This window comes from Mugil cephalus, chromosome 6, assembly GCF_022458985.1.
Source record: "Mugil cephalus isolate CIBA_MC_2020 chromosome 6, CIBA_Mcephalus_1.1, whole genome shotgun sequence".
NCBI classification, from domain to species: Eukaryota; Metazoa; Chordata; class Actinopteri; order Mugiliformes; family Mugilidae; genus Mugil; species Mugil cephalus.
The window spans coordinates 19,761,033-19,880,481 of record NC_061775.1 but is presented as its reverse complement, the minus strand read 5'-3'; the positions used below and the strand labels follow the sequence as shown (position 1 = coordinate 19,880,481).

Here is a 119,449-nt window from a genome sequence, read left to right as displayed (position 1 = left end):
CTAGAGCAAATTAAATTAACATAAATTTACAAGCCAGATTGTAGTTGCCCTGAAACTTTTAGGGCAGGGTTTTTCTTTTACGCACTACATGACATTATTGATGGATATTAATATGCCTCTGTCTGCAGAGCGGAGATAAAGGAGGCTCACGATATGACCGAAACATCGAGGAGATGGAGTTTCTTAAAATGAACAAATCCCCTCTCAAATCTAAACGTTGGAGGTTGGAGGCACATTAGAAAACAAACTGAAAATGGAAATGAATGCAGAATCGATGCTGTAGTTTGCGGTGATAAAGATGAAGATAAGCAATTTAGTTTCTTCACATTTAAATATGCAAAACTTCTCTCTGGGGGAAAACAAACAAACATTCCCTTTGACAGAAATGAATATTTATCTCATATAAATCTGAGCAAATAATGTTAAAAAGAACCAAAACACAGATAGAACTTTATTACTAGAACTTATTTAGTAAAATGCGGAGGAAAACCTGCTGCGGTACTAAATCCTCAACAGAGGCCCACTTTTAATTAATGAAAAACTTCTTTTGGAAGTTTCCCTCATTTAGAGCGAATTCTTTAGAAATATGCAGTGAATATGAAGTTCAGGAAGGATTCACAACTTAGAGTGTTCGGAACAGCGTCTCTCTGTTACATTATTTTGTTAAGGTAGATTCAGTTTAGTGAACTAATTGAATTTAAAGTACAGAAACTGGATCAATCATCTCAGCAATATGTGATGAGATTTGTTACTTCTAATCCAAACGTGATGCAGTTGATTTTAATGTGTAACACCGAAAGAGAGATTATACTTATACCAAGTGGATTTGTATACTGGGAAGTTCAGACTTGATGAGTTCTTCTCTGAAGTACAGAATTTGAAGGATGGGAGGATTATATAACTTTATACAACCTTATATAACTGCACATTCTGTTACTAGAGGCGCCGTAGTTTAGCTGACATTAGATCTCTGTTCTTAATGTGGATTTTATACTTGTCAACAATAAAAAAAATCTAATGATCCGGCAAAATGCATATACTTGTGTGGTGTCCATGGTGCAGGAAACTGTTTATCTCCTAATTTAATGGATGTGAGTGGAAAATAACATCCACATCTTCATTTCCTGGTTTATTTGAAATATAGCCAAAACATACAGTTGAAATAAATATGGATGTTGCAGATTTCACCAGTAGTTATTTTCAGCTTCACCAGTTGCAGATGGAAAGAAATGATGTCTCTGTTTTGGTCCTCGTGTTTGGAAGGTTCCCAGGAAGCCGAAGGACTGTCAGCCAGGGGGACATAGGCACATCCCTCCTAAAGTCTGGAGCCGTCTCCACTCTCCTTACTGCGTTCAGCTATAGGTTGGTTGTATCCCAACATGACACCAGTCCATCAGTCTGTGGACATATTCATCCTCCTCAGATTTTCTTCCAAAGAGGGTCATGAACTCCACAAACTTCACTAGATTGACAGACTGGTGACTGGAGGAACATCTTGGTCTTGGTGAATGAACGCAGCCTTGAGGGGGGAAGCCTCGTCTGACTGGAAGTCTGTGGCCAAGAGTTACCTGAGTTCCTCGGAGCACAACTGCTTCCCCTCACCGTCCCCCTGAACTGGTGCCTTGACTCCTTGTACTTGTCTCTATCCACACTCCTGAACGCTTCCTCCTTCTCCTTCCCCAGCTGTCTGAGTTTCACTGTGAACCAGGGCTTGTCATTGTTGTAACTCACCCCGGGGCGTGATGGCGCACAACTGTCACAGGCTCTGTGTACTCGTCCAGACTGTCGGCCGCAGCCCTGAACACATCCCAGTGCAGTGCAGCCCAAACACGCCCGGTCCCGATCCTCCACAGCCTCGCCGGCCCAACGTTTTGATGTCTTCACAACAGGTTTGGAGGGTTTTATTTTTTGTGCCTGTATGCAGGAATGAGATGAACCGTGACTTGGTCAGAGTGTCCCAGTGCAGCGCGGAGGACGACGTGATAGGCATTACTAACTGTACAAAAGGAGAAGGACCGTTTGGAAAGGAAAATACTGAACCTGCTCTGGGTCTGTTCGTGTGATAATCCATCTGCAAATTACGTCTCCTCTGCAAGTCGACTTGACATTTCTGTTCTGTGCTAATGGCTCATTAGTTCTTTAACGTCTAAAAAGTGAACCTCTGTTTTTTTTTTTTAATATATATATCAGCGCATGTCATCCCTTACGTCTGCTGCTGTGGTTCTTCGGGTGGAGCCACGTGGTTGTTTGCTAGATTTTGTTTGTTTTCATTCAATGTATTCAATGTTCTTCCATTTGATCACCCCGGGGTTTCACTTCCACGGTCTACACGCCTGTCACAGACTATTCTACAATTCCTCGGAGGTTCCTCCACAGCTGCTGTCATTTTTGACTAATTGTTTTGTATCAGCAGCACTGCATGCTTACATGATCCAAAATTACCTAAATACCATTAGGATTTATGCTCGTCTCTAATGTAACATGTGGGCAAAAGCATTCCACGGCTCACTGGAATGATAATTGAATTTAACACGCCGCTCAACTCGAGGTTGGTGTCAAGAGTTATGAATAAACGTGCTCTCACCTGAGTGGAGAGAGCTGATTAATGCTTCTCTGTGCAGATGAAACGGGAGCTATCGTTGGGTAAGAGAAGAGGCGGGCGGAGAGTGCGCTGACTCTCTGCTGCTGTTTCCCGTTGCACCGTGGAGGTGGGCTGGATAATTACCAGCAGCCTTCTCACTGATTAGTGATCTGATGAGACTGCAGCACAACAGGCAGAAAACGCGTCGCCACTCGCCTGATTATTAACGACGTCGCGGACCCCTGTTGTCAGTTTGTATCCATCATAATTGTTTTTGTAAAATTGATCTAGGACCCGCAGTGTGGCTTTTGTAGTTGCGAACACAATGTCAAGTTTGGAGACTCGACCAAGCGAGGCAGCCTAACATAAAGAATGGGCAAAACGAGAGCTGGTGGTAATGATGTGTGTGGTCATGCAGAGAAGTCAGTATTATTTTGTCTGTGGTCTGTTCATGGATTTTTAGCCATGTCTGGAACTATATACACACATATTGCACGTGACATCAGTGTTCATACTTCTTTTTTCTTTTTTTTTTTGAACGCAGCTTTTTCAGGTAAGGCTGGTAATCTATAATTTTCTTATTAACAACAAATCTCATTAAGCCAACAACGAATTGATCCAATAATCCATGTTATCTGTTCAACCAAGGCATGCTCTATAGGGCCATAGCTTTCCAATAATGTCCAAAAAAAAAAAAAATGAATGAATCCATATGGGCACTCAATAAAAGATGTTTTCATTACCTTAAACGTGCACAATTTGGTTTATTTTAATCCATTCCACATGGACTACGGTAAACATGTCATGAACACTCTTCCAAGTTACAGTTATAATTAGACTATTTTCAGCTACACTCAGCGTACAATGATAAATAATTATGTCTATATTAGAGGATTCAGATGTTGTAATTAACTGTTCCCAAGGGAGGAATGCCTGTGTTCTTGTAGCAGGGTGGAAGGGTGGAGGTAGACGTTATGGACGGGCGGATGCGTCTGAATTCAAACATGCAGGAATAGATTGGAGATGTCGTCACTTTCAATGCAAAAGGATTAGTTTGAGGTTTAGGTTCCCTTTCAGAACCTCCACAATGGCAGAGAGGATGAGGTGCTGCACACAAGCAAAGGCTTCAAGTAAGCCTGGAAGTGAGCTTTGGGGGAGGTGGGCCTGAAAGTGCCGAGATCTAACTCGAATATCGACTGTTTTCAGGCAGGAGCTAAACTTAAGAGCTGCATAACAAGCAGAGTGGGGAAGTCTTTCTCTGGGAAGAATCAAAGCAAAGCAATTCTATTTGACTGCCACAACCAATTTAAATGTTAAATAAAATGACTTTTTTTTATTTTTTAACCACAATCATTTAGTTTTGAAGTCTGACCACAGAGATGATTTGGATTTTACAAAGTAAACAGTTCATATTTCAGTAAGATAAAAAGGTGTTTGAGGAAGTTAGTGACAGGTTTTAAACCGCACACTGATCACAAATGAGATAATGAACCAAGAACTCAGAAGTGCACTTGAACTATATAAAGTAAAATTCCGCTTCTGACTGCATGCTGCTTAGAACCTTCACCAATCAGCCACAACATTATGACCACTGACAATTCAGTGTTCTTCTGGGGGACTTCTGGACCTGGAACTCATTCATGTGGATGTTACTTAGACATGTAGCACCCACCTTGATGGCAGCAGCCATCCCCAGCAGGATGCAGCCTGACACACACACACACACACACACACACACACACACACACACACACACACACACACACACACACACACACACACAGTTTAGGAACAACTCAAAACAGCACAAGGTGTTGACCTGGCCTCCAACTTCACTAGATCCCAAACTGATCAAGTATGCAAGTATGCAAGCCTGATCCACAGAGACCCTCTCTTCAACGCAAAGCCCCCACTAACAAGATTATGTCGCCAGACATCGCAGGACACCCTCAGAAGGTCCATGTCCATTCTCTGATTAGTCAAAGTTTTGGAGGCACAAGGGAGACTTACACGATATTAGCAGGGTGGTCATAATGTTATGCCTGATATTATTATTTTCTTTAAAGGCCAAAATTGAGCACAGTCATCAAGTATTTCAAACAGGTTAAAGTGGCAACTCTCTCAATTTATTTTTGTTGCCTTGTTGTTGCTGTTATAATTATAATTTGCGCTGCAGAAATTACAGCGCTAAATTATATCAAGAGGGTAGTCGGTTCAATTTCGAGACTAGCCTTCTCCTCAGAGTCTCCTCGCAGTATAATGTCAAAACATTTTAATATTCTTCATAAATTACATTAATCTTAACCACCAAGGCACCTTGAGAACCCTAAGTTTAATAATAAATTAATTTCTCCAAACATTTTTGGCTTAGGCTCTTATCTCAAAAGCAAGACTTAGAAGAAGGTTTTCAGGGCCGAGGTTGTTTTTTGACACCGTACACAATGTCCAGCATTAATTTGGGACAATGGCACAGCTTGTCCCTGCACGGCCGGCGTTCAAACCTTCAGTGATCCGATAAGAGTACAGACATAGATCACCGGGCTTTGCTGCTCCGCTGATTACATCTTCAGCAGCATTATGCAGAAGAAGCTCCATAAATAAAACTGATCTGGCGGACACAGAGTCTCTAAACACCTCATGTTTTATTGATATTCTGCACGCAAACAGTTGGAGTTCATCCCTCAGACCGCTCACCACAGTTTCGGGATGTCAGCAGGAACCCGGTCTCACCTCTTCAACCTCAAAGTGGGTTGGCAGACGACAGAATTTAGATGCGGCGTAGCAACAAACCGTACATGTTGGGAAAGTGCTCGGTTGTTTGTGAGCTCCTGTCATACACATAACCATTGGGTAAATAGTTACATTTAAACAATTTTTGTTTAAATGTTAAAGATATTACAGTTGCTGAGCTTAGAATATGCTATACATATACAGCTATATAAATGGCTTAGGGGTTTCATGGTTTGGAGCAAGTGTATCTCTGCACTAAACGTGACAACCTTTCTGTTTTTGTGACATTTCATTTGTAAAGACGTCACTTAACGAAGCCTGTGATTGGTCGAGGGTTAAGGACTGAAAGAGAGCAGAAAAAAATGGCAGTGCTGTCCAGACGGTCGGTACAAGTTTCAGTTGTCGGCATTGTTTTAGCCACGTGATCTGCGACTAGTCAGCTTCCTGCTTAAAGAGTCATGGCACAGCAGTGAAGTCGACAAGTCAAGTTGGTACAAGCCCTAGTGGTGAAGTGGCTTGACGTTCATGAGCTAGCTAATCTCTAGCTGCCTGGTAAAGTTGCACCGGAGTGGTGTTGGCATCGACTCGAAAGTGACGGACAACTTGGTGAGGGGCCAGAGCAGAACACCCGGATCATCAGCTTAAAGGACATCAGCCATTTCTTTTCTGGTCATCGGAACAGGGGTCTTTTTCCGCATCAGGATAAGTAGAGATTAGAGACTTTCCCTCTCCACAGCTCCCACAACTGATTAAGAATCCTGGCTTTTCTCACATGGATGAACTGTTCTCCTTGGGTGCGTAAACCTTTACCTGACAAAGTGAGATTGCTATGTTTCATGCTTGTGTCAATGGTTCATTAACTGAATAAGATTAAAGTAATAAGTAACTCAGTTCATTTAAACTAATTAATAACTAGATTGTATCATCCAGTAGGCATACATAGAAAGAGTTACACACACATAAAAGGCCACAAAGAGCACTGTTGGCATTTGTTTTGAAACTACCCTAAAATCTGAGGGATTTCTCAAAGCTGTCCATCACAAAGGGACACGTTTGGTTAACCAAGAGTGAACAGCAACCTCTCAACTCGCTGCAATGTTTTTGTTTTTGAGCAGAAGAAGACTGGAAGGTGTGATGACTCACAGAGGTAATAGTGTGAAAAGCTTTTCACACTATTTGATGATTCATTCAAACTGATGTTCTTGTAGAAAACAAAGCAATGAGTCTAATGTGGTTCATGATATTCATACAATATATGCGATGGTGACTTTTTTTCTGTCTCGTTTTAATCTTTTCAAAAGAACTCTTTTTGCCATAGGTGAATAATCCTGGTCATTATTTCATGTGGCTTAAATCTAAGTTGTTCGTAAATGTGAAAAGATATTGCACTTCAAAATCAAGTTTTGCAAAGGTACAATCAATAGGCCAGCTTTATATTGGATGTTGTATAGTTTGTTCCAATAAAGTGCTTAATGACATTCTTCTTCTTTGAATTTGTTTTAATTTCCAGAAAAAGAACGTGCGAGACACTTTTATAACAAAGTAGTTTAGTTGACGTTCAAAGCAAAAGAGCCTCTTAGCGCCGCTTCCGCTTTCTCCCCCCACCGTAGACAGTGGCCTCGCTGTAGCGTGATTCGTTGTTTTCATCTCAAGTCTCGGGGGTATTACCCCGGCTTGGCACAGTCCAGTGCTCCTCAAGGTTTCCACAGCTCTAAGGAAACTTAAATGCAAGGATCCGCTGCACTTCAAATGGCTGGTCAGAGAGGAAGTGTACTGTATCTGGTTAAAAGTGGAAAAAGTGTGAGGCTCAGCGGTGGGTTTCGGCAAAGATTTTTGTCTGCATTTAAACTTTAATTAAAAAGTGTTAGCTCTTATCTACAGGTTCGTTCAAATCAAATTAAAGCGAGTTATTCCTGCAGTTGTATGTGTATTGGGTGTAAAACTATGCTGTAAGGTGCAATTACTGGGGTGTCAGCCAGTCATGAATCAGCCAATTTAATGATGATGAGAGATGTTTTGATTTTAGCTGTAAAAAAAAAAGTTGACCATTTTTGAGCTAAAAGAAAAAAAAATGTTATGCCTAGAAATACCCAGAACATCAAGGCAGGGGCTTGTAGGAGAAAAATGACAACAGCCATTCAAACAAGGCCGCATTTTCTGCAACACTATGACCATGAAAAAAAAAAAAAAAAACATTTTACTACTATGAATTCCACTGTCTGTGTGGTGCCGTCTCCTTTTGATCTGGTTAGAGCTGAGAACCCACCAGAGCAGATATCAGAAAACGTCACAGATAACCGCAAATAAATATATAAAACGGGATTAGTTTGTTTGGTTCATTTGCTCAGACGTGGAGGCGCAGCTGCAGAAGCAGGCTGGCCCAGGTGGGGTTGAAGAATCCAGTTTAATTTCACCGTCAGGCAGATTGAACTACAGCCACAATAGATGCTGCTCCTGCTCTTTCCCTCTGCATGCGGGAAAGAAGGTCACATCAATATGTATGCAGAAATGTTGCAGTTGGATGTTTCTCTGCTCACCGGCACGCTCACAGATGGTGTGGTGCTAATGGACCTGGTATGACAAAGGGAAGGAGCCAAGTGCATGACATATTGAAAGCTTAACAATGAATTAATGCCAGTGTATTATAATGAGGATCACTTGAATAAATAGGCAAAAAACAAAAACATATCTGCACAACATTGCACAACAGTAGAACAGAGCACACAGCCACATCAACCTTCTGTCATATGAACTACTGTATATTTACGTAGGTAGAGAATTTCATTGCATAATAATCTTGTTTGGACCTCAATGTGCTTGTAATCAGACAATTTCTGTGTGGGAGAGCACTGAAGGTTTATTTTAAGATAAATTTAAGATACAGAAGCATTAACAGATATGAGATAATGCTGTATTCATGTCATAATGATGCACTCTGCTTGATAAATGCGCAATAACACAAAGGTCCCATAACATTTAGCAGATATAATTAGATCATTGCTAATTTGCTAGTGTTTTACGTCGCTTGTTAAGAAGACTTTATGGTACATTACCTCCAAAATCGGAAATGGAGTTGTGCATCGCATAGGCTGTTAAGACGACTTGTATTCTTGATTTTAGGATAGAAAATATGTGCATCGTTTCTTATGTCTTCCCTGGCTAGTTGTGATGATGAGCAAGATATACCCTACTGTTGTTATAGTTCACTATAAGAGACTTTGTTGAACAGCTGTGGGATGTTTTTATTTGACTCAGTCCAGAAAGACAGCTAACTGTAGAAGCCCCGTAACCATAGCAACCCTCTGGTATACTGGTAGCTGGGGGCATTGTTTCCTATTACTTGACATTGTAACGTTTGGAGACGTGTATGAACTAATCCTTTTAATGAGTTCATACTATGGTATGAGTCTGCACTGGTGGGTCCTTTCACTATAAAAAGTCACATGCTCTCACTAAATACTACAAACTTTAAAAAAAAGTTTAAAGGACCTGTCTGAAGGGTTTAGTGGCATCTGGTGGTGGTGTTGAAGATTGCAACAAAGTGAAGAAGGTTATGGTCCCTTGATAATGGTGAACAAATGCAGGATTGGATGTGCAGAAGATGTTGACCACACAAACTTGCCAAATGTGACATGTTGCAGGGGGAAGAATTTATTTTTTTGTTATGATATATCTCTGTGCAAAATTTATCACTGAAAAAGGACACAATAACACATTCTGACGCTGTTAAAACATAATGAACAGAGTGATCACAGAATCAATGGCACATGAAATCAATAATAAAAATTTTTCGACTGATGAGTGCAAGGTGGAGTAATACATTAGATCTTGCTGTTTTAATAAAAAATATAGTACATGCTTGAAAACCTTAACCTTTCTCTTTGGCTTGATGCTGTTAAAAGTGTGATCACTGGGTTATTATGGTTATTATTCAACGTCATTTATTTTTCCTGTATTTTCCTGATTATTTTATTATGCACGAACCTGAACATCTGGTCAGTTGTAATTATATTATGCTCGGTGTAAGCAACAGTGTAGTATGTGGTAAACAAGCCTTGGTTCAGCCCCGCTATAATCACTACCCACGCGGAGTTTATCGTGCACACAATCGAATTTGTAGGCGTATCGAGGCTCAAATGACGTATGGTATTTATACCCATCTGCGCTGGCAGCATCCAGTCTGTCGTGCTGTGTGTCAAATTCCCTCAACTCCTCCATGTAATTATTCAGTTTCTGCTCCTGTAATACATCGGTGATGCTGTTTATTGCCCAAGGTCAGAGCAGAGGGGGCCAGGGAGCCAAGCCTGTGATGGATTAATAGTTACCAAGGCTTTGAACTCTCTCCGACAGTGACACATTTCAGAAAAGAAAGAAAACGGCTCCTTTTTTTAGCCTCCTTTTCTCCGACACTTCAGAGGAGTGGGCATAAATGTGGCCGCAGTGTTTCTGAATGTTGTGTTCCGAGCGCAAATACCTCAAATGAATGAGGTTTACCAACCGATAAGAGAATCTGTTGAACTAGTAACGCCTTCATTCACATTTCATTGGCGTTGCGTCGCTGCTGAGGGCTAAGAACACTGATGCCGAGCTGAGTGGTCCGGCTTTGCACTTTTCATTGTCAACTGAACAGCTAATCAACCTCCTCTCAAAATCCAGATTGATTCCATTTTTTGTTGTCGTTGCCATTCAGAGGCATTTTGCCTGAAAAGATGTGCAGAATGCCACAAGAGATTCTTTGACATGCTCCTTGAACTTTAAAGGTTGCTTTTGCTTTGCGCTTCTTGTTCAGACACTTTTCAGTTGAGCACACAAACAAAATAAAGGATCTTGTTACCTCCGCCTCCAACATATCCCTTTGTGGTTCATGGCCTTGCTGCAGTGCAGATTTGTTGTTTGCAGCTGCAGTCTCTGGGGTTTAACCTGAGTTGACACAGTTCAGTGATCCTCGGAGCAACTTGATGCTTTGGAGTTTCCAGGAACTTCTTCTGAGCCGTTCGTGTCGTGGACAGACAATGACCAATTGTTCTTTACGCTATAAAGTATATTCTTTCCATCACCAAATCCACCCCCTTTGAACTCTTTGTTGTTTGTTTTAGTAGTGACATGAATATAATAGCTGATTACTTTGTCAAGTGGCCAACAAATAAAGAGACTAAACAAATCCACAAAATTGAATTCATCATCTATATTAAACAACAAATTAAACTGACAAGCTGTGAGTAGAAGTAACCAGAGGAGTCCTCAGGAATAGCCTCCAAGATTAAGAATTAAACCTGCGTATTTAGAGATAAAATATATATTTATATACTGGCTTGTTACCCTGCAATGTGCTGCAATGCCTCCTTGGGTATTTCTTTCAACAGATTAGATTAGAAACTTAATTGTGTATCCTCTTAACTGGAAACATTGGTTATATATTGTGATTTTCACTCCACTTAAACTTGCTCATGGTGAACCTCAGTGAGAGTCATTACGGAAAACAATGCAGGAGCTTTATTGAGACCGTTGGTCCAATTTCATGGTAATCTAACAGGCTCTAGCAGGCCAAGGTGTATGTGCCCTGAAATTAAATGCACAGATTGTTTGGATACGTCCATGTGTGTCAAGACTCTTCTCAAACCGAAGGGCTTCGTGTGAGGGTTTACCTGCTACATGTGAATACAATGTGCAAAGAGGTTGTTTTGAAATAGAGTATTCCTCATCTCAGAATCAGAATCAGAATCACTTTATTGATCCCAGGAGGAAATTACTTTAAGTTATAGCAGCTCCTATTTAAAGTATACCTTAAAGTATACCAGTGCTCAGAAGAAGGAGCAGTGTAGGCATAGGATTGTGTAGAATAACACATATCAATGTCAAAAATATGTATAAGTACAAGTGAACATGTGTTCCGATTAAATATGAAGTATTGCACATGGTGAGTCAAGAGTCCAATAAATATATAAAGAAATATGTACAAGTATATGACAAGAAAGTGAACAAGAGTTATTGCACGAGAAGAAGTTTCAAAACTTTTGAAAACCTTTCCTTATGTTAAGTCTTATGAATAATTATACTAAACATGACCAACATGTCAAATAATAAGGTAAACATGTGTAAAAGTAGTCCATGTAAGCCCAAAGCTCCCACTTCAGACCGATACAAACATTCAGTTTCCAACAAGTGTGCGTACTTTCTCACTGCTCTACATGACTAATATTACGAGTATTTAATGTATTTGAGCACAAATAACAACCATTATCTAACTCATTAAACAGCCAGAACTATTTACCAGAGATGTTAATACTGAAATCTTTGTTGCCGTGGATGTTCACGCTCTCCACTCTCATATTCCAAAATTAGATTCAGGCTTCAACATGCATTGACGGATATGCAAAATTAACATTTCTAATGAGGAAGTGCAGGTTTGCAGTTTGTTTTGGGGACCTCGTTATTGGCAAGAGGATGGTCACAGGCTCATAGGAGGGGGAGGAGCTAACATTGCCTGTTTCAAGATAAATAATGAATAGGCTGGAGATATATAAAGACGAAGAAGAAGTGTGATTCATTCAACACACACACACACACACACACACACAAATAGAACTGGAAGCAAACATAATAAATTACTAGAAAATGTAAAATTATACTCAGTATTTTGAGGGTTTGAGTCCAGCTTGGGCCTTTCTGGGTGGAGTTTGCATGTTCTCCCTGTGTCTGCGTGGGTTTTCTCCAGGTACTTCGCTGTCCTCCCACCTCCAAAGACATGCTCTTTAGCCCTGCGATAGGCTGTCGATCTGTCCAGGGTGTACCCCTCCTCTCGCTCAATGACAGCTAGGCTCCAGCAACCCCCACGACCCTAGTGAGGATTAAGAGGTAGTAGAAGATGAGATGAGATTTTCCGAGTATAGTAGGGTCATATAACCCTTATTTTGAAAGTGAGGTACATTAAATGCAGGAGTGTAAGACTCGGTTATCTGTCACTCAGTGTCGTGTACCTCAACAAAATGCCTGGAGTGGTCCCTGGTTAAGAGCTGAGACCCATTATCCCGCCCACATGTTTGCAGAGGCTTGCGGGTTTCGTCTTCAGCCAGTAACAGAGAGCAGTGAGTGTCATGATCTGGATCAGGCTAAATTTGTCAAGCTTCCCTTTAAACACTCCATTGGTCTCGCTCTCTCCCTCTCTCTCTCTCTTTGGCTCAGACGCAAACTTCCCTCCCACTGAAAGTCATTTAAATGTCCCCAGTCAGGGTGTACAGTGAAAGCTAACGCAGTGACTCTTTCACCATTCGACCAGCACACTTATCAAAGGCCAACTGCCAGGTTCAAAGCATGCCAGAAGCTTCTCGGGGAAATATAGCCGGCCATGAGATAATTGCCTGGTGCAGAAACTGCAAGTTGGAAGTGTGAAAGTCAAACGAACGAATCCTATTTGAATAGTCAAACATTAAAATAAAGCACTTAATATTAACATGACTGCTATTATGTAGGAAAAAATTCACTCTTAAGGCCCGACACACCAAGCCGATGGTCGACTGATTGCCAGTGTCGTCAGTGAACATCTGTGGCGCCAGTTTTTGCCGAGCGCTCTGCACCATTACCACTAGTTGGACCCTTGTCGTGGCTTTTTAGACGATTCAGCGTGTTGAATCAGCAGTGGAGTGCACGAGAAGAGAAATAGATGTAATAAACAAAACGGACACAAAATTGAAAGGGCACACCCTTTCAGATGCTCATTCTTAGCAAGACAGACAGACAGACAGACAGACAGACAGACAGATAGACAGATAGACAGATAGATAGATAGATAGATAGATAGATAGATAGATAGATAGATAGATAGATAGACCTTCTCAGGCTGTAATGAGAACCACATTTGAAAAAACTTTATTCTTGTTTTTGACTCTTATCGCCTTCTGCTAAATGGTTCCTGGATGCTGATGTCCGCATATGTGATACGACACAGAACGCTTCGTAGCCTCCCAGCACATCTGTGCCAGTGGGGATGGGGATGGAGGGGGGGAGTGTCAAATTCCGATTATGCTGCACATGCATGTAAGCACATTAGATGATGTTACTCAATTCTAGCAAGCGGCTTCTGCAAGGAGATTATGGTGCACCCGGATCATGAAATTAAAGCTGATCCGAGGCACCTCCATGTATGAAGTGCAGTTAGAACCACATATTAAACAGGAATTTTACAAGTTAGGAACTCAGTGGGGAAATAAGGGCTGTCATGGCTGATATTAAATCCGCGTTTGAAGCTGACCGTTTTGTTGGTTAAACATTTGGGATTTCAGTTTAACAGTGAGGGGATCCTGAAGAGGACCCGGGAGAGATAAACTGATGACTATATGTAAAGAGAGTAGGGCTGATATATTAAAACTAAACACTGAGGCTTAAAATATTAGCAAAGGAAAATTCCTTTTTCATGCTGTCTTCATGATTTTCCAGTTGAATATTGTAAATTGAGAAACATTACAGGGGCTTAGTAGAGGGTCATCTATTTAAAAAACAACTGGATGAACAAACATTTATGATTTGCTAACACTCTGAGTGCTGAAAGAAGTTGAGGCCATCTCAACGTAGCCACAGAAAATTACTTGTGTTCAGAACGCTATAGAATCATATAATAGGATATGATTTTTCCCAATATTAAAAAGGCAAGTCTTAATACCAAATACTCCATCCAACATCAAATATAAATTTTTACATCTGTAACCTAGCCTAGCAACCAACTTCATTTTTATAACCTGCCAAGCTAGAAAAACACTTACCACTATTTCCTCCTCATTTAATCACAGCGGAAACATAGTTGCTGCTGCCACTTCAAAACTGCATGACACTTTTGCTAAGTAAGAAACTTTGACAGATCTCCTTTTGCACACCATACCATGCCCTGGAGAGCCCCACGTGGCTCGGTCGGCTTCTCCAAGTATAGACTCTCTCTCTGGGTCAGCCTTTAGTGACCACATTGCTCCCACTGAAAAAGTCCCATCTGTTGGGAACCTCTAATTTCTTTTTCACTAAATCTCCTAATATAATATATTGCCAAAATATTCGCTCACCTGCCTTTACACTAATATGAACTATGACATTCCATTCTTATTCAAGAGTTTGATATCTCGGTCCACCCTTTGTAGCTATAACAGCTTCAACTCCTCTGGGAAGGCTTTCCACAAGGTTTAGGAGTGTGTTTATGGGAATTTTTGACCATTCTTTCAGACGCATTTGTGAAGTTGGACGAGAAGGCCTAGTGCACAGACTTCGCTCTAATTCTTTCCAAAGGTGTTCTATAAGGTTGAGGTCAGGAATCTGTGCAGGCCAGTCAAGTACTTCTACACCAGACTCTCTCATCCATGTCTTTATGGACCTTGCTTTGTGCACTGGTGTACAGTCATGTTGGAACAGGAAGAAGCTATGCTCAAACTGTTCCCACAAAGTTGGGAGCATGGAATTGTCTAAAATCTCTTGCTGGGGAATTCAGAGTTCCTTTTACTGGCTAAGCCCAGCTCCTGAAAAACAACCCCACACCATAATCCCCCGTCCACCAAACATCACACTTGGCACAATGCAGTCAGACAAGTACTTCTCCTGGCAACTGGCAAACCCAGATTGGTTCATCAGATTGCCAGATAGAGAAGCATGATTTGCCACTCCAGAGAACATATCTCCAGTGCTCTAGAGTTCAGTGGTGGCGTGCTTTACTCCACTGCATCCGACCCTCTGCATTGCATTGAAGCCATAGAAACACATTCTATGAAGCTCTCTTTAGGTTGGTGACCTCTGTGTACTCTGTCATTTTATGTGGCCTCACTGTGGAATATTTAATAGTGAGAAAATTTCATGACTGGACTGATTGCACAGGTGGTCTCCTTTCATCGTACCATGCTGGAATTCACTGAGCTCCTGGGAGACGATTCTTTCACAAATGTTTGTGGAAGCAAGTCTGTATGGCTAGCTGCTTGATTTCATACACCTGTGGCCATGGAAGTGATTGGATGGAACACCTGAATTCAGTTATCTGGATGGGTGATCGTACTTTTGGCAATATAGTGTATGATTAATATGGTTAAGCTTATATCTGCAAATCAGAAAGTTTCTATAATATGGATATTTTCATGCCATCATTCTCTCCCGTAAAGCATTCATCAAAAGAAATGCCTGCACGTAACTTAACTGACAGCAGGGTCATTAGTAGTAATAGTGGAGCCAGCATAATTAGAAGCATTGATGATTAGAAAACGGCAGCCAACAACGCCAAAGAAGACTTAAATGTACAGTTGGGACAGTCTGAGAGTTGCATGAGACAAAATTATAGAGTTGGTAATGGTATAATGAAGTGCAATGAAGGGTGATCCTGGATGGTTATTAGGAAATCTCTGGAGTGAAAGAAATTTTCCGGCGATTGCCGAGGTCTGTAGGTTGACGAGCCAAAATAAAAGAAAAAGGCTGTTAACGACTCTCAAGTTGTATTATATCATCTCTATATCCCATGTTCACTGTTCAGACATGTGGTTTATGCACTGGGCCCATTCTATCCCATGATGATGGTGATAATTGAACCCTTAATTTCCACCTTCCCCCTCATCTCTATTCTCCGCTCATCTTTATTCTCTTGTCTGCCTCCTACTTGTTCCATATAAAGCAAGAATATGGAGATATGTGCAGATATTAAATTCTGAATATAAATTAACACAATTCATACAGTTAGTGGTGTAAGTGTTACTAATGGGTTGTTTCAATGCCCCCCGAATTGGCTTAATGTGAAAGCTCATGATTGACTGTAATTTTGCCATTTGTACCGCAGTGAAACATACAGGCCTGATACGCTTGCAGATCCATCCCACTCCTTCCTACCAGCCCACTTGCAGAAAGAAAATCCTTGTAATTAAACACAATGCAATCATATTCTGTCCTAATTACGAAAAGCATGCCAATTCTTCTGTTGCACCAATTCACATATTCACTGTGCAATATACTGCATGCACAAAGAATACCAAATAAGAGACTCTAAATATGAATTGTACATTGGTTATTTTATTGGCAGAGGTGTCAAACATGGTCCCTGAAGGAAATCTCAATCGACAATGAAAAGCCACCAATCTGAAGCCTTGTCAACAAAAGAAAGAGGTTTGTGTCCGATTTGTATTTGCAGGACAAATGCGGACGCCACCACGAAACTCAGCCAGATGAGAATGTGCTACCAATTAGTTTGGTGGCATTCCAGCTCATTTGAAATTGAAATTCTCCGCACATTTTGTGTAAGAAAATGTTAAATGTAATCATGTGGGTTCTGCTGTACTGGTAAAATTGTCAACAAGCAAGGGTCACTAAGGTCCACTTACATTAACACCAATAGCAACAGATATTGTGTTTATTAATTATTTCATTATTTACTGGCAGCTCTTACAGTCTCTAAACAACTCACTTTACCCTAAGTAAGCTCTTCAACATCTTTCAGGCCAAGGACTCTCAAACTGATGGAGAGATTAAGTAGGGACCACCCTACTATATGTGTTCTTCGACCTAGTGTGATTTATAAATATACATTATTATCATCATCACTTTGCATTCAGTATTAAGCTATCCCTTATCCATTTACTAAAATATGTTGGATTCATGTTAGTGTGTAATGTCTAATCCACAAAGATTACCTCCACAGACCCCCTGTTGATGACCTATACCCTAAATTGTTGATACGTAGGTGGTTTGGCTAGCATTATCACTATTTGCCTCATGATTCTCGAAATGGCTGTATCTAACACCATTTGCCCTGCAGCTGTCTCGATGGCAGTCTGTAAAAAGTGCAGGAATTTAACAATTCAGTACCTGTTCACGCAACAACTATACTAAATAAACATGAAAAACAGCACAAGGTGTTGACCTGGCCTCCGAATTCCCTAGATCCCAAACTGATCTTACAGAGAACAGTGCGAAAAAATAAATAAATACAAAAGACGTCCCCCAGGTAGAAATATACAGTATACACTGATTTCATGGCGGAAATAATCTAAGTTTTTAGTCTTCAGTGATTGAGTATGTGTCTGTGCCTGTGATAAATGTTCTCAGAATTTAATCTCATGAGATTTATTGACGTACTGATTGCTTTGACATCCCTGCTGTTTGCCAACCTTTAATGATGCAACTCCATACTCAGCAGGGTAAAGGGGAAGGAGGAATTTGAATCGCAAAATGGAAGGAATCTACATAATGAAGTTTAAGCAAGCGCTGTGAGGCAGAACGCCACCTATGACCCTTTCTCCCTTGTGGGTTTCACAAGAGGAAACTAGAGATGAGAAGCCAGGTGAGCAGCATTCAAGGTGAAATAAACTTCCTACGATCTCTCTTAAGGACTTCCCTGATCTTATTTTCTCCTCCTCAAGTGCCTCCAAGGAGATGCGGAAACAACCACCACAGCATTGATCTCGTATTAATGGTTGCATGCCTCATTAGTTTGTTGGAGAAGTTACTGTTGACAAGGTATCACAGTATTGATCAAGCTCTCAGTGAGAGTTCCTCTAAAAGTGAGTTTGAAGAGTGGAACAGTGGTGTCCTGCTCCACAGGTTCAAACAGTCATCACGCACCTCTACACGCACTGTACACACATATTGAACACATCCTAAACTTAAACTTGAACGCTTGAATCCTTCAACAAAAGTCAAATGTTAAGGATGTAACTTTGTATCGTTATAGCCCAGTCCATAACAAGAAGAGTAGTCTACGACCAAAGTAAACGTAGGCACCTTGGCACGTTGTCAGAAAAGCGTATTTTCTTTTATGAAACAATTAATGTTGTGGCTGATCAGTGAATAATAACTGAAATCAATCACAGTGCAAGTTCACATAATGCTTGAATTGTAAGAAATATAACACTCGGACGAAGAAAAGGCTGGACTGGACAAACGGTTAAAGAATGTAGTCAACAAAAGGCACCGTGGTGGCAAAGCTGACTGCAAGGAGACACATGGCAGAATGGATGTCTGGCACTTCTAAATCCTTCATACTGGACCGTTAAGCACACTTATTGTGGCACTGTTTTGGGAAACTCATCACAGTATAAACTAGCTAAACACACAACACAAACCGATCCAGGTAGTGCCAGGAAAGAGCTCCCACAATCTGTCTCAAACAGGCATATCGAACACCAACTGCTCTGCCAGGTTCAGACAACAGTCTGTCAACTGAAATGCTTGAATTTGAGAGTTCTGTGCATAATTTACCAAAAATCCCAGAATAAAATGTCACAGATGGGATTCACGTGTCCCTTGAATGGAATGGAATTCAAAGATATACATTTAATGCAACCCTCCTTTTTGTATGGGTAGGATCACAATTACTACAAAATGTCCCTTGTGTTTCTACCTGGCTGACTTTCAGCAGATGGGTCCCTCCATACGAGCTGAGTTCTGCTCAAGGTTTCTTCCTGTTAAAAGGGAGCTTTTCCTTGCCACCTCAGGCTTGCTCTGGAGGTTGCAGGCTGGTTTTTGTGAAGCGTCTTGAGACGATTTGTATTGTTATTGGCGCTATATAAATAAAACTGAATTGAATTATTTGCCAACACAAGGTTGTTTGGTCAAGAATCTTGTTTTTCCTCCGTGTAGTTTGATATTTAGATTATATTGCCAGCATTGTATTTTTAGTGGCTACAGTATTTGTATCACTTTCTTCGATACAGATGATTAAATTTATTGCATAACTTAAAACCTTTCCACAGAGAATTAGAATATCTAGTATAGACCCCTTCATCACAACGTTAGCTGGAAGCAAAACAGTGGGAAGCTTGAGGCGAACATTGTCACTGTCAACCGGGAAAATGTCTTCTTGCTGTATTTTTGGGTGTCAAAACCAAAGAAAAAGCAAAAACATTAACTTTAAGTTTTATCACATACCAGCCGCTGCCAGTCGTAGACGACTTTGGTTGAACGTGATAAAAAGAAAGGATTGGAGTGAGACAGTCATGAACAACTCTCTGTTTGTAGCACATGGTTGTTATTAGGCAAGATTAATATGTGATACATCATCTTTTACAGCCTGGATAACATCATGAGTTAGACTAAACTGAAACAGACTGTGACTGATATAACGTTAACTCAATCATTATTTGGAGGATTCTTGATACATGCTAATGCTAACCGCAAGCCAACGCAACATTAGTTGTATGTTTCAGGGGTGACCAGACTTCGCCCCCTCTGTGTCCTCCTTTGGTCAAATCGGGAGTGTAGTCCCATCAGTCAGAGTCAACTTTTTAAAATAACACCCACGGTCTAGGAGAGTGAGTGTATTAGTATTTTCTCTAAAATATGCGTTTTCCTCGTCCATTCTTGCCAAAACAATCCACTGAAATATGGGAACCAGGGTTTACAAGCTACAGTGTTTGAGAGCTTTTGCCTCCAGCTAAGCTCCGCCCCTCAAAAACATCACACTGTTTACAACCTGTTAAGGGGTTTATAGCTCTGATGGCCAGCACGAAAAATAAATAATGCAAGCTGATTCTGCAGGTCAGCAGTATAGGCAGAGCTTGCTGGTTTGGTAATGCATTTCTTAATGTAATGTTACAAGACATATATGTTTAGTGTGTCTGCATACTGTCTAAAGTCCTGGGCTGGACTCACATTGAAATCAATACATTTCATTGCATTTTATTACAGTTTTAATCGTAAACTGTATAATCTCCCTCTCCACCATCTCTCTATATGATCGATACCTTAGGATTTGTCGTCTTCTCAAAATACATCTGGATAAACTGCCTCAGTACACATACACTCACTGCTCCGCTCGATGACACAGTGAAATCACAGATACACTTGGAATTTTACTACTGGGTTTACAGATGGACAGAGGAGTATATGGCGGTGAAAACTAAATAAAAGTTTTATAGTTTACTTTCAAGTTCATAGAAGATAAATTTTTGATATGTATAGATTTTGTGTGTACTGTGTGTAATCCAATCTTATGGTTTACTTTGTCTCTTTGCCAGGAGTTGAAGTTACCCACTCATGCACGTGTCAGATTTGAGCAGAACTGTTAGAGATGAAAGGTCTTGCGGAGAGTTTAAATGTTTACAAAGCAGTTTTTGTACTTAGGATGAGTGGAAATAAAAGGGGACAGTACTGGTGTATTTTGTGGGAAGGCTTTACTCTAAAATATCCAGCAAACCGAACAACTAATGCTTATTGTGCAATGTTACAGCTCAAACAGTAACCTATAGTCACTGGGAGAACTGACTGACTGACTTTAACATCTTGCTCTTCTGTAAATTGTGTTTCTCTGAGCAAAAAAACTTGTGCTCTTTTCTTTTATTCTGTTTATCTTTTTTTTTTTTTATGGTTGGACCACTTGCAGCCGTCTCACAGCTTATCTATTTTTAAATGTTTTCCGTCCGTCAGTGTTGATTTGGACATTCAACATCTCCTTTTAAACTTAAATGTGTTGTGATTCGGTCATAAATACATTTTCTATTGTTGCAAACAGGCTCTGACTTGATGTTTGATTTTATATATTTCTTTTCGATGGAATCAGTCTGTCGTTATCATTATTGTAATAGTTTCTATTAATGTCATGCACTTTTTTTTCATACTACCAAATCACAAGGTAACAATGTATTATGAGAAATCACCACAAATAAATCAGGGCAACAAAATAAGAATGCAGCTACCATACTGTATGCACTACAATAAAAAAAAAAAACAACAATGCTAGGACATGCTGTACAGTTCATGCCCTAGTTGCACACAGACCCGCTTACAGAAAACAACCAAACATGTGGTTTAGTTCTAACCAAGCACAAAGCACTCACAACCTGGACATCAGTGATTCATGTAGACAACAAAGGGAATGTGGTGAGCATAGAGGAGAGGGTGGCAGATGAACAAAGGTGAAGAAAAACTTCAGTTTTTTTGTTGTTTTTTTTGGCCCAGTGCAACCGCGTGATGTGTAATCTTTCATAGCACCACAGCTTAAAAGGATCTTTCTCTTTCCAACATGATGCCATCTACACTCTCGACAGGTAACTGATGGAAAATCCAGAGACAAAGCTCCTTCAGACCTACTGACACATCCGTCCATCACAGCACATCAAAATCCTTTTCTTGAACTAACTGTGACCCTGTTATTAGACGACACAGTATCTCTTTGTGTTTCTTTCCTTGTGTCCAGGTGAGTCTGAAACACCTTCAGATATCCTCATCTCTGCCACTGAAGAGAGACAGTGTGTTATGATGCAATTTTTTTCTGTGGCAAAAAATAAAGTTAAATCTAAATCACATTTTTTGTCTTTTAAGACATAAATATCAGCCCGCACATAAAAAAAAAAAAGCCTGTGGTACTTGAATTACCGTAATTCACCGATGGACACTGTGAAGTTGTGCTTTCTGAAAAAGAAGAAAAACAAGAAAGATGCATTACAGTAATAAAGACACACTGTTGCTGTTGGCTCAAGGGTAAAACAAGTTAGTTTTACCCTTGAGATGTCATGGAGGTCTTCCAGACAAATACACAAACTCCCAGTGTTCAGCCACACTTGGAATTTTGTCAATAGCGCAAACCCACGAGTGAGTTACAGTAATTCAAATGCTGCGGGCTTTAATGTTCGGTTTTAAAAGGTACAAAGGCACAAGGAAGAGCGTAAAATTTTCCATTCATTCATTAATTTTCTGCAATCCTCTCTGGGGGGTCGCAAGGGGGCAGGAGCCTATATCCCAGCCGTCATCGGGCTTTGAGTGAGGGTTTAATTGTCGTAATGTCTTTACTAAATTGACGCGTTATGATGAGGTGTTTCAAAATAGATCCAAAGACGCATCCCACAAATCTACAAACAGAATTCAAAAGGTGCATTTTCTTCAGGTCAGGATTTGAAAGATATAAAATTTAGATTTAAATATCTTCCTGAATGTTTTACTGTTTGTGAGATCCACAGAAAAAAAAGAAAAGGACAAACAAAACAAAAGAAAAACTTAATTTTCCTCAGTTCATGGACAAATAAAAACGCTTTCTGGACCATGTCGTTCCTGTTTGACCTGTGATGACTAGGGTCAATGGAAAAAGGCGTTATGGGTGTAGACAGAGGAAAATAAAAACATAGGTTCAGCCAGGCAGACTATAGGAGCCTATAGGGACGAGTCTCTGCACAGTGGTCGAGCGTAGGACTGCAGCTCAATATGAAACTGGGACTTGGGGAGAAACCCGTGAAACTGCAGAGGCTGTGTGAGTAAAGAAACGGCTGATTGGGAGCCTCAGGGCTGAAGTTTAACGTGAGGGATAACTGATGCTGGATTCAGGCCAGCTGTTGAAGATAGTTTGTGCTGTGGAACAGGACTTGAAATGAGCTATCAGGCCTGTCAAAGTGCCCTCAAGGTGTAGCTTAACAATTTCTTTCCCTGCTCTTCTGCAAATATCATCAAACAAAGAACATTTTTAATGTATGCACATTGTCTATTTACTACAATCCAGAAGCAGAACACACTTTTCAGACATGTTAGTTTGTTGTTTGAGAAAACTCCAGTAGAAACACACAACTGGAGGTTTGGAGGTTCACAGTAGAAACTACAAATTCATTATCCCATTCTTCATGTGTCTCGCAGCCTTTGGACACTTACATTATTTGAACGCGTCTCCAGCAGCGGCTGTTCCAACGCAAAAAAATAAAAACACAAAACAAGAAGCTCAATTTAAGAGTTTAAAATCCGCAGTCGACGGTGCAAATCCATAACATCTGCTTTGTGCTCATTACGTTAGCAGCGTGACATTTGCAAAATTACAAAACTTTAAATTGTGAACACGATTTTCTGAACAGGCATAATGACAGGTTTGATGATGATTGCTGCTTCTGCCTCATTATGACTGTTCATTGAAGCACGTTGCTTCCGTATATTTGCATGTAATTAAATCCAACAAACACCGAACATAACACATTTATTCCCCTTTCAAAAAATGACCAGTGTCGACGCTCTGTGGCGGTGGGTGAGAAACTCTGTTCCAACAGAGATGGAGGCCTCCATTTTTCATCAGTTTCTGATTGTTTGGTGGTGTGTTGTAAGAGGGTGAGAAACAAGGTGATGACCCTCGTTCTCTGTCCCTGTACTATGAGTAGGGGGCTGCACAGCGAAGCTGATAAGTGAAAGCTGGAACCGCTACTGTACGTATTTTGGACGTAGCACATCATTGTCTCCCCCCTTACCCGGCAGTAGACAGATTTAGACAGTCAACACCTTTTTTTTTCTTTTTTTTTTAACAGAATATCTGCAGAATACTTTAGAAACTGTGTAACTGACAGTTCAATACATGAAAGAAACTGAGCGCTTGACACTATAAAGGAGTTCACTAGCAAGGACCACACCTCAACACTAAGAGTACACAGGTTTAATGGAAGGGAAGTGTTTGGGGGATGAATGATGTGTGTGACAGAGAGGAACCCTTGGTGGCCAGAGAGGAGGAGACTTTGAGTTGGGTGGGTGGTTGGGGGGTAGGCCAAGCAGAAAATGGACTCCATCAATAGAAAATGATGGAGCTGAGGGAAGGTGGGAAGAGAAAATGGGTGAGGTCAAGGGGGGAGAAGCAAACATTGATGGCTGAGTTAGCTGGGTTTAAGTTAGCTTGACAGGCAATTAAGGGAGTGACTGAGGCATGGCCACGCTCCCAAACCTTGTTAACTTCATGTCTTTTTCATGTTTAAACATTCAGGTTATTTTCACCACCAAGCTCATTTAATTAGAATACAGCCACACAAAGCGGGCATATGAAATCTGCACAGATTTAAAAACACTTTAGCACTCGAGGAACTGCGCGCGTATTCCCGGCTCTCGTCATCTACATTAGCAGAGGTAAGCGCTGCATTGGAAATCTATGGAGCACGGCGCACAGCGCGGCAATCCTCTGAGCCACCCGTCGATAAACAGGGAGAATATGGCTGCATCCCCTGAATTACTCATAGAGACAGATGAAAATACAAAAGTCATTTGGAGCAGATTTATTATAAATTGTGCTGTCAAACACTGAGCCACATATATAAATGAGACACCTGGAGAGGCAGGAGACTCGGGGTGATTGATTGCAAAAAAAATGCAAACACAAAAGCAGACATGTGGACTGATAGGTAAAATGCGCACACACACACACACACACACACACACACACACACAATCACACAAGGAGCCTTACATACAGTACACATGTGTGTGTATTCTCAAAAGATATACACTCCTGTCACTGCTGCTGATAAGGCTTTTCTATCTACTGCCTATAAGAGTAATGACTGAGCTAAGGCAGCTTTCCTGGAATCCACAGATACCTATACACACATCCTCGCACCTTCAGAAACATCCTTCTTTGCAGCTGAAGATTTTAGGATTATTTCCTCCACAGAGTGCAATAATGTCTGTCTGGAGAAGAGTTGGTTTTTACGTCTGTATGTGAAGCAACGGAAATACAAAGTTAACCCTGTTTTCACCCGGCAGCGTCATTTCGGGAGTCACAGAAGCTGCAAAATGCGGTTTCTCTGCACATTCAAATATACTTTTATCCCTGTAATCGCGGTAACGTGCCGCTTACAGCACGCTGAGCTTCATTTCACCGTTCACTATTTGATTGACGGTGTGCACTCCGAGCAGCGTGGCCGTCAAGCCTCTCAATTTTTCATGGCCTATCAACACGTCTTCACATCTTGATGGGGCATAAATAAGATGAATAAACTTTAACATCGTGGCACTGATTGAAAACAAACCCCCCTGAAAAATTAGGTGCCTCATCAGAAGACACAGCCCGAAAAGGGACCCGCAGATAATTCACACTCCATGGTTTCTTCTTCAAAATGATTTATTTTGCGGGACGCGATTAGACCATTTAGTAGCTGAACAGACAACTGAAACCAATTTGGAGTCCTACTTCACGCAGTTCAGTGGAATTTATACCTCCACGGGACATAGAGGGTGTACCCCCAAACCCCGATGTGAGCCATTTATACCTGTACGTTCGCTTTTGTTCCTACTTTCTGCTTCACTTTAACAAAGGTGACCGAAACTTTCGCCGAAGTCGAGTCATGCAAATGATTGCATCTCCGAACCTCCTCAGATAATCTTTTCTCAAAGTGTTCTGACTTCATCAATCCAAAACAATCAGTTGTAAAATTGTGGAGATGAAGAAGATGTAAATATTAAACTAGAAACACTCTGCTACTAAGTGGACCAATCACAGCTCTTGCAGTGATCTTAGTGATATTCGATACCACCGATCTCTGATCCGATCCAATACTGAGTAAAAATCAGGTTGGTATCGGCGATACTGATCCAATACCGATGACTTTGTGTAAATACACCCTACTGTGTCTGGTAAACCTAAAAAAAGTATTTTTTTTAGGTAGTTGTAAGTGTATTTAAAATCTCTGCCCTCCTCTTCTGTCCTCCTCATCATAACTGCCTCGTATTCTGTGTTGTGGTTTCACAGGGTTTGTTGTGTTGCCACAACTCAATAGTTTAGTTACTTCCCACTGTGTTCCTGCATTACCTCGAATGACTGAAGTATCGAAAGTATCGATATTTCGATTTGAGAATCGATTTTAGAGCACAAAGACTTGGTATCAGAAGTATCACTATTTCAGTATCAATTTTTCACTGTAGATATCATCAAAACTGCCTATTAGACAATAAGAGAGTTGTAATTTAGCTTCACAAATGTCATAGGTCAGTCTTTGGTTGCAAGTGAACAATGTCCTGATATGAAGACCTTCACCTTCATCATTGCAATCAAAGAAGAGAGAGACAGCTATGGTTTTATGCTGGCTCAGTATGACAGCTTTGTCTGTCGGCAGAATTTTGTGGACGTATAGAATTGATTGAACTTGTGTTACTTGTTTCATTCGTAGCTCTCGTTTTACCTGCACATGTTGTGATTATCCCTGTTCTGACCATGAGCCAACAGCCGTTCACAGGGTGGTCAGCTAGTTGGACAAGTTTTTGTGACTGCAGTTGCCCTTGAGATGTGAAAGCCAGTTCAGAGTTACTATACAATATTATAACCTGGTGTGATGCCTGTTGTAAATCATTGCAGGTGTTCTACTAAAAATGTATTAGTCACAGTGGTCGTAAAGCGTACAGATGGTCCTGTCAGTGCTTTGCATTACTGCATCTGAGGGCACAGTACACATTTTCTGCACAGGTGTTGAATTCATTTTTGTTTAAAGCACTGATGGCGTTTGTTGTTATAACTCACGAAGCTAGAAGCAGGGATAACAGCTTAACAAGAGATTACGATGAAAAAGTCAATCAAGATAACCAATGCTGTGCGTCGCCAGCTTGATGTGTGATGTGTATTAGAGTGTAAAACTCAATTCATACTTGACTTTCCTTTCAACATATCTCAGCAGCGCAAGTTAAAACACCACCAGACTGTATTTCACAAACAAAAATGTAGAGCGATTTACTTAGTAATGATCTGCAGTATGAATACTGTACAAGTGTGACTGCTGCAAGACTGATATATTGGAGCAACGGGAGTCAGAGATGAACTGAGAGTAGAAACTAAACTTAGCTCCGCAGCTTTTGGCTCTCTGAGAAAGGGCACACTGCAGAAACTCAGTTTCCTCCTCGGTGGCTGTTTTAATGGCAGCCCGAAACTCAATCTGGGGCAAAAAATAAAACACAGGGATAGCGCTCAGCAGGCATCTGCCATCGAATCCACCACCAGTACTCCCTGTTGAGATATAACTCAGGTCTTCAATTGCGAAATACATTTAAGTCCACAAGTGACGCGAGATCACAGCGGTGCTCCTGGTGCGCAGCGCGGCACATATTCCAGTATGCTTCCTCTGGAACTGTGGTGCAACGGTGGTGAATGTAAATTGATAGAGTATACACTTGGAATCTTTTTTTATTCATGATTGATCTCATTGTTGGGAAAAATAGTCATATTTATATATGAGCTATGGAAAAACAATAACTAACACGTCTTTGAATGTGATTATTTTCTCACCCAAGATTTCAAAAAAGCATTGGGTATTAAAGAGACTGGCTCCGAGCAGAGGGGAAGATAGATGAGATAAACTTTAAAATCCAAAAAGTTTCTTTTAGAGAGATAAAGAATGAAATCCTTTTTTTTTTGCATTCAGGTGTGTTTTTAAAATTTGACTCAATTTCTGCAGAACACTGTAAAAGTGCTTGGTGGTAGAACAACCTCTCATCCTAAAGCAACAGAAGGAGAACATGATTATTTATTATATTATTTATAAAATGTCAATATAAAGGATTTTTGTGTATTTTTTGACTGTTGCTGACGTCAGAATACAGCAGCTAATGTAAACGACTTAAACTTTTCTCTCTTTGTCTTTTTTTTATTTATTCCGAATATACAGTTAATACAAAGCGTACCCGTTTCCGCACAATACAAAAATGAAAACCTGAGGAAGCAAACAACAAAACACAGAAAAAAAAGGAAATGAATGATACATTCAAAAAGAATAACCCCTTCTAACTCCTCATTTCTAATGTTACTATGGCTGTTTAGACTATTATTATTATTATATTAATTATATTAAGCAATGCCTAGTTTCTTATAGGCAGTGGTGGGCCATGCATTTTCCACATAGGCCTTCAATGACCTCCAACCTTAATCAAAACTCCTATAAATGTGATCATTATGACACCACTGCTATAGAAACATCAACATCATATGGGCGTGTAATAAAACAAGATGTTGCTCCTTATAAAGCGTGATGAATGACATTACAAAAGCAAGAAACTCACATGTCAACCCAATAAAATGGCAAATATATACGTAAAAGATGTAAATATAATTCATTTCACTCACCAGAACTTAACATGAACCACTAGCTTGGCTTAAACGGAGCTGACCCTCCAATCAGAGCGCATGAAAACGCTAATGAAGGAATACATATGTCAGGCTCCAGTCGCCTGCAGTTTTAATTGTGAAGCAGCAGGCACATTTCTTTGACTCCGTAACGGCTGTAATATGGGGATAAAAGCTCAAAGCAGCGCAAAGTTACACGGCCAGAAGCACTGCAGCTGAGAGACAGACAAGCCAAATGAAATACTAAAATGAAAAGAACAGCCTATTGGGAATAATTTAATAAAATTAATGGGAAAATATTAAAATGTAAATCAGTGATTTTGATGAAGTCCAGCAGAGAAGGCTTTTAAACTACTTATTTTATAAAGAGGATGATAATGGATAATTATGCATTGCTTTTAATTATAGTTTTTTTTTTATGCAGAATTAATTGTATAATATGGTTAACATTCTCTTCTCTTTGGAATTATTTTTATAGTTTGAATATCTAGCAAGTAATATGAGGCTGTTTACAAAATGGGTAATAATTTATAACTGCAGCAGGGCTACCTGACATTATGTAGGCCTCCACTGGGTGAATGTTTCAAGGACCAGGTGTCAGGTAAGTGGCAGCTTTTGGCAGGGTGCTTCTGAGAGAGCAGGTGGGCTTGGTCTTTCATGGCGGCTACCGTTTCCCAGAGGACGGCTTTTCGAACAGGTGGTTGCCGGGGCGGAAAAAGGTTGGTGATAGTCCTTCCTGCCCTTTTCTTCCCGGTGATGCCGTTAGACTCGAAAGTGAGCGGCCGCCAACAGCTCATGACCCGCTCAGCAGAGCAGACAACACTCTGCAGCTTGGCATCGGGGCCAGAGGTGGCCTCCTGATTGATAGGTCTGGAGGGCATCTGAGCATCTCAACTAATTATGATTAATGCTTCCGTGTCTGGTGGATCACAAACCGCAGATGCGTGAAATTAACTTTAATTACCCGGTTTGTACAGTTCAGTTGTTTTTGTTTTGTTTTGCTCTGATAGAACACGGAGTGAGCTACCGTGCGGATGAGCTAAATACATCAAGCGTTTCAAAAGGGGGTCACGGTGTACATTTCAATGTTAACGAACGGCATTTTCAGCATCAGTTATTTGACATGAGCTTTCTCGAAACACGCTGGGATAATTTGTTCACATCTCCCTCTCTAGATGTTTGGTGCAAGTTCACCGAGCGTCACCGCTTTAACACACATGTCGCGTCGTGTTCCTGGAAATGTTCGAGCGCGCCCGCTAACGGCCCCTACCTCTGTGATGTGAACATGATAAATACTCTCTTAAAGCCGCATTAAACTGCATCATTTCATGCTGACTGGCTCAAAGTTGCATATATCACACTTAATGGAGTCATAAGATCCCATGCAATATTCATGAACTCATCTCACATTCAGGCGGCATTATCAAAATACGGCGAGCAACTTTTTAAATAACCGCTTCCTCTCTCCGTGCTGGTTTTCTTTTGGGCGATCAGAAACTCATGGCTCGTCGTGTGTTGATTTAAAGTCAGAGTCAAAACCACCATCAGTGGGAGAAAGTTACAATAAGAGCGGTGTAGGATCAGGAAGATGCCAAGCTATTAATATATTTAACAGAAACTATTTTCCAAAGCATTTTTTTTCTTCTGTCTGTTTATTTACTTCCTTGAGGCTGCAACAGAAAGCATTATTAACACAGCTAGGATTTGCATTCTGCGAGTAATTTCCTGTCAGTCATGCAGCCACTCAGTATGGAGGCCCATTATGTTTCAGTTTTATCTGAAGATAAACCCCGCGGGAGTTACATTTCTCGACCGTATGAGGTCTGCGGTTAATTCTAGTCCATTGCAAATAGAGGATTTGCCATACAGCCAGATGTCCCTACTCGTACGCTGTTAAACACAACCCTCAGCTATCCAAGAATAAGGCAAAGCGTGTGCATAATTAGTTCTTTTTCTACATTTACACCTGTTTTACATAAAACTGATAAGCAGCGCATGAATCCAAATCGAATGTCCAAGATGCACGTCAACGTCAGGAATAAAAAGGCAGTTTCTTTTTTTCTACCCAATACGACTGACTATAAAGCTGACTATGGTCACTATTTATGACCACTGTATTTATTATTTTCCACCAGGGTTTTACATGGCTCTACATACTCAGCAGTTTGCTCAACGCAATACATTTTAGGCTCCAAAATTTATGCTCTTCCCTGCATGCCTTTATGTAAACATATTTCAGGAAGTTATGGCGTGCTACCTCACGAGGGGAGAGGTGCATTGTGGGGAGACGCTGAGTATTGTTTACTGTTGTGCTCGATATGCAAAAAAAAAAAAAAAAAAGTCCTGTGGAAAAGAGTTGGTGGTAAAAAAAAAAAAAAAGTAATTTACAGTGATGAAGAACGCTCCCTTGGTTAATGTTTTGGAATAAATGCTTCAAGGCGACGGTGTGGACCATTTGTGAGGTTAATCTGCGGATTTATGGGCAGTCACTGAAGTTGAAGGCCTTCTTCCCTTTAAGGGTTATTGTTGTGCTACATCAGGATAGTGGCAGCCATCTGGGCCTTGGTGCTTATTCAAATACACCCCTGTGGTTCTATGGCCTGTTGTTATGAGACTGCTCTCCCTACTCTGCTTTGCATTGTCCAAATATATCTAACAGCTCAATTTAATAAAGTACTGCGGGACATAGGCGCCATGACCTACGCGTGTAAGCCATTTCTTTATTTCCACATTTTTGTTTCTACTTCCTGCTTCACATTCAACAGTGGTGACTAAAATTCCGCCAAAGAGGAGTCGCAACAAATGCTCGAACCTTTGAACCTCCTCCTCCGCCAGTCTTCAGTGTGTTCCACTGTAATTGATCCAAAACAATCAATGCGGAAATGGCGGAGATGGAGAAGCAGAAATGCTTGGGCCAAGTGGCCAAGAATAAAGTTTTACAGTTAGCAAAGCAAAACTCTTCTCCTTGAAACTAAGTAAAAAAATGAAAGTTCATTGATTCACTGCACTTTTTGCAGCTACAGATTATTGATCCTATACGAATCTAAATATTCTTACACAAAATCTGTCCATAACAATTCTGGTAAGTCTTTGATCCTGATTTTGAATATAAATCCTGAATTTGCTCCATGACTTTTTCATCGTCATGTCAAATAAATGGTATAGTGTTTTTTTTTCTTCTGTTTTGAAACATATGGACAAAACTTTCATTGTCCTCCACGATAATATGCTTGGAAACATCAACCAATGTCATTGGGGTGGATTGCAAACAAATTAACAGAACTTTTAATACCCAGGAATATTACATTTTCTCATTCAGACTCACAAATAACAGTTTAACACATCAGCACCCAGTGACATTTTCTCGTCCTTATATATTTGCATGAAGTGCATGCTGCCCTACCTGCTTCAAGGACCTGCACGTGATTAAATATCACTCCCATTACCAGAGAAGCTACAGCTTTTATCACATTCACACAAACTTGAAGATGATATTAATACCATCTACCCGACCTTCTAGGAATGCTCGAGAAGCATTGGTGAAATTTGGAGAGTTGTTTCTTCCTTATTTTTATAGAATCATATAGTATATTATATTCAAAAAACAAGATTTTATAAAACACTTGAACTGACGCTTGTGTTTCAACTGGACATGTCTACTAGTCCTTTAATACGCCCTTGTGTTTCAGAGCACCATCATACAAGATAAGAAATGACCCCTGAAAACACTGATAAACTCTCACTGTGGGCAGGCAGATTATTAATCACTGGCTTCTCCAGGAGACGCTGATAAGCAGAAAAATAAAAGAGTTCGGGAACACGACTGTTTATCATAATCGACATGTTATCATAATTGCGTAACAAACGCTTAGACTTCTCTGCATGGATTTGCCTGACTTCTTTGCATGTTTTACTAGCACTTCACAGTCAAATAAGCCTTTAATTTAAATTAGTCCCAATGACATAAAAAAAAGCTCAATCAAATGAGACCTGGCTGAGACAGCAGCAGTAAGATTAACATGCGATTAAGTGTGATTACAGTCTGGATCTTTAGTATTTATTTTCTCCAGCATTTGGCTGTGAAAACATCAAACCTTTTCTAAAAAAGAAAAACTTAAACTGATACACATAGACCAGTATGTTTTTCTCTACAGCAGAACAAATCAGGGTCAGATATACATCAGTGTCCCAAGCGCTGTGGAGTGTTTAGTGTTTGTCTCAAAGCCTTCAGTGGAGCAGATGTTTATTATGATAAATGACTGTATATCTGTACAGTATATTACGGAGGCCATTAAGTATCAGGGTTAAATATTAATGAACACTAATGACTGAGTCGTGCATAAATGAGTAGTTTGTACTCTCTCAAATTTAGTACAGTTTATTTACTGATAAACAACTGTGGATCTGTTACTTCTCTGAAGAGTCTCAACAACTTAACAACTGAGTTTGACAGAGTTTTTAAAGTAGGTTTAAAGTTTCACTCATTCATGCAGCTTGCATAGTGTAACTTTTGACTGCAACAAAAACTAAATTTATTTAAACTGCTCAGCACCAACTGGATAGACAATATTAGCTTTTAGATATTGAACAAAACCCGTCCTATAACCGCTGAAAAAATCACCCACATGTTATAGTGGTAACTAAAAACTGAAATAAAGAAAAAGTGTGAAAAGTTTCATATTTTCAGAATCAGAATTACTTTATTGATCTGAGGGGGGAAATTACTTTTCATTACAGCAGCTCAAAGTGTACCAGTGTTTAGAACAAAGAGCAATGTAGGCAATAAGAATAAGTAATTATGAGTCCAAGTGTCAGCTCTTTACCCTCACTAGGGTGCTGGAGAAAATGGGAAATGGGAGTTTGCCCAACCAGTCCACACAACTTGGAGAAGGCTTATGACCGTGTCCCCAGAGGCATCCGGTGGGGGGTGCCCTGAAAGTATGAGGTGGATGTCCCCTTGTTAAGGGCCAATTAGTCTCTGTACCAAAGAACCACTAGTTTGGGCCGTGTAGCCGACTGTAAGTCGTATTTGTTCCCAGTGAGGGTTGGACTCTGCCAGGGCTGCCTTTGTCATCGGTTCTGTTCATAACTTTTATGGACAGACTTTCTTGGAGCAGCCGGGTGGTAGAAAGTGCCGAGTTCGGCGGTCGGAGGATCCCGTCTCTGCTTTTCGCAGATGATGTGATCCTCTTAGCTTCATCGAGCTATGACCTCCAGCTCTTGCTGGGGCGGTTCACAGCTTAGTGTGAAGCAGCTGGGATGAAGATCAGCACCTCCAAGTCTGAGGCCGTGGTCCTCAGTTGGAAAAGGCTGGATTGCCCACTCCAAGTCAGGGAGAAGGTTCTGTCTCGAGTGGAGGAGTTCAAATATCTTGGGATCTTGCTTGAGTGAGGGTGGGATGGAGCAGGAGGTCGACAGATGGATCGGAGCAGTGGGGGCACTTAACCGGTCTGTCGTGGTGAAGAGAGAGCTAAGCCAGAAGGTGAAGCTCTCAATTTACCGCTCAATCTACGTTCCAGCTCTCACCTATGGTCAGGAATTTTGGGTAATGACCAAAAGAACAAGATTGTGGATAAAAGCTGCCGAAAACAGCTTCCTCCGCAGAGAGGCAGGGCTCAGCCTTAGAGATAGGGTAAGGAGCTTGGTCACACGGGAGGAGCTCAGAGTAGAACCAATGCTCCTCCATGTCGAGAGAAGTCAGTTGAGGTGGGCATCAAGTAAGGATGCCTCCAAGACACCTCCTGTTAGAAGTGTTCCAGGCATGTCCAACCGGAAGGTCGGCCCACGACACAATGGAGAGATTACATCTCCCATCTGGCCTGGTCCTCCAGATCCTGGGGATTCCTTTGGGCAAGCTAGTGCAAATGACCGGGGAGAGGACCGTCTGGACCTCCCTGGTGAAGCTGCTCCTCCCGTGACCTGAACCCAAATAAGTGGAAGACAACAGAACGGAACAGAATGAGTCCAAGTGGAACTTCATTGCTGCATGAGTAAATGAACTTTCTTTAACTCTCAAATTAGAATTAAAGTCTTTAGATGAAACAAATGTCACTGCAGAAAGAGTTAGCAGTGAGTAGGCAGCTAGGCTTATAAATATTAAATTTTTTGCAAGTGAATATTATTGAAACAATCAATTATTCTACTTCTTCTTGTACTTTTCTGTTCTTTTTTTTATTGTGTCAGCTCTTTGTCAGCAATTTTTGAGGTCCTTCCTTACGTATATCAGCATATTGGCTGATCTCCATAGTTACACTGCCATATTTTTCACGTCTGTGCACAGCGATAGCGTCAGCCTCCGTTAAAAAAAACGTACAGTGTTTGGGGAGACAGAGAACATCTGGCTCCGTACTCCCAAGACTCTCATTTAGTGTAGTACACACATGCACATTCACACACGTACATAATGAAGTTTGGTTTTATCCCTCCCAGGGAGTAATTAAAGGTTGGCCTGGTCCGTCTTAGAGCCTCTGTCCCACACCTCATCATACGCACACACTCAGCAGCAGCATACGCCACAGCACCACTCCATTGTTCCTGAATGACTCGCATTTTTTTTTTCTTACTGAGAATTTAAACCTTAGATCTGAAAGGGAGAGCTCAGGAAAAAAGGTCAGCTCATATTACAAGACAACATCATTTTCCCAGCCCTCAAAAAAAAAAAAAAAGGTCAAGATTTGTTATGATGTTCTCATGCAAGCTCAGCGATGGAAGCAAGGAGACAGTTCTGATGCAAATTCTTATCAGAGCTGATCTAACTTTTTTATTTATTTATTTTTTTAATTCTCCAGCGAAACAGTAGATCGGTAAGACTCCCCCCGAAGGGACACATCTGTCTTTACTCACACCCTGGTTGCTAATACTACTGAAGAATCTATGAGATGGAGATATGACCTAATCTCACTTATCACAATCCTACAGCCTCACCTTATTTGTCAGTAACGGTCAATAACCAATGGGCATGAAGAATTACCGCTATCTGACATGAGTCTAGCTCCCTGTGACATCCCCTTAATCATTACCAATTTATCTAGTTTCATTCAGAAGTGCACACATCTGTCATTTTAGTTGCTGCACTTAGTGAATGTGTCCCCACCCATTTGAACATTCACACCTCCTCCGTGGACTCAGATTGTCTTTCTTCATTCTTGTGTGTTCATCACTTTCCAGATTTTTCTTGGCCGTGGTCGAAATGTTTTTGCAGTCAGCTTTGTTTTATTATGTTTGCATTCTCTCTGCTTGGATTTGTTTTGTTTGATTTGGACAGATTAACTGATCACTTGGATCACCAGTAAAGACTTTTCTCTGTATCTGAGATCCGGCTGTGACACTGTTGGGTATTACGGGCATTAATAACACAGACGTTAAACACATTGTTCAGCACACAAGGAAGGCTTTGACTCCATACTGTTTACTTATGTGCTATCTCTGGGTGTATTCTAGTGATGGAAAGGAACGCGCCGTAATTTGTCTGTCTTGGGCTCTCAGACAATTTATACCGCATGCACACTCGTGGCAAAATACGTTTCTGCTGCATAAAATAGACAAATGAGCTGTTTTCCACCCTGTTAAACTGTTTCAAGTATCTCTGGAGATAGTCAAAACTAATTTCAGCTCACAACCCCTGAGAAGAACCTACTGTAAAGTTATGCATGAATTCCTGTCTAACAGCTACACTGTTTTGAAGAAGTTTGCTTCAAAAGTAATTATGCGCCAAGATGCTCAATTCACGTGCATCTTGAAAACGTGAGCGATGATGCATATTCTTTTCTGTAATTGTATGCAAAGAAAAGCAGGAAAGGAAACTGGATGTTTAATTGTCTTTACCTGTGTGGCACATTTTCATTTGTGGCATAATTAGTGTCTATTCAACACATCGTGTTTACAGTAAATGTCTAAATGCAGTAAACACAGTGATGCAGCTATTGAGAGTTTGTGTTGTGATTGGCATATACTGTATATACCATATACTGTATACACCATAAACTTAAACCCACCTAGACCGGACATCCCCAACACCATAACAATATACTTTGAGGCAATTTCACTTCAAGCCTGACTTCCAAAGTTTCCAGGATATACATCCTAATACTGCCCCTATAGTGTGTAGCAATAATTCATGAGAACACGTATGAGAAGATGTTGTTGACTAGATAAAATAGTCGACCCAGGTATAACATGGCAGACCTCAAACATTCCTTAAAGAGATCCAGCCCTCCACACTGCAGTGAGTGATACAATTTCACAATCCAATAATGACTTCCTATACCTGGGATAACTTCTCTGACCATGCTTAGTGGTGTCGAAGAGACTGAAATTAAATGCCTGCTCCTTCCTGACCTGCTTCTGCGGGGTCCTGTGTGCTTCCTTTGTCCCCGTGTTGTACAGAGCAGCTGTGAGCTCGCTGAATGGAAATACAAGCTTGTTTTTCCACCCAGATCTTGCTCACAGCTCAAGTCGGAGCTCCCAGATCTCGCCTGCAGCCATAGCTTTTGAACACAACGCCACTCTTGCTTCTCTGACAGGAGCCTTCCTCATTATGTTACATGAAAACTGGTTTCAGTGTTCAAGGATAAAAATAGGGTTTTGTCAGGAGAACATGCAGACAACAAGCTCAGCCAGTAGCCAAATTTTGTGGCTAATGAACAATATGACTTGATGTGTTTGATGTGATACGTGTGTGAGATAATAGCAAACATATGGAGTTTACTTGCCATTATATTACAGCTGTAATCCAGAAGGTTTGATAAGTACATCTATCTATACACCAATCAGCCATAACATTAAAACCACTGACATTAGAAGGAAATAACATCGACCACCTTGTAACAATTCAATGTTCTGCTGGAAAACTTTTGGATAAGACATGTACCACCCACCTAGACCAGACCAGGCACCCCCCCGCAGAGGCCCCTTCCCTCAACTCACAGGACCCAAAGGCCCCCAACAGCATCCTGTTGCCAGACACCACAGGACACCCTCAGAAGGCCCATGTCCATTCTCTGATGCTGTTTCAGAGGCACAAGGGAGACCTACACAATATTAGGAAGGGGGGTCATAATGTTATGCCTGATCGGTTTATATTATCAGTTTATGAGACTTTTGTACTTCTGACTTCTGCACAACAATGTAGTACAAAATATGTAAGTATAATTATAGGTGTTAAAAGTATATCAATACTAGTATTGATACTAATACTAATAATTTATCATTTAGTGTCATAAAAAAATTAGTTTTATACAATAATATATTTTACTATATGCCTTTCCTGCAGGTTAAACCCAAACATGATCTGTTATTCAAGGGAACAGTTACGCAGAAATGTAAAACTTTGCTTTGCATAAGTACTCTGTATACACAATAACTTACAATAGGTGTTGTTTAACTATGTGATGAAACAATATCCTCGACACTGAGCACAATGTTTGCGACAGACAAAGAATAAATGGTGCCACAGAAAGCTTAAAATGTCATTGTGGATTAATGGCTGACAGACACAGGCACGGCAATATGAAAAAGGGTGCACCTTGAACAATAGACGTGCTTAACTCTCCTCTGAACCTTTTCTTCCAAAAACATTCGATACCAAATGATTTTTTAAGTGCCCCCGTACAATAATCTTCATCTTTTTATAATGAGGAAAGAAAGGCCACCGCTAGTCAGCTTTCACCCTCATGTAACGGGGCCGTGGCACACACAAGGAGAGATATTCATAATCTAATCCATCCTGAGAGAAAATTGCAAAACTTCACCTTGCGGTCCAACCGGTGGCTTCTCACAACCTCTACATGTGCTCCTCCTCCCCCAAATAATTCATGTTGCATTTTCCTGAAGCAACCTTTTGACTTCTTTGTAAGTGCACTCACTTTTTATTCCATTATACCTCAGGCAGAAGGCAGGAAAAACACACAGAGTCAGGCACCCTGAGCAATTAGGATGCCCCGGGGTGCTTAAGGGCATGCACGTTCGGAGGAGCAGACTTAGTTTAGACAGAGAGGATCACCTGTCAACAAATACACCTGAGTTTAGAGGACACAGAACTCTACCAGACAGTTTTGAGAAATCAGCATTCCTGAACTTAATGTCAGGTTTCCCCAAAGACACCGAAGCATCGCACTGAGACAAAAATCACAGTGTTTGGAGTCGTTCTATAAAAGCATTGTTGAATTCACGGGGTTATTTCTGTGCTTCGATCAAGAAAAATGTTTGCCACCTCAAACGTTTCCAATGAATGTCAATGAGTCAGTGTGATGAAGTGATCGCTGCGAAACCACTCAAGGCTGCAGAGGACAGCGACGCAGTGACAGGCCGCGTTTGACTGACGCATGGAATATCATTAAACAGTACGACAGAATCACCAATACAGCGTGATAATTCTTTGGACTCTCTCTCTGGCTCCGACGCTTAAAGTAACGTTTGCTCGCATGCATCAATACCTCTGAATGTAGAGTAAATGCCTTTCAGCAGGAACATGACTAAACTATGGATTTAGCATGACAGTCCGTTCTGCTCTTTTGTGTTGCCCTAATGAGGAAGAGAGACAAGCAGCAAATCAGAGAGCCAGGCAGACAGATTGACAGGTTTTCATTAGGCTGTTTTGTTAGAGGGTTTATAATTAATCCTTCTGAGACCACCGCTGACTATCCTCTTGACCAGAGGAGGAGTAAAGGAAGATTTGGACTGAATGCAGATACAACATACATTATGCTGCTCTAGAGTGCTGCCTTTCCGGCGAGAGTCGCCGCGCATATTCAGAGAATGAAGCCGCACTTGTGATTAAATACTGCTCATAAAAATGGATTTACAACATCAAATTTCTTCCACTTCGCACAGCACGGCTCTACTGGACGTCTCGAAAAAGCGACTGCATTTCAATGTGATGGTCCCATGAGAAGGTCTCCGTTCTATGATGACCCCTTTTTTATCAGAGAGGTCAAAAGGCTAAAACAGCATGTGCATACATTTATGTTTTCCTGACCTTTTGTGGCCAAGTAAATAATGCCGGCATATAAAGACTGTAAATAACATATACATAATGCTAAAAGTCTTTCTGTAAGATCTGTCACAGTAATATGGTGGCGCAGCTCCTTGGAGTCAAGTTTAATGCAGAGCGGCATTTCCTCTTATAGTGTAGTGGTACTGGTTAGGGCAGAATTACCCAACATCACTGATGTCAAGGATTTAAATTTTGTGTCACTATCAGAAGCAGAAACTGCTTTATCCTGCACTGAAGGACAAACCATTAAGAAAAAGATCTCTATATTTTTTTGCAGGAAGCACTAACATTGTCCTGGTGACCGAGGAGGACATATGAGAAAATGCTCAAATGGCTACTTTTGGAAGGCATTGACAAAACTGCCGGCCAGCTGGGATCTTTCTGTGCATCATTTGCACGTTGTCCCTGACTCTGCATGGGTTTTCTCCAGGTTCTTCACCTCCGTCCCACAGTCCGAGGACATGCGGTTAATTGGTGATTCCAAAATTGGCCGTAGGTGTGCACGTGAGTGGCGAGGATTGTTTGTCTTTTGGAGATTTTGGTGACTGGTAACCTGTTTAGGTTGTACAACCGTCTAGAGCAGGAGCATCAAGTTCATTTTACGCATTGACGTCACTGCCGCCTGGGGCCACGCCCCCCTGAGTGGCAAAAACATGGTGAAAAGAAGCAGTAGATGCATCACGACTGGGAAAAATGGGGATTATCAGATCAAATTAAGGACAATTGGACTCGACAATGATCCACATTAACTAGTGTGGATTTGGAAAAGTGGATTAGCCTCAGTTTCAGTTTGTTCTGGGTCATTTCAATTATGGTAAATGTAGCTAAATTAAAGATGCTAACGCTAAGGGCTTTACCATACAATACTGCAGCATCCGACCAGAAGTTAAAAGGATAAGGAGGAGTGATTTAGCTGTTGATTTTTGCCATTCAGTGGCCGTAACCATGGAGACTTCGCTTGCTGTGACGCCACATGCATACCCTCTCTTGGATCTCCAGGGGGCCAGACCGGTAAAATAAACACAATAAAATAACACAATAACCAAGATATTTGGAGACAACTCCAAACTGTCTCCTTTGTTTGAGTGAAATTATGAAAATGCATTATGAAAATATTTACATTTAATGAACTGTCCTTTTTCAAACCATTCCAACCACGTAGAAACCGCTGCAATTTGATCACATAGGGTTATACTTCAGAAGTCATTTGTCTGAGCATTGGACTGTTCACACTGATTTTTGAGCTTTTTACGAGAAAATACATTTGGTATATTTTCCTCCTTCCCATTTCTGGACAGTATACTGAATTTTCCAAACCCCCCAAACCCTACTTTTATTACTCTGGTGGCAGCAAAATCCCGTATCTAGTATCTGATGTATTTTAGTTGTGAGGGCGTTATCTGCCGTATATACAGGGCATGTGCAACACCCTCTACTAGAGAGCTAAAGTAGTAGGAGATGAATAAATAAGATCACATTAAGCCACGCAGACAAGCTGTCACTCAGTGCACTCGGCAGGAACCTGCGATGCTGATAATACGGCATCCTATTGAGTATCTGTGCACATCCTGACGAGTTTAGTTTGACAGTCTGAGGGAAGCGTCCATTCCATAACATAGATTAGCAGGACAAAGCAAAGTCATTATGCCAAACCCCCGGAGAGGTTACCTTCTTCCTGTGTCTTCGATTTTAGAGGATCATCTCTTGCCCCTGGTCTGCTTCTCTGTGATGAGCAGCAGCCACACTTGTGAGAGCGTCTTTGTCTCCAATGTGTGCGTTTGTCTCTCTGCGGCTTTTTTTTTTTTTTTTTCTCTTCGTTCTAATGCAGGACCAAACAGGATGCAGGGTTAAAAATGCTGCTCTGACAGAATAAGTGCTGATACTGTAGATGTGAAAGGTCAGCAGCGATATGAGGGAGCAGAAGATGCCTGTTAGGATTTCAGCCGTCCACCTGTCAAAGTGATTTCCTCTGACAAGGCGTCTGATTCTTCCGGAGACTGAGGCGCGAACGTGCTCACGAGCTGACTGACAAACATGGCAGGCAGGAAACTACCAAGACAGTCTGCGTGAGTTTATGTACATGCGAATACATGCAGGCAGCAGCTAAACGTAAACTGATAGGCAAGCAGACTATCAAATGGGCTCATTCATCAAAAAGACACCGAAACTCAGGAAAGACTTTTGGATGACGCTGACAGTATTTCCTTCTCTCTGTGCAGAAGAGATTATGATGAATGGGCTGTCTGTTAGCACAGAGCCACAGCTTCTTTTCTGAGACTTCCCCACAAACAATCACATGCAGGGACTTGTTTGCAATAGTTTTTATGCCGTGGGATGTCAAATATCGTAGCCAAAGAATCTGACCAGAAACAATAAGTCTGTCCTGGTTTTCTAGTAAGTACATTTATTGACTTTGTCATGAAAACTACAAAAACAAGACACAAGGATTAGCATGAAGTAATGTTCCCACTTGAAGTGTCCAATGAATGCAGCAACATTTCAGGTACAGTTACGAGAATGTTTTTGTCAGGAACAATACCTGAAGAAAATCTGCATCTTCTGTATATGCAAGACAGACAAACGATAGAAATGTTAAACAATTTAGATTATTTCATATTCAACAGATGAAATCAGCCTTCGCAAGACAATGTAAACATAACCCACAGGTCATACGTTAGCCATGAGTACGACCCGCTGGTCACATGTGTGGTAAAAGAGCTAGAAAAGGCTGCTGATAGAGGACATTTTAAGCCGACAGCCAAATTATATTTATCTTAAAAAGTCCACCATGACCGCTTACTTAAATTGCTCCTTGACTGAGAAGTGTAAGTTAATTTCTCAAGAGACGAGAAACCCAAAACATGCTTGATTGGTTGTTTCTGGAGCAATTACACAGGTAATTATTAAAGCTGAGCTTCTACAAGTGACATTTAATGACATTTAATTGAAGCACAATGGCTGCTGGAACTGAACTATATAGTCATGGCGATAATATATAAATATGTATATGGTGTTCAACCACAAAAAACACGTGAATATCTTTGGTGAAGTTTGTTGCATATTAATTTATCCTGGCTTCCTGTCACGTCGTCCTTCTAAAAGTAGATTTTCTGCATAGAAACGTATTTGTTACCGTGATCCATCTTCCACCTATCAAACCCACACACCTCAGAAAATCCACTACTTGCATAGTAGTACCAGAACAAACACAACAAAGAAAGTTAAAAAAAAAAAAAGGTGACAAATCTGAATTAAGAGGGAAACTTGAATTCAAAAATCCCTCTGTCCTCCACTACTCCACTGTTACACTGAAAAATATGTGTTTCAGTTTGTGGGGTTAGAATATGGAATGATATGGAGGCAGAAATAAAAACGTGCAATAACATCACACATTTTAAAAACAAATATAGGGTTTATCTAGAGGGTATGCACGTGACGTCACAGCTAGCCAAGTCTCCATGGTTACGGCCACTGAGTGGCAAAAAGTGACAGATGAACACAGAGATTAGCAGCATTAGATTGAATCATAGAGTTTAATGGCGTCTAAACTGTAAAACTAAATAAAAAAATAAACAACTGGAATCAAAACCTGGTTTTGTGGTTCACGTCTTGTGAATTTTTAAAACGATTTAGACTCTTTTGCACAGAGATTATCTTAATTATGTTTAATGTTTAGAATGTTCAAAATAATGCACTTTAGTTTTTGTGTGTAACAACCTGACATAAAGGGGGCAGAAACTCGTATTTTTTTTATATGTATTTTTTTTTTGTCTTTACTGAACAGTTTTTATATTGTTGTTGGAAACTGATGCAACTTGTACTTGCTTTTATGAGTTGACGGTTGGAGAAAAATAAAGATCAGATCAAATCAAATTCCTCCTGCTCCTCTGTCTGCGGATTGGAAGCTGGAACCCATTATTATTCTGGAAAAGAAAACCACTGAAGATGAGACTCAGTAATAGCAAAGTAATACTGTGGCTGTGAGATCTGCGACGGAGGTGAGGCTGAAGAATGGAAGTGCAAAATAATACGCAGGACTGTGGGAGAAAATCACTTCTGTCTGACGCATCGCTTGGTCATCCCTCATCCTGTAATTACACTGATCTTTGGATTCCCAGCCTGTCTAGTGTAGGACCACAGCTCATAGGAACATGAATAATGGAAATTCTAAAGGGGTCTCAATTAGTTTTTATACTTGAGGAAAATGAATGATTCACATCTTAATATTGACATCGCTAAAGAGCCTTTTGGAGATCTCTGACGGATATTGCGTTATATTAGTTATTACTGCCCATTCAGCAGCAGCAGCAGCAGCAGCTCGGCCCCTCCCTCCGAACCATCAGGATTCACTATCAGAAGTCAGAGAGGCATGTTATTGTATCGCCGCCACATCCTTTTATGTTTCATTAAACAGCTTTATAATGTAAAGTCGAGGCCAGTGATAGATGGAGGGATATGAAGAGCATCAATAATAGAGAAGCAGACAATGATAGCCAGACAAATGTGCCTGTGTGTGTGTGTGGTCTGTAGGCACTCCAGGAAAACCTGACACACTCACAGACTGTATCGACACTCAAACAAGACCTCCCCTCTGACTCTCGCAATCAGCTTTGCATGATGATTACATCCTCGGCAGTGATTTATGTGGCACTCAGCGGCACACCTCACCTCACTGCTCTTAACCCAGTGGGGTTGCCTGTTCCCAGAATGTGTTGACCAGAGGGTTCATTACACAGAACAGGCAAGCCTTTCGGCTCATGTCAGCCACCGTTACCTTCATACATTACAGATCCTTCGCTGTATGTCACAATATGTCCACAACATTGCTGATTTGCCAGTTTCCTTTTGTTTGTCCCTGACACATTTCTGGCCTTGCTTTTTTCTCTACACCAGGGGTCATTAATTTTTCCTGAGGGCTCACATTTTTCTGAGTTGGCTCTGCGTGTGTCATACTTGGTTAGTTAAGCCTAATTAGCCTATAATTGTTTGACATTGTTTGACAGTTATTTTATTTGCCTACGGCACATTGGTGCGGATCATTGACTGTATAAATATGAACAACGTGTCCCCACTTCCTCGCATCAGCCAGACTGGGAATACAGACGGCGCCATCTTTAGAGTTGGAGCCAGAGCCTTGGCTGTACGGTCCAAGAGTGGAGCCATGTGGAGCAACATTATCGATGATCCGTCCACACTTCTGTCAGACTCGTGTGTTTCTTTAATCAATACTACGCTCTGCTCTACCTCCACCAGTTACAAGGAAATGTTGGATTATACACTGTACTTACTTTTTAAATTATTTTTTTTACAACTCTCTTGGCCCCAGAGGACTGCTTTACAGAGACAGCTAGTGGACGGCATTATGTTACATCCTGTTTCTAGTGCCATATACCTAACTAAAACTAAAACAATCCATAAAATTATAATTGAACATGCATCAACATTATATTAAATGCCTAAACGTGTATTTTAGTGTTTTAGTTTGGCCCAAGTCCCATCCACTAACATGGAGGGGGTGGAGCTTATGACCTGTACTGCAGCCAGACACCAGGGGGAGCTCTACTTGCTTTGGCTTCACTTTTGAGGAGCAGTTGCACATCTACCTTTATACCATTTAATCCTTTAATCCATGATAACTAGATAAGATAATAGATCTTTACTAGAACACCGGTATGCTCTCAGACCTCTATGAAGGTATGGTTAGCAGATGTTAACCACCTTTAACCAGTCTGTGTCTTTGTTAAGTTTTAACATTCTGTTGCCTCACAGCTGGTATTTAAAACTCTCCTTTGTTTTTAAATAGCTTATTTTGACAGAGACATTTTTGTCGTTGTGCAGGTAAAAAAAAAAAAAAAACACTGAAAATTGAATGTTAAATTAGTAATTGTGCTCATCTTTGCATGAACATGTGGCTTAATGTTTTCACACTAGATTGAATTAGTTTCAGCTTCAACTTTTCGGCTAGAGCAGGCAGTTTGTGAGGGGGCTTTTCTCTCTGCTTATAACATTTAGAGTGCATTGGTCAAACACAGCTATTTGGGTCAGTAAATTATGCCTAATAAAATTATTTCTATCTCAATTGCTTCATTACAGGATTTAAACTACAAATTACAAGAGGCAACCATTATGTTCACTTTATTATGCAGATATTTGATCAGTTTAGTGTCCCAAAAAAAATAAAATGCTCTACAAGCCACTGAAAACTAATCAAGCTGGAACATCTGGAGAAACTTTTAACATTCAAACTTTTCTCCTAAACAGATTCTAACTTGGACCCAAGCATTGAGATATAAGCAGCTGACGGCGCTGTAGTTTGGTTTTGGAGGTGTGATGCATTAAGGGAAACAAAACGTAAAACTCAACATTCAACCTACAACTCTGTTCAAAGGTGAAACCACTAAAACTCCATTCTGATAGCTGCAACAACACTGGAAAGTGGGAGAGTGTGAAAGGTATCAGTTGAGCTCAGTGCTCATTTCCATTTATTCTAATCTTTTTTGTGCCGTTTGTTTTCATTTTAATCTTTAAATGTTTGAAATGCACTTTAGATCTGGCTCATGTACAAACACTCAAAGCCATTTATATAAGTAACCAAATTAAGAAAATAAATTATCAAGAGTAGCGAAAATAAGTAATTGTGACTAAAAGGACAGAAAACAAACTATAAGAAAAACAAAAAGTAACTATAGTGTGTGTGTTTCTATAACTTGAAGGAAGGAGATTTATCTTACATCCCTATGCAAAAAAAGCAGCATTTCAAAGCATTTAAAAGAGAGAGAGTGTAATTTAGATTTATTAATGTTTAGACATTCATCATGAGTACAATTCTCCTCTGGACTTAACAACGCGGTCTATGTGAAATGTTTAATTTTTGAGAAATTCCAGAAAATATCACCAGTGTTAGACTGTTCCCCTGCATTTTTGCCTCACCTAGTACTTCTAACTGAACACGTGACCTGAATATATTTTCAAATATATTTTTTATGGCCTCATGAATTAAGCCAAATCCTGCAGTGGACGGTAAACTGGCAGCTCCACGTTACAACGAACAAAACGCGTCCGGTCTCTGAATGTTTGATCACTTCATTTCAATTCTGTCTGTGTCGGGAGCAAAGGCGCCAATTTTCTCTGATATTCTGGCATGGAGGATGACAACAGATGGGTGTGTTGAGTTAATGAGAGCCACCCAGGAAGACAACCCTGCTGATCAACAGTGAAACATTTTTTACCGCATGCAGCTCAACTGATACACACAATTAAGAAAGTTAGTTTTTTATACTTGAGAAATCATTAAGTTGCGTGTGTTTTGTGCACGCCTGGGCATGCACCCGAGTGCGTATGTTGTAAGCACCAAACCTTGACAGAAAGTAACAAAATGCACCAGAGGATTTAATGTGTTGTGAAACTAAACTTTGCAAGCTACAGAAAAAAACACTGTTTGCTGAAGTGTCATAGCTTATTATTATCTTGCTACTTAACGTGTGTTTATCATTGATTTGTGTTACACAGTCTATGTGATATCTGCTGCCAACATTCTCTTAAGTGCAAACTTTTGTTTTTGAAAGATACTCCATGGATGGTCCACAAGTTTAAATATATACCAAGTCTGAGCTTAGGGTGAATATTCTGTCATTTGTAACATGACTTTATAGAAGCACCACTACAGCACACTGTGGAGGAAATAATTATTTGATCCCTCGCTGGTTTTCTAAGTTTGCCCACTGACATAGAAGCGAACAGTCTATAATTTTAAAGGTAGGTTCCTTTAACAATGAGAGACAGAATATCAAAAAGAAAATTCATTCAAAACCACATTATATAACAAATATAAATTGATTTGCATTTCATTAAGTGAAATAAGTATTTGCCAACCATTTACAATTCTGGATCCCACAGACAAAAAAAAAAGTCACCTGCAGCAAAGACACCTGTGTCAATCAGTCACCTGTATAAAAGACACCTGTCCATGCAGTCAATCAGACTCCAACCTCCCCACCATGGGCAAGACCAAAGAGCCGTCTAAGGACATCAGGGACAAGATTGTAGACCTGCACAAGGCTGGACTGGGCTACAAGACCATAGGCAAGAAGCTGGGTGAGAAAGAGACAACTGTTGGTGCCATCATTTGAAAATGGAAGAAACACAAAATGATTCAGAAGAGTCTTGGGAGAAAGTGTTGAGGCCAGATGAAAACAAAATCAAGCTCTTTGGCATCAACTCTACTCGCTGTGTTTGGAGGAGGAAAAATACTGACTATGACCCCAAGAACACCATCCCTACCATCAAGCATGAAGGTGGAAACATTTTGCTTTGGGGGTGTTTCTCTGCTAAGGGGACAGGACGACTTCACCGCGTTGATGGAAAGATGGAAGGGACCATGTACCCTGAGAGACAACCTTCTTCCCTCTGCCAGGGCACTGAAAATGGGTCGTGGATGGGTCTCCCAGCACGACAATGACCCAAAACATACAGCCAAGGCAACAAAGGAGTGGCTCAAAGAGACGCACATTAAGGTCGTGGAGTGGCCAAGTCATTCTCCGGACCTTAATCCCATAGAAAATCTTTGGAGGGAGCTGAAGCTTCGAGATGCGAAGTGACAGCCTCCAAACCTTAAGGATGATTTGGAGATGATTTGCAAAGAGGAGTGGACCAAGATTCCTCCTGATATGTACACAAAACTGGTAATTAACTACAAGATCTGACATCTGACCTCTGTGCTTGCCAATAAGGGTGTTGCCACCAAGTACTTAGCCATGTTTTGCCAGGGGATCAAATACTTATTTCGATCGAAAAAATGCAAGTTCAATTCAATTCAATTTTATTTATATAGCGCCAATAACAATACAAATCGTCTCCAGACACTTCACAAAAAACAGCCTGCAACCTTCGGTGCAGCCTGAGGGCGACAGTGGCAAGGAAAAACTCTGTTTTAACAGGAAGAAACCTTGAGCAGAACCCAGCTCATATAGAAACAGAGAAGATAGAGAGATGAGAAGAGCAGGAGAAACAAGATAAACAAACTTCTGTCATAGATGCACACATCAAGCTGAAGGAAACATGTAGGATCTAGTAATATAACACATAGCTGATGATCTGTGAAGCAGTTTGTGAGTATAACAGGAATCTTGGGCAGGTTGGTGAATTGTTTATCTAGGTAGGAGTGGATAACTGGAGGAGGCCATGATCAGTCTGTTTATGTCTTTTATTTAAAGTGATTTGAATAAACCTACCATTAAAATTATAGACTGTTTGTTTTCTTTGTCAGTGGGCGAACTTACAATATCAGCGAGGGATCAAATAATTATTTCCTCCATTAGGTATTAGCTATTTGCTAACCATGCAGAAGTTATGACCTCAGGTTTCCATTTAAACTATTTTACTAAACTAAACTTCCAACACAAAGGACAATATCTTCCATTCAGTGTTTTCTTTACCGTGTGGCCTTGTTTATATTAATGCTGAGACTGTGAACTTTACTGTACAGTCCATTATCGAGATTCTTCCAGCCTGAACTCAGTGTTGAAAAGAAAGAAAAATTCACCGAGACTTGGTTTAAAGAGAGAAAACACAGTAACATAACTATTCATGTATGCATCTTGATAGGATACAATACTGTGCGATACAAGGCTCTTTGTGTACAATACTTGATCTTTGAGATATGATAAAATAAGACAGTCCTTTAATCTAATACACAATTCCTCAGAGAAATATATATACCATGTGTTTTAGAATGAAAGTAAGTCAAAAGGTTGCAGATAAGAACAGGAGATAAGCTGTACAATTCAAATGAACTTCTCTATTATTCTCTACAATCCTCTACTATAGATTTTTGTATCGACTCAAGGACGGCTCTAAGTAAAAAGGAAAGAAGAGCCACATGGGATGAGCCAAGGACAATAGGGAAGGCTGTCACTTATCTCACAAAGTAGCTACCTAACATCAAATCATGGAGGAAAGTTACACTTAGATCTCATTTAGGCTGTATGGAACATACAGGGACGTAACCTACGTGCACAGCCAACGCCAGTATGAGCCATTTATACTTGTGCACTTGTCAGTCTGGCTCACTCCATAACAACACCACCACCCACACACTAGTCTGTGCTTTTTTTTTTTTTTTAACCAGTCACTTTCAACAATGTCGACTCAAACGTTCGCCGGTCATACCACTGTTTGCATCTCCAAACCTCCTCAGAAAACCTTTCCCGCAAAGTGTTCCATTTTGATTGATCAAAAAAAAAAAAAAAACAGTTCCAAAATTGCAGACATGGAGAAGTACCAGGAAATACTAAAGTAGAAACATGCTACTACCAAGCGGACCAATCAGATGTAGCAGTCTTCTCATGGAGTGTAGTTACATTTCTGGGGAGGTGCATGTCAGTTACGGCGCTAGGGTCTGTGTACGGTCTGCATATGACCTGTGCTGTCTCCATTAGGGCTGGGCGAGGCTGGTCGAGGCTAGTCATTTTGGTATCGATCCGATACCAAGTAAATACAGGGCTGATACCAATACTTTTTCTCGAAACGTTATGATCACTGAATAACTTTGTAATTTTCCCTTTAATTTGTTGATTATGATAAAATACACAACAAATGTTTAGGCAAATAAATAAATTAAACAGCATAAAATTTAAATAATTACCCTTTTACTGCACACAATTGTTTTAGAAAAAAAGTGCAAAATAAGAAAAAGGAACAATGTAACAAAAATATAAATATGACAATGTAAACAACATAACAACAGTGGAATATAAAGTCAGTAAACAAAAGCAACAGTGTAATAATAAATATAAAAAATGCTCAGAGAGGGAATATTGGTTCATGCATCTGTCAGATAAATGTTTTTTGCAGTTTTTGAATGTTTGAAGGAACGTAAAGTGAAATAAATTGTCATCGTTGCATTTAATTTAAGGTTGTGTTAGGAACTTTAAAACCTGAATAAAAACCTGTACAGAGAAGATTTAGCTGCTGATCGGAGACAAACCTTTGGTGAGTTCTTTAGGAGGAACTCAGTCAGAAAAGCTTCAGCTCAGGGAAGCAACCTGGGAATTCTGCAAAAGTTCTTTAGTATTTCACTTTGCTGTCTTGAAGTGTAAGCTGAGTCATTCTGATATATATATATAGTACAGATGTTGAGAACTTAAAATCACAAAATAAAATTAAAAAAAAATGATTTGGGTTGGGTTTGGATTTGAAAGAAAAATTCTCTGTAATGAATGACAAGTTCCTCAGAGAGGATTGATTCAAATCATTTCATTTGGTATACGGTCACATGCATAATTTCCAGAGTAATTCGTGCTGACACAGTACCAGAAGTTTGATTTTGGCTGATGGCCCACGCAGCCGTAGGTTTCTGTCTGCTCGAAGCAGAAACAATTACTTCAGCCACCTAGAGCGAGCGCATTGTTCACAGTCAAACAAGTGTTGATGCAGTCTCTGGGTGAAATCAGTTATGAGGCAGGTCATCGTCACACCCGCGCAGTCTGACCTCGAGTCTCAGTCCGAGTCTAGTCATTTCCTCAGCTCATTGTTCAATAAATCCTTTTAAGAAACTTCACACTTTATTCACTGGATTTAAAGAAGGAAATCCACTGCACCAAAAATGTCCCACTCTGTTTGATCGAGCTTAGCGCAGAGGACATAAATGATCTGTGACTTTGTGACTTTAAGCCGCTCCAAACAATGGATTCATAATTGCTTCAAGTTGGGCTGAAAGGTCGTCAGTGACCTGAAACAGACTGACCATTTGTGGAGAAACCGGCCGAGGTTAATGGGGAGCTGAATGGATACAAAGTGATGCTCATGCCAGCGGAGTCTACATTAATGACGGCCTATTAGACATGTGATTTGTGAGAACTGATAGTTGCTAGAGAAGAAGCTTGTGAATTTTAAATTGGGAGCAAAACATGCAGCATTTGAAGGCTTTGGGAGGAAAAAAAAAGACAAACAGGACATCTGACAACCATGGATGTTCTCATCTCCAGGGAGTATTAATCTGTGAGTGCCGTTTCTGAAAATTGTGAGTCTTAAGAATCAAAGTCCCCAGATTCACCAGCGCATTGTTTCAGAGTCTGACAGCAGCAAACAAACAAACCCAAGGTCACTCGACAACAACACACAAGGCGGTTTTCTCTGGGTTTTTGTTTTGTTTTAATGTAATGATCAGGAGCCTTCAGTACAGAGAATGGAGACGATAGCGTACATGTACATGTCCTTGGCTAAACTCCATTTAAAAGGTCTTATGTTGGACATGCCAACAAAGAAAAAAAAAACTTCCAAATTCCACCTGGACGTAATTCCTGGTCTAACAATTCCTTTTCCGTTCCTTTTCATTCTATTTATTTTAACTCCAGATAACAAGAATTAAAGCCTTTAATCAATACTGGAGCACTTCTAAGACGAAGTCTCGTTGCAGTGATTGGGCATCAACTTTTGTGCTGGAAAAAAAAACTCATTACCCCGATGTATATTTGTTGCTACAAGTACTGTTCTTGTCGTTATCTAAAATTAAATCTTTTAATTACACTGGTTTGAGTGTGTGCGATCCAATCTGTTCACCACTCTTGAACGCCTAGCTCTCTCGTGGAGAGAGAAATTAGCATCCAGCTCTTGTATGATCATTCACCGTCATCTGCCAATTATCTCTGTTTTCCATGTCAACAGTGTGAAACATCACATGCACTTACATATGCTTACAATATGCAAGTTTAACACTACTTTCATTATCCTTTCAGTTATCAGTTACTTTTAATTACTTTAGTTACTTTTTGTTACTTTTCACTTCTTTTATTACTTTTCTAACTTTTTCTTAGTTTGTTTCTTTTCGTTCTTTTGTTACTTTTCATTTCCTGTTTCTTTTAGTTTTCACATTACTTTCCATTTCTTCTGTTACTTTTAATTAATTTTAATTTCTTTGTTACTTTTCGTTTCTTACGTAAATTTACTTTCTTTACATTTCGTTTCTTTCATTACTTTTGTTATAGTTACTTTCCTTACTTTTCGTTACTTATGTGAGTTACTTTTCTTACTTTTAGTTTCTTTCATTACTTTTTGTTTCTTTTCACTACTTTCTGTTATTTTTTGTTTCTTTTCTTTACTTCTACCACATTTTATACGTAAGTTGCTACAGTGACAGTAACAATATTGAAAATAAATTAAAATATGAAAAATTCTTCATATTCAACAGAAAGTTTAAGACTAGTTACAAGCACAGAAGTAATACCCAAAAATACTTCAAGTACAGCAGGTAAAATAAGTATAGAACACATCACAATTTTTCATTGTAAACATATTTCTAAAGGTGCTATTGGCCTTCTATGAACTGATTTTAGTTCTTTCCATAGATTTTCAATTGGATTCAAGTCAGGTGATTGGCTGGGCCATTCTAGCAGCTTTATTTTCTTTCTCTGAAGCCAGTTGAGGTTCCTTGGCTCTGTGTTTGGGATCATTCTCTTGCTCAAATGTCCACCCTCGTTTCATCTTCATCATTCTGGCAGATGGCAGCAGATTGTTCTCAAGAATGTCTCGGTACATTATTCCATTCATCGTCCCTTCAATTATATGAAGGTTACCAGTACAATGTGCAGGAAAACAGCGCCACTACCATGATGTTCCCACCTCCAAACTTCACTGTTGGTTTGGTGTTTTTTTGTGATGTGCAGTGTAGTTTGTCCTCCAAACATGGTGTGTGTTATGGCATCCAAAGAGTTCAAGTTTGCTCTCATCTGACCAGACTATGTTCTCCCAGTATTTTACAGGCTTGTCCAAATGTTGTGCAGCAAACCTTAAACAAGCTTCAATATGCTGGCTTTCTGATCACTGATAGATTTCGGCTGGTGTCTTGAATTTCCATGCCTTTTTCCATCTCCCTTTCTACGTGTGTTCAATACTTATTCCCTCTGTTATTTTACATTATTACACATAACTTAATTTCTGAACTTTCTATGTATAGATTACTTGGGTTGTTACCAACACCTGTTTACTATGAAAAATTGTGATGTGTTCAATAATTATTTTACCTGCTGTATGTGTCTTACCATAAAACTTAACTCAGATTATTGCATTTAATACTGAAGTAAATGGGTATAAAAGCTCTGAATGCTGATTGAGAAATATTTCCAGTTTATCTTCTACTTTCCACTGTTCATTTCCTAATGAAGATACTTGAAAAAAAAGTCTTCGGATGGCCCTGCATTGAAACTGCCTTGGTGAAATAATTATTATTTACATTATTGACCTACTCAAGGCAATCCTTATTTGATTTTTTCCTTGCCATATCCTTCAGCTTCTCCTGATGTATTCCCAGACGAGGTGAGCGTTATAATTCCCTGAGGGTGCTCTTAGCTGCAATAGATATCTATTGGCAGCTGACAATTGACTATATTTTCAATGCAACCTTTCTTCAAATATCTGAGCTCATCGGGTCAGATCGTTCTGGGATGGAAACACATTTTGGCCATCTTTTTTTGTTTATTTTTTTAATTTTTTATCTACAGTATCTTCCCCGTCTCTTTGGCAAATGTTCATGGCCGTACAGATTGAGAACTTTACCTTCACAACACACTATACAACAGTATACAGCTGCATTACCAATTCACCTGGAGTTCTCCTGCTCCATCTAAGACACTTTAACTTCTTTACTTTGGGCTCAAACTTACTCTCAACCCAGAATGAGCCGTTCACTGTTTCACAGCAGACTACAATGGTCTCAGAAGTCTTGGCTTTTATCCCAGCCAGTTGAAAGAACAGTAAATATATAATTTTATGAAGCAGTATTTACAGTGATACTTGGTAATCTTATATTTTATTTAATAAGCCAATTAAATGTTAATCAGTGTATTATATAAATGTAGTGGAGTAGAAATCATCAACAATCATCTGTGCAATTCAAAACCATTTGTAGCCCATTTTACTTACTTGTATATATGCCAGTACTTGTATGTTTTTATTTTATTTTATTATTTATCTTTTGTACCCCACACTTTTTAGTGGAGTAGAAATCATCAACAATTATCTGTGCAATTCAAAACCATTTGTAGCCCATTTTACTTACTTGTATATATGCCAGTACTTGTATGTTTTTATTTTATTTTATTATTTATCTTTTGTACCCCACACTTTTTACTCTTAATATTTCTGCTGCTCTTTATGTGGCATGCTGTTATAAACCGCAATTTCACCATAATGGGACATTTTTTATTATCTTAACCTTAAATAAATCAAGTGTAGGGGTGTTAATTTACATGAAATTAATAAAAAGTTTACAAAAGTTGAGTACATTAGTAAGGATTAAAGACTAAATCTACGTTGTTACTTTGCTGTAGATACTTTTGAACAACTACTGTATTTAAACAGAGACCGGTGTCCACCTTCATTTGTTTTCATATAAATCTTAATGACAAACCTAATGCCAAAGAAAGAGGAGTATCTGTTGTGTCTGAGTCTTAAAACTGAGTAGAAACAGCACGGGGGGAATGAGGAATTAGTACGAATAAGTGGAAGGACAGATTCAGGCCAGAGTCTCCAGACAGATCCATGAGGGGATTAGGGTGATTATGCTTTTGAATGGTGGAAGGATTTTCTTGCTGACTGGTGGTGTGGTTTTACTCGTGGACTGCTCGGATTTTTATGAGGTCTGGAGGGATTTTCTTTTGCTGACAGGTGGCTTCTGCACTTTTCTTTTGAAAGCGAGGATGGGAATTAATGCAGAGTGTACCGTAGGGTTTATGTACATGCAGCGGAGAGTCTACAGAGACCACACGTGTTGCACACAGGACATGCAACCTGCTCTGTTTCCATAGAAACAAAGGAAGTGCTATGTATGTGTTTTTTCTATGTGGCCAGACATCATCTTCTTCTTCTGTGGCGCAAATAGGCAAAAAAAAGTCTCTTCTTACCATTATCATTATCATGTCTCTATTAATACTGACTCTATAACTGCAAAGTTTTACTGTGTAGCTCTTTACTACTACTGGTTAATCACATGGCTGTGATTTTGTGAATCCCTCAGCCTAAATCCTATTGATGTTATGGTGATTTTAGGTAATATCAACTTGATGTGAGGTCAAAAAAAACTGCTCAAGTTAATCGGCTTCATCAGGACTGCATGGGTGGCTGCATGACTCAAATGAAATAAGCAACACAGAAAATCAATCTGTGATTGCTTTGGTCCTTTGTTTGGTGTTTTTGTGAATCTTTCAGATACATTATTGCGAGTTCATACTCAGACTTAAAGAAAGAAAAAAAAAAGAAAATATAAAGAAAACTTTATATGGGACAATTTAAGAACATGTGAGCAGTACAACATGGAATAAGACACTTTCTGAGAAACAAATATCAGAATAATACGCAACAAATATTAAAACTAAACTATAAGTAGAAGCCAAGAGGAGGAAGAGGAAGCCAAATTACACAAAAACACTAATCCATATGCTTTTTGGGATATAAATGAGTATGTATGTCGCCATTTCATTTAATGGATTAAGCTATTACAGTGCCCAGTTTCCTTTTACTGGGACTTACACATGCTTGTTATCTAACAGACACTGTGAACACCGACACACACCGTTTCTCTCACACTCCCTCATTCACGCTCGCACACATGCATTGGCCTCTTGACTTGACTTAAATAACTTTTTTTTAACTAAATACCCCAAATCTGCACTTGATAATTCTGCTAACGAAATGTTGACACGAACTTGCTAATCTCGCATTATTCATTCAATGGCTGATGACGGTACTATGTTGGCCTGAGGCCAAGGGAAGCCAAAGGATGGATGGCTGTTTTACACATGGTAAAATCCTCAATAATTAGAGAAGAAAAACTAAGGAAGAAAACGAACATGTTCGCCAACGTAAATTGATCTGGGTCTATTTTGCTCATCTTGGTACACTAAAGGAATTCAGTGTTGCCAATAAAGTTGTGACAAAACAACTCTTTTATCGTATTTTGCAGCTCTAAGAATCCACAGTGAGCAAAACCACTTTGCTCGTGTCAAAAAAGTTCTATCGTGATTGATATTTTGGGGAACGTATGTTTTATCAGATCTTTTTTTTTTTTTATCATGTTCTTTTAGCATACTGTTCTTCGAGCCCATCCCAATTCATCCAAAGTGACTTGGCAAATGTTCCAGCTGGTGACTCATCTGGATTTAAGATTAAGCTCCTGCTCCCTGCAGTGTGAAGGTTTCATGGAGAGCACAGCCTTCAATAAACATCTCTTTTGTTCCATTCGTGGGTCTTAAACTAATTTTTTTTTTCTACTCAGCACGCTGTGGAGCTCACACTGGGCCGATCAGAGAAACTGTGAGGAGACACAGAGACAGAGAGCGCGTGGTAAAGACAAAATCCCTTCAACTCTATCGCTACCCAGTTTAGCTATTACATTTGGAATTTACTCTTCTCTCCATGCTCCCTTTAACGCCTCTGCAGTTATCGAATCATTAATTAAGCTTATGTCAAATCTACCCAGAGAGCCTGGTGTGGGAGAGAGATGCGACTGCGAGCAGCACCAGCCATCTGCTTCCAACATGAGGATCGGTCCTGATAGGCCCTCTGTCCAGGCACAGCCAGAATGAGCTTGTGAAAAAAAGGCAACAAAGATACTACTAAGAATAATAATACAACTCAGATAATCCTTATGAGAGATGAACACATCCTTCTAATAACATTAGAAAGTGCAAACTAGTTTAAAATAGTTTAATTTGGAGCCATTAAGCCAAAATTAAAGCTTCTATCTACTCAGAGTAGAAAGAAAGTAGAGTGTGTACGTACCGTATTTACTCTAATAGCGTCTGGGGCCTTTATTTACGCTTAAGCATTGGATGGTCAGAACGGACGAGCGAATAAATAACACAATTGTGTCAGTATGAATTCAAAAAGTGAACAGGGTCCATTAATTGGGTAATTTGACAAGGTTTTTAAGCCGTACGATACACGCATGAAAATTTTTACCGCAACTTAAGTGGCCATAGCATACCAGAAAGTAACCGTCCCGATGTCAGAACACCTTTTTGGGTCAATATTAAAGCGCTTCACAACTCCCTCTGCTGTATTTTGCTCTGCATATTTCATTACCTTATCCTCGAAGTTCACGTCACATTTCTTGTTTGCCTCACGCTGCTAAAGCCCGGTGTTGTTTTGAGAGTGTTCCGCTGAAAATCTTGGTTTTTGTGTCACTTCAAATGTAGCTACTGCCATCCGTGGTACCTGTGTGTTACTACATCTATAATTGGCTGACTAATGCACCTGTCCTGTAGTTGTTCGTGTAAGCCACACCCCCGGCCATTATAAGACACACGGCTATTGAGTGACGTCATCGCAATTTAAAAAAGGGTGACGTCGCTGATGAAAAAATATGAAGAAACAACTGAAATCCAGGCACAGAAACCTGCTGTTGTGGTTCACATTTAGTGTGAATTAGGGTAATTAACATAAATATTTTTTTGATTAAGTCATACCTTAAGTTACTTCTTAAGTTAAGTCCTGGAGGGCTGTCAGATAAGTTTTTCGATGTTGTTGTTTTGGTGTAATTACGACCGTCAGTAAGTGTTTCAGTTCCAACAATAAATAACAATAAAACAATAAACAGAATATTTGCGATTGCTCCTCGTCATCCTTTTAACATCTGGTTGGACGCTACAGTATTGTATGGCTAACGTTACTTCTCAGTAAAAGCTCTTAGTGTTAGCATCATTTATTTAGCTACATTTATCATAACTGAAATGACGTAGAACTAACTTAAACTAACTGAAAATGAGGCTCATCCAATTTTTCGAATCCATTCTGGCTCGTATGGATCATTGTCGTGGCCAATTGTCCTTAATTTGATCTGATAATTCACATTTTTCCGGTCTCTATGTATTTACTTATACATTTCACCATGTTTTTGACACTAATTAGACGAATTACGGTACATTGGCATAGCCTATTAGAGTTCCCAGGCTGCTTGTCTATAGACCACAAATTTAAGACGACTGCATGTTTAGACTGCCGGTCAAATCTGTTTTTGACAAGGACTGTTTCAAGTTTAATCATAGAAAATGTGTGAAGCAAAAAATCTGCATAAAATCGGGTGTTTTAAAATGTTAATCTAATTGGACATGTTCCAGGTGCTTGCAGACGGCGGACAAACCGTCCACACTCTTATTAGCAAGACATCAGATCAGATTTGTGTGTCTCTCTACGTGAACTGCTGTGGAAATTATATACAAAAACGCAGATGACATGAAGTGCTCCACCAAAATCAGATCTCATGAGGCTTTTTGTTGTGCAGAAATCCTCAGGCACCAGAGATATGCCAAAAAAAATGGATTTGTATTGGTAGTCTGAACATAGCCTCAGTCTCCGAACACTTTGGTGCAGACTGGAAAGTAATACCAACTAAAATACAGTCCTTTAAAGTTGTGGTCGATGCTATGAATATTTCACAAGCTCCCGTGAGACTGGGCTGGACATGTGAGTGTTATCCTGTTGATTCAAACATTTGAGTTGGTGTCATTGTAGCATACTTCTCTTAAATATGTTGTTGTCTTTTTGTTTTGTTTGTTGTTGTTGTTTTCGAATTACTTTTTGAATGCTGTCTGGCTGCAGAGTGACAGCGTGTGAGATATGGTGCTCCGTCCCCAGTCCTGACAGGTGCCAAGATACTTTATCTCCCTTATACATTATCAGCTTTGTGAATTTACGCACATGATCTGGACCGTGTGGAACCCAGGCATGAGGGAGGATGTCTTATATTTTCTTTATTCTTTCATCCCTACCAAGACTGACATTTTTGAGCTATTGCACAGTCATATTAATATTATTAAATTAACTGAACCTAAACTGTATTTAACGTTCCAACCTTTGTCGATGTTAAGGTGGCTCCCACTAAGATGTTTCTTTCTGTCTGGAGCGTTGGTTCTTTTTCTTTAAATGTGCATGTGATGATGTTTTTTTTGTTTTTTGTTTTTTCATTTTGAATATATTCAAGCTGCGAAATAGTACACAATATATGCACCAATCAGACATAACATTATGACCACTGACAGGAGACGTGACCAACATCGAGCATCTTGTGACAATTCAGTGGGAAACTTTTTGACCTGGCATTCATGTGGATGTTACTTAGACATGTAGCACCTGCCTAGACCACCTAGAACCTAGACCCCCACTCCAAAGCACAAGATGTTGACCTGGTCTCCAAGTTCTCTAGATCCCAAACTGATCAAGTATCTGGTGGATGACCCTTCTGTCAACCCATAGGACCCAAAACCTCCCACTAACAACATTCTGTTGTCAGACACCACAGGACACCCTCAGAAGACCTGTGTCTATTCTCTGATGAGTTACAACAGTTTTAGAGACACAAGGGAGACCTTCACAATATTAGGAATGGGATGCCTGATCAATATAGTTTTCGAGTTTCGAGTTGTTGAGCCTGGTTCTGCCGAAAGTTGAGAAAAAAAAAGCCAGAAAAATGTAGAGCTGAGCCTGAAAAGAACAATGAAAATGTCGCTTTTTCATCCATCTACCAATTACGTTTGAACATCACAGCCTCACACAGCTGATATCGTGACCTTTTCACTACTCATTTAGCCGGTTAATAAAAATCCCAGCCTGCAGCGTTAAATGAACTACACCAGTAGGACAGCTGACTCTGGGTATGAAACAGTGGCTAAGAACGGACACGCGGCATTCTGGTGCGAGGCCAACGCAGTTTGGAGCAAGTGTCGGGTGAAGTTTTACTAGTTGAATGTGACAGAGCTGTTACCGCGTCATTGAGATTCAGCCCAGGTTTAGATCAGGGCTGGCATTATTGGCCACATTTCATGGTCTGAATCTTTTAAATTCCATTTCCTTGCCAGCTAATGGAGGATTGCAGGTGGCTGCTTAGAAACTGATCTGCACTCAGTACGGAGTTTGTGTGTGAGCGCACTTGAGTTTTTTAGGGTGTCTGTGTGTGTGTTGGCTGTGTGAATGTGTGTTTCCTAATGATAAGTAATCTTAACAGAATCGGATGGTTTGAACACTCTGAATAAAGTGGCTCCTCACGAGCCTGTCAAACTACAGTACATCTTTGGTTTTAAAATATTTTTCGTGGCTCTTATCTGGGATGTCTAAAGTGATTCATCATGTTTTTTTTTTTTGTTTTGTTTTGTTTTTTTTGTGGAATTATTTACAGAATACTAGAGCGCAATGTCAAACACTTCCATAGTATCGGAGACTTGTATCTTACAAGTAAGTGAGAAGCCAGTTGTGTTGGTGCTTTTTAGACCAAGAGCAATCGAAGTTGAGGTTCACTTTCTCATCAGTACTTGCAGACTTACTGCTCCGAGTAGAACAAACCCCGTTAAAGGTCCCCCTCCCCCCCATGTAGGACACTGAGAGGCTCATTGCTGCATCACCTTGAAGTGGCTCCAAACACATCGTCTGGAAGAATAAAAGAACTGTGTGGTCATTGTCAGCAGGAGAGCGTTCAGCTTTTCTTGCTACATTGCACACTATTACCTTTGCATTTTAACTAAATATCCCTTTTCACATGAGTCTTATTAAACCAGTCAATCAGCTGGTAAAGAGACATGTCTGTGACACTGTTGTGAACCTTGTTGGTCAGATGGTCGCCAAAATCCTGTCGATTAAAGGAGCTCTTCTGCCACCTAGTGGCAACCCAGACTGAGCCCCCACTCGCTTCTACACCGATCAGCTTCAACATTAAACAACAGATTGTCTTGTGGCAATCCACAGAGGCATCTACCCACAGGACCCGAAGACCCTCACAAACAACATCCTGTTGCCAGACACCACAGGACACCCTCAGAAGACCCATGTCCATTTCTCTGATATAATAAGTAAGTATGACCAAATACTCAAATACATTCACTCCCCCCCCGTACCTTGTCGGACCATCTAGGGGTTGCAGACCCTCTGTTGAATACCTCTTAAATTCCTGTTGAAAATATGCATGTAGTGAAATGAATATGTTCCAGCTCTTAAGTATCATTATTGTTCTTCATGTTTGTCTGATGCCCTCAAGTATAAACATTTGTAGATCATTTGAATTAATTGGCTTTACAGAACTGTCCCCCCCCCCAATCCCCCAAGGGGTCTTTGGAAACTAAAACTAAATGGGGTCTTTGCTGAGATGCAAATTTATGGTTTTGTACAAATGGAGTTTTAAATTAATTTGATGCATGATGGATGTGGCACCGTATTGCTAAGATGGGTTACATAAAGTATTACATAAACTGCTGCTGCTGCTGATGATGATGATGATTATGATGAAAGAAACTTTAAATTTAAAGCTGGTTGTTGTTGTCATTCAGAGAACACCAAACACTCAGCTGGTTATAAAAACACATTTTAATATAAAATAGGATTTTACTTAGTGTTTTGTATCCATTCACATTAAGATTTTTAACTTGTGTCTGATAACTTGTGTCTGGATCCGTCTTCCTCAGTGGTTCAGCCCCTCCTCTTTACTGTTGAAGAGAAACAAACAGGTTATGTTAATATTCACTTCACATTGAATTTGTCTCAACCTGACCTCAGAGCCGTTCATCACTCGCTTTTTTTCAGTGACCGTTTTCAGTACGTTACATCGCCTCCATGCCGGCTTTAATGTGGTCCGTGACGTGACAGTGGAGTAGCCAGGTACCGGGATACTGAGGACGCATCTTTACTGTCTGGAGACGAGAACACGTCATGACTCACTGGTCGAGTGTAGATTTCACAAAATGCTATTTGCTCTTAAAGAGGGTCACATTAAGTTCAGTTCAGTTCTGATTTGTTGAGATCCCGAAGGAAATTAATTTTGCAGCAGACATCAGAGACACAGAGGACGAGGGCAACATCAGATGACATGAACATAATACAATAACCACAATGAAAGTGATAAAAATACTACTAATAAAAATACTATTAATAAAAACGTGACGCAATAAAGTGCATGTGTATAAAATAAGTATGAATAAGTGCATGGGGAGTCCAGACAAACCTAGTCCAGAAAGTTAAGCCTATCTATGGCGACAGGGATGAAAGAGACCCTGGCACGCAGCGTCCTTGTTTTAAGCATTTGTCTGGTTAGGACTGTCAATAATAAGTTCAGCTCTTTTACCTTAACCGCATAAAATAGACTTCCCAGAGCTGGGCTTGTTGCATTCCTATCACCTTACTTGCCTTACATGTGATTTGCAGTCTTAATAGTTATTGGTAAAGGCGTTGCATCTTCACAGTTTTATACATCGGACAATGTTCACCTTAAAAAATCTTTAGTTTGTCAAAAGTGCTGGAAATGCTATTGAAACACGTCATGTTGCACCTTAAGCAAGTGAAATTATCCAAGTGTTTGGTGAAGTTTTACCTGGAAGGTGGCTGGAAACAGCTCATACACATCAGTGCGGTGAACACCTCCGCCCAGCTTCAGACAAAAGAGAATTTTTTTATTTTATTTTTCAAGTCATTAGTGTTGTACTGCTGCTGTAGGTGGTCTTCTTTTTTTTTTTTTTTTTTTTACATACCTTGTATTCCACAGTGTGGCCATGCCAGTGTGCCGTGTGTATGTCCACTTCGGTGCCCATCGCCATCAGGTACCAATACACCTTATCACCCACCTCCATGTTCAAACCGTTCAAGTTACCATACACGTAGCCGTTAATGGCTGCATGGAAACACAAGCACATTAAAAAGAATAATTAATTAATTAATTTAAATTAAACACCGTTTAGTCAAAATAATACTTTGTGCGCGTGTGTGCTTTTCTCACCGTGCATCTTGTTGCTCTCAATAAAGTCTTCGTCCTCCTTTAGGTTGGGACGAGGGGTCCTGATTTGCGCCCTGATGTTTTCATCCAGATACCTGAATTTTAAGAAACAGTGATAAATATACCGTACTTTTTGTTTTTGTGCATTGCTGTCGGGAAAAATTAACATCACATGCACAATATTACGGCAGCGCATATACCCTCACAGTGATGTGTGTAGTACGTGCGTATCATGGTATCATCAGGCTGATATATGAGCATCGGTTAAATGCACTTTGCAATATGCGAGGTTCAGATACGACCAGAAACAAACGTTAATGCTACATTTATGCACAATTTTTTATTTTGTTTAGATATGGCTGGGTAAAATGTGGCCAAAATGATCATTTACAGAATTTCATCTTATTTTTCCAAGCAAAAAAGTGTCTGTTCAATTACAGCTTTGTTGTTGTGTTTTTATGCACTTTTTAATGTGCCTTTTTCACATTACCAAATTTAAAATCTAAAATAATACTTTAATTTATCCCACAGTGGATAAAAAAGCCTTTTTTTTTTGTACCACATGGATCTGTGTTAGTTTAATATTTGTCATTACCAGCTGCCTAACATGTTTGGCCTGAATGCATTTCTTGCTTTTAAAAATTTGTCCCAAATGAATATGTAATGGAATAACCCTGGTGTAAACTGTTATTGTTTCTTACCAGCTTTCATTCTCATCAAAAACCAGGAAGAGAAGAGCAAACTCTTCCGCTTCTTTCTTCAGACCAAAACTCCTGTAATCCGCACACAGTTATCAATCTTTCATCAAACGTGCAATATTGTCAAAATCATGCGAGCCTATCATACACTTTGGATTAACACATACAAATGTAGAAGCACTCACCTAGACCAGCTACGGCGACAGATCACCAACGGACCGATGAGCCCGCTGTAAAGGTCCTGTCGGGAAGGAACACAACACATGTGAGAACTTGTCTGCGTTTTTTTGTGTTAGATATTGAGTGTATCGTCGTACCTTAACGACGTCGACGGTGGAGAAATACGCTGAGACGGCGCAAGACTCCTGATCTGTGGTCGGTCCTGTATTCTTGTTTACGTACCAGATGTAGGTGTGAGTTTGACCTGTGACAAGCATCATGTTTTAATGGTTTTCGGATCTCGTGAACTAATTAAACTGATTAAAGTTGCATGCAGTCTGTCTGAAAGGTCGCACTCTGGATACGTAATAATGACACAATACAGAAAGAGGCGCCAAACACCTAGAAAGTATCTCCTCCTATGTAACCCTAAGGCACATGGTTGAGAATAACCCAGTAAGTAACAGCAAACTATTTTTGTAACGTCACTTCCACAGCTGAGAGGAAGAGAGGACGCTACAAATCTTCCTATATTCTCAGAAAAATAAAGCAGTTCTCATTTTGATGTGTTACTCTTTAAACAACGGAAGACTGGAAGACTTCTACAAAAGCATGAAAAAGGGTCCAACAATATGAGAACAAGCTGATAAAAAAAACAACAAAAAAAAACCTCTTATTTTTGCCGCATTTCTAAACATTCCTTTACCTGGTTCGGTTTTGTGTACTTCAGGGGTTTCTGTCTTGACTCCGTGGGCGTGGATAGAATAAGGCCTGGATGCCATGTTCTTAAAAACGATGTTCACCTTGTCTCCCACGTCAGCATGAATCATTGGACCTGAACGAAGAGAAAGGCTCTAATAATTGTTTTTTTTGTTGTTGTTTGTTTGTCATAGGTATTGTGTACAGATTAACATGACTTCGCCTTCGTCACTGGACACATAGCAAAAACAGCACAACAGTATTTAACATTCAGCCCATTTAGTCCACTCTGACCCATTTAGGGAGGCCTTTTATTAAGGGCACCTATGGCACCAGGTACCAGGCTTTTTTCCAAAACGAGCCCTTCTGCACCTCAGTGATCTATATCTGTGTTTGGTGGACATGTGAGGTGCTGTTTTATTGCGATGGCGATGTGTGTAATGGCCCTGTTGTTGAGATGTGTTAGGGTTGTTGTGGGAAGGCTGATTATTCTGGAAGCTGTGGTGGTGACGCGTGTGACTGTTTTTAACAGATAGCAGGTGGAACAGTACAGGAGTAGGGATTGAATCATACTTTCTCACTGTTTCTTACCCAAGATGCCCAGGTGTTCCATGTCAGCTGTTCTTTCCACCTGCGTGGTAAACTTCTTGTCGGTGTACTGCCGGTAGACAACCTTCTTGTAGCGAGAGCCTATGAACCCACCCTGCTTGTCCACGAAAACAGGGGCAGGACTGGAGCAGGAGAGAATCACGCGTTCATTTTATTCATTAAGAAGAAGGACCATCAATTATCTTGTGCTCTATTAAACATTTAATGACGGCTGGATGGCATAATGACTCTAAAATATCACCAGTCTTATTCCTTAAGGTCTTAAGGTCCTTAAAGTGTAGGAACAAATGACTCTGGAATGACTGGATGTGCCGTATAAATATAAAAGTGAAAGACTGCCTATAAAGTTGCAATAAAACATTTTTTACCTCTTCTCATGAAATAATTGTGACTTATACATGTATGATTATATATGTGATGAATGGGAATAAATAGTGTCTGAAAACAAAATGATTCCAACTTAATGGGCAACGATGTATTTATCAAATGACTATTTTATGAATAAAATATATATATATATTTACTGCTAAATCATGCTAAAAGTTATACTATTTTTTTTTTTTTATGTTGTGCAGGTGATGCTTTACTTTTCATGTCCACGGAACATCTCCGTCTCCCATGTGCGGTTTGGGGAATAGTCCCACTCTGTCTCCACGGCAGCGATATAGTAGGTCTTTGAGTGGAGCATCATCTCCCTCTGATGCTGGAACATGCTGCACTTCTGCACAGTGTAGTTGGCCCTCATCCCGCCCCGATAATTGCTGACTGTGGGCGACGCCACTTCAAACTGACCTGAAACACACACAAAACACACAATGCTCTTTTAGAGACTTTGTTTCCACTGGCTAAATATAGGGTGTGAATTGTGCTTTGTATTTTCACGCAGAAGATGCATACCCATGCTGTCTGGCTCCATGGTGACCGTGTGTGAGATGTGAGGGAAAACGCTGATGGTGTCCCGCCTGTTTTGGCGATAAAGGAAGCGGTTGCCTTGGAAGTAAAGGCTGTTGATGTCCGTCTCTGTCCCCAGTCCTGACAGGTGCCAGGATACTTTATCTCCCTTACACATGGTCAAGCCCGGTAGGTTCCTATACACAAACCCATTGATGGCTAAAAGAGACCCACAGAAAGAGAAGGATTGTAATCTTTAATCCTGCCAGTTGAACACATTTAATGATACAAACTGACTTGAAATATACACATCTGTATGTGGTGAGTGATTTATTGAGACTCTCTTTGCTCACCATGCATTTTGTTGCTCTCCATGAAGTCCTCGTCCTCCTTGTTGACAGTGGCGGGGGCCGTGGCAAAAGTCCTAATGTTGTCATCCAGGTACCAGCTCAGGTTTTCGTCAAACACGGTAGCCAATAGGTGAAACTCTTTGTTATAGTTTTTCTACACAAGAAGAGAGACAGAAGAAGAGGAAATGTGGGTTTAAATAATAGAGTTCTTCAGCTTCTATATGCTAAAGGAAGCATGGATGGGAAGTGCTTCACAAACTGGTCTTAGTGGCTCTTAGAGGGTCAGGCCTCAAAAAAGATCACAAGTACCTAACCCTAATACTTAGATTAGAGATAAAAAGTAAAACTTTAATACAATCTACTCTAATGATATTGTCACAGCATCAAATAAACTTTATTGGGTGATGTTTGAGGATGATGATGACCTGCAGGAACGGATAAGAACAGCAGAAAGGGAACTGACTGTTTTAAGCCAATGGTTTAATCACAATAGATTCACTGATAAATGAAACATAAACAAAAATCACGTGGTTTAGTGAAGCTAAAAAAAGAATTGTGAAATAAAATAAAATTTAAATGGAGTGGAAATCAATGGTGTGTATGAATTAAAGTTTTTGGGAGCTATAACAGATCACAAACCACATACAGAATACATAAAATGAAAATGATCTAGGTCAGTTGCTATTCTCTATAAAACACAACATGTATTAACTAAGAAAAGCTTTTATCTATTAGATACTTCACTGATAATTTTATATATGACATGGGCAATTGTTTATAAATGAAATTTAGATCCCATAATTAAACTACAAAACAGAGCTATATGAGTAATAAATAAAGTGAGTTATTTAGAACAGGCTAATAGATTATTATTTTTATGTGGCACATTAAAATTCTAGGATATAGTTCAATTAAAAATATTAGAAATAATTTTTTGAGTTCAGAATTGTTGTAAGAGAGGGAAGACATCATTTAAGAGGGCTCTTTATTTTTGAAATATGTAAAGGAAGAACAAATATAAAATTCAGATGTGTTTCCGTTCTCGGTGTGAAATTATGGAATGGACTTTCTGATAACATCTTGAATTTATCACATGTATTATATTATTGTATGAGTTTATTTTTTTCACTCTTAATGACATCCAGCAGATGTTTTATTGGACCACATTGGACGTAAATTGGACCTCGTGTTAAAAACCTGATGTTAAAATAACGTTCGGTGTCTCATCTCACCTGTACTCCCTTCTTCAGTGATCCGGGTCGACAGATGAGGAGCGGCCCAACCAGTCCGGAGCTGGTGTCCTTAACGGGATCCACGGCAGAGTAGTACATATAGGTCAGACAGTCAGCCTCCCCCTGGACGGGCCCAGCTCCTATGGGCACGGTCCACTCGTAGGTATGCACCGCCCCAGGTCTGACCAGAGCAGCCGGAGGAGGAGTCACCACTCCTAGAAAAAAGAAATTGAATCATCATCATACTAAATAATAAAACATTCAGTAATGCATGTTAACTAGTACTGAAATTCAGTTTTGGCTTACTTGGTAGTTTCTTAAGTTCTCTTAGTTTCTTTGCTGTATATGACTCTTAAGGGGAGAATGGGAGAAGTCAGAAAGAGATAATAAAAAAAAAAGGACTACGATTAATCTAGTTCATTGATAACAGTACTGGTGTGTATTTACCTTCCAATTCATTGTGATAGAGTGTCCCGTCCTCCTCCACGCTGTACTGTACTCCGTGTGGTTGTATTGTGTAGGCCCGGCTGGCTTTGTTCTTGAACACCACATTGATGGTGTCTCTCTCCTCAGCCCTCAGCACGGGACCTGGAGACACAATAAAAAAGAAAGAAAGAAAGAAAGAAATAGTTAATCAGCCAGGTTTAAATCAATTAACTACTGGACTGCGGTCCTTTTTGCTGATACTACTATATATATATTTATACAGCACCATGTATTTATATCTTACAACTACATATCAACTATATATCTCACTCTACTGTACTGACAACATCTAAATATAATATATATATATGCATGTTCAATGATATATATGTAGATATATATACTTGTTATATATATCATATAACGTATACTTATTATATTATATTTTCGATAGTCTATCTATCTATCTATCTATCTATCTATCTATCTATCTATCTATCTATCTATCTATCTATCTATCTATCTTTCTATCTAATCTAATGGTCTGATTTCCAATAACTACAAGTACCATGTAAAAGAATCTGAATCTAGATTACCCAGAATTCCAAGGTGTTGCTCTTCTGGGCTGCGTAGCATCTTTGTTGTGAAGGTGCCGTCTGTGTATTCCACATAGCGAGCCTTCTTGTAGCGGCTTCCGATGCGGTTTCGGGCTCGGGTTACAAACATTTCTGCCTCGCTGCACGTATATAAGCACAAGTTAGACTCGGTACAGGTCTATACACTATATGTTTGTGTGAATGCGACCATGTGTACTGTAACCGACCTGTCAGCGGGCACTGTAGGAGCGTAGTCCCAGACTTCCTCTTCAGCTGCTATGAAGAACTGTCGGCGCTCACCGTGAGGCCTCGGCTTATGGACATTCGGGAAACACTTCTTGATCTCAAACAGAGCCTGCATTCCAGCTGAGCAAAACCACAGAAACAGAAAACTCAATACAAATACATTCTTTGTCAGAGTACTGGTATCTAGCGAAGCAAATCCCGTCATTTTGGTCCAGAGTGGAGAGCGTGATCTCACCCAGCAGGTGGTCATTGACGGTGCACGTCAGCAGCCAGTGTCCAGGGTTGTCGGCTTCCATTTCAGCCATAGCGCTGGAGGCTGGGAAGAGGCTCACCGTGTCTGTGTGGTGGCCCTGAGTGGTCAGGATCTGACCATGGAAGTGAACTGAATGCATGTCCACCTGTGGGTAAACGTGAATGATTCTGAATGCATGAACAACAAAAGGGAGAACTATTTTTTTAACATTTTGAACTGAAATGGTCAAATGATTCAGCTGTGAAGTAAAAAATAAATAAAGTTCTTCACTGCTGAGATAGCAGTCGTTGTCGTAATGTTAACCAGGGGCGTCACTAGGCTTTAAGGACAGGGGAGGCCTAGCGTGAAAAACCATGATTTCAATAAAAATAAGACACAGTAAAGTTTAATATCTGCCTCTTCTGTCAGATATTCAGTAGTTACCTCATTGCCTAAAGCCATCAAATGCCACTGGATCTTGTTTCCTTGACACATGCTCAGTCCAGGCAGATTACCGTACAGATAACCATTTATACCTGCAACACACATTTCAGAGTTAAAGACTGTATTTACGTTTGAAGACTGGTGTTCGGGTTTGCGTGAATGTCACCCTCCTACCCCTCACCGTGCATCTTGTTGCTCTCAATGAAATCCTCGTCCTCCTTCAGGTTTCTGGCAGGACTGGTGATGTAGGTCCGGATGTTTTCGTCCAGGTACCAGCTGAAGTTCTCGTCTGACACCATGAAGAGCAGAGCGTACATGTAATCCCTGGACCTGTCACCATGCACATCCAGAGTTCCTGCAGAGGAGACGTAGAGCAAGCCTTGTGAGCCGTGCATGCACAATTTGAATTAAAATCAAGAAAATACCAAAAAAAAAAAAAATTGTAAGTTTTTTAATCACTTTCTAACAATATAACTTTATATATGAGGCAAATTATTTGAACCTATTTTAATTTTTACTGTTTTCTAGAATACCACAACTGTGTGATTGATTTTTGTTAATGTTTTTATGGTGTGTGCATCAACTAAGTGTTTTCCATCCATGTTAATACAAAAAAAGTATGATCAATGTTTTAATCATCTGACTGTGAAAAAATGAAAAGGAAATAATAGGAATAATTGATGACCTGATTAATTATTTGTTTCTAAACTAATCTATTCAGTGAGTAATTTGTGATATATATATATATATAATACAAGATGTAGAAATACTCTGAAAATGTTGAGTAAACTATAAGAAATACTTAAGTTATCTCATATAATTTATTTGTTGTGTTATGGAATTGCTTATAACTTAATATATAATATTCCCTCTGTCTTTTTTTTTGCTAAAACATTTTTATGTTTTGACCAGTTAAGTTGCACGTAATTCTTGCTAGTTGTGTTTTTACTTCTTTATCAATATCGCATCAATTGTCAATATAAAATATAACACATATACGATGCGTAAAAAAGTGCAATGTTGCTCTCTCTAAAAAAAAAAAAAAAAGAAAAAAAAAAGAAGCACAGAACAGCACAGGATTCAATAGCTCTATTACCTTAGAGCACCACTTTTAAACGAAATGATCCAGTACCTCTCTTACAGACGACGAGGGGTCCTATGAGTCCTGAGTTGATGTCTTTTGGTGGGCTGACGTGGGAGTGGTAGAATCTGGTCACGCAGTTTCCGTCGTCTGATGTGGGGCTGTGGGATTCTGGGAGGGTCCACTCATAGATCACAGTCGCACCAGGAGCCACCGAGTCGTCGCGCTTCAGCCGTGCACTCGTGCCATCTGGGTACAGGGCTCCTGAGGAGACGCACAACACAAAACCGATCCACCAACATTTACCAACCACGCTCTGTATTAATTTAATACTGCGTAAGATGGGTCCGGTCCTCACCCTCGTTGCCTTTGCTGTAGTTGAGCCCATGAGGGTGGATGCTGTAAGGTCTGGATGCTGCGTTCCTCAGTTGGACGAACACCGTGTCGCCCTGTTCCGCCATCAACATGGGTCCGAGGTAACCCAGCCAGTCTGGCTTCGCCACCTCTGTCCTGTAGGTGGCGTCTATGTACTGCTTATAAACAGCTTTCTTGTAGGTGGGACCGATTCGCTGAGGGCCCTTCTTTAAAAAGACTGAGGCTTCTCTACAAGAGAGGGGAAGATACTTAGTTGTGTGTGCACGCATAATTTTTTTTTTTTTGGTTGATTGAAGTTTATTTTGAATATGAAACAACATAATAAAAAAAGAATAAGACAATCATTGACACATGACATATAGAGTACATATTCAAAAAGGAGTGAGAAGTAGTAAAACTTATAAACTCTCACCCCCTCTCCTTAAATATGACTACTATGACTACTCAAAATCCCAAAAGGATTTTAAAAATAATGATAAGGCCCTTTCAAAGAATGGCTGAGCATGCAGAATACCAGGGCCCTGAAATTCAGACTACTAACTGTAATTTTAAACGTCACTTTTACGTCACCCTGTTTATACTGAACAAAGACATAGTAGAAATGATCAATCAAAGACTTAATATTATGCAATATTTCTGTAATAGTATGTGGCCAAGGATCCAACCTCTCCCTCAGTTTGAATTTACAAAGTGAAAAAATGACAAAGAAGGCATTAACTGCAATTTTTTAATAATAACTAATTTGTTCATTAATTCATGATTAATTAATTAATTCATTAATGTTCATAACCGCTTGTCGTCAAGAGGGTCGCAGGGCAAGAGACGGGTACACCCTGGACAGGTTGCCAGTCTGTCACAGGGTCACACTGTTTTTGTAAGAGCTGCTTACATAACACAACACTGAGACCCAGAGCCAAACCCTGGAGGGCAGCCATGAGCCAGAATTACACTTTTTTTTTTTTTTGGACACATTCCAGGTTGTTTATAAAATGTTTTTCTAAATGCTAGTTCATTAAATGTAAAGATTTTCATAATGTGTTTGTTGTTCTTAAACAAAGAGAAAATTGGTTGTTACTGGCGTCGTTACCCCTTGAGATCAAATTGGCCTGTATGTGTCCTCTTTACCAAAATATGTTTGACCCCTCTGGTCTAAGGTGTTAACTATTTTTTTCATGTATACATGTGTTCAGGGAGGACAGAGCCTCATGAAAAAAGATTTAAGATCCATAACACACTAGCAGCTACTTACTCATCCTGCTCCAGTGTCCGGTTCTGGATGATGTTCATCCCACTTGGGGCATAGTTCCAAGCCACCTCTTCAATCCTGATGAAGTAGTCTCTTCTCGCCCCGGAAACACATATTACTGCACAACACAGCAGCAACAACAACCTCAACCCCAGCCTACACATTTTCACAATGCAGCGCCGGTAACTACAAACACACACACAAGTCCGCAGGAAAACTGACACAGAGGACGACGGGCCTCTTTGTTCGTGTCCGGTACTCCAGCGGCTGATAAAGATGAGAAGAGACGTTTAGATAAGTGACTGGCCGTTAGTCTGTCAGTCAACCTGTCTCAGAAACTTAAGACCCTCCGTGTCTTTATACCGCCTCCGGTGAGTGACGGCACGGATCAGTCAAGAGGGGTAAAGGGGTCAGTGACCACCAGACAGTGCTTGAACCAAAGGAACTGGCAGGTGTTTGAACAACAGGCTGGACTTTCACAAGAACAGAAATAGTTTATCTCTGTGACCTAAAAATCATTAAACCCTCTGAATTGTGAGATTCTGTTATTGGCAAAATTTGGCCACATTTGTGCCGTTGAAATTTTGACTTTGTATTCATCTCTGTTTGGTTGAAGTAAAAAAAGATCCTGCTCTGAATCAGTTAATATTTTCCGCGTGTGAAGAAATTCACCCTCCGACCTTTCATCTAGTCCAGTACTTTAAACCTTTTAACTGTTGACAAGTGCTCTGCAGAATACCGCGATGAACGTAATCACCGATGACACATAGCGTTTAGTGTCTGAATACCAATTTGGAGTAATTCCAAATGATACATTTGTTTCAGTTTAGAATAATCAATCCTGCTTTTAAGATGGGTTTGCCGTTGCTTAGGGGATTTAAAAAACTAATTTATCAATTATGTGCCGTGAGTAAACCCAAAGGAAAATTGCCTCCCTGATACTAGATTAGATCTGTGTCAACACGGGTGACTCTCAGGGTTTAAAAGTTCACTGGAACTTGGAACAGACTCAGATACAGATCAAAAACAAGCAACTCTGGAAATTCCAATGAACAATCTCTTGTCCTGGAATTGATTACAACACATGCAGACTTTGTGCAAAGTGTACTCAATAATAGGTGAACTAGTAGCTCATTTGTGCCTGTGAACCTCCCCGCCGCTATAGAGCCAAAAGAAATTAAATAATAGGCGGTTCATTTATAGCAACAGTGAGGAAGAGGTGCAGGACAGGGAGGGGGTCAAACGTGTGTAACAGACGCCCACCACTTTTTAATCTTTGTTGTGTGAAACTTGATGTTTACGACCAACATATTTAGGGATTTCAGGCATTTCAACATGTCTGACGTCAAAGTGTGTGGATGCGAGAAGATTTTTATTATTATTATTAATAATAATAATATCACCAACATAATTCCACTCAGGATATATGTAAAATGGAAATTGTTCATTTTTATTCAAGGCTGCACAAACAAATAAACAAACAAACAAAGAAACCGTACATTATAAAAATATGTCACTAAAATATATATAAAATGTCTGTTACCACGCTGAACTGACATTTGAAAGACTTTAAACAATTTACAACAAAATGGAAACAAAATGTACAGACAACAAAAAAACATAACAATAATAATCTGCTTGTGTTGCACACGTGATTCAACACAATGTAAATACAGAAGCACAAAAAAAATAAAAACTAGACAGAAACAGGCACTTCAGTGTGCTTAATGGCGGATAAGATGACAGCTTCGGAAAAGAAAATCATGGAAACCTGCGTTGCTTCTTGTAGGAAAACTGTCTCCACGCTCAAGGAAATACCCACAATGTCATTTACAAATTATTAATAACAAACAAACAAACAAACAAAAAAAAACTTGGCAGCTATCTTAATCTTGTACTTGTGTCATGACATTGATTTAATTTAGATTTCAGGAGCCAAAAAGTTTATGTGTGTTTGTGAAAGTATAAAAAGTATGCAGTATAAAATGATATGAATGAAAGTGTTTACACTTGGATAACGTGAAAGCTGTTATCCAGTACACTTTAAATTATTATTATGATCAAGGAGGCTCCTTCTCTTTCCTACTGTCTGTACACTGTGGGCCTGTTGAGCCCTGCTTCAGTACATCCTCCTCATTGCATGTTATATAAAAAACATACACGCCTATCCTGCTGGTGCGTCAATGTTAATATGCATGTTTCAATAGAAAGGCTGTGCTGTACTCACACACACACACATGCTGGTGTAACGAGGCTGTATTCATTAATATACTGTAAGTTTGCATACATGTTGTGTGTGTATGTGTGTGTGTGTTTTTCTTATCTGTCCATGTGTCAGTGCGGGGCGGGTCTAAGCGTTAAGACTGTACTCCTGCTTGTAGCAGCAGGGCCGGCAGACCACGTTGACCAGGCCGTTTCCCAGCTGCAGGAGACAGATGATGAACTCCAGCACGCCCAGGCCCAGCAGCACGCACAGGAGGGTCACGTTCCACTCGACGATGTGAACAGGCTGGAGGCACTGCGACCAAGTCTCCGGCTGCAGCAGATACCTGGGGGACACGCAAACAGGGAGCGCGGTCAGAAGGAATCTAATCGGGTAAAGTAAAAGTGAAGTGTCTTTTAAGTGAGTGTTACGCAACATTTTTAGAGGGGAGATCTGCCTCCCTGCACACACTCGCTTAAATTAATGAGATAAGCAAGCGAGAAGACGTGATAAGAGTACACTCCAAAGAATGAGTCATTGGTTTAGTAAGTACAGCTCAAAATCAAGAGCTTTTTAGCACAAAAAAAAAAAGTTTGTTATGTGCATGCATTATAATGAGTTGATAGTTTAAAATTTTAAAATGAACAACTTAACTCAATAATACATGAATTGTACGGCCTTAATTCAATATAGAATTAAAAAATAATGTAACAAGTTGCATGAACATTTTTGAGTAGAAAGAAAGGAAAAGAAATAAGTTGGAATAACTAGAAGGAGTAATTTGCTGCTGAATGAAAGCCTGCCAGAGGTGGCAGTAGCTCACAAGGCAGAGCGGTCGTCCAATAACTGAAAGGTCCCTCCCTGTCTCCAGTCTGTCCATTGTGTCTGCTGGTCGGTGGATTAACAGCAACGTTTCCGTCAATCTGCCCCAGGGCAGCTGTGACCACTGAGGCAGTTTACCACCACCACCACCAATGTAAAGCGACCCTGAGTATCTATGATAAAGCGCTATATAAAACCAACGTACTATCATTATTCTTATTTTAACTAAAATTAAGCTTGTTTAACTTAAATAAGCTTGTGAAGGACAGAGCAAACTGTGTTGCTTGTACTAAAGTAATTTAGTTGGCCAAACTAGAAAAGTCTTGTGGCATGTAGTCAACAGCTACATTGACAACAACTTAAATATATCCATGCAAATTGTTACATCAGACGTTTACGTTGAGCCAGAACATCATTTTTTTAGAGTGTACGTTTTGTGCACGTTTTGTGTATACTTGTATTATATTTGTAAATTGCTGCTTTTTATCGTTTTCTTTCCCCTTTTTGACCTATGTTGTATTGTATTTCACTTTTAGACCTGGCTGGGGATTACAGCTGGAAATTAGCTTAATTAGCTAAAGCTGCTCTATTTAAATTAAACTAAACTAAACTAAACTAAACTAAACTGGTGAATCAGTAGTAGATTGTCAAATTATCAAAGTAATTTCATAATCTACTAAAAATACCTTTCAATGCATTCTGTTTCAGTCTTTTTTCTATACAAGAATGACCAAGAGATTCTATTCTTGGTGTGGAGGATTATTTTCATGACAGTTAATTTGCCTCCAGTAATGAAGTCTTCTTTAATTCTCTGGCGTTACAGCTTCACAGCAAGCAATGTAAGCTATATAACTAGGAAAGTCAGAGTATAAAGACTTGCACAGTGTTTGTTTTTAATAAATCTGTATAAAGGAAAAATGTTCCTGTGAAAGGGTTCAGATGATCTTCAAGAGCACATATTAAGATTAACTAACAATGGGTGAACAATGAAGTGGCTGTCATTTTTTTCATACGTTACAGATTCTTGGATTAGCTGATAATGAAAATAACACCAGTGCAGCATGTCTTTACCTGCCGTTCTCGTCTGAAAAGGGGTACGTCCAACCAAGTGAGGTGAAGCACTTCGGACCCTGCATCAGAGCAAGGCCCGAAATGACGAAGCAGTAGCCGGACCCCACCAGGCCGACCACAGCTGCCAACACTGACCCGCACATCTGTGGAGCGACAACAGCAAACAAATTAAAACAAAAACAAAAAAACAACAAAAAAAGAAACGTGTGTACAAATGTGTAAATGTGACTTTCTGTCTGTGCGAGTGAATATAAGCAGCTTCACTTAACGTTCCTTATATGAGATACAGAGGCAGTGGTGCTACACACACACACACACACACACACAACTGCAGCTGTGTATTGAGTGGCATGAGCCAAGCTTACTTTGTGGTGTGTTACCCAACAATGGGACCCTTGTTGAATTATCACGGCTGGATTAGCGATAGCATTCTACCTAATGAGCGCGCAGTGTGAGGGCGCTTTTCATGCTCCGAGCTTCGAGTCGAAAACAACAAGAACTGTAGTAAGATTTGCAGTTTTTGGGGGGATAATAACAGCAGCCGAAGGCACGTTGGCAAAATAACGTCCAGTGTGACGTGGACACAATCTTCTGGGTCTGCATCAGGTTGTAAAAACAGCATTATGCGCGGACGCAATGTGTTATTCCGCACACAGCGCCGAGCGTGAGTCACAGTTTGACGAGTCTTTTACCATTAGGCTCTCATTCCAGCAGCACTGACATTTCCCCAGAGTGATGAAGGCCACAGCTGGAATCAGCATCTGGAAGGACAGAGGAGGTCATAGTTTCACTCTTTTGTTAAAAGAAACAACTGATGTTAAAAAAATGACAATATGGAAGTGTGAGTCGTGTTTAAAAATGGGCCTTTTTCTACTAGAAGGAGGTGCCATTCACTACTCTAATCTAAATATGCTTTAATTACAAACTTCTCTCAAAGGACAAACACAGGTGAATAATAATAATAATAATAATACTCATGCACCAATCACACAGAGAGGCGGTGGTGCTCATCACACAATTTTAAGATCTTAAGTTTGCTATATCCGACTCCCTTTGTGACTTATCAAGTTCATCTTCCTGTTTCTTCAGACTTGGCTCAGTCTCCAGCCGCATCTGCCAGCCCCGACTGTACAGTACGTAGCAGTGACTTGATCATAACGCTGACTCATGCTAAATTCATGTAATTTGTCACAGTGACGTTCATCACAGAGTAGGATGTAGGTGAGGGTGACGCAACCAAGACTTTGAAGCATCCTGAACTGAAACAATAAAGGTGTAAATTGCGACATGGAGCTGATTCAGCGCGACGCCTCCCTGGATCGAGAACGGAGATCATTCATTTTCACGCCACATTTAATGATAATATGAGGGTTTAAAAATGCGGCCCTCTGGTTCAGTGGGATTCACCATCTGGCTTAAGTTCTCTAAAAACCCTCATACTGACACGTGTTAAAGTTTACCGAGGCTGGAGTTAATTAAAAGTGCAAATTAGACATGATTTATATGGCCGTACAAGCAATTAGAGAGGGGAGAGCACATGGACACGGCCACAAACATGCCCCGTACCGGCAGCTGCAAAGAGAACGCAGAAAAACTACAAGGGAGAGAAAGAAATGATGGTGCACCCACATCCGGGTTGTTTCACAGATCTAGTATTTTGTTTTTCCTCCTCCTCCCCTTTCCTGTGTTATTGTCTGTCTATCCTTAGGCTCTAAATCACATCCTAACAGAGGGAGGGAAGTTCCCAAGGTTTCACGCGCTGACAAAAACACAGACCAGAGCGGGGTTACACATCCGGGATGTCCCCCCAAAGCACCGTCCTCTAGCAGAGTCAGAAAGAGAGACGTGAAGAGACAGCACAGAGAAAGAGGAATGGAGAAGGAAGAGGGAGGAAGGAAGAGCGAAGGAGAGGGAGGGAGAGGAAGGGAGATAAAGATAGATTCCTTTCTCAGGGGGTGCTCGGTTTGTTTTTTTGACTCTTAACCATTTTGCCAAAGAGGAAACTTAAGTGACGATAAATTAGAAAACGAGATCTTTATTGACCCTATTTCCCTGCTATAAAAGATTGACGTGATCCTAGTAAATAACATTAAGATCCTTATAGCAGATAAAAGGGCCGTAGTTTATTCACTTCTGTAGTGAAACATCTGCAGCTGAGCATCTTAAGCAGCATCCTGATTATGTGAAGCAACTTTTTTAAGGTCCAGGATTCTTTCATAACATCATCTAATAACTGTCTTGCTAAATAAATAAATCTTTCCAGTGAAAAAGGAGGAAATCTGCAGCATCAAAGGGTTAAGACCTGTTTCACAATGCCCTTGTTTCTACAGCTTCACACTTGAGGAAATTCTTCCAGAAACACATAATTAGGCTTACGGCTGCGGTGGAATGTAAAATATTGAGTATTTGTCTTATTGTTTTGTTCCCACAGTCCGATGCTTCAGTAATCACACACACAGCCGAGTGACGTTGCGAGCGTTTATTTTCGGCTCTCTCCCACCCACACGACAAACAAACCAGAAAAATCTAAACAGTTTATAGAGTAGATGGTTTGTGTGCAGAGCACAAGTGTTCTACTGGTCAGCAAAGTTAATCTCGTCTGGAAACGCACAATCTCCCCACTGTTTCCTCCATAAAACCAAACTCAAAGAACAGCTCCTTTCTGCTCATTCGGAGCATAAACCCATCAGATCAGCAGCATGCAGAGCAGACGGATTAACCGTGAACTCGCACAACACTCCATTGTTCTCGGCGAACAACTGCAAACACACTCAGGCTGAGCGGCGTTGAAGGAGGAACTGTTAACGCTGAGTCATCTATTGGCGTAAAATCGAGTCAAGTTTAAATCATAAAGGGAAACAAGAGGCATTGACCTCTGCGCGTTAACACTGAAACGACTGTGTCCACATGTACCAGCGTCCGTCTCTTACCACTGAATAAGAGAGGAAGGGGACACTTGGTCTTTTAAAGGCTTCCATGTGCAGTGCTCACTGAGTGGTGCGTTTCATAGTCACATGGTTCAAATCAAAGAATCTCATTCACTTTGTTTTAAGTGCAGCAGTGAATGTGCGTCTTCAGAGAAAAAGTGAGTCTCATTCCAATTAGTCTCGAGTGAAATTCTCTCTCTGGGCGTATGAACCTCACCACGAGTCCACGGTCTCCTCGTCTGAACCTACATCCACTAAATCTTTCTGGCCTCTGCAAAACAATCCAGTCTGATTACCTACCACTTATAGTGCACCATCACCACTTACACATCACCACTCTGGTACAAGTATGAGACAAATCACTGCTTCCTGGACAATAAGTAAAATGATGACATCACATGAAGATGTAAATTACATTTTAAGAATATGACGTCACCATTTTCAGCTCAAAGTTTCCAACCTTCAACCTCTATTGTTACTGTAACTTCCAACTCATTTAAATAGAAGCTAATGAAAGATGAGTACGGACAAACTGCTCCATTATTGTGTGACATACAAAAATATGTTTACTGTAAAGCAAAGCCATAAAAGTAACTCCTGAGAGGAAAGTTAAAGAAACATTAGTCCATGATACTAATGTGTGAAGAGATGATATACACATATACACATCTTTAGGCACAATGTTGTTATCCAGAAAGCTTACTATTCTGGTCTCACCAAAATCTAAAGTCCCATCATAAAATTAAATCTAAAATGTATTCACTCACCAATAGCCCCCCACCTCCTAGTCCACCGAAGTACCAGATGTATTCGGCCAGCCGGTTCTGTTGCATGTAGGTGATCTCTCCCATGGGGAACAGCAGCAGCAAGTTGGCCAAGATACAGCACAGGGCCAAAGGCAAAAGAGCCAGGCCCAAGGACCGGGCAAAGCCCACCGAACAACACATCGCTCAGCCCCCCGAAAACAAAAACACGGTCACGAACCGCCGGCGCGAGAGAAGAGAGCTAGAGTGAGCTGTGGTGGGCTGGAAGCAGAGTGAATGAGAGAGGAGGGAAGGGTCGGAGCAGCTGGAGTGACAGGAAACAAAAACAAGTGGGGAGCGCCTTGCTGTGTGTGAATGTGTGTTAGAGTGCAAGTGTTCAACAGATTCTCCTTCCTTTACAGAGGGGGGGTTCTGCCATGACACAACGTACACTCAGTCTCACAGGAAGGAGGCTGACCAATGGCTGCGCAGAGCTCAGCCAGAGAAATGAAAAATCCCACTAAAGAGAGAGAGCACGTGTGTGTGTGTGTGTGTGTGTTTCCCACAGCCTCTCAGACAGCAGGGCCTCAAAAAAAAGCACTCTAAAGAATTAATTTCCCTCAGAATGACTCAGGCACAACAGCAGGTCCACATGCGTTTAAATACACAATCAGTCGTCCCATTGGTTTGTTCATTAAATGTACCCCACAATCAACTAGCGGTTACTTGCACAATTGAATTAATTTCATTTAGTGTGTGAAATGTGTGAAAAAGGTTCATCGCAAGTTCCAAGGAGGCGTCTTCAGAATTTTGTCTCACCAATGAGCCAAAGATTTACAGCAGTTTCCAATAAAACAATGAGATGAAACAATTAATTGATTAAACTGATAATCAATTGACATGTCATGGTAATCGTAAGTAAAAAAAAAAAAAAAAAATCCTCAGACCTCACAGATAGCCAGTCTTATCTTTGACTCAAAACTGTACAGATATGAAAATCTGGGTTTTGAAAGATGAATCTTTATGTATTAAAAGCAATATACAGGCAGATAGTAGATTTGTAGCTTTGCAAATTCCTACATGAAAGTTGAAAAATGAAAATACATGAAAAAAAAAAAAGTGTAAAGAGTTCACCTGAGAACAACATTTTTTAGTAAATGTAAATAAATTCTACTACAACAAGGGCTGATGCTTTGTCTATAATGTTTCTTTCTGGGTCATCATGATACAGCAGCAGATCTATGTAGGGCAATAGGGCACAACATGACTGCCCATAGTACTGTGTCAGAAACCCAACCAGACTGAGTGTGCGCATACATGTGTGCGTTCGAGAGGCCCAACATACTGTGAGCTCTTTAATAATCCATGTGAAATGCAGGACATCCAGATAAACGGCCAAGCAAGCTGGAACCGACCGCTAACGACCTGGACTAACGAGCTGTGTCGATTAGGGCAGATTATGTGCGTTTCGGTGACGCGACACGTGGCTCTTTATTGGAGTGGTACCAGGGCGGCTCTGGGGCTGTAAGGAGATCAACGCTGAGACAAAGTTCAAAATCACGTTTCTACATCAAGAGATTTGTGTTGAGGTGGAAACATGTTTGAGGCTTACGAGCTGTTAAGAAACTGGCTCATATTGTTTCACACAAGTTGATAATGTAAAATATTCGATCTTGTGTGGCGTCCTCTGTGTTTATGTTTGTTGGCGGGTGCCCTGAGGGGAGGCAGGGCGTCTCCTGACAGCACGAAATTTACTGAGAGATAGAGGGCGCACGAATTAGCTCGTGCAAAACATGCTGAGCAAATGACACATCTAAAACGGTGTTAACTGTTAACTTAATTGGATAACCAATGCATATCCAGCTACAATTTATCCATCATCAGCCTCCCACGTGGTAGTGGCCGCCTTCTTAGTACTGTGTAGGTCTCCCTTGTGCCTCCAAAACAGTTGGGACACATCAGAGAATGGACATGGGTCTTCTGAGGGTGTCCTGTGGTGTTTGGAAACAGGATGTTATTAGTGGGGGTCTTTGGGTCCTATGGGTTGAGGGGTTCTCTGTGGATCAGGCTTGTTCCAGTGCATCCTACAGATACTTGGTCAGTTTAGGATCTAGTGAATTTGGAGGCCGTCATTGCCTGGTCTGGTCTAAGTGGGTGGTGCATGTCTAAGTAACATCCAAGTCCAAAAAGTTCCCATCAGAACATTGTATTGTTGCAAGATGGTCAGCGTTATTCACTTCACCCGTTGGTGGTCATAATGTTATGCCTGATCGGTGTGTGTTTTACAGCAATGTAGCAAAACGTGGGATAAATGGATTCTGAATATCCACATGTGTCCTTTCTGAGACAAACAAATCAACACCTCCACTATGCCCTGCTGTCAAAAATGTACAAACACAATGTGTAAAAGAAAACACACACACATTACTTATACAATTACCTGAGAGCTGCAAATAATTCACTAATGTGTGACTTTACTTTTCAGTGGTATTGCATACATTGTATTTATTTAATTTTTTTTTAAAAAAATCAGAGTTACAACATTTCTGAAATTATTTACAATCACAAAAACTTGAGAATTTAAAATAATCAGTTAATCAGTTTCTAAATCAGTGCATGAAATAAATGTGAATAAATTAACCATTAATCCAATAACAACAACAAAGATATGTGTAAATTCAGGAAATTGTCATTGATTCACTTTACATCACTACTGTAAAATTGAATCAGCAGCAGCTAATTACTGACAGTGAAACGGATAATTAAGTCAACCAACACACAGAGTGGAGGAATGATCTTCGGTACGGCAGTAATGCAACACAGAGGTTTATCTTCCAGTTTGTTGCTCCGGCTTTAACAGAAAACAGACAATGAATTGGCATAAAATGGTCCGTAGTACCGGCAGCTCAATTTGTATAATTTTTCTACAAAAACTGAGCACAATTAACATATTTTACTTCATATTGAACTAATGCACTGTTCATGGTCTGCTGTTTGCCCCCAGAGTACAAACCGTAAATACATGTATGTTTTAACTGATACAGGAACATGATCAAACAAGGCACTTCACGATGCAAAGCATCAGGTGCAAAGTAGGTGCTAAAACACACAGGCTTAAATGGGCGGTAAAGCTGCACTTGTTAAATATTAACCGACATTAAAACCATTTGGTCTAATAATTATTCTACAGAGTTCTGCACAATAATGCTGACATTCTAAAAATAATATATATATCACAGTTGATCCTGAGCTTTCATTGACAGAAATGTCTCTTAAAAATAGGTTTCAGATTAATAAACGTGATCATTACTTTCACTGAGAAGTAGAAAAAAAGTTAATCAGGTTTATCTAATATCCCTGAGCGCATCCATCCCCCCGGGGGTCTGATCCCGCCCACAGCACCCTGGACGAGCCATCGGCTTGAGTGACAGTCGGATTCCACCAGTCCCCCACAGTGATGATCTGCCCCCGCCCAAACAGTGACCTCTTGTGGCCTGTGTGTGTGAATGACAACATAAACAGGAAAATAAAGCCAGTGCACACACAAAAGAAAATATCCTGATTACCGCTTAAAGATTGTCAAAACATGAAACCGCGAGTGTCATAATGTGTTCACTGCCTCGAATGATGAATGGGTCAAATGCATAGATTGTATAAATATGGACGTGTCCCCACTTCCTACACTGACCAAACTGACTATTTTCACAGGCGTGTGCCAAGAGGACTTTGGAACCAGAGTCTGTGCAGTACGGTCCGAGATGGAGCCACACTCACTCTCATTTTCATTCAATTAATACTCTACTTCCACCAGTTACAAGGAAATGTTGGATTATACACTGTACTTGTTTTTAATAACTTTTTTTATTATTTATTTTTTACTCTTTAAACTCTCAGAGCTCTACCGAGCAGTTGGCATGGCAACTGGTGGCTGCCGTTATGTCACATCCTGTTTCTATAGAATCAAATAACTAACTAAAACTAAACTTATACAAAGAAATACACTTCATCAACGTTATATTAACACCTAAAATAACAGAAACTATCCCTGGAAAAAAATAAATATATATTTGACGTGTATTTTAGTGTTTTAGTTTGGCCCAAGTCCCGTCCACTAACATGGAGGGGGTGGAGCTTATGACCTATACTGCAGCCAGACACCAGGGGGAGCTCTACTTGCTTTGACTTCACTTTTGAGGAGCAGTCTATATTTATCTATTATATATTTATTGTCTGTGGTCAAATGCAAGAGAAATACAAGAGTATAAATGTCCATTTGAATAAAGAAAGTATTTTAATTCTTCCTTTTCCGATCTGTAGCACTAGTTATCAATCTAGATGGCTTTGCAGAGTTTTGGAGATATCAGCCATAAAGATTTCTACCGCCCCTCAAATATAATGGGAGTGATACTAAGTTTGCAGTGCTCAAAAATGCAAAAAACAGATTTGACTACCTCAACAGACCAATCTCTTTTGAGAAATCATGAAACAGATAATCAAGAAAACACCTTGCTGTTGTGAGCAGTTTCATGTGGGAATTGTTTTATGTCTGTACCTGACTACACCCATCAACCAACCGTATCACTGTATAGAAGGACAACTGGAGAAACAGATTATCATGCGAGAACTTCTACACTATGTGGTATTGCGCACTACATTGTGGTCTGGTATTAGAGAATTAATAAATATGACTAGTTTATAGCTGGCGAGACGTGGATAAAAAGAGTAGTTAAACACAGCTCAACCAGGAGAGGGAAGAGGAACACACACAAACATCCTGTTTCCAATAGGAAGTGAACATTTTTATTGGATGTTGTAAACTGCAGTATAATGCCACTCATTTATTGAATTACTCGTGACTGTTAATACCGCACATTAATATAATACTTTATGTAATATATTAACTTTTCACATGGTTAAAAGTGATGAAAATGTTACCGGAAAAGTCACAGTTTCTGTGACATCATGCACATGAAGTGGCATTGGACTTTTTCTTGTTTTTCCTCAGTTTTCTGTTTGTTTCACAAATGAATGAGAGAATGGTCTATTCCCTGAGGCCATGACATAGTTTGCATGTAAAGAAAAATACTGTAATGAATGCTGCAATGTCCTCAAAATAGCTGAAAGGGAACTCTAACTCAAGTACCTGTGACTGGCCCGTTGACTTTATGGCCTCGTCTTCTGAGTTCCTCCGCGACCTCCGGTTTGATCCCCTCCTCCAAATTAACCAGCCACTGATCAGCTACGAAGACACAGGGCCGAGCAGAATATGTTTTAGCATCCAAAAGTACTTCTGAAAACTGTTGAGACATCTGCTGTGTTTTTTTCTTTGCATCTATAGCCACAAAAATATCTACCTTGGCTTTTAATTATGAATTTCACATTAATACAAAACGTTATTATTTTAACCTTTGCAAATTCTTAAGTGATGCAAATCACAAAATTACAAATGCATTGATCATTTTGTACAATAAATACATATATAAATAATGTCTGTGTAATATATTTACAGTTGTTACTCATCCAAATCTGATTTATTTTATATTATATATACAAGGCACTATAATAAAATGAAAGTCACATTAACTTTATCTCATCAGTATTTGAACAAATCTTAATAATAATGATATTAAATTTATGTGTGTCTGTGTGCTGCTGGGGGATGTCAGGCATACTTTTGTGATCATAATGTGCGTAGACTCTCGGTGCATCCAGAGCTTGTTGAGGATTCATCCCAAACTCCACCATGTTCAGCAACACCTTAAGATGAGAGCAACATCTGTTATAAGCTCATTAAATAAATCAAGGCTGAGAGTTCAAGTTGTTTCAGCTACTTAAGTAAGTACAACAAATTCACAGCAGAAAACTAAACCATAAAATCATGCTGGATCTAGTCAGTCCATAAAGCAAAAATGAAAAAAAAACAATTAAACTATACTCTATTCAAGTTCATTTTCTGCACTTCATGTCCCCCACTCGGTCTGTCACTCCATACCTGGATGTGACCTTGCGGTTGCATAAAAGCCCCCATCACTCCGAGTGCAGCGAGGAGCCGCGTTTTTTGTCCTTTGCTTGGAGACTCAGTGAGGAGTGCAGGTATGATGGTGTGATACGGCCGCTTCCCCCCAGCGACACAGTTGATGTGGTCGCGACGCAGGGAAAAGTTGGCACCACGGTTCTGTGAGAGGGAGAAGACATAAAGGCCATTATTTAACTACAGCGGTATATTATTATCTTGATAACCACATAAACAAAACCAAGCCATTTGCGCCTGCTCTTGTAAGGCTACCATGCAAAACAGGATAACAAAATATGAAAATCTGCATTTTTTGTCTAAGCTTCATATAAGGTAGACTGGTCCAAGTCAAATATTCCCACACCTCTGCTGCTGCGTCACTGGACTTTCCATCCGTGAATACACTAAGCATTTGTTTATAATAACTTATAATAACTAAACAGTTTTATTATTCTTTTATAGCACATAAAGGCAAGCTGAGATAACCCATTACTATATCTATGTGACATTTTAAAAATCATAAATGATCAACAATTTGGAAGATTTACAAACGCCCTTTTGATAAAAAGGAACACAAAGTGCAATAATTGCAAGCCTTTAGACCTGTAGTGAGAATCCACAGTCCTTAGGGACCAGCCCAGTCCCAAACCCCATGTAAGTGCTGTTGACAAAGGAACATGCGTTTCCCTGGGCGTCAATGACACAGAAATAGACGGTGTCGCTTCCCGTCGTCGGACCAGGCTCCACGCGCTCCATGGCCCTGCAGATTCACACAAACTATTAAAAACACAAATAACGAAGAAAGAAGGAGGAGGAAAACTCTTATACCAAATTTCCATTCTTATGCCACAAATATTATCCTCAATACCAAACTATAGGAGTGAGTGTTTTTGTCGGTTTCCACTTAAATTTACAAATATCAAGACTTTTGCAGAGCAATGGACATGATCAATAATTCCCTTCTTCTGCCTGGTTCATTATGAAGAGGCTACAAAACTGACATTAGGCTCTAATTCACAGTAGTTTAGGTTCGATCGAATCTTTACGACTTATAGTAATAGTTATAGCTTTATGAAAAGGAACAAATTGGATGTGCGGTTACATAAAATTCAAGTTAATGCCACAGAATAGGTTTGCATACACGCATGGATACGCGTTAACAAATTACTGTGTTGTTTTATACTTTTATAGTCTGTTTGTCTATTTGTCTTATAACTGATAAAGACCTAAAGTTCAAAGTCTGCAACAGGGACCATTAAATACGCGCCGCTGCCAGAACATACACGCACACACCCTGCGTATGTGAGGGATGGGACATGAAGGGATGAGCGTTAAGGTCGGGGGAAGTAAAGGTCTACGGTTCTATCTAAAGTCAACAGAGGTTGACTGGTACACACTGGTACTAACAGACAAGCACACTCACACTAACACACACACACACACACCTGTCCATGCTGATGTGCTGCGCTCGCTTATGGCTGTAGCTCTTGTCCAGTAGGGTTTCCACAGGGATGGTCACATGGTCTGGGTCGCCAAGGTAATGCTGGGCATCTGTTAATGCCAAACGTACAGCTTCCACCAATACATGGATATAGTCGGCGCTGTTATGGCCTGCAGCTACACAAACACACACATACACAGAGCAAGAGAGAGAGAAATAGAGTAGATTATTGCACATCAGCTTGTGACAACATTTACACTACATAAATATACTGTATATGTGTGAATAGCATGATCAATAAAACGGGGAAATAAACAGATTTTTTCTCCAGATCTGAGCTAAGCTGAGAATCTGATTCTGATTATTTGACAGTGGGATTTATCTTTGAAGTTTAGGTGAAAGATTTATATAAAAAAAAAATGTTCTGCCTTCATTTCTCCACGCTAAATTTGGGCTATTTCTGCAGCACCACTCACTTCGTCACTTCCCACGTTTTGAAAATCATCTCATTCTGAATTTGAACGTCACTACTCTCATCCGATTAATCTTCGGTCACTCCGTCTTTTAAACCAGTCCTCCTCATCTCTATCACATTCAGCTTGTCCGGTGTGTCCAGGCCAAACAGTCCATCTGCTCCCACACCAGCAGCATTTCAAACTGATCTTATCCCAGTTCCCTCACTTAGTCTGGGACTCCGCTCCATGATGTCGCTTTTCGTCCAATACTCGAGTCCAATACTCACAAACTCTTTTTACTTCAGTAGAAATCATTGATGTGTTGAAAAAAAACAACAACATATAAAGGCTCTTTAAGGAAGTCATTTTTAATAACTTTCAGAGAGTTAGTTCTGTATTTAAACGACCAACCAGGGAACAAGTGTACGACAGGAAAACTAAATGGTCTTGAACTTTTTTTAGCTGAATCAGTCTTGTGTTAACAGTAGCTGAAGACAGAATAATAAATTAAAAACTGCCACGTTCATACAAATACTGCCTGATGATAAAAGAGGGTAAAATAGAAATGTGATTTAAAATAAAGAACATAATGTCAAATATCTATGATTGGGCATAGTTAGTGCAACATTTTCCTTATAGTAATGACATGAATGGATTTTTGTCTCCGAGTGTTTTTATTGATCTGTGGACCTCTTTATTTGCTTTGGATTATCTATCAACGGTGAGGTAATGTTATGAGGTAACAATTATCTGCGGATGGAACAACTTTTTCCAGTTGTTTTAGCACCGTCAGAAATCTAGATATCGTCTTGGTCAGAGGTGGATCGCTCATGAGTCATGTCTCATATGATCAATGAGTAATCAGTCAGATGAGAGCTGGTATCCTGAGCCAACATTTCCAGGCTCTCCTAGTTTTCATCGAGCAAAAAAAAACTACTGTGACGGAGCTGAACGAATAATGAAGACTGTGACTGAATGACCATTGTTGCCGGATCATTAATGGGACAAATCCACGTGCAGCAAGACTAAGATGTCAGAGGCAGAAAAGTGGGAATGTCTTTCTGTAATCTGGGTTGTATTACAAGGTGACTACTCTTGCTTTTATTTCTGCTAACTCAAAACGGCTTTAATCGAGTTGTCCAGAACCCTTATTTGCCGTATGACGCTTTCCGGCAAGAAACCTTCACGCAGCTCATTTCACTGACCCTGATGTTACCTCTGAGTTGAGGAAAGTCCTCCAGGATGTTGAGCAGCAGCAGAGCAGCCAGTCCCTGACTGTTAGGAGGAAGCTCCCACAGACGCACACCCTGAACACACAACAAAGTCATTCACTCTGGTGACCCCGGAGTACAGATATAATAAGGATCCCTGGCTGCTGACCTTGTACTCTGTGCTTAGGGGGGTAACGACCTCGCTGTCATGGCTGCCGAGGTCACCCAAGGTCATGACTCCTCCATTCTGACCGATAACGTCAACAATAGCTCGGGCCACCCTGCCCTGGTAGAAAGCTGGTTTGCCACGCTCACCAAGCTCCTGTCGAAAACAACACACGTGGTCACTTTTAAATCAAATCGTTAAGCTCAATCAATCAACCAACCATTTAAGAGGATGTATCTGTCTGGATTCTGCCTGCCCATTCTCCACAGCACAAAGCACAAAAAAAAAAAAACGGTTAAAATACGACGGTTAGTATGATGTAATGCTACAAGAGCGTGGTGTTTCAAAGGGGTGACTACTACTCGAATGCTTTGGAGGGCGTGTGTGAATGTCCCCGAGGAAGTGGCCCACCGTCATCGCCGAGGAATGACCATTATGATGCCGTGAAAACCGCCCATCAATGAAGCTGAAGTCATGGCTATTGTTCCTACTGCGGTAGGAAAATGTGTGTGTGTGTGAGCGTGTGTGTTTTAATAAGTGGCTATCATGGGCGTACTTGGCTGCTTTCCTGCATTATTACATTCCTAATGGCCGACTGTTTGATGTTACCATACAGTGCAGCATCAATCAGCACATACCTCAGTGGTCAAGCTCAGAAAGAAAACCCCACACACGCGGTGAGGTCGTAGGACGTACTTCTATTCAGTTCTCTCTTACAGTAATCGGTGTGGCTTTATAAATATCACAATATCCACACAGAAATACACTAACAATAAAGGCCTGTAGTCATATAAGGAAACACAGGAAACTGAATTCTCTCCAGTTCAAGTTTTTGGGCATGACTCAAAAAGCTTCCATGCTTTTCAAGTCGTTTTATTTATTTTATTTTAAAAAGTCATTACAGACTTTATCAGTAGTTATGTCACTGATATATGAATTACTATTAGTTTCAAAATAAAGGCTTTAGGTACAAAAGAAGGCTCTACCAATTGCATAAGAGCTTGAATTCATCTGGAAGCACTGATGATCATATTTTATGGCAGGTGGATAACTACACCTGTAACATAATCAGCATTTTGTTTGCCTGATGGCCTAGCCTCTGTTTGACATCTGATTCAAGATTAGCCTTCGCTCTATTTATAAATAGTGTCACAAGACCTTATACCATCCTTATTTTCCCCTACTGATCATCTCTTTTTAAATCCGCTTTCCACTCTGTGTTTACTACTTTGCTTAACCCTGCAAAACTATATTCCTGCCACCCTCCATCTTCCTCTTTTTCTTTCCATATTTGACTGGACATATGAACTGAAACGTTCCTTGAACGTTCTGCTGGGTCGTACATGGGACAGCAGCAGCTTTTTGAACCAATCAGAGCTCTGTATACGAGTTGTATTTGAGTAAACGCTGCATGCTATATGCCGTTGGAAAGCTAATTTTCTTCTGATTTGATTGATAAACGCCATTATAGGACTCAACCAATAAGGACGCATTATTTTGAAACAAAAAATTCAGCCGAACCCAACAACTTCTCATTTCTTAACTGTGTGTCAACTTTAATTACTCAGGAACAATACCACTTAGAGTGATTCTGACTTTTGTGAAACTTCAAACTTCTTTTTCTTTTTGGCTTTCAAAAGAGACCATGCATGAACTCCAAAATGTTCATGAACAGCATTTAATTTACTTTGCGTACGTTCTCAATAGGCGTTTTTTGCAAAAAGTGGGAAATGACGAATGGTTAATTGCCCCTTGGCTCATCCTGGGTCTTTCCATCTAGAATACTCTGTCAAGTTTATTATCTGGTTTCTCTGACGTTCTACATTGTTCTATGTCCTTCTTTCTGAATAACAGGATTTCACAAAAAAATGTCCCCACTGCTCCTCACATGGCCCACAAACATGTCTCTGTTGTTTTTTTTTTCCACTTTAGTTTCAAGGATTTACCTTCAGGGTTCGAGCCAGGGCAGTGTTTTTGAATACTTGTCCGCATTTGGGCGCTTCACCGTCAATCAGCAAGTCACCACCTAGTTCCTTCCCCGCATCTCTCAGAGTAGAAACCCAGTTCGCCCAGTGGTGGGCTGTTACCTCAGCAACAGGAAACCCTACCGCTGCAAGTTCCACTGCCCCACTCAGGACCTCCTGCAAAGACAGCTACAGAAACAAGCAGAGGAAACACATGCTCACTGCAGGAAAGGGAGGATTAGTCATTCTTGACTGATATGTAATTTCCTTCCATGGTTTATTTTCAAAGAGAATTTTTTTCCCCTTTTTTAGTAATCTGTGCATGAAAGGTGAAATAATATTTACTTTCATTTTTTACTTTTACATTCTAACAAACTACTACCATAAAAAAATGTAAGCACACTCTGCTGCCATTAAATAGCTGAGGAGTGTGTGGTATATATTACCACCACAGTATCTGGTTGCATTTTATTCTAGCAAATTAGTTTTTTACGGTCAATATTATTCATTTTGTACATTTCTAAATAAAGTTGATTGAGGATGGGATGCATTAGGGGTAGTTTTGAGACTTGAGACTTCGACGTATTTATTTTAAGAGGCTTAGACTAAAGGTCCTGGGAGCACATTTGGCCTGGGAGACCATTTCATTAGGCTTACCGTGTTTGAAATTTATGGAAGTAATCATCAGATATAGTTTGTTTTACGAAATTACATTGAAACTCATCAGATTGTGAACAAAAATCTATTTTTTTTTAACATTCTCCATGTACAAGCAGTCCCACTACTTCACCCAGTCTTCTAAAGAATTTAAGTTTGAGCCTTCTTTTCCGCTTTCCCTGGGACCAGCAAAAACTCTACCTTAGATGGCGAAGTTACTGCAATGTTGACCAAATAAAGGAAATATCCACTTACACAAACGAGTTTTTCAGCCCGCAGTTGCTCATTTGTCCTTGATTCTAAATCAAGAGTCCATCCTCCATGTAGGTATGCGTGTTGGTGGCACGCGTAAGTGTGGTTACTTTTGCAGTGTTTACATGTAAGTGTTTATATCATGTAAATGATTATGCTACGTGTGTTTTTGGCTACTTGACTGTCAACACAGATAGACAATACAAACACGCAGGCAGACCTTGTGACTTCCAAACAGCTGTATGGTATCACACCAGCATGCAGGGGCCCCGGGTACTGTAACATTCAAAGCATCAAAGACTGACGGAGGGGCCTCTGCAGTGAAACCACGTCCTTCCAGGAAGTCCAGGCTCTGGGCTCGGGCTGAACGACCACTGAGGACACAAAAAGAGGAGGGAGACACACACAGAGAGAGAGAGAGAGAGAGAGTCAGCTTCTTGCTCTGTATGAAAGGAGCAAGAACAAAAGCAACAAAAGAATCTCCACCTGCCATTAATCCCTCTGATCTCTCCAGTGTTTCCGTTGTAGAACAGGCAGAAGGCGTCACCACCGAGACCAGTGCTACACGGCTCTGTTACTGCCAGAGCTGCTGCTATGGCAACTGCAGCATCTGCAGCGTTACCCCCACGCTTCAGGACATCTGTACTCGAACACATAACCATGAGTTACTGATGTACATTATTATATTACACTGGCATTTTTGCCCTAAATACATATTACCAAAGCATATTTCAACTGAAACATATTATCTCATGAACATGGAAATAAAAAGCACAATACTAGTAGTTTAGTATTATTTATTTACATTTCTTTAAAGAAAATGTTGCTGTGTTGTTGTTGCTATGATGTTTGCACTGATCTTTCCTTTGGAGTGTACCACAGACGCATTGTCAGGGTGTAATTTTGTGATATCCACGGGCAACTGGACTTGTAGACAGTTGTTAGAATTTCCTTTTTGGCTTTGGATTGCTTCCTGACTCTACAATTTTTAGACATTTCTGTAATGTGTATGTATAACGGTGTTTGAGAGACCTGAGCTTTTGTGTGCTAAGCATTTTGAATGTCTCCATTTCGCTTTATTAGGGATTATTAGGACCTAAGAAGTATAAAAACACCAGCATCATCTTTGAACAGGAAGTCGTTTTGGAAAATGAATGTTCTCATGTGTGGACACCGGGATTATTTCACTCAAATATGTAACAAAATATAAAACTGTTCATTTTCATGTCTGAACATTGCTGTTCAAACACAGAATTGCCTCAGTTGAGTACTTGCTGATTAGTGTTTATAGCTCGTTACTATTGATAAAATTTGCGTGTCATATTAAACTAGAAAAGTTAATAAATAAGTTTGAAATGTAGAATTTGACCTGGTCCACTTTTGTCACGTGATCGGCTGCAGAATGAATCAGCTGAAATGAACGCTAACATGTTTTTACACCAACTAGTATCTAGTTATGAGGATAAAATTTTAAATGAAGCAGAATAAGCTGCCACAAACATAAAAGTTAACGTCCCCACATGAGGACGCAGGGTCTCAGGAGGTTAAATTGTACTTTACCTCTACCTCTTAGCCCTTATTATCGTCCCATATTGGTTCTTAATTTGAGGTATTTATGTTAATGTTATTTTCACAATTTGTTGCATCTTATATTCGGACTTTTTATTTATTTATTATTATTTCTGTCTTACCCCCTCCCTCTTAATCACGCCGTAGTTTTATCTAATCGTTTCACCATGGCAACCCTTACTTCAACTCACCTAGTCCTATGCTGGAGGCTAACGGCTGGCTGGACGCCGCACAGCCGTGTAAACACACCACGGGGGACCGACGAGAACAGAAAGTTAAGTCGGTACCCATCCCGCGTTTGCTACCGTGCGACTACGGCACAAAACTGGGCAAAATCACGGGACAAAATTTAACCGAAACTGGACTTTCAACTTCTCATCGATTACTCTGTTATCCCCTGAGCGGGTCTCATCTGGGGTCTCCTTTAGAAGGCGAGAAAAGCGGATTGCCGAATACATCGATCACACTGATGTAATTTGGTTAAAGTTTACGAGGAAAATAATCACATGCACTTCAAATTATTTTCCTATCAGTAGAAAATAAAACGTAGTAGTTTTAAAAAAATAAATAAAATGGTTAGTCAAGGAAACAGTATCCCATTGACCATTTAGTATTTTGTTTCTATTCTTTCATCTCCTGATAGATAATGTAGATGTTTTTATTTATTGTCACTTTAAAGACTCAAGACTTCTTTTCCAACATTAGTTTATTTGAAACAACAAATCTTTAGCCTAACAGCATAACTGCAACAGTAAGTCATTTATTTATTTATTTATTTATTATTATTATTATTATTATTATTTTGACTGTTACAATATCAATTAAAGAAAAAATGTATTTGCTAAAAATTGTGCGTTTTTTTCTTCTTGTTTTCTGAAACTATTCAGTTTTGCTATTAGGCTAATGAAATACCATTGCAGGCCTTGTTTTCAGTTAACTTACTGATAACTTAGATATCAATAATGCAGACTGTTTTATCTTGACCTCGAGTAATTTAAGAGAGCCATCAAGATGAGGTGATATACTTGTCATGTGACAATAAAAATGTCATAATGTTACTGAATCATGAAGAAATAATCAAATGCGTTAAATAAAATACGACACTCCTCTTTATGAGTCACTAATTAGTCTTTCAAAATTACTTCATAGGGTAGGATCCATTCCTAGAGATAAAGATTGTTGAGTAATAGTTTCCACAGATAAATGTTGGCTGTGGGATATAATAAAACTGATTCATAATAAAGGATTTTATTTATTCTTTCTTTGAATTTTACGATTGGAATTAGTTAAAGGTGGGCATTGCATTATTAGTAATATCCCATGGTTATTAATTACCAGACAGGGCGTGTCATGATAATGAATTTGTCATTCTTCTGGCTAGTCTTTACAGTTTTGTAGTGATAAATGAAAAACTAAGTGATTTCTGATATTAGTCACCCCAGAATAACCTCCCCAGAAATATTACGTACGAGGATGCACCCAGAGCCAAACTGTAAATTACACAGTTTTAACAAATGAAGAAGTCTGTCTTGTTAATCAATGAACCTGTAACTGGTGCAGCCCTCCCGTATCGACCAACTGTCTGTCACTTCATTTTCTGTCTCCATGTACACAAACCACATGGTAGAACATTAACCACTGTGACCACTGTGCGCCTGTGTGCACACACAGGTATGTAATCCTGCATTAATGGCTCTCTGTATGTTTGCACATTGTGTGTGTGTGTGTGCGTGCGCGCGTGACTGTGAGAGATCATGCCATATTATAGCTGGTTGATTTAGAAGTGACGTAATGAGATCAGAGAGAGAGAGAGAGAGAGAGAGACAGGTGGGAGGTGGGAGTGGAAGTGACTATAAAGGTTCAAAAGCATCAATCATCCTCAGACACAGGACAGGTGAAGCCAACCACATCCTTTGGAGATAATACTCACCCCACTGACGGGACTCTCGTTCTTCATCACCCGACTGACTTGAGGTGGACAAAGGCTGGACTTGATTCAACTCTCAACTCCAAATTTTTTTTTCAGATAATAAGTGGAGTTTAAAAACTCACAAGAAACTAACCTCAAGCGTCGTCACTGTCGGAGTCAGGTGAAGCATCAGTGTCAAGATGTGTTCGGGAAGCTTTGCCAAATGTCTGGGTGTCAGTCTGATACCGCTGGCGATAGTTTGCGTGCTCTGCAACATTTTGCTCTTCTTCCCCGGTGGAACAACTGTGGAAAAAGAACAGATCACAGAGCAGGTCTGGTACTTTGGAGGCATTCTGGGATCAGGAGTGCTGGTGAGTGCAGTATAAATTCTGTTTTTTTTTTTTCTTCTTTTTTTTAAATGAAATATTCAAATGAAAATTATTTGCATTGCTTTTTTATAATTCCTATTCATTCACTGAGTTATTTAACATGTGAGTGTCATAAAATGAGCTAACTGTGAGGCTCTCCTAAAAATATGAAGTTCATCTTTACACATAATTCACATAATTCTTTTTTTACATGTATCTATTTGTAGTGAAAAAAATGCTTAGCATTTTTAGATTGACAGCTTAAAATACTGACAGTTCAGTTTGTTCTTATGCAGCTTTTGTTTGTTTAGGCAAAGTTTGCTGAAAATTGTCATTGACGCAATTTTGAATTATTATATTATTTTCATTTATTATTATTTAACATTATATTTAGTTAAAAGCAATGTCTACTTTTATGAGTTACAGCATGATTAAATAATTAAGACAGCCTATTTGCAGAAATATGTCAAAAGGAAGGAAATCCTGGTGAACTCAATTACTATACTTTATATCTTAATGGCCGTGGTGAGACTTCAGCCAGTTTCATTTCCTCCTGCACTAAGTAAAGGAAGAAGCATGATGATAATCTGCTCAGCCGTTCTCATGTGTGTGTGTGTTTTGGGCGGCAGATGATTTTCCCGGCTCTGGTCTTCCTGGGTCTGAAGAACAATGACTGCTGCGGTTGCTGTGGCAACGAAAGCTGTGGGAAGAGATTTGCGGTGAGGCCCCGTCTTACTGTCCCAACTTGTCGACATAATGAAATTATTATTTACAGCAGTGGCTCTCAGAGCTCGGGCGTGGCTCCTGATTAGCGCAACGGGACAGGAAGGAGTGAAACGGGTCCCAAAATAAAACTACACAAACTGACTTTCTATTTGTTTTGGGGGGAAAAGTTCATGTTAAAACATGGAGCATTCATTCTTGGTTCCTACAAGCTTTTTAGCAGATGTTTTTGCTCTGACTCACAGGAAAAAAACGTGCAACTAATATTTAAGGCATGAGACATTAAGGGCATCTGTCCTAATTCATTAGTTTTCTATTAAAAAACAACATGTAAGCACAACTTTTTTTTATCTTACAAAAAATATATCCGTGAAGAGATCAATTTTTGTATTTTGTCATCTTGATTGGTAGTCTTTATTCTGTAGAAAATTCTTTTTGTTGTTTATTATATTTTTTTGAGAGAGGAGGGGGAATTTTTGAAAACTCCAAATGCTAGCTAATAATATCTAATAAATTAAATACATGAATGAGAAAGTTATCAGTTATTAAAAAAGGACAAATGAAGCGTTAAGGCTTAGAGCTGCTCGGTCCTGACTGATTTCCACAACTACATTTCACCTGTTAACGACACAAAAGTCCACCGACCTGGCTGATCGATACTTCAGGAATGTGTAGGTGTGGGGGCGAAGTATCGGCAAACAAAATAGCATCCGTGTTGCTCTGTGTCCGTGACCCTGGGCCGAGTCTGGTCTCTGCAAACCCTGAGAGAATAACTTCATTGTTGTCACTGCTTGAGGCTTTTTTAAAAAAAAAAAAACAGATTGTTGAATGTATTGATTCACAATGTGAGTGACCGTTCTTTCCTCGTGTCTCTCTCTGTAGATGCTGAGTTCTATACTGTTTGCGGCTGTAGGCGTCGTAGGGGCCGGTTACTCGGTTATCGTTTCTGCTGTGGCCATCAACGGAGGACCTCAGTGTGGGATTAAGAACGGCACAGTGATCTCCTGGACATATCCCTTCGAAAATGGGTGAGAAACTTAAAACTTTTACGACCCTAAAATGCATAAAGTTGAGAATAGTCATGAGAGAAATGTGCAACCTTCATTACTGTTCACTCTGACACCAGATTACTTTACTCCTACAGCTTTAAATTTGATGTTTATTTCTCATCTTCCCCTTCTAGAAACTACCTGACCAACAGTTCTATGTGGCCTGTGTGCATTGAGCCGTCTGGCGTCGTGAGCTGGCATCTGTCTCTGTTCTCCGTGCTGCTGGTCATGGGTTTAATCCAGATAGCGCTGTGCGCTGTGCAGGTGATAAACGGCCTGCTGGGATGTCTGTGTGGCGACTGCTGCGGCTGCTGCGGAGGGGTCAGTGTCTAGTCTGATATGAGCCGTCTTCACTTATTTGGAGTTTATTTATGATGTGGACTATGTGCAAGGAGGGAAACCCCCACATTTATGACACTATTCATCGCTGAAGCTAATATGTACTTTTAATTCCTGCACCTGTAAAGCTGAAGAAGTTTCCATTTGGTCGTGAAAAACAGATTTAGCAAATTATATTAATTTCAGTTTTACAATATTTTTGGTACCTTCTATGCCAACATTGAGTGTTTTGATTTCAGTTCTATATTTTTATTCTAATTAAATAAAGAAATAGAAAATTGTGCTAAAGCAATAAATGATAATAAAAAAGTTGACTTGTGTACCTGCAAAATCAGACAAGAAGATTCGTCTAATATTTAACATTAAAATACTGTTTATTGTCAATTTAAGGGCTGATTCTTTGTTAAATAAGACATAAGACGTTGTTTATTTATCCCACATATGGGAAATTTCCTTGTCACAGTGGAAGAATTTACAAAAAACAACAGCAAATATATAGGAAAATAGAAACATAAGGACATGTTACATGTTAGTTGTATTAATGTATAAATGTTGTGACCAGAACACATAAAAATATGAATGTATTGTGTGTTTCAGAGCGATGGATCCGTCTGAAAACGTCCTGTGGATGAAGGCAGCTTCTGTCCCGTATTTATTCTTTTTAAAGGGTGAATTTCTTGCTACAAAGAACATGCTATCGCAAAGTTGCTTTTTTTTTCTTTCTTTCTTTTTTTTTTTTTTAATTATTATTAGAGCTCATTGAATACGGTGTGTGCTTATTTAAAAAACACTGAATATGACAGAGCTCTTTCTGGTTTCTTATTTACTCTCTTTATGACTCCATCTTCTTCTTAAACCTGTCTACATTTACAATTCATATCTACTATAACCTCCAACAACTTTCCAACATTCATGATTTTTTTATGATATATTTTTCAAGTGTGCAGTAGATTAGTAAATAAAGATCATATTTTTTGATAGATGTTTAAACAGCAAATGAGACAAGATAAGGCTATTGATTTGAATATATTTTTTTTTCTTGTGTAGCTCAAGCGACTGTTTTTTCTAAAAAAAAAGAAAAGAAAAAAGTTCTCTTTTCTGTTGCATGACTGCTCCCTACTGGGGTATATAAGTATGAGCCTGATGGAAAAAAGACCTACCTGTAGCTGTAGCCATACCTATAAATAAAATCTCCAATTGTATTCTTGGTGTGTGGTGGTGTTTTTCTACTTTTAAGTTATGACAACAGGAACAACTTTAACTCATCGGAGGAATTTTTGCATTTTCCTTTCACATGCAGTTACAGTACATTTCTTCATTAAGGTAATCTTTCTGTAAGCCATGCTGTTCCATGCTGTTATTAAATAGTATTATTATTTAATGTTTTTACTGACCTCTGCCAGCAACAGAAAAACCACATATATCCATAGACTTGACTTAGCCTTGTATTACACACTCAAAGCCAAGTCTACACTACACTTTATTTTATTAATTCATGATTGGTTTGATTATGTTATTCATTTATTCTATTTACAACAGAATTAAAACGCCCTACAGCTGCTGTTTCTAAATAACAGCCGAGAAGTTGTTTGACTCATTCTTCGAGTGTTTCCCCTTAATGCTCAGCAGTGGTGTGTAAAAAACATTTAACACTGCTCTTTTCTTTGCATGTAACTGAGAAACTGGACCAAGGCCCAGAATCACACTTTCACTCACTTACAATGAGAAGAATCTGCTCTCTTCTCTGTCGCTGGTTTCCACATTTTCTCAAGGTTACTCCTGGAAAACATTAAAGCAGTGTAAAATAGTTATCTCCTCATGCAACAGTTCAAAAGACAACCATAGGTTATTGTACCAGTAATTACAATACCCCCATAACCTCAAAAGTGGCAATATGATCGATTTGTATGGTTTTAGATTTTTTTTTTTTATTATAGTAATGTGTAAAAACACTGTAAAAACGCTTCCTCCATATGAGGTACTCTCAAATATATCATAATCAGCAGTTTATTGATACTCTAATCTGTGGCTATCAGACAGTTTTATACAACTCTGCTCTAAAGTTCAAACGATAGCTGAGTTTTTGGCTATATATTGTGTGGATATATTGTTTCTAAACAGAAATCAGAAATGTTTTTGGGGAAAAATGGTACACTAGGTATAATTTATATTGTATTACTTGACTTGGTGTAAAATACAAAAAACTAAAAATAGCCAAAAAAGCTAAATAAAAGCAAAGCAAAAATAACAAGCGTGCAGCTATTTACACAGTTGCATTTCCCCTGGTGTTTTGTAATCTTCATGCTTAACATGTCTGAACTTTATGAAGCTGGTCTAATAATACAAAAGATAATATTATTAAATAAAAATCTAATTATCTAAATTAATTTTATCCATAGTCTGCCACTTGTTATGTGGTTGTAAATCTTTATATCCACCTCGTTTTTTTTTTTGTTTGTTTGTTTTTTTTTGTTTTTTTATTCAGTCAACTCGATTCACTTGGTGATTTTTGCCCTTTTAATTTTTACAAAATCTATATCAAGTTAAAAGCACAACGTAGAGCCGCATTATTGTTTTTTAAATGTCATACTTATAGCATATACAGAGAAATTAACAAATATTTTTGGGACGATAACTTTAACTGAACGATGCACTCATCAATCAGCCTTGCCAATCGATTACAGAGCATCCTTGGAGATGATTAAAAACAAGAAGAAAAATCGATTCGCCAAACGAATTGTGTGGATTTCTCAGTTTATACCAAGTATTTTTTATTTTATCAATACTTAGTACAATTTCATGCTAGATTGTTTCCATTAAGACTGACTGTAGTGTGGTGGAACCGAAGTTCAGGGCGCTTCTTGTGGAACACGGAGGAAATTAACCGCGTACCAACGTGAAAGCAGCAACTCTCTGCGAGCTGACCCCTGGAGCCCAATTATTGTGACTATGAAATTTTAGACCAGCACCAGAGGTAATTATAGAGTCAGATTTGTAGGATTATAGTTCAATATCGTAACTGTGGGGGTAACCTTAGTTGTAGATTCAGAAACGGTTTTGTTTTGCCTCATGTGTCAAATGTCAGTCTGTAGTTGAGTCCAACATTTATTAATGCACTGTTTTTAACATATTCGTCTTTAATTCATTCATTATGCAGGATGTTTGATGTAAAATAGTTCGTATTTATACTATATATATATATGTTTCGATCTATTAGTTATTATTATATTCTCCTCTTACATTCTATTTATATATTTGCTTTAGAGGTATTTGACTAATTGGGAAATAGTACATTGATTTGCAATGCACCGAGTTACTAGATATACACTGAAAATGACAGGGAAAGAGGAGCAGATTACAAAACGAATGAAAGGAGGATTGTTTTGGATTGCTCCTGGATGTTAACGTGAGTTTTATAATGTTAAAGACTGGAAGACACCTGCACATTTCCGTCGTTTGCCACTGACACGACCGCCTGTTCTCTGACATCGCCTGGCTGAACTCAAAAGGAAGAATCTTGAATGGGAATTTGAATTTTGTGCTGTTGGATCTTAAGAAGTTTTTAAGTAGAGCTTCAAAATGCAGTGAGTGACGTCACGATGGGTATGTCCATAGTGATGTTCGATATCACCGATTTCCTTTCTGATCCGATACTGAGTAAAATTCGGGCTGGTAATCGGCGATACTGATCCGATTCTTGAAAAATGGAATCACTCCGCAAGGTCTTCTGATGACCTTTGCTGGCCTGTCATCCCAAAAAATACCACCCAGTCTGAGATTTTTTTTTTTTTAAACTTGGAATGCAATGAGAAATACAACAGAAGAACAAGTAAGATAATAAGAGCATTAAAATAAATTATTGTTTAAATATTAAGAACTGCTATAAAAAAGAAGACTTGCATGTAAATTATGACAATGTGCTCTCCTCTTCATCATAAATCATAAATGCCTCATATTCATGAGGTGCTCCACAAAGTTTGTTGTGTTGCCACAGCTCAGTAGTTTATTTACTGTACCCTTTATACTAATTAATTATCATTCACTGTAATGACTTAAGACTTAAGACTTAAGTCATTACCTCGAATAACTGAAGTATCAAATCACCATCATCTGCTGAACCTGACTCGGACTCACCTGAAAGAGTGACTGAGCCCAAGAGAAAGGCAAAGCGTGGTCGAGGTGGGCGTACCCCTGCCGCTTCGGTGAGAGAGGAGGAGGAAAGGTGGCATACTAAAGAGGAGAAGGACACGAGGCCATTTGTATTCACGCCAGCCAGGACCCCAGGCCCCACGTTTGACACCACAGCACCATGGTCTCCCCTTTCACTCTTCAGACTCTTTTTTAGCACCTCGACTGTATGCAACATCATCAACAACACAAATGCCAATGCTGCCAAGAGAGTGAAGGCTGGACTGAAGACCAAATGGACGCCTCTGACAGAGAGCGACTTTTCATGACAATCATACTAGTCAGAAGCCTTGTGTCTGTGCCCCATCGATATGACTACTGGAGAAAGGCATGGCCATACGGGTTCTCCTTCCCCAGCAACAGAATGGCACGGGACCGCTTCGAGGCAATCATGTACTTGCTGCACTTCAGCAACCCAACAGAGGATGAAGAAAATGAAAGAAAGAGGAACACCCGCGAATACGACAGACTATTCAAGCTCAAGCCTGTTTACACGGAGATAGTGTCGGCCTGTCAGGCTCATTTTCAGCCGTACTGGAACCTTTGTATTGATGAAAGGATGGTGGCAACGAAGGCCTGCAGAAAGATTAAACAGTATATGAAGGACAAGCCCACAAGGTGGGGTTATAAAGTGTTCGTGCTTGCGGATGCCCAAACGGCATACACGTTCAATTTTTTCGTGTACCAGGGGAAGAGTGAGTCCACCACAGCCAAAGGTCTGGCCTTCTCCTCTGTATGGGACCTGCTGCCATTTCAAACACTCGGTGGAGGCTACACACTCTACGTAGATAACCATTGCACCAGCCCTGCCCTGTTTGAGGAGTTGTACAAGAAAAGAATCGGCTGTTGTGGGACCATCAGAACAAAATGCACCGGCTCTCTAAAGATGGAGGACAGTCCCCTAAACAAGAACGCTGAGAGGGGAGACATGCGGTGGTTCAGAAGGGGCAAATTCTTTTCGTCAAGTGGAAGGACACCCGTGAGGTGAACATGTGCTCCACCGTTCACGAAGCCTTTTCTGGACAGACGGTGAAAAGGCGGGTGAAAGAGGCCAGCGAGTGGACCGTAAAGAAACTGCCTGTGCCCAGTGCCGTACTGGACTACAACTGTTTCATGGGCGGTGTGGATTTGTCCGACGCACCGAGAAAGCGTTACAGCGTCCACCGCACGAGACCACGACCGTACGAGACATTCTTTTTTCATTTTGTCCATGTGGCAGTGATGAACAGCTTCCTCCTCCACAAGGAGCTGTGCAAGCAAAAGAAGGAGAAGCCGTACAGCCAGAAGATCTTCAGAGAGAAGCTGGCAAAAGAAATGCTGGACCTTGGCGTCGGCTCGGCACCGCCGCCACCACAGCCACCACAGCCACCACAGCCACCACCACTCAACTGCATGCCAATCTTCTATGGGTCTGAGGATATCGAGGGTGACGACAAAAGAAAGTACTGCAAGTGGTGTTTCGTTTCTGGGCAAAAAACGCGTGAAGACCCGCACCTACTGCAGGAGGTGCCAGGTCCCTCTGTGCTTCGTCAAGGATAAAAACTGTTTTTGCCGAGTGGCACGATGCCAGACGTTAGTGTGACTGATGCTGTTAACATTATGATCGGTAAAACCAAACCTCTTATCTGCTCCAGGGAGCTGCACTGTAAAAAGTCGTTGTACATATTTGTTGTTTGATTCCATATTTTCTTCATGTATGTTTCTAATTTCTCCTTGTTTGTAATATATCTGCTCCAGTTGGGACCAAACTTCATGTCTGTTGTATCGTCTTTTATTTAAATGGGGAGAGAAATGTAGAGAGATTTGGGTGAATCAGTGAAATATGATAAGTTTTCCAGTCTGGTACATGAGAAAGGTGAAATGGCCCATCTGGTGGTGGAGCTGTGTAAAAACATCTGTATAACGTTTTTATCATCTACTTCTGTACAGTTACTCATCAGACGTTACTTGACTAATTCCTAGATGAGTTGGGCTATGATACATAAGTGGTTTTCACATTTTCTACTTTCCATTTGAGTTTACTCAGCAACACATGTCTTCATTCACTTCTGTATTAATCTCACATGTCTTAGTTTTCTTATTAATAATTATTCTGTAGTTGTGAGGATATACTCCACTTATTTTGGGGAAGTCTCTTCAGACAGGAGGCAGAATAAATAGGCCTTGTGATGAACGGGTGCGTTTTGGTTTTAGAGTTTTTTTTCTTTATCTTATGGCCATTTATATAAGACATTTGACGGATAAGATGGCAAATAATTAGATTTTTTTTTCTATTCAAGATAAATATTTTACATTTTATGCCTTTTTCATACACATGATTTTCTCTTTTTTTTAAAAAAATAATTTAATCTTTTATGGAATATGCCTTTGTGGTGTGTTTGTGTATCTTTTCTATCCCTTAACCTGACCTCTGTTCCTTTCCTCGTCCTAGATGCTCTCTGTTATATTTAGAAGAGGCACTGTTGCAGCACAGAAGGTAAGACACATCACATTTTTATAAATGTATCTTTCACATGTGAAGGCAGTGGTTTGAGTGAAGCATGGCAGCAATATCTGATGCTGTTTAGTTTAATTCTAATAACAATTGAGAGCATTTATTTAACTATATTATTGTCTGTATAATTTCAGTTTTCTAAATGAGAGTTTGGTCACAGTGGGATTTGATCTAGTTTTACCAGATTAACTCTTGTGACTGTTACAGTTCTGAATATCTAGTGCATATTCACATTTTCAAACCAAAAGACTTAAGTTAATTTACTTATACAGAAGTAAACGATGTGTCTGTTATTAAGCGTAGCTAATTAAATCTATTTTTCTCTCTGGCTACGTTATATCCAGGATTTTTGTGTCTTACTGGCACCGTATGAAATTACATTTTTGCAAATATGTTCTGGCCACTGAACCTCTTACAGATGCTGCAGGTCATGGTGTTTCAAATTCTGGTTATCAATGTCTTTTTAGGTTTTGCACTGGGCAGGTCCTCCACAAAGATGCTGGACATCAGCCCTGACCGGAGCTTCAAATGGTGGCCCCGTCTCCACCTGCTGGGCCTCGTCATCCAGGCTCCCTTCTACAGAAAGGAACACAGAACCCGCGATTGTTCCTGGTTTGAGGAGGACCGAGCTCTTCCAAGCTCCTCGTGCTTCATTTATGACGAGGAACCAGTACTTCCACTCTTCTTCTGTGAGGCTGAAGAAGCGAGCGATACCCGAACCTCCTCCTAAAGAGCTTGATCTGCTGCGCTACGACATGAAGCACTTGTGGAAAAGTCCCAAACCGGCCCTCATCTTGGGGTTCACAGGGCTGATCCCCTTCGTCTCGCCCACTCTGTTCATGGCTGCGACTGAGAACTTCTACCCGGAGCTGGCTTATGCCCAAGTAGCCTACGCAGCCTCCATCGTTTCTTTCCTGGGTGGAGCCCGGTGGGGATTTGCGCTTCCTGACAGCAGCCCAGCCAAGCCCGACTGGATAAACCTGGCCAACAGCGTGGTTCCCTCCCTCCTAGCCTGGGTGACGATGCTGTTGACCGACAGTATCACTGTGGCAGCCACCATGGTCGTCATGGCGCTCGGGATCTCGCTGCATTACGATCTGTCGCTCCTTCCCACGTACCCCAGCTGGTTCAAAGCCATGCGCGCCGTCCTGACAGTGGTGGCGTTCTTTTCTCTACTCGGTACACTCATAATGAACGGTTTATTCCCAGAAAAAAAATTATTTTAGATTGATAGTAACCAGTTCAACACATCTACTCATCATAAGTCTTTCAGGGTGAATTTCTTTCTTGATTTGTGAATATCTGACACACAAACTGACTTCTGTCTTCAGTGTTGAGCCATTTTAGTAAAGATTATGTGTCGTCGACATTATTCAAGAATCAAATTGATTTTAATAGCGCGCATGTTGTCCTGCAAGTGTCCTCCACAGTTCAGGAGATTAGTAGAAGGAAGTAGACAGACACATATCTAATAAAAGTGCTTGTAAATGTGTTTCTAGTCCTTTTTTTTTGTACTTTGGTTAATTGATATATTTTTTTTACAACACTGGTCTGTAGTGGTCACCATAAATGGTGTTTTACACTTGGCAAATATATTGTTCATTTTATACAAATTAATAGTATAAAAAAGTGAATTTAATAATCTCAAAGCCAACAAAGTTAGTTTGTTCTCTTCGCAGTTAAAGGAAATTATTATCTTTTGTTCGTGTCCTCCTTACGCAGACAGCTTAAGTCAGGACTACCGACACCACTGGAGGGAAAGGGGGTCATTATATAAGACCTAAATAGGAATAATCCGTTCTTAAAGCCTCAGTGGTTAACTCCTTGCCATCTAAAGGCTCCAGTGAAGTTTAAAACACAAGACTTTACGGAACTTTAAAATCAGAGATCACAGTGGACTCGATTTTGTTTTAAGATCAATAATCCAAATGTCAATCTGAATTTTCAAAAACAACCGCACCCACAACATCTGTATTCAAAGTTTTCTTTTTTTATTAATGTAAACACCAGCATCTAGTAGCCAAATATTGGAAAGAAAAGGCAAGAGAAAAGGGAGGCTGCAAGAGTCCAGATATCTGAGAAAAAACACATAAGGCACGTTTTTTGCTTGGTTCACCAACAGCACAGAAGAGGTCCTACATTAAAATACCTTCGTGGCACCAATAAAACTCAGGTGACATCCGTTCCCCCAAAGGACGTAGTTGTCTCAAACATGGCCAATGTGTAGATATCGTATTGCACTTCAAAAGGTTTCCTCAGATATCTTAGTGTGACAGCCCCCCCACTCATTAGGTACATCTTACCGCAATATTCAGATTACATTCGACAAGGGGTTTTTGGTTAATATTTTTGATGACGACAAACAAAAGTAACAAATACAGAGCAGATGATACTTCATGTGTGTCGGACTTCCCATCAGGAGAAAAAGCTGAAACTTTAAGGTGCTGTTTGGTCAAATATTAGAGGAACATGTGACACAGATCTGGTGATAACATATAAAAACAACTCACGACAATTAAACCAAACAAAAGTGTATCTCTACGTGTTTCTGTGTGTCCTGAGACCGGGAGTGCAGGAAATGCTGTGGGTGCATCGTAAACGCAGTCTGGACCAAAACATACTGAGCATCTGGAAACATTGTAGGGACGTAATTAATGACTGTGCAGCATTTTCTTTTTTTTGTAAAATCTCCCTGCAGTCCGTTTAAAACCTTCACAACGGCTCCTACTGCAGCGGTTTGAGTCCACACTTTGGTGACCTACAGGTAAACAATTACTTTATGTGACAAACAAATGAAGGGAAGTGTTTTTGAAGTACAATTTAAAATATCGCTGCACATCTTCTTACACTGACAGGTGACTGCCGCCTACTTCTGAATACCCAGGCCAGAGCGCATGTACTCGTAGACCACGTAGCTGATGCTGACAGCCGGTATGACCTTCATGAAATTGGGCAGGATGCCACGGTAAAGTCCAAAGAAGCCCTCTTTCTCCAGAATATTTTTCACCATGCCGCCCATCGGCAGCTGCTCCGAGCCCTCGATGGAAGCTGGAAGATAGAAGAGAAGAGTGCGAGTCAGAATACAAGGATGTGTACAAAGATGTGTCCTTTCTTAAAGTTAACTTATATTAACAGTAATTTAATTATTTTGTGTTTTTTGCTCTTTGGGGCAGCATGAAGGTGTGGAAATGAAATACTAAATGGAAGGCGGCTCAGTGTTCACATTCATTCATACACACACTACTGCAATTAAAAGATCAAAGTCAGCCCTTAATCTTCACGTTGGCTTGAAAATGGCGTCACGCTCTCAGACTAAACTTCACCAGGTGACGCATCGGTATAAAAGTATTTACTTCCTATTTGGTGCCAAAGGTGTTTCCCTTCTATGTTTGCCTTCATTTAATAATCACAATAAAAGATATCTAGCAAAGTTTATGAGCAATCTTTGAACACATTTAGTGTAGAACAGCATCAGGAGAGAAAAAACAGACTTTACACTTACTACATCAAACGCCTCTCACTATGCTGTTACTTCTTTTAAGTAAAATCTTAAAGTATTATCCAACTACACACTATATATATATATATATACACACACACATTACACTCGTGCAATATATACCAGAGAATATTTATACTTTTTAATAAAGGATCTGAATACTTACTATGCTTACTATATTCCCGATAGATATATAGATACACTTAATCTTCATTTAGTTTACTTGAATGCATGAATTCATTTTCATTTCCTTTATTTTCTTTGTACAACACTTCAGACCACCAGCTAAATACAATACCCCCCAGATGTGGTTCACCGTACCTTGAGCCTGCATCCGGGTGCGTATTAGAGCCAGGGGGTAGCTGGCCAGCTGACCACATGTGCTGGAGATGGTACCACATCCCAGCAGCACCAGAACACCCGGGTTCGCCGTGTCTTTGGCGTAGCTGGACAACCAGAAGTTCTTTAAGCTCTGGGGAGGATCAGACAGAGGGACGTGCGTTTGAGGAGATAAACTCACAGGATCTGAATATGTTTCCTTAGATGTGAGTGAGTGATTCGTCGCCGCGTACCTCGTAGACCGCCAGATCTATCCCGGCGTAGGGGATGATGCCCAGAATATTGGGAACGTAGCCCTTGTAAAACGCCTTCACTCCCTCCTTCTTCAGGATCTTCTTGGCACAGTCAAACATTCCTGAGTATTGTCCTGTTTTCCTCAGGGTCAGACGGGTTTTCATGACCTGAACAGACAAAGATACTCACTCACGCTGTTCGACCGAAGGTGGATCATGAAAAGCTTCCACCTTAACTCAAAATGCTCTGATGGGCTCGTTACACTTTCCACAAGATCAAAACTTATTTAGGCTGAAATGTACAAGTACGTTGAGTCAAGGAGCATTTATTCAGGCGTAAAAAAATAAAGTTTCTTCAAACAACTGTTAGTTCTCAGACTCTACACAGGAGACATACGCCAACCAAGCGTAACATTATGACCATCTTACTAATTTTGTGAAGGTCTCCCTTGTGCCTCCAAAACAGCTTTGACTCATGAGCTCACCTCCATAGGATAGATGGCGGTTTGTGCTGTGGCTCCAGCCAGCGATCCCGCCACGAACCTCTCGTGGGTCTGGATCTTCCCTGGTTCACTGGCCAGCAGCTTCTTATACTGATGGAAAAACACGAGCAAGAAAACTCAGTGACTATTCACGATAAATTTTACTCGTTGCAGAATGGAGGAACGTCTGCGTTTCATGAACCAAACCAGGGTGGTAATTTGCCCACAAAGCTTTGTAAAGTATTTACCTGCTCGTAAGCCATGAATTTAATGGCTGTCTCGGGGGCGATCTTGAGCACGTTAATGCCGTTTCCTCTCCACAGAGACATCACCCCTCCTTCTTTTAACATTTGCTTAAAGCCGCCAGTCAGGCTGATTTTGTTGCTCTTAGACGCGTGCACCTACGAATTAAAAGACATACAAACAACACAATGAAGGACCGATTCTCATGATAGATCCAACGTGGAAAAAAAAAAAACCCAACGGCAGCGACATGACACAAAAAAAATCTTGACCCACCTGCATGAAGACCTTCATTCTGTCCAGCGGGGCGGTTCCTGTACGGGACACGGCGCCCGCCATGGCCCCCGCTGACAGCTGCTTCCACCACAGACCAGTCGTTTTCTCCTCCTCTGTGAACTCATCTGGGATGGTGAGGCTGTCACCAATGTCCAACACCTAGAGACAGTACGACGCAGTCAAAAGGTTTTATTAAATGCTGGCACAAGGTACAAAGCTTCTCAGCAACCTTTAGGCTCTCAAACTGATATCATTCTATTGAGGTCACCAACATTTTTAAATTTCTGGAGCTTTCGTATCCTTTAAAATGCTATGTCACTCACACCTTCAGCTTGAATTAAATTCCTGGCAGGACGGGACACATGCCCCGTCCAAAACCTTGCATAACTACAGGTGCACGCTAGGAGATCAGTTGCGTCACTGCACGGCACTGATGTAAAACCATTTCAACAGCTACTCACAAAAGTGGTTTTCTCTCAATTGCAACGCTGCAAATCTGCAAAGTCTTGCAGACCATGAAGGCTGCTCACACACTGATAAATTTAGGTTATAAATTATAAATGTTACACATCTGGGCGTCTTTATCCTCATCGTGGTTTAACCTTACGTGATGTTGCGGTCGGTGGTTCGCCTCAGCATCTCTGAAGATATCGTGCATTTGAACTGAATTGAAACATGGATGCTCATGTGTCGGCTGCAGCGTCTTGTCATTGATATTAAATAAGATTGCTTAATTAAATCTAAAATAATGAAGCGTTAAATAACATTCAAGTCTTTAATTTCGACTGTGATTTAACTCGACGGTACAGAATCGTACTTTGTGGGAAACCTAATAAAAAACTTGAATCTCAACGTATATTGAAAACTAAAAGCTTCAACCTTTGCATCAGAAATAACTGAATTGTTTCCATATTCATAGGATTGTATCTTTCTGCATAAAAATCCAACTAATGAATATTTCTTAAGATATCGTAGATTTGTTTTTTGTGATCCAATGACCAGGGCAGTTCCAGATAAAGTATAAAACTACGTAATTCTAAATTATGTAATGTGGCCACATTAAGCTTAAACGAAGACACTTTCATTCAAGATCTGATGATAAACTAAACTAAAAGTCAGAGCACCATCACCTACCATCTCCAGCTCCACCTCATAGACCCCCCCATCGTCCTCAAAGTCGAGGAAAAACCAGTTGCTCTGCTGCTGCTGCTGTTGAGGCTGAGGCTGCAGCAGAGCCATGGCCATCTTGAGGCTTTGATTAAGCTGCCGATCCAGTGCAAAATAGTCCCAGTATCGTTCAAATTTCCTCTTAAAGTCTGATCGAGAGTCAGAAGGTGAAGCCCGAGCAGCCGGTGACCATCAGCTTTAATACTGGGAGTGATGGGAAGCTCTCAGTGCCATGGATGTTACAAACCACTGCTACATCCCTCCTGCTCTGTTCTGCTCCTCTCATCTCATCCTGTCCAAATCCCACTGACGAGCTAATCCGCCCTCAGGTCCGAGTGAAATGAGCTTATCTCTGCCGTGCTTAGAAACCACAGGTTAATTTAACCCCGGAGGCAGTAAACGTCAGAGATTAGACATTGACTGGAACCGGCTGTGGTTGTGTCTAGCATGCGACTAAACTTCTTTACAGACAATAAACCACAACTGAGGGTTATTTCATTTCACGTTAACTTTATAAACAGTAAAAACCTTGGGAGCAGAATACGTTTGATATCGGCGTCCCTTCACAACTGGACAGGAAAGTTTTTTAGAAAATATTTCTACATTTGTTACATCTTGACACCTTTTTTTTTCTTAGAAATATTGCCGTAAAGAAGTTGCATAAAGCTTCTTTTAATTGTCAACCTGTATTTATTTTTATTATTTCTTTTTACAATACAGAGTGGACTCCATTCATAAACTCTTCAGTCTCCTCCTCTGGGACTGAATGAATCTAATCCCCTGACGTAGACGCTTTGAACGATCGCCAACTCTCTCGGCTAAAAACAGCTGACAGCCGTGTTTCGTGGATTTCCCTTTTACTGCCGTGCATCTTAATCTGAGTCACAAAGTTCTACCGCTCTACCTCCAAGTCGCTTCCATTTTCTAAGTCATGATTTGTTGGTGAGATTATTATGTGAGACCATCCTTCCATTCTGGGTTGTTACACTACATCTATATTAAATGTGGTGAATACGTGACTGTGTAATGATTATGGAACCTGAAGTGTGCCACTCTGTTAGCGGACATAAATCCATAATTGCATTCATTACCTTCTCTTACACACATCATCCCATGGACACATGCAAACAAGTTAGTACTGAGTAACGGCCTCCTCCTCCTCTTACCGTGGTGTGCTTCCAGTAACGGATTATCTCCTGCAGGTTGGTGGCCGGGTTAAACAGAAAATGTTCCCTCCATTCGCTCCAGTCCACCGTCATGGTTCCGTCCACATCGATGCTGTGAAAACAACAACAACAAACAGTCATGACCTGGGGTGGGTACTGGCAAGGACTTCACGATACGATACGTATCACGATACTTGAGTCACGATACGATACATTATTGCGATATTATGATATTGCAATATTCTACATAGTTTATTGAGAAATATACATGTTGTTTATATGTGTACATAAGATGACAGTGATAATTCATTGGACAAATTGAGTCAGTTTTAATCCAAATGATCTGTTTCCAATTTATTGCACTTGTACAGATGAAGTGATAGTGGAGGTGTGGAAGTTGTTCACGATTGGCCCAAAACATGACTTTTTCTTTTTCTTTTAAAATCGATGTTAAGACTTTTAAAATCGATACTGAAGCGGAAGAAAAAGTATTGCGATATATTGCCGATTTATTTTTTCCCACCCTTAGTCACAACTCATGTAACCGGGCTCTTTTGTTGACCAACATATTGGTAAGTTTTTCTGACCCAAATTTTTGAAACTCCTTTCTAAGTATTTTTGGCTATTTATGCCTTCTGTTTTTTTTTTTTTAGATAAAGAGGACTAAAGATAAAAAAGGATGTGGATGACATGCAACAATGATCCCCTGTGTGGACTTTTTAACAGAGCAGTTACAATTAGAATCAGTGCCCCTCAACCATAAACCCTTAAAATATATATTTTAATTAGAGACATTGTCTGAATCTCTAAATCCCTAAATCTAAATAAGACAATTAAGTGTCAAGATACAAAGAAAGAAAGAAAGAAAGAAAGAAAGAAAGAAAGAAAGAAAGAAAGAAAGAAAGAAAGAAAGAAAGAAAGAAAGTTGAGTTGCCTAAAGCCAAAGCCGTGCAAACAAGAAGTAGGTCACAAGACTGAAGCACCATCAGAGCTAAACAGGAACTACAGTAAAATAAGAGAAACTCCCCCCCCCCCCCTTTTTTTTTCACTCATCAGCTGTGGTTTTCTAACAAACCTCTGTATCTGATACCCAGTCATGCACATCCTCAGATACTCTTCTTTTTCTGAGGTGTCATTGTCTGTAGCATCAAGGTTTGTTTATGCAAATACAGTACAAACAATAGTACAATATGAACTGGTGCACACGCCACAAGCAAATATATTTAAAGTTCTCTGGAGCTGAACATCTAATACCTGTTGATATCTGGACTCCAAAATCTGCATTACAACTTTTAAAGTAGCTCAACTGAATGTAGAAAAGAAACAGCGGTAGACGGCCTGTACAGTTAGTTATAATGAAGAGGATTTACCAATAAAGTATCCGACTTTTATTCTGAAAAAATGAGATAATTATGAGATAATCCTGATTTCTACTGTTGCTGCCGTTTCCATTACTGCTGTAATTCTTTAGCATTTAGTCAGCTCTACTTCTTTCTACAATCTGGAGTCATTTTTACTTTATAGTCTATTTGGCTAAAGATGCATTGTGTGTTTTACTTTTTCAGTAATATGTATGCACTGTGTATACTGGATATAATTAAAGTAGTAATTAAAGTGTATTATGTAATGAGGGATGTGGAGCAGACACAATAGTGTTACTGTGTTGGCACAGTAGGTATCAACAGGATGGATGAGCTGGTAACTAATGACAATACTGCCTATGACTAAAATGAAAACAGGAAATGGAAGGTGTGTCGACTTATTTTTGCCTATGCAGACAAACTACCCCATCGGCCAAAGGAGAGTTGCTCTAGTCAGCGTGTATGTTCATTAGGTGGGACACTTGGTGGATGGCTGCTACATGTCTAAGCAACATCCACATGAATGCCAGGTCCAAAAGTTTCCCAGCAGAACACTGTTTGTCACAAGATTGTCAATGTTATTTACTTCTCCTGTCAGTGGTCATAATGTTACGCCTGATCAGTGTATACATTAAATTTCTTTCTCCTGCTGTGGGATAAATGAAGGAATTATCTTAACTTAATCCGTGTGTCAGCCTTCATGTAATAATTAAAAATATGTATATATATTTCTGCTTTAAAGAACCATAGTGGCCAAATCAACAATAATAATAATAATGATGTTACATTAAAATGAAGATATTTATAATTTGAATTAAAATTAGATCAGAAGTGCGACTTGAGAAATATAGGTGCTAGGTCAAAATATCCTAAACTGTCACTTCACTGAAGGGGGAAGTAAGTTCCTTTAATCACTAGTCTGTGACTTATCTGGACATGTTAGTTAGAAAGAGGAAGTCAGGAGGAGAATTTCACACTTGCAAGGGTTGCATTAAAAAACGTGTTACTCAGTGACACCCCAGTGAGTCATGTTTAAGTATCACAATGACACAGAAGTAGTAGAACACCTTAAGAAACAAATCGCAATAGAAGCAGGGTCGTATTTTTGGCCAAACTTCATCTACTTCCAAGGTGCATGGAGATAGTAAAGAAATATGAAGTGGTAAGAACTCCAACAACACTCAGAGGCAAGTTTAAATTAAATCATAACCACACACTATGTAAATTATCTCCAGAGTTACCCAACACTAATTTTACTAAAAGACAGGACCAGACATGGCAGGTATGTGTCATGTGTAGCGATAAACTACTGGGAAAAACTCTGAAACAAACATGAGGCAGCGTTGGGATGATGAGCTGGGAACCAACGAACAAAAAGCACAATGATGAGCTTGTCTAGTTTATAATCAAACGTTAAGGTATGGACACACTGCAGTAAATATGTTCTGCACCTGAGTGAGAGGAAAAAAATCTACCAGAAACCCAGAAGAGCCGCTATTAGCCAGGAAGCTAGGAAGAGCTGACCTCTTCTGAATCATGATGATCAGCTTATTCAATGTAGGTGGCCATGTTGGCGTGAGAATATCTGTGTACCTGTGAGTCTCCTCCGTGCGCCATTCAAACTTTAAGCCATTTTGTTTTTCCTACATCAGTCTCAAGCTTCACAACATTTAAGAGAGACCGCCAAATTCAACCTGCTGAATTAGCTGAAAGATGGTCGATAGGGGTCAGACGCAATCCAACGCACCTCCAAAACTTTAATATAAATTTTTCTAATTGTTCCCTTAGACCTTAGACAGCTGGGATAGGTTCCAACAACATCCGCGTCCCTAGTGAGGATAAGTGGTAGTAGAGGATGAGATGAGATAACTGTTCCCTTATTGTTCCAAATTTGTGAAATTCTTTTTCTGCATTTGACCCATCCATTCTTCTATTTATTTATTTATTTCTCTAAATTCTTTATTCTGATAGTCTAATGTATGTTGTACAGTTTTTCTATTTTTGTGCTTATTTAAGTGCTTGTCTTGTACCACTGGGCAAACTTGTGCCACTTGAAGTGAAGTGATCGGGGAGTAAAGTGAAGAGTCAGGTGCTTGGTCAAGGCCCCTCACCCATGGACCAGGGACCCACCGTTCCCCATAGCTCCCCATAATTTAGGGCCACGGGTGCTGAATGATGACCTTACACCAGAAAATGTCTCGGCCCTATGAGAAACATTTGTCTGCCAGCTTTTTTTTTTTTTTTTTTTATCATGTGAGGCCAAACTGCACATAGGACTGGTTATCAGCCCCTCTCACATTTGTCCACGCCTTAACCTTCAAGCAGCTCTTTCACATTTCATTTACTTCAGGGAGACATACGATCATGCATTTTTTTTTAATTATTATTCTAATGTGTCTGGATTATAATATGCTTACAGTCTGGTTGCAAGCTAACCGCTATCGGCTAATCATAAATACCTCTGAAGGATTTTCTCTGCGGCCTCCTTGCTGATGTCCAGTCCCAGATCAGCCAGCGACTGCTTTATTTCCATTAAATCTATCCGACCTGTTTAAAAAAAAAAAAAAATGCTTTAGGCTCTAGTTCACCTCACAGGCTTACATTTTGCTAACATTTTTACATAATATTAGTAGCATCCTACCATCACTATTTTTGTCCAAGCTCTTGAAGGTGAGTCGCAGCTTCTTCTCGTGCTCCTTCAGGTACTTGGTGAACTCTTCAAAGTCGATGCTTTCATCTTTGTCTTTGTCCGCGGAGGAAACTATTTTCTAAAAGCAACCACACACACAATATTATCAGAGGAGATTCCACATGCGTTAGAATTTACTCTCTTTGCTGCTGACCCTCCTCTGCTATCTCCTCCCTCCTCAAACAGCAGCCTAACGATTCAGCCAGGTGGTGGCAGAATAACATCATGCTTCACTATATCTGTGCACTTTCCTCTGTTTAGCCTAATTATTTGTCATTGTCTTCCTTTACAGACTTTACATCGGTGGCTTTCATATTACGTTTCCTACTTTTTTCGTTTGTACATTGACATAGATGCACACGGGGCTTTAAACAGAGTTGTGAGATGAGTTATTAATGCGAATGAGGATCACATGTGGAAACCCCTCTCATTCCCAAAGTTCTCCGCCTCACTGATGAGTGTGAGGAATGCAGCATTATTTGAGGAGCAAAGGTGGGACCTTCCTCTTCAGCCACAGCCCGTAATAAAAGTTTGGGTACGGTTTGAACTTTGAAACAGATTCAAAATCTCCAGAGCACCTTTGGCTCCTGCCTGTCGGATCTTGCTGTTGTTTTTGCATATTCTGAAAAGACATTCCAGACAATCGGGACAAAAAAAAGTCAGGCTCGACGTGACTTCAAAATGTCACAAACAAGTTGACACAAGAGCTGCTGGACTTGTAGATGTTTCATCCACGTAGCTTCTGGTTTAAATGGGAACATCTGTGCATCTTGAGGAAGACTGAAGGCACCATATTGAAGTACCTATTATCTGATTCCCGCCACTCTCTGGGAAACAAACTGGGAGTCACCTGAACCCTACAGAGAGTAGGAGGGACATCGGAACATGTGGCCGTCCAAACTGGACATTTGTGAGAAGCACAAAATGACACCACACCACATTCCTGTTCACTTCAAACCCAGCAACACAGCGAGGAATAAACCTGTTCATCCAAAAAGATGTGACACCCAGATAAAAACAGAGCACATACATAGTTAAATACAGGAGAGCCAGCTCCTCAGACCAGGGTTCAGCTGTCCACCTACACCTGAAGGACCAGGGACACTGGTTTGAGAACAGCAGTGTACACGTCTTAGCCAGAGAGGACAGGTGGTTTGAAAGAGGAATAAATGGGGAAATTTCTGAACAGGGTAGTCTGAACATCTGCCCCATGTCAGGTTTTATCCATTTTCACATTTTGAGACCGGAGTCTCTGGCTAATAATGTGTAGTTAGTTATCATCATAACAGCTTCCTCCAACTACAGGTAAGTATCTGGTGATTAATAGACCCGAGTTATGTGGGTTTTCTGAGGTGTAACACCCACAGATGTTCCTATGCAAACCCCAACCCTCCACCAAAACTGAAGAAGCTACCTGGATGACAGGTGAAAAATCCAGTAGCTCTTACTTGCTGCTTGTTTTTCTTTTGGATACATACTCTGGATTAATAGGAACTTTCATGGACACTGCTCCTGCATTTAAACCCATGTGGGTTTAAATTCAAAAAATGATGGAAGACACACGACCGCAGTCTGAGCAAACTCGATGGAGCAGTTTGAGGTTTAACGCCTTGGGCAAAGGGTGGCGGCCACCAAAGATATATTGTATTCAAATCTCAATCTCAAAGCAGCAGAGAGTGAACTCTGACATATTAAGAGATCATGTGACCATGTGCAGTAAAACAATCAAACTGCCTTTAAATGAAAGTGAGCCTGTTGTCCCAGATACAGTTTACTAATTCAAGACTAAACGAAACATGAATTAAGTGGGAAAAAATGGACATTTAAGCATATGGTAACCCATGGCAACGGGGTCAACTCTCTGGACACTGGTCACTTTTAGCCTTGGTTGAACTGATTGATTCGAGCTTATTAAATGTGAAGCTAAATTTTATATTATGTTTAACGCTTTTTGTGGAAGGTGGATCCTTCTTTTTTTAGATTAACACTTCTTAGAAAAACAAAATATGAACAAAATAATTGTTGGCCACAGTTTGCAGTAAAGAAATGAAGCCTGTTAGGGTAATATTTGAGTAAATTTACATAGTTACTTCCTCTGAAGCCTGCAAGTAACATAGTTAGACAGGTAAAACTGCATGCAGATCATTCCTTTGGGGTATTTAAAAGTGTAAAAACTATTTTTGTTTGTTTTTTTAAATCCTAATAAAGTGTTTATGTGCCATTTACTGTGTTTCTACCTGAGCTGCTCCCTTCCCAGCTTTGATGCCCATAGACGCCAGGCCTGCCTTCAGCTCGGACACATCCACTTTCCCATCCTTGTTCGCGTCCAGCTTGGCGAACAGCTCCTCGTACGACTTCGGCACATCCTCTGCGCAGCGACACTCCGTGAAAAACAGCTTCCTGACCACTTGATACATTTTCAAATCTGAAAACAAACGAGGCCTGCGGAGCTCCTAGTGGACAATTATTATAGACTTCCGTGGAAACGCGCGCACACACACACACACACACACACAGTGATTCCTGTGGTTTGCACTTCTGGTTTCAAGCAGTCGCCCGTGAGATTTTAAACAGATATCCGCAGTGCAGATTGGGAGAAGAAGTCGCGGTAAAAGTCCAGCCTGCGTAGGTTGAAATCCAGTGAGCAAAATATGCTGGTTTGAAGAAAGCCGTTTGCGGATGAGGTAGGTTTGCAGTCCGGAGCAGGAGGAGGGTGGAGACGACTCGTCTGACTAGACCTCCTCTTTTACTGCGCACACATTGACACAGACACACCCTTCTCGTCCCAAGTAAAATCATGCATTTTATTTTCACTTTAAAATGTGACAAATCTGCTTTATTAACTCGTTCCCGTCCTAGTTTCTCCTAAAATATTTTTTCTTTAATTGTGGGTATGCGCTTTTAAATGTTTCTATTTCTCAGACTTCTTGGTTTTTGTTGAGGTCTGTGGTGTCAAACATCCTCACGCGAACTCCTCGTACAACCCCGTCACTACACACATGTGTAGTAGCTCCCTGCAGCCACAGACGGCTCCATAGTACAAAGTCAGTGTTTATAATCTGATTATGTTCTGTGACTCATACTCACAGGAATCTGTCTGACATCTGATCTGGGCAACATTTGTAACCCAAAAAAAAAGTTTTTGTTTATTTATTATCACTTAGGAGGCTACAGGAAACACAGGAGTGACTGGTGGGAGTAAATCTTTAATTAGCAAGTTTTGGACATGTTGGTTTTAGAAAAAAAAATCTATTTCTATCTCTTCAGATTTCAAAGTTTGCAACAATTGCCAAGTTTGATTATCTGTGTTTTATGTAAAGCATAC

General features: G+C 40.1%; 6 protein-coding genes and 1 long non-coding RNA gene across 7 annotated transcripts; 2 read left to right on the top strand and 5 right to left on the bottom strand.

Annotated features, from left to right (window-relative positions):
* Positions 1–55,477: 55,477 nt before the first annotated feature.
* LOC125009702 lies at positions 55,478–57,258 on the bottom strand. Its single transcript, XR_007112972.1, has 3 exons — positions 57,157–57,258; positions 56,548–56,658; positions 55,478–56,383 (listed from the first exon to the last, which is right to left on the bottom strand). It is a non-coding gene; the product is annotated as an uncharacterized LOC125009702 (long non-coding RNA).
* Positions 57,259–61,640: 4,382 nt separating this feature from the next.
* Positions 61,641–72,443, bottom strand: LOC125009364 (ceruloplasmin). The gene is made up of 23 exons (XM_047587272.1): positions 72,109–72,443; positions 70,843–71,087; positions 70,536–70,748; positions 69,585–69,758; positions 69,404–69,495; positions 68,963–69,125; positions 68,709–68,847; positions 68,482–68,621; positions 67,907–68,047; positions 67,766–67,810; positions 67,460–67,674; positions 66,231–66,381; positions 65,884–66,096; positions 65,574–65,778; positions 64,969–65,108; positions 64,385–64,513; positions 63,837–63,943; positions 63,705–63,760; positions 63,523–63,594; positions 62,825–62,916; positions 62,580–62,719; positions 62,423–62,479; positions 61,641–61,745 (listed from the first exon to the last, which is right to left on the bottom strand). Exons 1-23 carry the CDS (start codon positions 72,267–72,269, stop codon positions 61,656–61,658), a joined length of 3,180 nt encoding a protein of 1,059 aa, XP_047443228.1. The 5' UTR covers positions 72,270–72,443; the 3' UTR covers positions 61,641–61,655.
* A 1,091-nt stretch (positions 72,444–73,534) lies between these two features.
* Positions 73,535–80,277, bottom strand: tm4sf18 (transmembrane 4 L six family member 18). Its single transcript, XM_047587273.1, has 4 exons — positions 79,896–80,277; positions 76,894–76,962; positions 76,202–76,344; positions 73,535–74,654 (listed from the first exon to the last, which is right to left on the bottom strand). Exons 1-4 carry the CDS (start codon positions 80,073–80,075, stop codon positions 74,456–74,458), a joined length of 591 nt encoding a protein of 196 aa, XP_047443229.1. The 5' UTR covers positions 80,076–80,277; the 3' UTR covers positions 73,535–74,455.
* Positions 80,278–82,152: 1,875 nt separating this feature from the next.
* LOC125008936 (glutathione hydrolase-like YwrD proenzyme) lies at positions 82,153–94,002 on the bottom strand. The gene is made up of 12 exons (XM_047586349.1): positions 93,791–94,002; positions 92,517–92,670; positions 92,251–92,404; positions 91,104–91,310; positions 89,161–89,313; positions 88,997–89,087; positions 87,330–87,501; positions 86,488–86,644; positions 85,864–86,046; positions 85,544–85,628; positions 85,015–85,110; positions 82,153–83,365 (listed from the first exon to the last, which is right to left on the bottom strand). The coding sequence occupies exons 1-12, from the start codon at positions 93,888–93,890 to the stop codon at positions 83,220–83,222; spliced, it is 1,698 nt and encodes a 565-aa protein (XP_047442305.1). The 5' UTR covers positions 93,891–94,002; the 3' UTR covers positions 82,153–83,219.
* A 1,472-nt stretch (positions 94,003–95,474) lies between these two features.
* On the top strand, positions 95,475–99,189 carry tm4sf4 (transmembrane 4 L six family member 4). Its single transcript, XM_047586182.1, has 5 exons — positions 95,475–95,879; positions 96,506–96,595; positions 97,482–97,627; positions 97,783–97,969; positions 98,585–99,189. Exons 1-5 carry the CDS (start codon positions 95,709–95,711, stop codon positions 98,600–98,602), a joined length of 612 nt encoding a protein of 203 aa, XP_047442138.1. The 5' UTR covers positions 95,475–95,708; the 3' UTR covers positions 98,603–99,189.
* A 1,549-nt stretch (positions 99,190–100,738) lies between these two features.
* Positions 100,739–106,161, top strand: LOC125009333 (transmembrane protein 69-like). The gene is made up of 3 exons (XM_047587218.1): positions 100,739–100,961; positions 104,607–104,651; positions 105,137–106,161. The coding sequence occupies exons 2-3, from the start codon at positions 104,607–104,609 to the stop codon at positions 105,893–105,895; spliced, it is 804 nt and encodes a 267-aa protein (XP_047443174.1). The 5' UTR covers positions 100,739–100,961; the 3' UTR covers positions 105,896–106,161.
* Positions 106,162–106,639: 478 nt separating this feature from the next.
* On the bottom strand, positions 106,640–118,870 carry slc25a24 (solute carrier family 25 member 24). Its single transcript, XM_047587217.1, has 10 exons — positions 118,362–118,870; positions 116,077–116,203; positions 115,895–115,982; positions 112,075–112,186; positions 109,742–109,900; positions 109,471–109,623; positions 109,226–109,333; positions 108,741–108,908; positions 108,490–108,640; positions 106,640–107,717 (listed from the first exon to the last, which is right to left on the bottom strand). Exons 1-10 carry the CDS (start codon positions 118,539–118,541, stop codon positions 107,536–107,538), a joined length of 1,428 nt encoding a protein of 475 aa, XP_047443173.1. The 5' UTR covers positions 118,542–118,870; the 3' UTR covers positions 106,640–107,535.
* Positions 118,871–119,449: the final 579 nt, after the last annotated feature.

What these genes read in the sequence shown, in the direction of transcription:
- tm4sf4 (XM_047586182.1), top strand. Translation starts at nt 95,709, where the DNA reads ATGTGTTCGGGAAGCTTTGCCAAATGTCTGGGTGTCAGTCTGATACCG. An exon ending in GCTGTGGGAAGAGATTTGCG is followed by an intron (nt 96,596 to 97,481) that starts GTGAGGCCCCGT and finishes CTCTCTCTGTAG; the next exon opens with ATGCTGAGTTCTATACTGTT. An exon ending in ACATATCCCTTCGAAAATGG is followed by an intron (nt 97,628 to 97,782) that starts GTGAGAAACTTA and finishes TTCCCCTTCTAG; the next exon opens with AAACTACCTGACCAACAGTT.
- LOC125009333 (XM_047587218.1), top strand. Translation starts at nt 104,607, where the DNA reads ATGCTCTCTGTTATATTTAGAAGAGGCACTGTTGCAGCACAGAAG. An exon ending in GCACTGTTGCAGCACAGAAG is followed by an intron (nt 104,652 to 105,136) that starts GTAAGACACATC and finishes ATGTCTTTTTAG; the next exon opens with GTTTTGCACTGGGCAGGTCC.
- LOC125009364 (XM_047587272.1), bottom strand. Translation starts at nt 72,269, where the DNA reads ATGTGTAGGCTGGGGTTGAGGTTGTTGTTGCTGCTGTGTTGTGCAGTA. An exon ending in CATGGAGCCAGACAGCATGG is followed by an intron (nt 65,779 to 65,883) that starts GTATGCATCTTC and finishes TGTGTGTTTCAG; the next exon opens with GTCAGTTTGAAGTGGCGTCG. An exon ending in TTTGATGAGAATGAAAGCTG is followed by an intron (nt 62,917 to 63,522) that starts GTAAGAAACAAT and finishes CTTAAAATTCAG; the next exon opens with GTATCTGGATGAAAACATCA.
- slc25a24 (XM_047587217.1), bottom strand. Translation starts at nt 118,541, where the DNA reads ATGTATCAAGTGGTCAGGAAGCTGTTTTTCACGGAGTGTCGCTGCGCA. An exon ending in GAATGAAGGTCTTCATGCAG is followed by an intron (nt 109,624 to 109,741) that starts GTGGGTCAAGAT and finishes TTTAATTCGTAG; the next exon opens with GTGCACGCGTCTAAGAGCAA. An exon ending in CACCCGGATGCAGGCTCAAG is followed by an intron (nt 107,718 to 108,489) that starts GTACGGTGAACC and finishes TCTATCTTCCAG; the next exon opens with CTTCCATCGAGGGCTCGGAG.
- tm4sf18 (XM_047587273.1), bottom strand. Translation starts at nt 80,075, where the DNA reads ATGTGTTGTTCGGTGGGCTTTGCCCGGTCCTTGGGCCTGGCTCTTTTG. An exon ending in TAGGAGGTGGGGGGCTATTG is followed by an intron (nt 76,963 to 79,895) that starts GTGAGTGAATAC and finishes CTGTCCTTCCAG; the next exon opens with ATGCTGATTCCAGCTGTGGC. An exon ending in GCTGGAATGAGAGCCTAATG is followed by an intron (nt 76,345 to 76,893) that starts GTAAAAGACTCG and finishes GTCGCTCCACAG; the next exon opens with ATGTGCGGGTCAGTGTTGGC.
- LOC125008936 (XM_047586349.1), bottom strand. Translation starts at nt 93,890, where the DNA reads ATGGGTACCGACTTAACTTTCTGTTCTCGTCGGTCCCCCGTGGTGTGT. An exon ending in CCCTAAGCACAGAGTACAAG is followed by an intron (nt 89,088 to 89,160) that starts GTCAGCAGCCAG and finishes TTGTGTGTTCAG; the next exon opens with GGTGTGCGTCTGTGGGAGCT. An exon ending in ACTGTGGATTCTCACTACAG is followed by an intron (nt 86,047 to 86,487) that starts GTCTAAAGGCTT and finishes TCCCTCTCACAG; the next exon opens with AACCGTGGTGCCAACTTTTC.